Source organism: Lolium perenne, chromosome 4 (assembly GCF_019359855.2).
Source record: "Lolium perenne isolate Kyuss_39 chromosome 4, Kyuss_2.0, whole genome shotgun sequence".
NCBI classification, from domain to species: domain Eukaryota; kingdom Viridiplantae; phylum Streptophyta; class Magnoliopsida; order Poales; family Poaceae; genus Lolium; species Lolium perenne.
In genome coordinates, this window is record NC_067247.2 from 73,928,870 (window position 1) to 74,073,048 (window position 144,179).

Sequence of the window (144,179 nt, forward strand, 5' to 3'; positions counted from 1 at the left end):
TGCCATGGGTGTTAGGTACCTTACAATGTAATCTAGATTATTGACTCTAGTGCAAGTGGGAGACTGTTGGAGATATGCCCAAGAGGCAATAATAAAAGTGGTTATTATATATCTTTATGTTTATGATAAAAGTTTATATACCATGCTATAATTGTATTAACTGAAACATTGATACATGTGTGATATGTAAACAAACAAAGAGTCCCTAGTAAGCCTCTTAACTAGCTTGTTGATTAATAGATGATTAGTTTCATAATCATGAACATTGGATGTTATTAATAACAAGGTTATATCATTGTATGAATGATGTAATGGACACACCCAATTAAGCGTAGCATAAGATCACGTCATTAAGTTATTTGCTATAAGCTTTCAATACATAGTTACCTAGTCCTTATGACCATGAGATCATGTAAATCACTTATACCGGAAAGGTACTTTGATTACATCAAACGCCACTGCGTAAATGGGTGGTTATAAAGGTGGGATTAAGTATCCGGAAAGTATGAGTTGAGGCATATGGATCAATAGTGGGATTTGTCCATCCCGATGACGGATAGATATACTCTGGGCCCTCTCGGTGGAATGTCGTCTAATGTCTTGCAAGCATATGAATAAGTTCATAAGAGACCACATACCACGGTACGAGTAAAGAGTACTTGTCAAGAGACGAGGTTGAACAAGGTATAGTGTGATACCGATGATCAAACCTCGGACAAGTAAAATATCGCGTGACAAAGGGAATTGGTATCGTATGTGAATGGTTCATTCGATCACTAAAGTCATCGTTGAATATGTGGGAGCCATTATGGATCTCCAGATCCCGCTATTGGTTATTGGTCGGAGTGAGTACTCAACCATGTCCGCATAGTTCGCGAACCGTAGGGTGACACACTTAAAGTTGGATGTTGAAATGGTAGTACTTGAATATGGAATGAAGTTGGAATATTTGTTCGGAGTCCCGGATGTGATCCCGGACGTCACGAGGAGTTCCGGAATGGTCCGGAGAATAAGATTCATATATAGGATGTCATTTTATGTGAATTAAAATGATTCGGAAGGTTCTATGGAAGGTTCTAGAAGGTTCTAGAAAAGTCCGGAAGAACACACCTAGGAAGGTGGAGTCCACATGGGACTCCACCTCCATGGCCGGCCAGCCCTAGATGGGGTGGAGTCCCAAGTGGACTCCACCATAGGGGGCCGGCCACCCCCCCTATGGAAGGTGGAAACCCCACCTCTAGTGGGACTCCTAGTTTGGCTAGGTTTCACCACCATATGGAAGGTTTTTGGTTCGGGTCTTATTCGAAGACTTGGAGACCAACTCTTGGGGATCCACCTATATAATGAGGGGCCAAGGGAGGGGGCCGGCCACCCCAAGACCACAAGCTGGCCGCCCCCCATAGAGTGGCCGGCCACCCCTCCCAAACCCTAGCCAAGCTCCTCTCCTCCATATTGCCCGCATAGCTTAGCGAAGCTCCGCCGGACTTCTTCACCGCCACCGACACCACGCCGTCGTGCTGTCGGATTCAAGAGGAGCTACTACTTCCGCTGCCCGCTGGAACGGGGAGGTGGACGTCGTCTTCATCAACAACCGAACGTGTGACCGAGTACGGAGGTGCTGCCCGTTCGTGGCGCCGGAACCGATCGTGATCAAGATCTTCTACGCGCTTTTGCAAGCGGCAAGTGAACGTCTACCGCAGCAACAAGAGCCTCCTCTTGTAGGCTTTGGAATCTCTTCAAGGGTGAGTCTCGACAATCCCCTCGTTGCTACCGTCTTCTAGATTGCATCTTGGCTTGGATTGCGTGTTCGCCGTAGGAAAATTTTTGTTTTCTATGCTACGTTATCCTACAAATATTACATCAGCTGCAAGGCATTGAAAAAATATTACAGAACCCAGAGAAATTGAATGGTAATTAAACCTAGCAATACAATGAAGCGACCCGGCAATCTTTTAAGTTGTCCATGCATCACCTATATCTGAAACAAAGACATTACAAGTTAAGACATCAACAATGGAAAGGCAAAGACACTACAATATTGTTTGGCAAAGAATTTGGAACTCATAATTTCGTCGTTATAACAAGATCATTGTAATGCGCACAATAAGCAAACAAAGAGTGCATGCCGCATACCAACAGCCAATATAACAGAGCATGTTAGAATGAAACAGCAGACTTACTACTGTCGAGTCCCATGCAAACCAACATGTTCAGGGAGTACAAAATTGGCATGAACAACATAGTAGCAGGCTATAAATTTTGTAACAACGACTGAGCAAGATGAAGTTATGATGGCTACATCTACAGAGCTGGGAATGTAAACCAAAAATAGAAGTTACGATGGCAAAAGCTAAAGAGGAGGGAATGTGAACCAACATGTGCCAAGTGCAATTACTTCATTTTGGCCGTGAACTAAATAATACTCCTGAACTTATAGTGAAGGGGATGCAAATCAAGATGTTTCGGGATATAAACTTGTAATGAGCAACACATGGAGGATAGTTAATGCTGGAGCTTAGGATGGACAGGATACGAGAATATAGTGGGATCACTGTGAACTTGTATAAGAGGGAATGCAAACCAATATGTTCAGCTTTCCATATGTGAGCGTCATGCCAAGTCAGAGAAACAAGTCAATAATGCAGCTTTTGAAGAACAAGATGGCACGCAAAATTATTATCTAGTAGTATGACAAGTTTATTTGTACTACAGGCTAGATAGCAGAGTGATAGCATGCCAAACTAAGTCCTTACTTTGTTAGCTTACAATGAACTAGATACAAAACAATGGCATCACCTGTAGTACAGGGAATGCAAGCCAACATGTTCATGGAGTAAAAAATTGGCACAAACAACATAGTAGCAGGCCATAATTTTTGTAACAACGACTAAGCAAGATAAAGTTATGATGGCTAGATCTACAGAGCAGGGAATGTAAACCAAATATAGAAGTTACGATGCCAAAAGCTATAGAGCAGGGAATGCGAACCAACATGTGCAATTACTTAAAATTGGCCATGAACTAAATAATAGCAGGATGTTACTATAATACCTACAGTATAATTTTTGTAACAACGACTGAGCAAGATAGAAGTTATGATGGCTACATCTACGAGAGCGAGGAATGCAAACCAAAATGTTCAATCGCTTAAAGTTAGCAATGAAGTAGAAAATAGCAACGATGTTACGGTCATAGCTAGGAATGAACTAAAAGAGCTTCAGACAAACAAGAATCGAACCCGAACATGGCGCTAAAACAAGGGACTTACATTAGGAGAAGCACTCTGTGGGAGTCACAGTGAGATCTTCACGGGGTTGATAGATCCGGTGATGAAGTACGCTACATGTGCCACTTGGGGTTGGAGAGACGGCCATTACACTTCATGGTTACTCATCTCATCTGCAAAAACGTAACGGCGCGCGTCGTTAGCACAAACAGTTCCCCCAAGATTAAACAAGAACTTGCGAGGCAAGCAATAGAAAAGCGACAGTAGAAGAGTTTAGATCATGCAACTGCGCCAGGTGAAGCAGATCCGGTTCATGCAAAGCGGTGTCGGTGAGCAAGATCCGATGCGGTGGACGACGGATCGGCGAAGCGGCTCCGGCGAGGTGGACGATACCGCAGCTGAAGCGGCTGCGGTGAGGCTTCTGGATGAGCATATGGTTTCGAGGTTCGGCGGGGATGATCCGGTCCGGTTGATGACGAAGGCGTCGATGAAGCGGCTCCGGCAGGCAGCCGGATGACGAGGATCGCGAGGGCTCGGGTAGGCCAGGGAAGTCCGGCGGGGATGTTCCGGTGCGGTGGTCGTGGAGGTGGTAGAGAGAGGGACTTGAGAAGTTCCGGTGGGTGGTCTCAGATGAGAGACTGAGGGAAATGAATTTTTTTTGGGAGGGTATCCGGGGCTAGGGAGGTGGTGATCCAAAAAATGACGGCCAGACCCCCCCCACCAACCGACTTTGCTGTCATCTCCACAGGGGTAGAAACGGAATTTGGAAGCGTGTGAAATTTTTGTATTTTGTGGGCGGGAAGTTTTGCCGCTATGAGATTTTGAATTTCGCTAAGGTACAAGTATAATGATAAAAAATTGTGAGACCGTACTAGTACCTCTGTTCAAGGCCGACTGTAAAATCAAATCATCATCAAGTTGAACATCGGTTACTACCATGATCATCATCGGACACAGATCTGGTGACATGCACCTGAAATTGGTGCATTCGTTTCAAAGTATAATGCTAAAAAAATTAGTGACCGTACTAGTACTTCTGTTCAAGCCCGAGTGCAACATCAAATCATCATCACGTTGAAAATTTGTTACCATGATCATGATCTATCTCTAAATTTGGCGCATCCGCTAAATCTGGCAAAGTATAATGATAAAGAAATTGTGAGACAGTAGTAGTACTTCTGTTCATGGTCGAGTGCAAAATCAAATCATCATCACGTTTAAAATTTGTTACTCCGTACCATGATCATGATCTACCTCTGAAAATGGGCGCATCCTCTAAAACTTGCAAAGTATAATGATACAAAATTGTGAGACCGTACTAGGACTTATGTTCAAGGTCGAGTGCAACATCAAATCATCATTACATTGAAAAGTGTGTTACCATGATCATGATCTATCTCTGAATTTGGCGCATCCGCTAAATCTCGCAAAGTATAATGATAAAAAATTGTGAGAATGTACTAGTACTTATGTTCAAGGCCGAGTGCAGGATCAAATCATCATCACGTTGAAATTCGTTACAACGATCATGACATATCTCTAAAATTGGCGCATCCGCTAAATCTCGCAAAGTATAATGATAAAAAAATTGTGAGACTGTACTAGTACTTGTGTTCAAGGCCGAGTGCAGGATCAAATCATCATCACGGTGAAATTTGTTACAACGATCATGACATATCTCTTAAATTGGCGCATCCGCTAAATCTTGCATGTGGCGCATCTCAGTGTGGAGCAACAGGCCGGTGCTATCAAGGTTGAGGCGTCAGTAGCGTCATCAGGCTCTCCTTTTTTGATAGATCTTCTACATGGCGCGGCGCACCGCCCGTCGAGAAGCAGTCACATGTGATACTGAGGTGGAGACGTCGCCGGCATCCTCGAGGCGCGGCCGCCCTTCTATGAGCCAGCGTCGACTCAAGGTATGAATCCATGCGTTGTCGCGCCCCTTCTTCCGATGAAGTGGGGTGCCTTAGATTTATTGTTCTTCTCTTACGATTATTTCGAGCCGAACATGTGTGCTCTTTCTCTGAATATATTGCTTGAAAAGCTAACCAAGTTAATTAAATTCACTTCGTTCTTAATCTTGCGTGCTAATTCTGTTATTTTTGCGATGGTGCGCGCAAGGAGATTTATTTGTGGGTGTGCTGAGCTGTTAGGCCTAAGTCGAAATCCTCAGCTTAACGAGGCCTCAGCTTAACACATAAAAAAGGTGTTCAATCTCGCCCACAATGTCCTTTTCTTTCCTCTTCCTTTATTGGAACTTGTTTTGCAGACAAGGAAAGTGGCACGTGTAATGTGAGTAAAACCCTCTTAGCCAAAATCAGCTACAAGCAAGATTTTCTGTATTTTAGATGCCCCAATTGACTCTAATCCCCAATGTAGTCTTTTTTTTATGTCAGTATAGACTTCTTTACATGGCATGCATTTGCCTAATGAGCAGCATTGTATTGCCATTCTAGCCAACCTGATCGATATGTCAAGCTTCATGCACGAGATGCCAAAATCTGGTGATAACACATGCCCCCCTGGTTTTGGTAATGATAATTTCAAAACCACTCTGTTTCTCCTTCGAAGGGTCATGTCGTGGCAGAGCAGAACCGTCGCAGTATTCTTCATCATGACGCCTTGCCTCCTCAACTTTTCTGCACGATTTGTATTTTGGCACCACATCCTCGGAAACTGTTCAAGCATTGAATCTCCAATATATCTCCTTTTATTTAACCGCATCGAACAGTTCACCTCTTCATCCCCTTGTTCCAAACCAGCCGTCAGCCAAAAACCCTCTTCCACTGTAGCCATGTCTTCCTCCTCCTCCCAATCCTCTTCCTCGAGTGAACTAGAGCTGGAAGTCAATCAGACGGAAGCGTACAATCGGCGCGCTCCCGAGCATTGGGACGAGCAATAATTTGACTTCGACTTCGTGCCAGAGGGCCGTCCCGAGGACCTCGTCTGGTCGGATGGCGACATGCCCCTGACTGACGGGGAAGATGACCTTCGGTTCTTGATCGACGGAGAACTGGAGGCGGAGAGTGACAACAACGACCCCCCCTTCCGGGGCAAATGCACCTCCTCTACCAAAGAAGAAGAAGAAGAAGATGAAGACGAAGACGTCTCCTCCGACATGAAGCAAGAACAGGAGGACGACACCTCCTTCGACGAACCGCCGCCCAAGCGCATCCGTGGCTGGGCTTGGTCAGATGAGGACGACGATGACGAAGAGGAAGACGCCTCCGCTGAAGGTTACAGTAGCAGCGACGAGGAAATCGTCGACAGCAGCGATGACGGCAGCTACCCCAGCGACGGCGAAGACGGCAATAGTCCTTAGAGTAGGGAGTTGCTAGCATAAGATTAGCAGTAGTAATCTGTTCCCTTTTTGTTGAGCAATCGGCTTCTCTTTGTAAGAAATCACCTTTTAAATCAATGAAGATGAAGATGTTCTTTCAATTCAATCTCTAATCATCCGATTTCACCCCTTGCCATTTTCTGATTGTCCGAAGTGGTCAACGCCTTCATGAGACGATGGCAACGCATCAGTCTTCCGGATAAATTGCGAGACAGGTTAATTCAGTTATCCCTCAAATAATAACCTGCAACCCTTGTCCTAATTCCGATCCCCAAACGGTAGTCCTTAACCACTCCAAATCACCATTTAAACGCCGACGACCAACCTTCCCGCGTCGTGGCCAGTCGATGCGAACCGTTGCGTCCTCTCGCTGACAAGGCGCCTCCACCAGCGAAAACCGTCGTTCCGCGAGGCACCCGGAGCGCCTGATTCGCGCCCCTGGCGAAGGGGCCGGCTCGGATCTTGGGAGATTCTCTTGGAGCTCGAAAAATGGCCGGCGCCGTTTGGAGCGCACCGGTGCGAAACCATAAAACGACGCCGGCCCCCAAATCGCTATCGGGCCTAAGACATGGTGGAGATGCTCTGAATTTGGGGCAATCGCTAAATCTTGCATAGTATAATGATAAAAAAATTGTGAGACCATACTAGTAGTTCTGTTTAAGGCCGAGTGCAAGATAAAATAATCATTACATTGAAAATTTGTTACAATGATTGCAAACTATAGCAATAACAGGAAAAAATGCTCAAGGATTACAATAACAGCAAAAATTCTCAAATACAACAACAAGTCGAAATAACTCAAATGATACAAGCCATACAAATGGCATCATCGGCAAAACTGCATTTCTTTTAGGTAGAATTCATCGGAGTGCAAGTAACAGCTGGCTTTCCATTAGATCTGTAGAGTAGATTATTAAGGATCTGCTCAATCCAAGCTTGCCTATTTTTCAATTCATGCATCTCATTGACTGTTATGATGATATTTGAATCTCTTTCATCTCTTTGCTGCTGAATTATATCAAGTGATTCGTGTGCAAAGGCAGCGATTGTTTGCGCTGGAATGGCTGGGACAGTAGCTATCATCGACAATCGAGATGAATTGGCATTGTCACCAGTCTTTGTGGAAAGACCTGGACACTTGATGTACATGCCACTGCCATCTGCCTTCCTTGCTCTATTCGGGGCTGAAAACAAGACAGTGCAAGTTACTGAGAACCATACAATTTGAGAAAACAACCATATTATTAGTTGTCACAGATTTTTGCAAAGCATCAAAAACGGATGGCAGATTTTCACAAAGCACAAGGCATAATATAACAAAGCAAGCTATCAACCCCAATGCAACAGCAGAGCAATAGGATGGCAAATATGAACAAAATAAATCAAGTAACTAGATAGTCTGTGCCTAATAAAATAAGCCAAAGCTGCATAACAATTTGTCTATTAAAATTGACACTTGGAAGGGGTGCTTCAGATCCCTTAAGTTCCACAAAAGTGGTAGCCGAGACATTGTGCGGTTGGAGAATCTCCAACCCCCTAAATTTCATTATTTTAATCATCGACCAGCCATGGGAATGCCTCAGATAAAAGAGAAATATATCCATACGGTGCCAAATATAAACGCAGCAGGACCAATTAAGGCAGATTAGACGGCAACCATTCGGGATTCATATAAACTGACATATTATATCAATGTTTAACCCATGAGCGCAATATAAGGGAAGGAGAAACAAACAAATCAACCATATAGTGCCTAAAAATAAAATATGTGTAACCCAAAAAGTAACAACAAATCTTATTTATGATACCCTCGAAGGTGGATTTCCTACTACAGAAGGTGGCATTGGATTAATCAACAGTGAAATCCGAAAAAAGTCTTACAAAAAACAAATATGCTCATTATATCCCACAACAAGCATGCCAGATAGTCGCAAGGTTTATATGTTTTAATCATCAGTCAACTCAATGAATCAAGGACTAATAACCAATTGAATCATCATCTGACTCATATTCACCAATCAAAACATTCTTATCATTATGGAAGAAATCCAGAAGACATAACGGTATGAGGAAGTGCATGAGCAATCAAACATTATGTGGCTGGAATAAAATGCCAGATCATTTAAGTTAAGCAGAACAATTAAATTGGTTTAATCACGATCAAACAAAAAAAGATTAGACAGGCAATAGAACAAGCACTACAAGAAAAGTTCTGATAGACAACGTCTCAAAATCGTCCGCTAAGGGGTATTTTTCGTCGCCTATGGGCCTAACCCGACGATATGGGTTCTGTTGTGGAAACTGCGTCAGGCAAAGTCCAACGACGATTTTTTCGGTCCGTCGCGCTTGGGCGCCTTCCGCCACGGAAAAATGGACCGTTGCGGAAGTGTTTTCGGGAGCCCGTTGAGCACGACGTCATGCAAGCGACACGTGGCGACGCCGTGCTTGCGCCGATTAACGGCGTTAACCGGCTGAAACCCCGTGGTAGATGGTAGGCCCACACGAGGCCTGCCACGTCTTAAGCGGGCCGGGCCAGATGACATAGTTTGACCGGTCAACTATATAGCTGGGCTGGTCCATTAGTTACGTGGGCCGGGCCTAACCTCTAAGGTTGACTGGTCAAAACTTAAATGGGCCGGCCCATTTAACATGTGGGGTCCACCTTACAAGAAGCTGGGCGCCCAAGAAGCAAGTGGACCGGGCCAAAAACACAGGTGGGTCCCACTTTCCTGTTAAAGGGCCGGCCCATTTAGTGTGTGGGGTCCACCGTATAGCAAGTGGGCCGGCCCAACAAGCTAGTGGGCCGGGCCAAAAAACACAGGTGGGTCCCACTTTCCAGTTAAAGGGTCGGCCCATTTCGTTTGTGGGGTCCACCATACAGCAAGTGGGCCGGCCCAACAAAATAGTGGGCCGGGCCAAAAACACAGGTGGGTCCCACTTTCCTGTTAAAGGGCCGGCCCATTTAGTAGGTGGGGTCCACCATATAGCAAGTGGGCTGGCCCAGCAAGATAGTGGGCCGGGCCAAAAACACAGGTGGGTCCCACTTTCCTGGTAAAGGGCCGGCCCAATTAGTATGTGGAGTCCACCATATAGCAGGTGGGCCGGCCCAACAAGATAGTGGGCCGGGCCAAAAACACAGGTGGGTCCCACTTTCCTCTTAAAGGGCCGGCCCATTTAGTATGTGGGACCACCATATAGCAAGTGGGCCGGCCCAACAAGATAGTGGGCCGGGCCAAAAACACATGTGGGTCCCACTTTCCTGTTAAAGGGCCGGCCCAACTAGTATGTGGGGTCCACCATATAGCAAGTGGGCCGGCCCAACAAGATAGTGGGCCGGGCCAAAAAACACAGGTGGGTCCCACTTTCCTCTTAAAGGGCCGGCCCATTTATTATGTGGGGTCCACCAAAAAAGCAAATGGGCTGGCCCAACTAATTAGTGGGCCGGCCCAGTAGTTGGTGGGGTCCACCTTAAAGCAAGTGGGCCAGCCCAATTAGTGTGTGGGGTCCATCAGTAAATCAAATGGGGCCCAAGAAGTAAGTGGGCCACCGTTTAGTTCTTGTTTATATGCAGGCATAATATGCGCTTTAGGATTTTGCGGGCGAGGCACATATGTGATTTCGCTTAATTGGGCCGTTTAAGGGATGGGAATTCGTGATTTAGATCTTGAGAATATTTACGCACATTGATTTACGTCGGATAGCCTCACTTACCACAAGCACCAAAGAAAAATGCGCGAAAGAACTCTAAAAACTAACTAAATATTACATCAGCTGCCAGGCATTGAAAAAAATATTACCGACCCCAGCGAAATTGAATGGTAATTAAACCTAGCAATACAATGAAGCGATCCGGCAATCTTTTAAGTTGTCCATGCAGCACCTATATCTGAAACAAAGACATTACAAGTTAAGACAGCAACAATGGAAAGGCAAAGACACTACAATATTGTTTGGCAAAGAATTTGGAACTCATCATTTCGTCGTTATAACAAGATCATTGTAATGCGCACAATAAGCAAAAATAGAGTGCATGCCGCATACCAACAGCAAATATAATGAGAGCATGTTAGAATGAAGCAAATAGACTTACTATCATCGAGTCCCATGCAAACCAACATGTTCAGGAGTACAAAATTGGCATGAACAACATAGTAGCAAAGCTATAAATTTTGTAACAACGATCGAGCAAGATGAAGTTATGATGGCTACATCTACAGAGCAGGAATGTAAACCAAAAATAGAAGTTACGATGGCAAAAGCTAAAGAGGAGGGAATGTGAACCAACATGTGCCAAGTGCAATTACTTCATTTTGGCCGTGAACTAAATAATACCTCACGAACTTATAGTGAAGGGGATGCAAATCAAGATGTTTAGGGATATAAACTTGTAATGAGCAACACATGGAGGATAGTTAATGCTGGAGCTTAGGATGGACCAGATACGAGAATATAGTGGGATCACACTGTGAACTTGTATAAGAGGGAATGCAAACCAATATGTTCAGCTTTTCCATATGTGAGCGTCATGCCAAGTCGTGAGAAACAAGTCAATAATGCAGCTTTTGAAGAACAAGATGGCACGCAAAATTATTATCTAGTAGTATGACAAGTTTATTTGTACTACGAGGCTAGATAGCAGAGTGATAGCATGCCAAACTAAGTCCTTACTTTGTTAGCTTACAATGAACTAGATACAAAACAATGGCATCACTGTAGTACAGGGAATGCAAGCCAACATGTTCATGGAGTAAAAATTGGCACAAACAACATAGTAGCAGGCCATAATTTTTGTAACAACGAATGAGCAAGATAAAGTTATGATGGCTAGATCTACAGAGCAGGAATGTAAACCAAATATAGAAGTTACGATGCCAAAAGCTATAGAGCAGGGAATGCGAACCAACATGTGCAATTACTTAAAATTGGCCATGAACTAAATAATAGCAGGATGTTACTATAATACCTACAAGATAATTTTTGTAACAACGACCGAGCAAGATAGAAGTTATGATGGCTACATCTACAGAGCAGGAATGCAAACCAAAATGTTCAATCGCTTAAAGTTAGCAATGAAGTAGAAAATAGCAACGTGTTACGGTCATAGCTAGGAATGAACTAAAAGAGCTTGGACAAACAAGCATCCGAACCCGAACATGGCGCTAAAACAAGGGACTTACATTAGGAGAAGCACTTGTGGGAGTCACAGCAGATCTTCCCGGGGTTGATAGATCCGGTGATGAAGTACGCTACATGTGCTACTTGGGGTTGGAGAGACGGCCATTACACTTCATGGTTACTCATCTAATCTGCAAAGACGTAACGGCGCGTCGTTAGCACAAACAGTTCCCCCAAGATTAAACAAGAACTTGCAGGCAAGCAATAGAAAAGCGACAGAGAAGAGTTTAGATCATGGACGGCGCCGGTGAAGCAGATTCGGTTCATGCACGCGGTGTCGGTGAGCAAGATCCGATGCGGTGGACGATGCATGATGAAGCGGCTGCGGTAGGCTGCTGGATGAGCATATGGTTTCGAGGTTCGGCGGGGATGATCCGGTCCGGTTGATGACGGCGTCGATGAAGCGGCTCCGGCAGCAGCCGGATGACGAGGATCGCGAGGGCTCGGGTAGGCCAGGGAAGTCCGGCGGGGGATGTTCCGGTGCGGTGGTCGTGGGAGGTGGTAGAGAGAGGGACTTGGGAAGTTCCGGTGGGTGGTACGAGGGAAATGAATTTTTTGGGAGGGTTTCCGGGCTAGGGAGGTGGTGATCCAAAAAATGACGGCGGACCCCCACCAACCGACTTTCTGTCATCTCCACAAGGGTAGAATGGGAATTTGAAAGCGTGTGAATTTTTTGTATTTTGTGGGCGGGAAGTTTTGCCGCTATGAGATTTTGAATTTGGCTAAGGTCCAAGTATAATGATAAAAAATTGTGAGACCGTACTAGTACCTCTGTTCAAGGCCGAGTGCAAAATCAAATCATCATCACCTTGAATATCGGTTACTATCATCGTGTTCTATCTTCTTATCCCATTCAAAAACACGCTGAAATATTTCTAGATTGGCGGGAGATTTTGCCGCCCGACTGAGATTTGATTTTGAATATGGCTATGGTCAAGTAATATAATATAATACTAATATAAAGACGGTACACCGGGTTAAGTACTAATTGCTCTGCTTCGGCAGTTAAGGCCAGCATCCACATCAAGCCATCATCATTACAAACAAAATCACCAAATCTAGAAGCTAGTATAGGATAAATTCACAGCAGCATAATAAATCCGGAAAACTAATATAATACTACATAAACTGCATACAAGAGCCAAAAGCAGCCAATAACAATGTTAATGTTCACGACAAACTAATCTGAAAATAATACAAGACACAATGTATGGCCAACATGAAGATTAGGATACCCCAGGATGAACGAATATGTTCTTCATTCAGCATATATTTCTTCGTCACTCCATTGAAGGAAATTTTCATTGAACTCCTTTCGTCATGCAGGTGCAGCCAATACATCCTCCAAACGGTATGGCCTTTGTTCATTTCTCATACCGTAGTTTCCTAATCTATTCACATGTATTGGCCACTCATCCCAGGCCTTTATATCATCAAAGTACTCTCTGATATAACCAAAACTGTGTAGTAGATGCAGCCAGTCGAAGTGTCGGGTGCACTCTGGTGTCGACGGAGACACACCGGATATAATGGACGAAGAAGGCACGACTGCCAATGTTATTGACGGCATGGAGAGAGCGGCTCTCAGTGTCCACACGGTACACCAATGGTTGACCTTCCTCCAAATGCTTGTTGTCCAACAACACAAGCAGCAGAGCACCATCCGACTCCACAAGGTAGAACTTGTTATTTCCAAGTTACGGAAATGAAAATAGTGTATCCATTTTGATAAAGGTTTCGCACGCTGCTCCAACTGGACATTGTTGGTGCACACTAATTTTCCGAACTCAAAATTGTTCACAGCTATTGCATACAATTCACCATTGAACGGGGTAATGCAACGCAGAACAATGGTGCTCGATCGAAAATCTTCCTTCTCCCCAATCTTCATCTATACCCTTAGTTGGAGTGCTCTCATCGACCCAAGCAATTTCCGCCGGGTAATCTTTGGAAAGCGAAGACCATAGTCAGGGGACTTCATCAATGATCGACTTCAGAATAACGTTTGGCATATGCGCCTCAAACATAGTATTCAATGTCTTTGTGAGTGGGTTGAGAAGCCGTATCTTGTGCGGCTGGTTCTTCTCGGGCAAGCACGATGACGCCACTACGGCAAAAGCCGACAAAGTAGTATCTAAAATATATTGATGAAGATAACATTCAGCACTAAGATGTTTACGATTGAAAATAAAAATAGATTAACTCTATAGATATGGAGGAATTTGAACCTTGCATGAACTTCCGTTAGATCGATGGTGACGTAGCGGGATGTGCGGAGGTGGAGGAAGGTGAAATCAGCGGCGCGTGGAAGGCCGTGGTCTAGCATGATCCATTCGTGCAGGTGCACGTCGGGCTCGAGTAAACCCGAGCGCCAATTTCTACAGACTTGCCTCATAGCAGTAGTAGGTGTCGGCGCACCGCTCGTTCGCCGATAAGCATTCGCCGATCTTGTGAAGTGGTCCATCACCGAGAGAGAGGCCCGGTTCACGGAGGCGACGGCCGCGGCGCATTCTTCTTGTCCATCGCCGGCGGAGCGCGCGTGGGCGGTTGGTGTTTTTTCCTTCGATTTGGAGAAGTTGATGGGACGTGAGAGGCGTGGTTGCGTGCGTGAGTGAGAATGAGCGTGTGCGAGGGAGGGAGAGAGGGGGCTCGGCAACGTGACGGTTGGTCTCGGCAGCTTTCTCAAAAAGCTAGACGTTTGGTCTCAACACGCGCACCGCCTAACCGCCGTGCACCGCGACACGCGTCCGTGGTACCGCACGTCCGCACCGTTACGTGTACTCGGTTAGCCTTACACTGGAAAAATATTCGCACTCGCTTTCCCTCGAGTACTAATACTGGCTAGTGCATTACCTCATAAAAAATACGGCTAGTGCAATATACTCAGTTTTACCCTCAAGTGGCTGATCAACAGAGAGTCAACAAATGGGATTAAGCTATCTAATTGAGTAATTTCATGCGCAAAAAAATCATAGTGCCTCCTACTCATGGAGTCTTGTTAAGAAGAGGAGGTCTAATACGTGGAAACAGAATAGCACACCACAGGTCCGAAATGATGGAAAGGGCTAGGCAATCCACTTATTATAGAACTCAACAAAAACCACATGGAACTATATTAAACTTATGCAAAGAGCTAAACGCAACCAAAAGTCAAGTACAGCTGAATCCCAAAGGCACAACACAAAAAGGAAACTTGCAACCTTATATAAAAGGGGCTATGCAACCCACTTATATACACATTAATGTACCATCCTCGTGTGTGACAAGAGAAATTCAACACTGGATTCGGAGGTAGGCACATGAAGCTTTACAAGGGCCAATGGGGCACCAACAATTTAAGGATGAATTGAACCACACCGTCAACAATTCAAACTCGAGACCTTGGCTCTAATACCATTTAAGTTCGAACGGATTGAAAAGGCTAGGCAACCAATTTCTAAAACATCCACAGAACAACTACCAAGTTGATCCCAGCCGTAGATAAATGCATCCACCAACAAAATAGGAACATTGCCTCAGTCTCGATAAACATTTCACAATACCAAGGTACTCACATGTCAATGTCGTTTTCATCTCCAATTATCTATGGCATTTTATTAGTCTTTTGAGAGATTATAACAAACTTGATTGGCCTCCCGCAAAGAGGGCATCACATGCTTCGATCTCGATCTCAACATGTCAACTTGGTTTCTTAACACATCTGCTGCAGCTCGTTCTATTTGGATTTGTTCCTCCGTAACTTGTGCAGAGAAAGACTTGGACTTGGACTTGGACTTGGATCGCAAAAACCCAAAGATTTCGCAGAAAGTGTTTTTGGTGATATCTTTATTTTTAAGTACCATGGTAAATGTCTCCATACATTCTTCTAGAGTTTTTTCCATACCATCTTTCCGGGTTTTGCCATCTCCAATTTCATATTTGCCCGAAAAGTTTTGAGTCGTGTAAAATAAAAGTTATTACAGAGAAACATGCAGACGGTAGATTTAATGTGTATGAACTACTTCTAATCCTACAAGTTGGTATGCCTGATTACACATCAAATGCATTTTCACAAAAACGCCTACAAGATCATATTGACATATTGCTCCTACAAATTGGCAAGTGTGTAGTTAAAAAATTTAAATCATAAAGAAGACTTACAATAACACTTTCCTCGCAAGTTCTCCTATCACATTATGTTTGTTCTTGGCATGCTCTCGAATCGCTCGCCGTGAGTCATCTCTTTGTCTCGGTTGCATGTTGTTTGCATGATCTACTTTCTGCATTTTTGTACAATCATATGGAGATCAAATAACGTGGTTGAAATGGAGGATGGAAATATAACATGCACACGGAGTTCTACACAATTTACGAGTAACATATGTAGCAAAGATCTGCACTCAGCGGGGCATTACTTTTTGCCGTAGATGCCCAACCAAGTGACGAGATCCTCGTACGGCTTGGTAAACGTTGTTTCAAGCGGTTAGCCTGGTTCCTTTTAGACAACGTCTGCAAAAGGAGACTAGTGAGACACTGGCGCAAAATAAGTATTCGGAATTTAATCTGGTTTCACGGTCCTCATAAGCCATACCACATTCTTTGGATCAGACCAATGCTTGACAAGATCTCCCCACTGCTCGTCACCATACAGGGTGCAGGAGACTTTGTTCGAACATTGGCAGTAATCGGCCGATGAAGTATGTCGCCTTAAGCTTATAGCGGTCTTGGCGCAACAATTCTTTGAATATGGAAGCGATGACAAACTTTACATCCTCATTATCCTCATCGAATTCAAACCTTAACTGCTCACAACGGTGGAATGATTGGTGAGTTATATAGCATAGAAACAACAGTAAGCTACAAGAAATGGGACAGATCAATGTGGAATAATTTATCATTACTGTGGAGAAGCATGACTTACGTGTAAATTATGCACTAAACTCTCGAACCGTGAAGGGGTGTCAACGTACGCTTCCACAATGGGAAGGTAGGAAGTTCATTCCCGATAAAATGGCCAACCTGTGATACAAGATATGAAGATTCATGCGGATGAAGTGGCCTTCTGCCACCTACAATAGATGTGATGCGAAATCTTGAACCCATTCCGGAAATCTTAGCTGCAAGTTTTTTTCCTACCGTTGGCCCCCTCGTTTTTATTGATCGTGGCGAACCTACCAAGTTAAGCATTACATCAAGCTATCATGGTATATAGATACATAAGGGAGCATTAAACTACAAGTCTTGAAAAAAGTATTACCTTTTTTGGCGTGGGTCTCATCATCGGGAGAGGAGTTGTCTTTCGCAGGACTAAGGGTCGGAGGGAGATCATCACCAGGTTCTTTGGTGTTGTGGTGGCTGCTTGTTTGGACATTTGAGGCTGTATCATCCGGGACTAGCATCATGTGTCCTTGGCCATTATTACCTACCACCACTCTGATGGTGCCAATTCTTGGCTAGAATTTGCCGTGGAAACTGGTTCTCGTTGGCAATTGTTGTCGAGAATCGATTGGCAACTGTGGTTGTGGAATGTGTGGGCTGGTACATGTCGGGGCTACTTCGTCTCGATTCGATGGTTTGTGGTTTCTACGAGACCTTTTTATCGTTATCATTCTTGGCCTGTTCGCCACCTCGTGTCGATCTCTTGTTAGACCTTGTAATAGGAGGAGCAGCACGAGCATCGTGCTTAACTCTTTTTTATTACGCATCGTCACCCATCCTCCAGATCACTTCGAGGTTCCCGTTGAGTGTTCTTCCTCCTATTCGTTCTTGAAAAGTTCTTTCCCGAATCTGCAGATGCCTGTCACACATAAATGATATTTCAATGTACAATATTATATGATGATGATATGCGATGGAATGGAAAACAACAGTGCAACATATGCCAAAACATATATGAGGCGTTAACTAAGCAGTGAAAAATTGTAGTAATGAGATTGAACATGGCATGGGTAACATATTTGGTAGGACTGGGATACAACAAATGGAAGTTGGGACAAATAATTCGATGACAGGACAGAGAAAACTCACCTTGTTGTGTTGCAGACGATAGTCGACTGTGGCATCTTCTGAGTCAGCTCGCCATCACAATCACAGGATCAAATTCTGAATCGAGGAATGTTCCGTAGATCCTTTGTGAGGGAGGTGGGTGGCGTTTTTGCACTAGACCTTGTAGAAGGATGTAGTGTTAGGCCCAACGAGGCTGCAACTCGGCTATTATGCAGAATAGTTTGCCTCCGTTGCTCTTCGTACTCATTCTCGAGTGGAAGACCTAACATGCATTGGCGAGAAATGCAGATGAGATTTATCATGGAACCGTGCATATAAGAACAAATTAATAGTAGCAGTGAGACTGCTCAAAAGGTGTAATGACAAACAAACTATGGCTCAAAAATAATTGATGTTCATATTGTCAAGCTTCATGCACTAGCCAACGCAACCGGAAGTCCTGGATCGATGGAAAGGGCAAACAAATTATGGCTCAAAAATAATTTATGTTGGGCAACAAAGGGCAGCAGCAACAATTTTTAGGATAAGTATGATGTCAAGCTTCATGCAAAGAGCCAACGCAACCAAAAGTCCGAACTGATGGAAAGGGCTAAGCAATCCACATATAGACTCAAACACATATAAGTGTCATTTTCATGCCAATGGTTAACCATATGGAATGGCGTGTGCTTAATATAATTGCCTAGGGTCTTCCAAATTCCAACAGATCGATCTATTGGATGAACTTGCTAGAGCATGCAATTCGAAATGGTATCAGACCTACAAGGTCCCGAGTTCAAATCCTAGCAAGTAGCAACGCAGTATTCAAAATAAATATTTGCAGCCTTCCTAAAAAAATATCTAATGATACATGCCTAAGGCTCGGTCTATTGAATGAGTGGTTTTATCACTTAGCACCACAAGTTAGGGATTTTTAATCACAAAACACCAACATTTGGGGAAATTATTTCACATAACACATTATTTGTCATTAGTCGGCTTGACAAGAGCATGACCCTACAGCGTGACACCAATTCTACAAGACGTGAGCATGTTTGCTACAAACAAATGAATTTTGGTGTGAAATTTTGTAGACACTGGTGGAAATGAGAATATGAGTCACACTTGTTACATATGCTACACACAAATGAATTACCATATGACAAATATCCACAAGAAATTATAACCACACAAGAACATGAGATTTGGGTAATATATTCGTATCAAAGATAAGGTTTTGATAATGTTTACCAATACAACTACCCTGGACATAAGATTTTATTTTGAATCGTCTGGACTTAAGATTTAACAACTAGTGTTGACAAACAGCTTTGTATTTGCGTTTAACAAAGAAATACCACAAAATAAAGTCTAATTGTCTTTCTCCCGCTGTCACTCTTAAACTGACGGTGGCCGGAGGTCACTAATGGGCTATCAAACAGAGATCGTGTATTCTGCTAAACAATTACCCCAAATGTTAGTGTTTTGTGATACAAATTTCTAGGGTTGTGGTTACGTGGATAAAAAAAATCTGAACTTCTGGTGTTAAGTGATAAAACCTCATTGGATGAACTGGCTAGAGCATGCAATTCCACATGGCGCACAGAGTTGCAAATAGAAAAAATACAGTGCAGTTTAATACTATCAATAAATTGCTCTCCTAGCTTGACTGCTATCATAACCTTTGTAATACGTACTACCACCATCCCGAAGTTTTTATCAAAAATCATTAACATGCAAAATACAAATTTAATATCATTAAATAGATAACGAATATATTTTCGTACGGTATCTACAAAATATTATATTTCTTGATAGATTGTTCTGAAAGTTTGGTCAAAGTTTACTTGGTTTGACTTTTATAAATAAGCCTTCAGGTTTGGGGTGGAGGTAGTAATGTACTATCCTCCGTCCTAAATTAGCTGTCTCAAGTTTGTTAAAATATGGATGCATCAAGACACTAAAACATGTCTAGATACATTCATATTTAAAAAAATTTGGGACAACTAATTTGGGACTGCTCAAACCCCAAAAAAGTACCGACGTAAGTGATATTTGGAAAAGAAATGCGTAACGAAAGCGGACATAAGCTCGCCTCTCCATCGCAGATGTAAGGTTACGATCAGCAGAGTTAGAGATAAAAAATTACAGTGCAGTTTAATACTATCAACAAATTGCTCTCGCTAGCTTGACTGCTATCATAACCTTTGTAAAATGCATACTTCAAACCCCCAAAACATATCACACAGAAGTGATTCTCGGAAAAGAAATGCATAACGAAAGCGGACATAACCTCGATCTTCCTCTCGATCAGCAGATGTAAGGTTAAGATCTCATATAGCTACGCGGCAAACAACTATCTACACTGATCTAATATCAGCAAGAATGCATTGCAAGAAAGCAACGAAAACTAGTGTAAGAAATCAAATGCATATAACAAAAGCGGACATGTAAAGTATTCATCAACCTTCGTCCGAGGCCCGGGCGGATTTACTCTTTGGTTGGGGGTGGTCGACTTTGGGGCCGCGTTTTTGCCCATCTCGATCTCCGGTGAGGTGGACTACATAGTCGGGGAAGCAGATCCGGAGGAGATATGGCGCGGTGAACGTCGGCGTCGAGGAAGCTAATCCGGCTTGCTAGGCAGCAAGGGAGCCGGTAAAACGTGGTCGGTCACTACGGTGGCCGGTGAGAAGGCAGTGATGGTGAGGAGGGGCGGTGGGGCACGGCCGTCGTCGTGGGAGTGTGCCTGGTAGAAGCATGAGAAAGATGTGGTGTTCGAAGTGTGCTCTGCTGTGGAAATATCCTCTCGTGGACCGATGTTTATAGGCCGACGGGCAAACCGCAGGTTTTGGGGTAGCTTGAAAATGGGACGCGCCAACAATTTCGCGCGTGTTTTGCGGCAGAGATGAAAGTCACCCATAAGAAACTTTCCTCATGGATGCTTGTTGCTTGGTCGTGTGGACAACATATATAGTGGGAGATGCCCATAGCTAGCTAGGCCATTCATATCAAACTCGAGTGATTATCACTAAGTTTACAATGAATATATTTCATGACACTTGATATTGGCTTGGATAGTAGAAAATATATTTCATGACTATCGATCCCATATTAGTTAATTTATATTATTTCAATTGCTAAAATATTGTCATATTCTTTTAGAGTTCTAAAAAACACACTACTCTCGGGATAGCACTACCTTCTAGGTCCCGGTCCATCGATTTAGAGTAAAGTAGCTTAGCGATAGATTTAGACCTTTGTGCAACAAATACATGAGTTGGTGATATGTGCAAAAGAACAGGTTAAGTGAGTGTTTTGTGCAACAATGACAACAATAAGTGGAGTTTCGATCGTGCAAAGGATAAAAGGTGGAAGAGGGATCACACGGAAGGAGAAATTAAGAGAAAGGGAGAGCAGTGCCTCACGGGGCCGCTGTTATTTATGGTGAAAAGAAATGCTTCACTTTTTTCGGTGAGTGATGTTGACTGGCACACAGGGTTTCAGTTATGTAGACCTGCAGCAGTAGGCTACGCCCGTCTAATATTCATTTTTTTTCAGCGACAAAAGGGAGAGAGAGAGAGAGAGAGAGAGAGAGAGAGAGAGTCTTGACGACGAGTCTTTACTTGACAAAGAAGATTGCTGGGAGTTTGCCTACCTACCGCACGTGACTTGTGCTCACTGATGTGTGGGACCTACACGCATGGGACCACACGTAAGTGACCGACCTACTTTATTCTAGGTGCCCCTCAAGCTAATACATAATCTGCAACATGAAACTATATTCGCTTATAAAATCTGAACTTTGAAATCCAATTTAATTTAAGTCTATTATTGGTCATATCAACTATCAAGTCTAAAATTACATTAAAACTTGTTCAACGCTTTCTCATGAATTATTATGGTAGTTTTTTAAAATCAAATGCTAATTGATTTGAGATAATAAAAAACATATATTATTGCACAACAATGGGATATTAAAATATCTATTTGTAAATAAAAATAAGAAGTCAATGTTGTGGTAAGTTAGGAGGTTCAAAGGGTAAACCAAATATAACGTTTTGTTCAATCTCATAGTTCATATTACCAAGTTCGATTATCCCTGGACAACATTGTTTGTTATAGTGTTCCCTAATTGGGCATGGTGGTGCATCTTGCCATTTCTAACAATGTTGATGACTAGACTTTTCAAGTTTTCGGTATAAAAAATCGTTTTTCATTTTCTAGATGATAAAATATGTTTTTTTGTGCATGGGGTAGAAAAGATATGGGTCAAAATGGCGCATCTACATTTTTTAAATAAATTACACCATATTTTAATGACAAATCCCAAATTTACGGTTTTTAGTGCTTTCTAGCTAGTTTCGCACATTTAAATGACTTTATGCTGATTTATTGAAAGTAATTCAAATTTGAATTGTAGATATGTTATAACTTGGTCCTACAAGTCCCCATAAATAATTTTTATATACATATTACTTACTATATATAGAAACCAGCGATAGTACTGAAATATTCAACCCCTTTGCAGGATAATCATGTAAAACATTTTGACCTGGTTTTGAAATAAATAAATGAAACTGAAGAAAACCTGAAAAATGAAACCCTTCTACATGGAGTGTGCTTGTATGTGTTAGTTGACAGGGAAAATAAGAAACATGTGATAGGGTAGTGAAAAACAAAATGTCTTCACAAAGCGTACTATCGTGTATGAAGATTCATGGTTTGCAAGCCAAATGATATAGTTATGGCCATATTTGTGGCACAGTTTGTTACAATGTGCCCAAATTGGGCATGGTGGTGCATCTTGCCATTCCCAACAATGTTAATGACTAGACTTTTCAACTTTTCGGTATAAATTTTTTTTTTCATTTTCTAGATGACAAAATATGTTTATTTTGTGAATGGTGTACATATAAGATACGGGTCAAACTGGCAACTCTACATTTTTTAGATAAATTACGCCATATTTCAGTGCCAATTCCCAACTTTTACGGTTTTAGTACTTTCAAGATAGTTTCGCACATTTAAACGACTTTATGCTGATTTACTGAAAGTAATTCCAATGTGAAATGTGGGGGTGTTATAACTTCGTCAAAGAAATCCCCCAAAAACATAGTTTAGGGTTGGGGGTAGATACGGAGTACATGATTTGTATGTTTTGAATATGTCTATACCTTGTTTATCAACCTGAATGCTTAATTACTATATATATATGACGTAAGAAGGCTATGTGCTTTGGGTTTTCATTTTTTTTGATTTTTTCTGAATTTTTATGCTCATTTGAATCTTGGTCAAATCCTAGGTTTGACTAGGATTTAAACAAACTTAAAACATGAAAATGAAAAGGTAAGCCTGGATCCTTCCTAGTCACTCTAAAATTAAGCTTTTGGGAAGTTTTAGAAATTTCCATGTTTGAAACCCGAAACCACTTCTCTTCATGCTTGACTTCATAAGACAAAGTTAAGGGTTAGGGGTAGATACATGCCTTTTCTGTTTTGAATATGTCTAGACCTTGTTCATCAACTTGAATGCTTACTATATATATATATATATATATATATATATATATATACCAGCACTATTCTGCAACCGGTTGCAGAATAATATTCTGAGCACCGACTTGTACTTCCCTGGACACAAGGTTGTACTTCCCGGATTACAGGGTTCAACTTTCTGTCGAACTTACCAGAACTTCCCATTTTCTTCAGAGCTACTGATTCTACTTCGTGTTTCCCAACCGTTTGTCGGAACTATGCAAATGATATACCGTTGGATAGATAATGAAAAACCGCAACTTTTTCATGTTCACACTTTTCACAGATTTTGCACGGTTTAAATTTAATTTTGAAAATACGAAAACGTTTCTATATGGCCAGAAAACGAACTTTTAGTTCGGTTTTTGAATCGCTTATCTAAACTGTGCAAATGATATACCGTTGGAAAGATAATGAAATTGCGCAACTTTTTCATGTTTTATGTTTTTTCAAAATCCTCACAGTTTTTGAAGAATTTTGAAAATACCGAAATTCGGACGTACTAAAAAAACGAGCGGACAGTAATTTAGACGATTTGTTTCAACCGTATATCGGAATGATGCAAATGATATGGCGTTGGAAAGCTATGGACTAGGCGCAACTTTCTTATTCCAATTGTTTTCTCTAATTCCTTACAGTTTAATAGAATAACACGAATTACTGTCCGCCTTTTTTATGTGACGGGCAGCGAATGATTTTCCGCGCGATTTCCTTGCGGTATATTTAAACAATGCAAATGATATACGGTTGGAAAGGTGTCAAAAGGGCGCATCTTTTTCGTATTTACCATTTTTGCGAAATCCAAATGGTATAAAACTAATTTTAGAAGTTTTGAAATCATGTTTTTGGTATACTTTGTGAGAAAACGACTTGAATTTGATGGATTAGATCCATTTATTTGTTGTGAAATGTTGTAGGTAATGAAACTATACGCATACTCTACCATATAAAGGTTTCGGTGACAACGGTTGAGGTGTTCGGTGATCAAATCGATGAGATTTGCACAATAGATTTCCGCCCCGTAAAAACAGAGCATTGAACTTCCCACGACATCAACTTTTACTTCTTGGGAAGTGAGGTTGTACTTCTCAGCGTGGTTTCACGAAAGTGTTCAGCAAAACGACTATAATTTTCTCGTACGATGTCCGTTTGAGGTTCACAGCCACACAAAATGTGTAGCACAACAACGTGTATCTGAACTTCCCGCGACATGTCATTCTACTTTTTGGCCTTCGTGGTTGTACTTCCCGGAAATGTTTTCAATACTAGTGTGCTTTACAATAACTAAACATGTGTTTTTCGGAATGATAATTTTAGATTATGCATGCCCTCTATTTAAGAGATTCTGCACTTCCTTGATCTTAATATTTGAACTTCCCAACGTTGCTATGTCAACTTATATGTGAGTATTTTCTTTGGACAATTTGCAGTTCCTGTAATTACCACTTGTACTTCTTGTAGTCTCCGCTTGTACTTCTTGGAATAACTCCTTGTACTTCCTCGCAGATGACGGGATTATTTTGTTTTTCCTACATTTGTATTTTGTCGGTTTTCTTGTACTTCCTATATTAAGTGTGTGTACTTCTGGTGTCCAATGGATGTACTTCCTATAATACATTCTTGTACTGCTCGTGTCGAATAGTTGTACTTCTCATCGTAAAGTATTTGAAATTTCTCACATATGACGGGATTATTTTGTTTTTCTTCATTTGGATTTTTGTCAGTGTTCTTGTACTTCCTATAATAAGTGTTCTCGCATATGCCGATATTTCTTTATGGATTTTTTCATTGTAATCTTTTTTTGACCAGGTTTGCATTGCAATCTTATAAACATTGAAGCAAATAAGCCGAAAATCGAGACATTTTTTCCAAGTGCATTGATCATAGGAAATAAACAGACTGCAATTTCATCTAAAAAAGAGACTGCATCTTTGGGGATCAATGATCAGAAACATCAATTATCTAACAAAAGAAATTCAACATTCATTGTTGAAGGCACATAACAAAAACTTCTCACAAGCATAAGATTGAACAGCTGGGTACACACAGAAATACAAATACATACGAATATATACTACTTTCCTTGGGAGCTAACATTAACCAAAAGTTTAGCTCCATTTTCGTCCTGCCTACAGAATACATTATTTGATTTTTTTCTAAAATCATTTTTCTTGTATACTGCCCTGCTAGAGTACTTGACCTGCCTTTATCCAATATAATTGTACTGCCTGAGTAGACGTCGTAGAGTGAACTCTTGTCATAACAAAGCAAAAACAACATGGCAGCAGTAACTGCAGCTGCAGCGAAGAACAGGTGGACGGGATACCATAAGTTCACAATCACGAAAGAAACCGCATCGGCAGTACACACCCTGTCGAGCTTCAAATACGGAATTCCCAAAATGCAGGCACATCCCAACCGGCCACGCAGAACGGCGACGACACACAGGGGCTCAGGGCCGGCCGACGCGCGGGGCAGCCTAGTGGCGCTAGAGGCGGGATTCCAGACAGGGAAGGGGGCCCAACGCAGGCGCTGGACGAGGGTAGTCGGGGGAGGGATTCTAGGTGGTGGTCTGCTCGATGGGGAACCGCCCGGCGGCGGCGGGAGGTCCGTAAGGCGGCGGCGCGGAGGTCCGCAAGGCGACGGCGCCGGGGGCATCTGGTTGGGGCGCGCGCGGGCCCTCCGGATGCGGCGGCGCGGGTCTCCTCTCTCGGGCCGGCAGCCGGCGCGGCGCCCTCCGGCTGCGGCGACGTGGGAAATCTCGCTACGGCGGCAGCGCGGCGAGCTGCCTGGCGACGGCGGCGCGGGAACAACGCCTGGAGGTGGGAATCGTGGAGGTGGGAAACGTGGGAGGTTGCGGACGAAGGGCTTGGTTGCCTTTTTTTCCCGTCGAACCGCACCTATATAGGAGAAAAATGCTCAGAATAATATTCTGAGCACCGGTTTCAGAATAGTGCGACCCTATATATATATATATATATATATATATATATATATATATATATATGACATAAGAAGGCTATATATATATGTGCTTTGGTTTTTGGTTTTTGTTTTTTCTGAATGTTTATATATGCCCATTTGAATCTTGGTCAAATCCTAGGTTTGACCAAGATTTAAACAAGTTTAAAACATGAAAGTGAAAAGGTAAGCATGGATCCTTCCTAGCTAGTCATTCTAAAATGAAGCTTTTGGGGGGGTTCTTGAAATCTCAATGTTTGAAACCCAAAAACCACTTCTCTTCATGGTTGACTTCATAAGACATGTAGAGTTTAGGGTTAGGGGGTAGATACATGATTTGTCGGGTTTGAATATGTCTAGACATGCTTGTTTATCAACTTGAATGCTTACTATATGACATAAGAAGGCTATATATGTGCTTTGGTTTTTCATTTTTCTAGTTTTTTGAATGTTATATGCCCATTTGAAGATTTTGGGTGGTTCTTGAAATTTTCATGTTTGAAACCAATACGACTTCTCTTCATGCTAGACTTCATAAGATCGACCGAGTTTATGGTTAGGGGCTAGATACATGATTTGTCTGGTTTGAACATGTCTAAACCTTGTTTACCAACTTGCAAGGCTTACTATATGACATAAGAAGACTATGTGCTTTTGTTTTTCATTCTTCTATTTTTTATTTTATGCCCATTTGAATCTTGGTCAAATCCTATGTTTGACCTGGATTTAAACAAGTATAAAATATGAAAACGAAAAGGTAAGCCTGGATCCTTCTTAGTCACTCTAAAATGAAGCGACTTTTGGGATGTTCTTGAAATTTTCATGTTTGAAACCCAAAACCACTTCTCTTCATGATGCTTCATATATAAGACATAGTTTAGGGTTAGGGGCAGATATATACATGATTTTCTAGTTTGAATATGTCTAGACCTTATTTATTAACTTGAATGCTTACTATATGACATAAGAATGCTATGTGCTTTGGTTTATCATTCTTTTGGTTTTTTCCTGAATTTTTATGCCCATTTGAATCTTGGTCAAATCCTAGGTTTCACAAAGATTTAAACAAGTTTAAAATCTGAAAATTAAAAGGTAAGCATGGATCCTTCTTAGTCACTCTAAAATGAAGCTTTTGGGAGGTTTTTGATATTTCCATGTTTGAAACCCAAAAACCACTTCTCTTCATGCTTGACTTCATAAGACAGAGTTTAGAGTGTTAGGGGTAGATACATGATTTGTCTAGTTTGAATATGTCTAGACCTTGTTTATCAACTTGAATTCTTACTATATGACATAAGAAGGCTATGTGCTTTGGTTTTTCATTTTTCTGGTTTTTTTGAATATTATGCCCATTTGAAGATTTTGGGAGGTTCTTGAAATTTTCATGTTTGAAACCAATACGACTTCTCTTCAGGCTAGACTTCATAAGATCGATCGAGTTTATGGTTAGGGGGTAGATACATGATTTGTCTGGTTTGAACATGTCTAAACCTTGTTTATCAACTTGAAAGCTTACTATATGACATACGAAGACTATGTGCTTTTGTTTTTCATTCTTCTATTTTATTTTATTTTATGCCCATTTGAATCTTGGTCAAATCCTATGTTTGACCTGGATTTAAACAAGTATATAATATGAAAACGAAAAGGTAAGCATGGATCCTTCTTAGTCACTCTAAAATGAAGCGGCTTTTGGGATGTTCTTGAAATTTTCATGTTTGAAACCCAAACCACTTCTCTTCATGATTGACTTCATATATAAGACAGAGTTTAAGGTTAGGGACAGATATATACATGATTTTCTAGTTTGAATATGTCTAGACCTTGTTAATCAACTTGAATGCTTACTGTATGACATAAGAATGCTATGTGCTTTGGTTTATCAATCTTTTGGTTTTTTCCTGAATTTTTATGCCCATTTGAATCTTGGTCAAATCCTAGGTTTCACAAAGATTTAAACAAGTTTAAAATCTGAAAATTAAAAGGTAAGCATGGATCCTTCTTAGTCACTCTAAAATGAAGCTTTTGGGAGGTTTTTGAAATTTCCATGTTTGAAACCCAAAACCACTTCTCTTCATGCTTAATTGACTTCATAAGACAGAGTTTAGAGTGTTAGGGGTAGATACATGATTTGTCTAGTTTGAATACGTCTAGACCTTGTTTGTCAACTTGAATTCTTACTATATGACATAAGAAGGCTATGTGCTTTGGTTTTTCATTTTTCTGATTTTTTTTTAATTTTATGCATGCCCATTTGAATCTTGGTCAAATACTAGCTAGGTTTGACCAAGATTTAAACAAGTTTAAAACATGAAAATGAAAAGGTAAGCCTCGATCCTTCTTAGTCACTCTAAAATGAAGCTTTTTGGGGGGTTTTGAAATTTGCATGTTTGAAACCCAAAACCACTTCTCTTCATGCCTTACTTCATAAGACGGAGTTTAGGGTCGTTAGGGAGTAGATACATGATTTGCCTGGTTTGAATATGTCTAGACCTTGTTTATCATCTTGAATGCTTACTATATGACAGAAGAAGACTATGTGCATTGGTATTTCATTTTTTTTTTGAATTTTCATGCCCATTTCAATCTTGGTGAAATCCTAGGTTTGAGCAAGATTTAAACAAATTTAACACGTGAAAACGAATAAGCATGGATCCTTCTTAGTCACTCCAAAATGTACCAATTGATAGATGTGTTAACTTTGCTTCATGGAAAAAATAATGTCATGTAAATGAGTTAACTTGGATTTCCTGCCGTTGAATCCATAGGAAACTTTGTTCTAATGCACTATAATAATCAACCGTGTTTTTACACCAACATTGCCAACAGGTCTGTCACTTACGTGTGGCGCCCATGCGTGAGGTCCCACACTTCAGTGAGCACAAGTCAAGTGCAGTAGGTACGCAAACTCCAAGCCATCTTCTTTGTCAAGAGAAGACGCATCAGGATGCGTTTTGGAAATCTGTGGGTCCTTCTGGATCCTTCGGTTGTCCCTCTCACAAAAAAAAAACAAATCTCTCTCATTCTCGGCCTTGCTCGACTCGCTCGCTCGCTCGCTCGCTCGCTCGCTCGCTCGCACCTCCTGCTCACTGACAAACCCTGCACAAAAGTCAACATCATCACCCGAAAAAGGGGAGACACCATAATGCTCTCCCTTCTTCTCTCCTTCCGAGTGATCCCTCTTCCTCCGAGTTTCACTCGACGGGCAAACACACATGTGCTGCATAGTAAGAATAATAAAAAGGTAGAAAAATCAACCTACGAATCTATAATTAAATACGTTAAACTAGGGTTTTGCCCAGTACTACAGATCAAGTTCATAAAAAATCCAACTACGGGGTTCGAACAACCCCATTTCTAATCCAAGATTTTTTTCGACCTCATCCAAATGGCCTCAAACTATAGGGTTAATTAGCATCTAGTGCAGAATGTGTGAACATGTATGCACTATGTGTGCTATAACTTGTATGTCTTTCAAATTTGAACCAAATTTGAAATATATGAAATGGGGCTTTTGGCTTAAACGTTTGAAACCCAAAACGACTTCTCTTCATGCTAGGCATCATAAGACCGAGTTTAGGGTTAGGGGGTAGATACAGGATTTGTCTGTTTTGAATATGTCTATACCTTGTTTATCTACTTGAATATGCTTACTATAGATATATATGACGTAAGAAGACTATGTGCTTTGGTTTTTTTTTATTATTTTTCCAGAATTTTTATGCCCATTTGAATCTTGGTCAAATCCTAGGCTTGACCAATATTTAAACAAGCTTAAAACATGAAAATGAAAAGGTAAGCTTGGATCCTTCTTTGTCACTCTAAGATGAAGTTTTTGGGAGGTTTTCAAAATTTCCATGTCTGAAACCCAAAAACACTTCTCTTCATGCTTGACTTCATAAGACAAAGCTAGTTTAGGGCTTTAGGGGGTAGATACATGATTTGTCTAGTTTGAATATGTCTAGACCTTGTTTATCAACTTCAATTCTTACTATATGACATAAGAAGACTATATGTGCTAGCTTTGGTTTTTGGTTTTTGTTTTTTCTGAATGTTTATATATGCCCATTTGAATCTTGGTCAAATCCTAGGTTTGACCAAGATTTAAACAAGTCTATAACATGAAAATGAAAAGGTAAGCATGGATCCTTCCTAGCTAGTCATTCTAAAATGAAGCTTTTTTGGGGGGGTTCTTGAAATCTCAATGTTTGAAACCCAAAAACCACTTCTCTTCATGGTTGACTTCATAAGACATGCAGAGTTTAGGGTTAGGGGGTAGATACATGATTTGTCGGGTTTGAATATGTCTAGACATGCTTGTTTATCAACTTGAATGCTTACTATATGACATAAGAAGGCTATATATGTGCTTTGGTTTTTCATTTTTCTAGTTTTTTGAATGTTATATGCCCATTTGAAGATTTTGGGTGGTTCTTGAAATTTTCATGTTTGAAACCAATACGACTTCTCTTCATGCTAGACTTCATAAGATCGACCGAGTTTATGGTTAGGGGCTAGATACATGATTTGTCTGGTTTGAACATGTCTAAACCTTGTTTACCAACTTGCAAGGATTACTATATGACATAAGAAGACTATGTGCTTTTGTTTTTCATTCTTCTATTTTTTTATTTTATGCCCATTTGAATCTTGGTCAAATCCTATGTTTGACCTGGATTTAAACAAGTATAAAATATGAAAACGAAAAGGTAAGCTCTGGATCCTTCTTAGTCACTCTAAAATGAAGCGACTTTTGGGATGTTCTTGAAATTTTCATGTTTGAAACCCAAAACCACTTCTCTTCATGATTGCTTCATATATAAGACAGAGTTTAGGGTTAGGGGCAGATATATACATGATTTTCTAGTTTGAATATGTCTAGACCTTATTTATCAACTTGAATGCTTACTATATGACATAAGAATGCTATGTGCTTTGGTTTATCATTCTTTTGGTTTTTTCCTGAATTTTTATGCCCATTTGAATCTTGGTCAAATCCTAGGTTTCACAAAGATTTAAACAAGTTTAAAATCTGAAAATTAAAAGGTAAGCATGGATCCTTCTTAGTCACTCTAAAATGAAGCTTTTGGGAGGTTTTTGATATTTCCATGTTTGAAACCCAAAAACCACTTCTCTTCATGCTTGACTTCATAAGACAGAGTTTAGAGTGTTAGGGGTAGATACATGATTTGTCTAGTTTGAATATGTCTAGACCTTGTTTATCAACTTGAATTCTTACTATATGACATAAGAAGGCTATGTGCTTTGGTTTTTCATTTTTCTGGTTTTTTTGAATATTATGCCCATTTGAAGATTTTGGGAGGTTCTTGAAATTTTCATGTTTGAAACCAATACGACTTCTCTTCAGGCTAGACTTCATAAGATCGATCGAGTTTATGGTTAGGGGTAGATACATGATTTGTCTGGTTTGAACATGTCTAAACCTTGTTTATCAACTTGAAAGCTTACTATATGACATACGAAGACTATGTGCTTTTGTTTTTCATTCTTCTATTTTATTTTATTTTATGCCCATTTGAATCTTGGTCAAATCCTATGTTTGACCTGGATTTAAACAAGTATATAATATGAAAACGAAAAGGTAAGCATGGATCCTTCTTAGTCACTCTAAAATGAAGCGGCTTTTGGGATGTTCTTGAAATTTTCATGTTTGAAACCCAAACCACTTCTCTTCATGATTGACTTCATATATAAGACAGTAGTTTAAGGTTAGGGACAGATATATACATGATTTTCTAGTTTGAATATGTCTAGACCTTGTTAATCAACTTGAATGCTTACCGTATGACATAAGAATGCTATGTGCTTTGGTTTATCAATCTTTTGGTTTTTTCTGAATTTTTATGCCCATTTGAATCTTGGTCAAATCCTAGGTTTCACAAAGATTTAAACAAGTTTAAAATCTGAAAATTAAAAGGTAAGCATGGATCCTTCTTAGTCACTCTAAAATGAAGCTTTTGGGAGGTTTTTGAAATTTCCATGTTTGAAACCCAAAACCACTTCTCTTCATGCTTAATTGACTTCATAAGACAGAGTTTAGAGTGTTAGGGGTAGATACATGATTTGTCTAGTTTGAATACGTCTAGACCTTGTTTGTCAACTTGAATTCTTACTATATGACATAAGAAGGCTATGTGCTTTGGTTTTTCATTTTTCTGATTTTTTTAATTTTATGCATGCCCATTTGAATCTTGGTCAAATACTAGCTAGGTTTGACCAAGATTTAAACAAGTTTAAAACATGAAAATGAAAAGGTAAGCCTCGATCCTTCTTAGTCACTCTAAAATGAAGCTTTTGGGTGTTTTTTTAATTTGAATGTTTGAAACCCAAAACCACTTCTCTTCATGCCTTACTTCATAAGACGGAGTTTAGGGTCGTTAGGGAGTAGATACATGATTTGCCTGGTTTGAATATGTCTAGACCTTGTTTATCATCTTGAATGCTTACTATATGACAGAAGAAGACTATGTGCATTGGTATTTCATTTTTTTTGAATTTTCATGCCCATTTCAATCTTGGTGAAATCCTAGGTTTGAGCAAGATTTAAACAAATTTAACACGTGAAAACGAATAAGCATGGATCCTTCTTAGTCACTCCAAAATGTACCAATTGATAGATGTGTTAACTTTGCTTCATGGAAAAAATAATGTCATGTAAATGAGTTAACTTGGATTTCCTGCCGTTGAATCCATAGGAAACTTTGTTCTAATGCACTATAATAATCAACCGTGTTTTTACACCAACATTGCCAACAGGTCTGTCACTTACGTGTGGCGCCCATGCGTGAGGTCCCACACTTCGTTGAGCACAAGTCAAGTGCAGTAGGTACGCAAACTCCAAGCCATCTTCTTTGTCAAGAGAAGACGCATCAGGATGCGTTTTGGAAATCTGTGGGTCCTTCTGGATCCTTCGGTTGTCCCTCTCACAAAAAAAAAACAAATCTCTCTCATTCTCGGCCTCGCTCGACTCGCTCGCTCGATCGCTCGCTCGCACCTCCCGCCACCGACAAACCCTGCACAAAAGTCAACATCATCACCCGAAAAAGGGGAGACACCATAATGCTCTCCCTTCTTCTCTCCTTCCGAGTGATCCCTCTTCCTCCGAGTTTCACTCGACGGGCAAACACACATGTGCTGCATAGTAATAATAATAAAAAGGTAGAAAAATCAACCTACGAATCTATAATTAAATACGTTAAACTAGGGTTTTGCCCAAGACTACGAGATCAAGTTCATAAAATCCAACGACGGGGTTCGAACAACCCCATTTCTAATCCAAGATTTTTTTCGACCTCATCCAAATGGCCTCAAACTATAGGGTTAATTAGCATCTAGTGCAGAATGTGTGAACATGTATGCACTATGTGTGTTGTAACTTGTATGTCTTTCAAATTTGAACCAAATTTGAAATATATGAAATGGGGCTTTTGGCTTAAACGTTTGAAACCCAAAACGACTTCTCTTCATGCTAGGCATCATAAGACCGAGTTTAGGGTTAGGGGGTAGATACAGGATTTGTCTGTTTTGAATATGTCTATACCTTGTTTATCTACTTGAATATGCTTACTATAGATATATATGACGTAAGAAGACTATGTGCTTTGGTTTTTTTTTATTATTTTTCCAGAATTTTTATGCCCATTTGAATCTTGGTCAAATCCTAGGCTTGACCAATATTTAAACAAGCTTAAAACATGAAAATGAAAAGGTAAGCTTGGATCCTTCTTTGTCACTCTAAGATGAAGTTTTTGGGAGGTTTTCAAAATTTCCATGTCTGAAACCCAAAAACACTTCTCTTCATGCTTGACTTCATAAGACAAAGCTAGTTTAGGGCTTTAGGGGTAGATACATGATTTGTCTAGTTTGAATATGTCTAGACCTTGTTTATCAACTTCAATTCTTACTATATGACATAAGAAGACTATATGTGCTAGCTTTGGTTTTTGGTTTTTGTTATGTCTGACTGTTTATATATGCCCATTTGAATCTTGGTCAAATCCTAGGTTTGACCAAGATTTAAACAAGTTTAAAACATGAAAGTGAAAAGGTAAGCATGGATCCTTCCTAGCTAGTCATTCTAAAATGAAGCTTTTTTGGGGGGGTTCTTGAAATCTCAATGTTTGAAACCCCAAAACCACTTCTCTTCATGGTTGACTTCATAAGACATGCAGAGTTTAGGGTTAGGGGGTAGATACATGATTTGTCGGGTTTGAATATGTCTAGACATGCTTGTTTATCAACTTGAATGCTTACTATATGACATAAGAAGGCTATATATGTGCTTTGGTTTTTCATTTTTCTAGTTTTTTGAATGTTATATGCCCATTTGAAGATTTTGGGTGGTTCTTGAAATTTTCATGTTTGAAACCAATACGACTTCTCTTCATGCTAGACTTCATAAGATCGACCGAGTTTATGGTTAGGGCTAGATACATGATTTGTCCTGGTTTGAACATGACTAAACCTTGATTACCAACTTGCAAGGCTTACTATATGACATAAGAAGACTATGTGCTTTTGTTTTTCATTCTTCTATTTTTTTATTTTATGCCCATTTGAATCTTGGTCAAATCCTATGTTTGACCTGGATTTAAACAAGTATAAAATATGAAAACGAAAAGGTAAGCCTGGATCCTTCTTAGTCACTCTAAAATGAAGCGACTTTTGGGATGTTCTTGAAATTTTCATGTTTGAAACCCAAAACCACTTCTCTTCATGATTGCTTCATATATAAGACAGAGTTTAGGGTTAGGGGCAGATATATACATGATTTTCTAGTTTGAATATGTCTAGACCTTATTTATCAACTTGAATGCTTACTATATGACATAAGAATGCTATGTGCTTTGGTTTATCATTCTTTTGGTTTTTTCCTGAATTTTTATGCCCATTTGAATCTTGGTCAAATCCTAGGTTTCACAAAGATTTAAACAAGTTTAAAATCTGAAAATTAAAAGGTAAGCATGGATCCTTCTTAGTCACTCTAAAATGAAGCTTTTGGGAGGTTTTGGTATTTTCCATGTTTGAAACCCAAAAACCACTTCTCTTCATGCTTGACTTCATAAGACAGAGTTTAGAGTGTTAGGGGTAGATACATGATTTGTCTAGTTTGAATATGTCTAGACCTTGTTTATCAACTTGAATTCTTACTATATGACATAAGAAGGCTATGTGCTTTGGTTTTTCATTTTTCTGGTTTTTTTGAATATTATGCCCATTTGAAGATTTTGGGAGGTTCTTGAAATTTTCATGTTTGAAACCAATACGACTTCTCTTCAGGCTAGACTTCATAAGATCGATCGAGTTTATGGTTAGGGGTAGATACATGATTTGTCTGGTTTGAACATGTCTAAACCTTGTTTATCAACTTGAAAGCTTACTATATGACATACGAAGACTATGTGCTTTTGTTTTTCATTCTTCTATTTTATTTTATTTTATGCCCATTTGAATCTTGGTCAAATCCTATGTTTGACCTGGATTTAAACAAGTATATAATATGAAAACGAAAAGGTAAGCATGGATCCTTCTTAGTCACTCTAAAATGAAGCGGCTTTTGGGATGTTCTTGAAATTTTCATGTTTGAAACCCAAACCACTTCTCTTCATGATTGACTTCATATATAAGACAGAGTTTAAGGTTAGGGACAGATATATACATGATTTTCTAGTTTGAATATGTCTAGACCTTGTTAATCAACTTGAATGCTTACTGTATGACATAAGAATGCTATGTGCTTTGGTTTATCAATCTTTTGGTTTTTTCCTGAATTTTTATGCCCATTTGAATCTTGGTCAAATCCTAGGTTTCACAAAGATTTAAACAAGTTTAAAATCTGAAAATTAAAAGGTAAGCATGGATCCTTCTTAGTCACTCTAAAATGAAGCTTTTGGGAGGTTTTTGAAATTTCCATGTTTGAAACCCAAAACCACTTCTCTTCATGCTTAATTGACTTCATAAGACAGAGTTTAGAGTGTTAGGGGTAGATACATGATTTGTCTAGTTTGAATACGTCTAGACCTTGTTTATCAACTTGAATTCTTACTATATGACATAAGAAGGCTATGTGCTTTGGTTTTTCATTTTTCTGTTTTTTTTTGAATTTTATGCATGCCCATTTGAATCTTGGTCAAATACTAGCTAGGTTTGACCAAGATTTAAACAAGTTTAAAACATGAAAATGAAAAGGTAAGCCTCGATCCTTCTTAGTCACTCTAAAATGAAGCTTTTGGGGGGTTTTTGAAATTTGCATGTCTGAAACCCAAAACCACTTCTCTTCATGCCTTACTTCATAAGACGGAGTTTAGGGTCGTTAGGGAGTAGATACATGATTTGCCTGGTTTGAATATGTCTAGACCTTGTTTATCATCTTGAATGCTTACTATATGACAGAAGAAGACTATGTGCATTGGTATTTCATTTTTTTTGAATTTTCATGCCCATTTCAATCTTGGTGAAATCCTAGGTTTGAGCAAGATTTAAACAAATTTAACACGTGAAAACGAATAAGCATGGATCCTTCTTAGTCACTCCAAAATGTACCAATTGATAGATGTGTTAACTTTGCTTCATGGAAAAAATAATGTCATGTAAATGAGTTAACTTGGATTTCCTGCCGTTGAATCCATAGGAAACTTTGTTCTAATGCACTATAATAATCAACCGTGTTTTTACACCAACATTGCCAACAGGTCTGTCACTTACGTGTGGCGCCCATGCGTGAGGTCCCACACTTCGATGAGCACAAGTCAAGTGCGGTAGGTACGCAAACTCCAAGCCATCTTCTTTGTCAAGAGAAGACGCATCGGGATGCGTTTTGGAAATCTGTGGGTCCTTACGGATCCTTCGGTTGTCCCTCTCACAAAAAAACACAAATCTCTCTCATTCTCGGCCTCGCTCGACTCGCTCGCTCGCTGCCGCTCGCACCTCCTGCTCACCGACAAACCCTGCACAAAAGTCAACATCATCACCCGAAAAAGGGAGACACCATAATGCTCTCCCTTCTTCTCTCCTTCCGAGTGATCCCTCTTCCTCCGAGTTTCACTCGACGGGCAAACACACATGTCTTTGCATAGTAATAATAATAAAAAGGTAGAAAAATCAACCTACGAATCTATAATTAAATACGTTAAACTAGGGTTTTGCCCAGTACTACAGATCAAGTTCATAAAAAATCCAACTACGGGGTTCGAACAACCCCATTTCTAATCCAAGATTTTTTTCGACCTCATCCAAATGGCCTCAAACTATAGGGTTAATTAGCATCTAGTGCAGAATGTGTGAACATGTATGCACTATGTGTGCTATAACTTGTATGTCTTTCAAATTTGAACCAAATTTGAAATATATGAAATGGGGCTTTTGGCTTAAACGTTTGAAACCCAAAACGACTTCTCTTCATGCTAGGCATCATAAGACCGAGTTTAGGGTTAGGGGGTAGATACAGGATTTGTCTGTTTTGAATATGTCTATACCTTGTTTATCTACTTGAATATGCTTACTATAGATATATATGACGTAAGAAGACTATGTGCTTTGGTTTTTTTTTTATTATTTTTCCAGAATTTTTATGCCCATTTGAATCTTGGTCAAATCCTAGGCTTGACCAATATTTAAACAAGCTTAAAACATGAAAATGAAAAGGTAAGCTTGGATCCTTCTTTGTCACTCTAAGATGAAGTTTTTGGGAGGTTTTCAAAATTTCCATGTCTGAAACCCAAAAACACTTCTCTTCATGCTTGACTTCATAAGACAAAGCTAGTTTAGGGCTTTAGGGGGTAGATACATGATTTGTCTAGTTTGAATATGTCTAGACCTTGTTTATCAACTTCAATTCTTACTATATGACATAAGAAGACTATATGTGCTAGCTTTGGTTTTTGGTTTTTGTTTTTTCTGAATGTTTATATATGCCCATTTGAATCTTGGTCAAATCCTAGGTTTGACCAAGATTTAAACAAGTTTAAAACATGAAAGTGAAAAGGTAAGCATGGATCCTTCCTAGCTAGTCATTCTAAAATGAAGCTTTTGGGGGGGTTCTTGAAATCTCAATGTTTGAAACCCAAAAACCACTTCTCTTCATGGTTGACTTCATAAGACATGTAGAGTTTAGGGTTAGGGGGTAGATACATGATTTGTCGGGTTTGAATATGTCTAGACATGCTTGTTTATCAACTTGAATGCTTACTATATGACATAAGAAGGCTATATATGTGCTTTGGTTTTTCATTTTTCTAGTTTTTTGAATGTTATATGCCCATTTGAAGATTTTGGGTGGTTCTTGAAATTTTCATGTTTGAAACCAATACGACTTCTCTTCATGCTAGACTTCATAAGATCGACCGAGTTTATGGTTAGGGGCTAGATACATGATTTGTCTGGTTTGAACATGTCTAAACCTTGTTTATCAACTTGCAAGGCTTACTATATGACATAAGAAGACTATGTGCTTTTGTTTTTCATTCTTCTATTTTTTTATTTTATGCCCATTTGAATCTTGGTCAAATCCTATGTTTGACCTGGATTTAAACAAGTATAAAATATGAAAACGAAAAGGTAAGCCTGGATCCTTCTTAGTCACTCTAAAATGAAGCGACTTTTGGGATGTTCTTGAAATTTTCATGTTTGAAACCCAAAACCACTTCTCTTCATGATTGCTTCATATATAAGACAGAGTTTAGGGTTAGGGGCAGATATATATACATGATTTTCTAGTTTGAATATGTCTAGACCTTATTTATCAACTTGAATGCTTACTATATGACATAAGAATGCTATGTGCTTTGGTTTATCATTCTTTTGGTTTTTTCCTGAATTTTTGTGCCCATTTGAATCTTGGTCAAATCCTAGGTTTCACAAAGATTTAAACAAGTTTAAAATCTGAAAATTAAAAGGTAAGCATGGATCCTTCTTAGTCACTCTAAAATGAAGCTTTTGGGAGGTTTTTGATATTTCCATGTTTGAAACCCAAAAACCACTTCTCTTCATGCTTGACTTCATAAGACAGAGTTTAGAGTGTTGGGGGTAGATACATGATTTGTCTAGTTTGAATATGTCTAGACCTTGTTTATCAACTTGAATTCTTACTATATGACATAAGAAGGCTATGTGCTTTGGTTTTTCATTTTTCTGGTTTTTTTGAATATTATGCCCATTTGAAGATTTTGGGAGGTTCTTGAAATTTTCATGTTTGAAACCAATACGACTTCTCTTCAGGCTAGACTTCATAAGATCGATCGAGTTTATGGTTAGGGGGTAGATACATGATTTGTCTGGTTTGAACATGTCTAAACCTTGTTTATCAACTTGAAAGCTTACTATATGACATACGAAGACTATGTGCTTTTGTTTTTCATTCTTCTATTTTATTTTATTTTATGCCCATTTGAATCTTGGTCAAATCCTATGTTTGACCTGGATTTAAACAAGTATATAATATGAAAACGAAAAGGTAAGCATGGATCCTTCTTAGTCACTCTAAAATGAAGCGGCTTTTGGGATGTTCTTGAAATTTTCATGTTTGAAACCCAAACCACTTCTCTTCATGATTGACTTCATATATAAGACAGAGTTTAAGGTTAGGGACAGATATATACATGATTTTCTAGTTTGAATATGTCTAGACCTTGTTAATCAACTTGAATGCTTACTGTATGACATAAGAATGCTATGTGCTTTGGTTTATCAATCTTTTGGTTTTTTCCTGAATTTTTATGCCCATTTGAATCTTGGTCAAATCCTAGGTTTCACAAAGATTTAAACAAGTTTAAAATCTGAAAATTAAAAGGTAAGCATGGATCCTTCTTAGTCACTCTAAAATGAAGCTTTTGGGAGGTTTTTGAAATTTCCATGTTTGAAACCCAAAACCACTTCTCTTCATGCCTAATTGACTTCATAAGACAGAGTTTAGAGTGTTAGGGTAGATACATGATTTGTCTAGTTTGAATACGTCTAGACCTTGTTTATCAACTTGAATTCTTACTATATGACATAAGAAGGCTATGTGCTTTGGTTTTTCATTTTTCTGTTTTTTTGAATTTTATGCATGCCCATTTGAATCTTGGTCAAATACTAGCTAGGTTTGACCAAGATTTAAACAAGTTTAAAACATGAAAATGAAAAGGTAAGCCTCGATCCTTCTTAGTCACTCTAAAATGAAGCTTTTGGGGGTTTTTGAAATTTGCATGTTTGAAACCCAAAACCACTTCTCTTCATGCCTTACTTCATAAGACGGAGTTTAGGGTCGTTAGGGAGTAGATACATGATTTGCCTGGTTTGAATATGTCTAGACCTTGTTTATCATCTTGAATGCTTACTATATGACAGAAGAAGACTATGTGCATTGGTATTTCATTTTTTTTTGAATTTTCATGCCCATTTCAATCTTGGTGAAATCCTAGGTTTGAGCAAGATTTAAACAAATTTAACACGTGAAAACGAATAAGCATGGATCCTTCTTAGTCACTCCAAAATGTACCAATTGATAGATGTGTTAACTTTGCTTCATGGAAAAAATAATGTCATGTAAATGAGTTAACTTGGATTTCCTGCCGTTGAATCCATAGGAAACTTTGTTCTAATGCACTATAATAATCAACCGTGTTTTTACACCAACATTGCCAACAGGTCTGTCACTTACGTGTGGCGCCCATGCGTGAGGTCCCACACTTCAGTGAGCACAAGTCAAGTGCAGTAGGTACGCAAACTCCAAGCCATCTTCTTTGTCAAGAGAAGACGCATCAGGATGCGTTTTGGAAATCTGTGGGTCCTTCTGGATCCTTCGGTTGTCCCTCTCACAAAAAAAAAAACAAATCTCTCTCATTCTCGGCCTCGCTCGACTCGCTCGCTCGCTCGCACCTCCTGCTCACTGACAAACCCTGCACAAAAGTCAACATCATCACCCGAAAAAGGGGAGACACCATAATGCTCTCCCTTCTTCTCTCCTTCCGAGTGATCCCTCTTCCTCCGAGTTTCACTCGACGGGCAAACACACATGTGCTGCATAGTAATAATAATAAAAAGGTAGAAAAATCAACCTACGAATCTATAATTAAATACGTTAAACTAGGGTTTTGCCCAGTACTACAGATCAAGTTCATAAAAAATCCAACTACGGGGTTCGAACAACCCCATTTCTAATCCAAGATTTTTTTCGACCTCATCCAAATGGCCTCAAACTATAGGGTTAATTAGCATCTAGTGCAGAATGTGTGAACATGTATGCACTATGTGTGTTGTAACTTGTATGTCTTTCAAATTTGAACCAAATTTGAAATATATGAAATGGGGCTTTTGGCTTAAACGTTTGAAACCCAAAACGACTTCTCTTCATGCTAGGCATCATAAGACCGAGTTTAGGGTTAGGGGTAGATACAGGATTTGTCTGTTTTGGAATATGTCTATACCTTGTTTATCTACTTGAATATGCTTACTATAGATATATATGACGTAAGAAGACTATGTGCTTTGGGTTTTTTTTATTATTTTTCCAGAATTTTTATGCCCATTTGAATCTTGGTCAAATCCTAGGCTTGACCAATATTTAAACAAGCTTAAAACATGAAAATGAAAAGGTAAGCTTGGATCCTTCTTTGTCACTCTAAGATGAAGTTTTTGGGAGGTTTTCAAAATTTCCATGTCTGAAACCCAAAAACACTTCTCTTCATGCTTGACTTCATAAGACAAAGCTAGTTTAGGGCTTTAGGGGTAGATACATGATTTGTCTAGTTTGAATATGTCTAGACCTTGTTTATCAACTTCAATTCTTACTATATGACATAAGAAGACTATATGTGCTAGCTTTGGTTTTTGATTTTTTGATTTTTTTGAATGTTTATGCCCATTTGAATCTTGGTCAAATCCTAGGTTTGACCAAGATTTAAACAAGTCTATAACATGAAAATGAAAAGGTAAGCCTGGATCCTTCCTAGCTAGTCATTCTAAAATGAAGCTTTTTTGGGGGGGTTCTTGAAATCTCAATGTTTGAAACCCAAAAACCACTTCTCTTCATGGTTGACTTCATAAGACATGCAGAGTTTAGGGTTAGGGGGTAGATACATGATTTGTCGGGTTTGAATATGTCTAGACATGCTTGTTTATCAACTTGAATGCTTACTATATGACATAAGAAGGCTATATATGTGCATGCTTTGGTTTTTCATTTTTCTAGTTTTTTGAATGTTATATGCCCATTTGAAGATTTTGGGTGGTTCTTGAAATTTTCATGTTTGAAACCAATACGACTTCTCTTCATGCTAGACTTCATAAGATCGACCGAGTTTATGGTTAGGGGCTAGATACATGATTTGTCTGGTTTGAACATGTCTAAACCTTGTTTACCAACTTGCAAGGCTTACTATATGACATAAGAAGACTATGTGCTTTTGTTTTTCATTCTTCTATTTTTTTATTTTATGCCCATTTGAATCTTGGTCAAATCCTATGTTTGACCTGGATTTAAACAAGTATAAAATATGAAAACGAAAAGGTAAGCCTGGATCCTTCTTAGTCACTCTAAAATGAAGCGACTTTTGGGATGTTCTTGAAATTTTCATGTTTGAAACCCAAAACCACTTCTCTTCATGATTGCTTCATATATAAGACAGAGTTTAGGGTTAGGGGCAGATATATATACATGATTTTCTAGTTTGAATATGTCTAGACCTTATTTATCAACTTGAATGCTTACTATATGACATAAGAATGCTATGTGCTTTGGTTTATCATTCTTTTGGTTTTTTCCTGAATTTTTATGCCCATTTGAATCTTGGTCAAATCCTAGGTTTCACAAAGATTTAAACAAGTTTAAAATCTGAAAATTAAAAGGTAAGCATGGATCCTTCTTAGTCACTCTAAAATGAAGCTTTTGGGAGGTTTTTGATATTTCCATGTTTGAAACCCAAAAACCACTTCTCTTCATGCTTGACTTCATAAGACAGAGTTTAGAGTGTTAGGGGTAGATACATGATTTGTCTAGTTTGAGTATGTCTAGACCTTGTTTATCAACTTGAATTCTTACTATATGACATAAGAAGGCTATGTGCTTTGGTTTTTCATTTTTCTGGTTTTTTTGAATATTATGCCCATTTGAAGATTTTGGGAGGTTCTTGAAATTTTCATGTTTGAAACCAATACGACTTCTCTTCAGGCTAGACTTCATAAGATCGATCGAGTTTATGGTTAGGGGGTAGATACATGATTTGTCTGGTTTGAACATGTCTAAACCTTGTTTATCAACTTGAAAGCTTACTATATGACATACGAAGACTATGTGCTTTTGTTTTTCATTCTTCTATTTTATTTTATTTTATGCCCATTTGAATCTTGGTCAAATCCTATGTTTGACCTGGATTTAAACAAGTATATAATATGAAAACGAAAAGGTAAGCATGGATCCTTCTTAGTCACTCTAAAATGAAGCGGCTTTTGGGATGTTCTTGAAATTTTCATGTTTGAAACCCAAACCACTTCTCTTCATGATTGACTTCATATATAAGACAGAGTTTAAGGTTAGGGACAGATATATACATGATTTTCTAGTTTGAATATGTCTAGACCTTGTTAATCAACTTGAATGCTTACTGTATGACATAAGAATGCTATGTGCTTTGGTTTATCAATCTTTTGGTTTTTTCCTGAATTTTTATGCCCATTTGAATCTTGGTCAAATCCTAGGTTTCACAAAGATTTAAACAAGTTTAAAATCTGAAAATTAAAAGGTAAGCATGGATCCTTCTTAGTCACTCTAAAATGAAGCTTTTGGGAGGTTTTTGAAATTTCCATGTTTGAAACCCAAAACCACTTCTCTTCATGCTTAATTGACTTCATAAGACAGAGTTTAGAGTGTTAGGGGTAGATACATGATTTGTCTAGTTTGAATACGTCTAGACCTTGTTTATCAACTTGAATTCTTACTATATGACATAAGAAGGCTATGTGCTTTGGTTTTTCATTTTTCTGATTTTGTGTGGAATTTTATGCATGCCCATTTGAATCTTGGTCAAATACTAGCTAGGTTTGACCAAGATTTAAACAAGTTTAAAACATGAAAATGAAAAGGTAAGCCTCGATCCTTCTTAGTCACTCTGAAATGAAGCTTTTGGGGGGTTTTTGAAATTTGCATGTTTGAAACCCAAAACCACTTCTCTTCATGCCTTACTTCAGAAGACGGAGTTTTGGGTCGTTAGGGAGTAGATACATGATTTGCCTGGTTTGAATATGTCTAGACCTTGTTTATCATCTTGAATGCTTACTATATAATGAGAAGAAGACTATGTGCATTGGTATTTCATTTTTTTTTTGAATTTTCATGCCCATTTCAATCTTGGTGAAATCCTAGGTTTGAGCAAGATTTAAACAAATTTAACACGTGAAAACGAATAAGCATGGATCCTTCTTAGTCACTCCAAAATGTACCAATTGATAGATGTGTTAACTTTGCTTCATGGAAAAAATAATGTCATGTAAACGAGTTAACTTGGATTTCCTGCCGTTGAATCCATAGGAAACTTTGTTCTAATGCACTATAATAATCAACCGTGTTTTTACACCAACATTGCCAACAGGTCTGTCACTTACGTGTGGCGCCCATGCGTGAGGTCCCACACTTCGGTGAGCACAAGTCAAGTGCAGAGGGTACGCAAACTCCAAGCCATCTTCTTTGTCAAGAGAAGACGCATCGGGATGCGTTTTGGAAATCAGGTCCTTCCGGATCCTTCGGTTGTCCCTCTCACAAAAAAAAACAAATCTCTCTCATTCTCGGCCTCGCTCGACTCGCTCGCTCGCTCGCTCGCACCTCCTGCTCACTGACAAACCCTGCACAAAAGTCAACATCATCACCCGAAAAAGGGGAGACACCATAATGCTCTCCCTTCTTCTCTCCTTCCGAGTGATCCCTCTTCCTCCGAGTTTCACTCGACGGCAAACACACATGTGCTGCATAGTAATAATAATAAAAAGGTAGAAAAATCAACCTACGAATCTATAATTAAATACGTTAAACTAGGGTTTTGCCCAAGACTACAGATCAAGTTCATAAAAAATCCAACTACGGGGTTCGAACAACCCCATTTCTAATCCAAGATTTTTTTCGACCTCATCCAAATGGCCTCAAACTATAGGGTTAATTAGCATCTAGTGCAGAATGTGTGAACATGTATGCACTATGTGTGTTGTAACTTGTATGTCTTTCAAATTTGAACCAAATTTGAAATATATGAAATGGGGCTTTTGGCTTAAACGTTTGAAACCCAAAACGACTTCTCTTCATGCTAGGCATCATAAGACCGAGTTTAGGGTTAGGGGGTAGATACAGGATTTGTCTGTTTTGAATATGTCTATACCTTGTTTATCTACTTGAATATGCTTACTATAGATATATATGACGTAAGAAGACTATGTGCTTTGGTTTTTTTTATTATTTTTCCAGAATTTTTATGCCCATTTGAATCTTGGTCAAATCCTAGGCTTGACCAATATTTAAACAAGCTTAAAACATGAAAATGAAAAGGTAAGCTTGGATCCTTCTTTGTCACTCTAAGATGAAGTTTTTGGGAGGTTTTCAAAATTTCCATGTCTGAAACCCAAAAACACTTCTCTTCATGCTTGACTTCATAAGACAAAGCTAGTTTAGGGCTTTAGGGGGTAGATACATGATTTGTCTAGTTTGAATATGTCTAGACCTTGTTTATCAACTTCAATTCTTACTATATGACATAAGAAGACTATATGTGCTAGCTTTGGTTTTTGATTTTTTGATTTTTTTGAATGTTTATGCCCATTTGAATCTTGGTCAAATCCTAGGTTTGACCAAGATTTAAACAAGTCTATAACATGAAAATGAAAAGGTAAGCCTGGATCCTTCCTAGCTAGTCATTCTAAAATGAAGCTTTTTTGGGGGGGTTCTTGAAATCTCAATGTTTGAAACCCAAAAACCACTTCTCTTCATGGTTGACTTCATAAGACATGCAGAGTTTAGGGTTAGGGGGTAGATACATGATTTGTCGGGTTTGAATATGTCTAGACATGCTTGTTTATCAACTTGAATGCTTACTATATGACATAAGAAGGCTATATATATATGTGCTTTGGTTTTTCATTTTTCTAGTTTTTTGAATGTTATATGCCCATTTGAAGATTTTGGGTGGTTCTTGAAATTTTCATGTTTGAAACCAATACGACTTCTCTTCATGCTAGACTTCATAAGATCGACCGAGTTTATGGTTAGGGGCTAGATACATGATTTGTCTGGTTTGAACATGTCTAAACCTTGTTTACCAACTTGCAAGGCTTACTATATGACATAAGAAGACTATGTGCTTTTGTTTTTCATTCTTCTATTTTTTTATTTTATGCCCATTTGAATCTTGGTCAAATCCTATGTTTGACCTGGATTTAAACAAGTATAAAATATGAAAACGAAAAGGTAAGCCTGGATCCTTCTTAGTCACTCTAAAATGAAGCGACTTTTGGGATGTTCTTGAAATTTTCATGTTTGAAACCCAAAACCACTTCTCTTCATGATTGCTTCATATATAAGACAGAGTTTAGGGTTAGGGGCAGATATATACATGATTTTCTAGTTTGAATATGTCTAGACCTTATTTATCAACTTGAATGCTTACTATATGACATAAGAATGCTATGTGCTTTGGTTTATCATTCTTTTGGTTTTTTCCTGAATTTTTATGCCCATTTGAATCTTGGTCAAATCCTAGGTTTCACAAAGATTTAAACAAGTTTAAAATCTGAAAATTAAAAGGTAAGCATGGATCCTTCTTAGTCACTCTAAAATGAAGCTTTTGGGAGGTTTTTGATATTTCCATGTTTGAAACCCAAAAACCACTTCTCTTCATGCTTGACTTCATAAGACAGAGTTTAGAGTGTTAGGGGTAGATACATGATTTGTCTAGTTTGAATATGTCTAGACCTTGTTTATCAACTTGAATTCTTACTATATGACATAAGAAGGCTATGTGCTTTGGTTTTTCATTTTTCTGGTTTTTTTGAATATTATGCCCATTTGAAGATTTTGGGAGGTTCTTGAAATTTTCATGTTTGAAACCAATACGACTTCTCTTCAGGCTAGACTTCATAAGATCGATCGAGTTTATGGTTAGGGGGTAGATACATGATTTGTCTGGTTTGAACATGTCTAAACCTTGTTTATCAACTTGAAAGCTTACTATATGACATACGAAGACTATGTGCTTTTGTTTTTCATTCTTCTATTTTATTTTATTTTATGCCCATTTGAATCTTGGTCAAATCCTATGTTTGACATGGATTTAAACAAGTATATAATATGAAAACGAAAAGGTAAGCATGGATCCTTCTTAGTCACTCTAAAATGAAGCGGCTTTTGGGATGTTCTTGAAATTTTCATGTTTGAAACCCAAACCACTTCTCTTCATGATTGACTTCATATATAAGACAGAGTTTAAGGTTAGGGACAGATATATACATGATTTTCTAGTTTGAATATGTCTAGACCTTGTTAATCAACTTGAATGCTTACTGTATGACATAAGAATGCTATGTGCTTTGGTTTATCAATCTTTTGGTTTTTTCCTGAATTTTTATGCCCATTTGAATCTTGGTCAAATCCTAGGTTTCACAAAGATTTAAACAAGTTTAAAATCTGAAAATTAAAAGGTAAGCATGGATCCTTCTTAGTCACTCTAAAATGAAGCTTTTGGGAGGTTTTTGAAATTTCCATGTTTGAAACCCAAAACCACTTCTCTTCATGCTTAATTGACTTCATAAGACAGAGTTTAGAGTATTAGGGGTAGATACATGATTTGTCTAGTTTGAATACGTCTAGACCTTGTTTATCAACTTGAATTCTTACTATATGACATAAGAAGGCTATGTGCTTTGGTTTTTCATTTTTCTGATTTTTTTTGAATTTTATGCATGCCCATTTGAATCTTGGTCAAATACTAGCTAGGTTTGACCAAGATTTAAACAAGTTTAAAACATGAAAATGAAAAGGTAAGCCTCGATCCTTCTTAGTCACTCTAAAATGAAGCTTTTGGGGGGTTTTTGAAATTTGCATGTTTGAAACCCAAAACCACTTCTCTTCATGCCTTACTTCATAAGACGGAGTTTAGGGTCGTTAGGGAGTAGATACATGATTTGCCTGGTTTCAATATGTCTAGACCTTGTTTATCATCTTGAATGCTTACTATATGACAGAAGAAGACTATGTGCATTGGTATTTCATTTTTTTTTTGAATTTTCATGCCCATTTCAATCTTGGTGAAATCCTAGGTTTGAGCAAGATTTAAACAAATTTAACACGTGAAAACGAATAAGCATGGATCCTTCTTAGTCACTCCAAAATGTACCAATTGATAGATGTGTTAACTTTGCTTCATGGAAAAAATAATGTCATGTAAATGAGTTAACTTGGATTTCCTGCCGTTGAATCCATAGGAAACTTTGTTCTAATGCACTATAATAATCAACCGTGTTTTTACACCAACATTGCCAACAGGTCTGTCACACTTACGTGTGGCGCCCATGCGTGAGGTCCCACACTTCGGTGAGCACAAGTCAAGTGCAGTAGGTACGCAAACTCCAAGCCATCTTCTTTGTCAAGAGAAGACGCATCGGGATGCGTTTTGGAAATCTGTGGGTCCTTACCGGATCCTTCGGTTGTCCCTCTCAAAAAAAAACAAATCTCTCTCATTCTCGGCCTCGCTCGACTCGCTCGCTCGCTCGCTCGCACCTCCTGCTCACTGACAAACCCTGCACAAAAGTCAACATCATCACCTGAAAAAGGGGAGACACCATAATGCTCTCCCTTCTTCTCTCCTTCCGAGTGATCCCTCTTCCTCCGAGTTTCACTCGACGGGCAAACACACATGTGCTGCATAGTAATAATAATAAAAAGGTAGAAAAATCAACCTACGAATCTATAATTAAATACGTTAAACTAGGGTTTTGCCCAAGACTACTGAGATCAAGTTCATAAAAATCCAACTACGGGGTTCGAACAACCCCATTTCTAATCCAAGATTTTTTTCGACCTCATCCAAATGGCCTCAAACTATAGGGTTAATTAGCATCTAGTGCAGAATGTGTGAACATGTATGCACTATGTGTGCTGTAACTTGTATGTCTTTCAAATTTGAACCAAATTTGAAATATATGAAATGGGGCTTTTGGCTTAAACGTTTGAAACCCAAAACGACTTCTCTTCATGCTAGGCATCATAAGACCGAGTTTAGGGTTAGGGGTAGATACAGGATTTGTCTGTTTTGAATATGTCTATACCTTGTTTATCTACTTGAATATGCTTACTATAGATATATATGACGTAAGAAGACTATGTGCTTTGGTTTTTTTTTTATTTTTCCAGAATTTTTATGCCCATTTGAATCTTGGTCAAATCCTAGGCTTGACCAATATTTAAACAAGCTTAAAACATGAAAATGAAAAGGTAAGCTTGGATCCTTCTTTGTCACTCTAAGATGAAGTTTTTGGGAGGTTTTCAAAATTTCCATGTCTGAAACCCAAAAAACACTTCTCTTCATGCTTGACTTCATAAGACAAAGCTAGTTTAGGGCTTTAGGGGGTAGATACATGATTTGTCTAGTTTGAATATGTCTAGACCTTGTTTATCAACTTCAATTCTTACTATATGACATAAGAAGACTATATGTGCTAGCTTTGGTTTTTGATTTTTTGATTTTTTTGAATGTTTATGCCCATTTGAATCTTGGTCAAATCCTAGGTTTGACCAAGATTTAAACAAGTCTATAACATGAAAATGAAAAGGTAAGCCTGGATCCTTCCTAGCTAGTCATTCTAAAATGAAGCTTTTGGGGGGGGTTCTTGAAATCTCAATGTTTGAAACCCAAAAACCACTTCTCTTCATGGTTGACTTCATAAGACATGCAGAGTTTAGGGTTAGGGGGTAGATACATGATTTGTCGGGTTTGAATATGTCTAGACATGCTTGTTTATCAACTTGAATGCTTACTATATGACATAAGAAGGCTATATATGTGCATGCTTTGGTTTTTCATTTTTCTAGTTTTTTGAATGTTATATGCCCATTTGAAGATTTTGGGTGGTTCTTGAAATTTTCATGTTTGAAACCAATACGACTTCTCTTCATGCTAGACTTCATAAGATCGACCGAGTTTATGGTTAGGGGCTAGATACATGATTTGTCTGGTTTGAACATGTCTAAACCTTGTTTACCAACTTGCAAGGCTTACTATATGACATAAGAAGACTATGTGCTTTTGTTTTTCATTCTTCTATTTTTTTATTTTATGCCCATTTGAATCTTGGTCAAATCCTATGTTTGACCTGGATTTAAACAAGTATAAAATATGAAAACGAAAAGGTAAGCCTGGATCCTTCTTAGTCACTCTAAAATGAAGCGACTTTTGGGATGTTCTTGAAATTTTCATGTTTGAAACCCAAAACCACTTCTCTTCATGATTGCTTCATATATAAGACAGAGTTTAGGGTTAGGGGCAGATATATATACATGATTTTCTAGTTTTAATATGTCTAGACCTTATTTATCAACTTGAATGCTTACTATATGACATAAGAATGCTATGTGCTTTGGTTTATCATTCTTTTGGTTTTTTCCTGAATTTTTATGCCCATTTGAATCTTGGTCAAATCCTAGGTTTCACAAAGATTTAAACAAGTTTAAAATCTGAAAATTAAAAGGTAAGCATGGATCCTTCTTAGTCACTCTAAAATGAAGCTTTTGGGAGGTTTTTGATATTTCCATGTTTGAAACCCAAAAACCACTTCTCTTCATGCTTGACTTCATAAGACAGAGTTTAGAGTGTTAGGGGTAGATACATGATTTGTCTAGTTTGAGTATGTCTAGACCTTGTTTATCAACTTGAATTCTTACTATATGACATAAGAAGGCTATGTGCTTTGGTTTTTCATTTTTCTGGTTTTTTGAATATTATGCCCATTTGAAGATTTTGGGAGGTTCTTGAAATTTTCATGTTTGAAACCAATACGACTTCTCTTGAGGCTAGACTTCATAAGATCGATCGAGTTTATGGTTAGGGGTAGATACATGATTTGTCTGGTTTGAACATGTCTAAACCTTGTTTATCAACTTGAAAGCTTACTATATGACATACGAAGACTATGTGCTTTTGTTTTTCATTCTTCTATTTTATTTTATTTTATGCCCATTTGAATCTTGGTCAAATCCTATGTTTGACCTGGATTTAAACAAGTATATAATATGAAAACGAAAAGGTAAGCATGGATCCTTCTTAGTCACTCTAAAATGAAGCGGCTTTTGGGATGTTCTTGAAATTTTCATGTTTGAAACCCAAACCACTTCTCTTCATGATTGACTTCATATATAAGACAGAGTTTAAGGTTAGGGACAGATATATACATGATTTTCTAGTTTGAATATGTCTAGACCTTGTTAATCAACTTGAATGCTTACTGTATGACATAAGAATGCTATGTGCTTTGGTTTATCAATCTTTTGGTTTTTTCCTGAATTTTTATGCCCATTTGAATCTTGGTCAAATCCTAGGTTTCACAAAGATTTAAACAAGTTTAAAATCTGAAAATTAAAAGGTAAGCATGGATCCTTCTTAGTCACTCTAAAATGAAGCTTTTGGGAGGTTTTTGAAATTTCCATGTTTGAAACCCAAAACCACTTCTCTTCATGCTTAATTGACTTCATAAGACAGAGTTTAGAGTGTTAGGGGTAGATACATGATTTGTCTAGTTTGAATACGTCTAGACCTTGTTTATCAACTTGAATTCTTACTATATGACATAAGAAGGCTATGTGCTTTGGTTTTTCATTTTTCTGATTTTTTTTGAATTTTATGCATGCCCATTTGAATCTTGGTCAAATACTAGCTAGGTTTGACCAAGATTTAAACAAGTTTAAAACATGAAAATGAAAAGGTAAGCCTCGATCCTTCTTAGTCACTCTAAAATGAAGCTTTTGGGGGTTTTTGAAATTTGCATGTTTGAAACCCAAAACCACTTCTCTTCATGCCTTACTTCATAAGACGGAGTTTAGGGTCGTTAGGGAGTAGATACATGATTTGCCTGGTTTGAATATGTCTAGACCTTGTTTATCATCTTGAATGCTTACTATATGACAGAAGAAGACTATGTGCATTGGTATTTCATTTTTTTTTTGAATTTTCATGCCCATTTCAATCTTGGTGAAATCCTAGGTTTGAGCAAGATTTAAACAAATTTAACACGTGAAAACGAATAAGCATGGATCCTTCTTAGTCACTCCAAAATGTACCAATTGATAGATGTGTTAACTTTGCTTCATGGAAAAAATAATGTCATGTAAACGAGTTAACTTGGATTTCCTGCCGTTGAATCCATAGGAAACTTTGTTCTAATGCACTATAATAATCAACCGTGTTTTTACACCAACATTGCCAACAGGTCTGTCACTTACGTGTGGCGCCCATGCGTGAGGTCCCACACTTCAGTGAGCACAAGTCAAGTGCAGTAGGTACGCAAACTCCAAGCCATCTTCTTTGTCAAGAGAAGACGCATCGGGATGCGTTTTGGAAATCTGTGGGTCCTTCCTGGATCCTTCGGTTGTCCCTCTCACAAAAAAAAACAAATCTCTCTCATTCTCGGCCTCGCTCGACTCGCTCGCTCGCTCGCTCGCTCGCACCTCCTGCTCACTGACAAACCCTGCACAAAAGTCAACATCATCACCCGAAAAAGGGGAGACACCATAATGCTCTCCCTTCTTCTCTCCTTCCGAGTGATCCCTCTTCCTCCGAGTTTCACTCGACGGGCAAACACACATGTGCTGTATAGTAATAATAATAAAAAGGTAGAAAAATCAACCTACGAATCTATAATTAAATACGTTAAACTAGGGTTTTGCCCAGTACTACAGATCAAGTTCATAAAAAATCCAACTACGGGGTTCGAACAACCCCATTTCTAATCCAAGATTTTTTTCGACCTCATCCAAATGGCCTCAAACTATAGGGTTAATTAGCATCTAGTGCAGAATGTGTGAACATGTATGCACTATGTGTGCTGTAACTTGTATGTCTTTCAAATTTGAACCAAATTTGAAATATATGAAATGGGGCTTTTGGCTTAAACGTTTGAAACCCAAAACGACTTCTCTTCATGCTAGGCATCATAAGACCGAGTTTAGGGTTAGGGGGTAGATACAGGATTTGTCTGTTTTGAATATGTCTATACCTTGTTTATCTACTTGAATATGCTTACTATAGATATATATGACGTAAGAAGACTATGTGCTTTGGTTTTTTTTTTATTTTTCCAGAATTTTTATGCCCATTTGAATCTTGGTCAAATCCTAGGCTTGACCAATATTTAAACAAGCTTAAAACATGAAAATGAAAAGGTAAGCTTGGATCCTTCTTTGTCACTCTAAGATGAAGTTTTTGGGAGGTTTTCAAAATTTCCATGTCTGAAACCCAAAAACACTTCTCTTCATGCTTGACTTCATAAGACAAAGCTAGTTTAGGGCTTTAGGGGTTAGATACATGATTTGTCTAGTTTGAATATGTCTAGACCTTGTTTATCAACTTCAATTCTTACTATATGACATAAGAAGACTATATGTGCTAGCTTTGGTTTTTGATTTTTTGATTTTTTTGAATGTTTATGCCCATTTGAATCTTGGTCAAATCCTAGGTTTGACCAAGATTTAAACAAGTCTATAACATGAAAATGAAAAGGTAAGCCTGGATCCTTCCTAGCTAGTCATTCTAAAATGAAGCTTTTTTGGGGGGGTTCTTGAAATCTCAATGTTTGAAACCCAAAAACCACTTCTCTTCATGGTTGACTTCATAAGACATGCAGAGTTTAGGGTTAGGGGGTAGATACATGATTTGTCGGGTTTGAATATGTCTAGACATGCTTGTTTATCAACTTGAATGCTTACTATATGACATAAGAAGGCTATATATATATGTGCTTTGGTTTTTCATTTTTCTAGTTTTTTGAATGTTATATGCCCATTTGAAGATTTTGGGTGGTTCTTGAAATTTTCATGTTTGAAACCAATACGACTTCTCTTCATGCTAGACTTCATAAGATCGACCGAGTTTATGGTTAGGGGCTAGATACATGATTTGTCTGGTTTGAACATGTCTAAACCTTGTTTACCAACTTGCAAGGCTTACTATATGACATAAGAAGACTATGTGCTTTTGTTTTTCATTCTTCTATTTTTTTATTTTATGCCCATTTGAATCTTGGTCAAATCCTATGTTTGACCTGGATTTAAACAAGTATAAAATATGAAAACGAAAAGGTAAGCCTGGATCCTTCTTAGTCACTCTAAAATGAAGCGACTTTTGGGATGTTCTTGAAATTTTCATGTTTGAAACCCAAAACCACTTCTCTTCATGATTGCTTCATATATAAGACAGAGTTTAGGGTTAGGGGCAGATATATATACATGATTTTCTAGTTTGAATATGTCTAGACCTTATTTATCAACTTGAATGCTTACTATATGACATAAGAATGCTATGTGCTTTGGTTTATCATTCTTTTGGTTTTTTCCTGAATTTTTATGCCCATTTGAATCTTGGTCAAATCCTAGGTTTCACAAAGATTTAAACAAGTTTAAAATCTGAAAATTAAAAGGTAAGCATGGATCCTTCTTAGTCACTCTAAAATGAAGCTTTTGGGAGGTTTTTGATATTTCCATGTTTGAAACCCAAAAACCACTTCTCTTCATGCTTGACTTCATAAGACAGAGTTTAGAGTGTTAGGGGTAGATACATGATTTGTCTAGTTTGAGTATGTCTAGACCTTGTTTATCAATTTGAATTCTTACTATATGACATAAGAAGGCTATGTGCTTTGGTTTTTCATTTTTCTGGTTTTTTTGAATATTATGCCCATTTGAAGATTTTGGGAGGTTCTTGAAATTTTCATGTTTGAAACCAATACGACTTCTCTTCAGGCTAGACTTCATAAGATCGATCGAGTTTATGGTTAGGGGGTAGATACATGATTTGTCTGGTTTGAACATGTCTAAACCTTGTTTATCAACTTGAAAGCTTACTATATGACATACGAAGACTATGTGCTTTTGTTTTTCATTCTTCTATTTTATTTTATTTTATGCCCATTTGAATCTTGGTCAAATCCTATGTTTGACCTGGATTTAAACAAGTATATAATATGAAAACGAAAAGGTAAGCATGGATCCTTCTTAGTCACTCTAAAATGAAGCGGCTTTTGGGATGTTCTTGAAATTTTCATGTTTGAAACCCAAACCACTTCTCTTCATGATTGACTTCATATATAAGACAAAGTTTAAGGTTAGGGACAGATATATACATGATTTTCTAGTTTGAATATGTCTAGACCTTGTTAATCAACTTGAATGCTTACTGTATGACATAAGAATGCTATGTGCTTTTTGGTTTATCAATCTTTTGGTTTTTTCCTGAATTTTTATGCCCATTTGAATCTTGGTCAAATCCTAGGTTTCACAAAGATTTAAACAAGTTTAAAATCTAAAAATTAAAAGGTAAGCATGGATCCTTCTTAGTCACTCTAAAATGAAGCTTTTGGGAGGTTTTTGAAATTTCCATGTTTGAAACCCAAAAACCACTTCTCTTCATGCTTGACTTCATAAGACAGAGTTTAGAGTGTTAGGGGTAGATACATGATTTGTCTAGTTTGAATATGTCTAGACCTTGTTTATCAACTTGAATTCTTACTATATGACATAAGAAGGCTATGTGCTTTGGTTTTTCATTTTTCTGGTTTTTTTGAATTTTATGCCCATTTGAAGATTTTGGGTGGTTCTTGAAATTTTCATGTTTTAAACCAATACGACTTCTCTTCATGCTAGACTTCATAAGATCGACCGAGTTTATGGTTAGGGGCTAGATACATGATTTGTCTGGTTTGAACATGTCTAAACCTTGTTTATCAACTTGAAAGCTTACTATATGACATACGAAGACTATGTGCTTTTGTTTTTCATTCTTCTATTTTTTTATTTTATGCCCATTTGAATCTTGGTCAAATCCTATGTTTGACCTGGATTTAAACAAGTATATAATATGAAAACGAAAAGGTAAGCCTGGATCCTTCTTAGTCACTCTAAAATGAAGCGGCTTTTGGGATGTTCTTGAAATTTTCATGTTTGAAACCCAAACCACTTCTCTTCATGATTGACTTCATATATAAGACAGAGTTTAAGGTTAGGGACAGATATATACATGATTTTCTAGTTTGAATATGTCTAGACCTTGTTAATCAACTTGAATGCTTACAGTATGACATAAGAATGCTATGTGCTTTGGTTTATCAATCTTTTGGCTTTTTCCTGATTTTTTATGCCCATTTGAATCTTGGTCAAATCCTAGGTTTCACAAAGATTTAAACAAGTTTAAAATCTAAAAATTAAAAGGTAAGCATGGATCCTTCTTAGTCACTCTAAAATGAAGCTTTTGGGAGGTTTTTGAAATTTCCATGTTTGAAACCCAAAACCACTTCTCTTCATGCTTGACTTCATAAGACAGAGTTTAGAGTGTTAGGGGTAGATACATGATTTTTCTAGTTTGAATATGTCTAGACCTTGTTTATCAACTTGAATTCTTACTATATGACATAAGAAGGCTATGTGCTTTGGTTTTTCATTTTTCTGTTTTTTTTTGAATTTTATGCCCATTTGAATCTTGGTCAAATACTAGCTAGGTTTAAAACATGAAATTTAGCCCCCAAAAATTGTTCATATATGGATTCACTTTGAGATAATTCATGAAACTTTGGAAATGGCCATCTCGTGTCATGTTTCCCCACAAATGAGAATTGGATTAATTGGTGGCAGACAAGTAAACACACATTTATGTGCGACAACCCAAAATGCACATATTTTGCAAAGTTTTCATGCGTGCATGAAAAGTTGCAAATATATACATAAAATGGGCCATGATTCAAAAGTTTGACATGGTTCTTGTGTAGTAGTAGTACCAAAGCTCACACGTGGGAAGAAATTAAGATGGTCGAATTCCAACATATATGTTGCCACACTTTTTTGAAGGGCTCTTTTCTAAAACATTGGTATGGCATGTCTGCTATTTTCCCTAGCTATATAGAAAAATGATGAACAATCCATGATTTCCGATTGCCGTTTTTGAACCACCTTTGGCTTGATTTCAAATTTAGGTCAAAATCATGGGGGGGGGGGTAGGGGACAAGATCGTGTTTCTTTGGCTTGATTTGCAAGTTTTTTGGGGTCCCACAAATTTAGGGTAGCATCACAAGGTTTTTTTTCTAAATTTTTCGACACTTAGAATTCAAATATTATGAAGTGGTATCATGGTATCATGTAAGGGATGGTATCACTAGATATTTTCCCCCTATCCGGGAAGTGATGTTGACTGGCACGCAAGGTTTTTCAGTGCTGCAAACCTGCAGTGCGGCGATTTTGACAGAAATAACCCTTTTGGCAAAGAAAATTACGGACTGACCCTCTGAGCAATCTATTTCACTGGACTAACCTTTTTGTGTGGCTTTCTGTGTTTTTCTTCGCCAAAAGGATTATTTTTGTAAAAATCGCCCCCCTGCAGTGCAGGCTACGCGCCCGTCTAATATTCTTTTTTTTTTTCAATGACAAAAGGGGGGAGAGAGAGAGAGAGTCTTGACGACGTGTCTTCACTTGACAAAGAAGATTGTTGGAAGTTTGCCTACCTAAAGTGTGGGACCTGCACGCATATGGGACCCTGCAGCCCTCTGAGGGCAGTCCGTGTGAGACGCAAAATAGGGTTTTTAGTTTAGTAAGGCAAAAAAATTAAGCCTTGGAGGGCCGAGGCGGGGCGGCCGTCCGCCATTTTATACCTTTTACGCCCCCCACACCTCGTTTCATTTGTCATGTCTACCAAGGAAGAGCTCGGAGGAGAAGATGCAGTCCTAGCTTCTCGACCCCCTGGCGCCCCACGCATAAATACTACTACCAGAAGTACACTGTCTCTAACAATCCTGCCTGCGAAGGGAGATCTCGGAGGAGACGATGCGGGCTCAGCGTCCCCGCCGTTGATTAGCCAGGACACAAGGGTTACTACGCCTCTTTTAATTACCTTCGTTTTGCTGGTAATACTCGGACTTATATCTGTTATCTTCCGCAGGAGAGGGTCGATATCGCCGGAGAAGATGATGTGAGGCAGATGATCAAGCTCGCAGGAGAAGATGATGTAAAGGAGATGGTCAAGCTCGGAGCAGAAGATGATGTAAAGGAGATAGTCAATGTCGGAGAAGATGATGTAAAGGAGTTAGTCAATCTCGGAGAAGATGTGGTGGCATTGGACCAACCGCGGTCTTTGGGCGAGATCCGGAGATTCACTTACCTCGTTTGCACCGGTAATGATATGCGATCTGTAACATTTTGAACATTTTTCGTCGGCTTACACAGGAGCTATCTCGGCTTAGGGTCAACAAGGCCCCGGGAGCGGAACTTCCGCATCTCGGCGCGGAGAACTCCGAGTTACGCCAGAAGCGCCCTGGGGAATCGCACGCGCAGGCGCAGCACATCCGTTCGCAGGATCTCTCATCCTTCGACGTCGGGTTCCAGCGAGAGGTCGTAGAAGAAGATAAGTTGCCGCCTTCCCGCCGTTCAAGAGGATGAAGGAGCTGAAGACGGAGGTTAATATTACTAGCTGACTTTGGGTTGCTGGTTTTTGGGTACTTGAGTCAACGACATGTAGACAGCACTTAAGTCTGTCCTACATGTTAGTGACCATATTCGTTAATCAGCCAATTTGTGCCCTTCGTTTGCCGGTAACGCTCGATATGTTTGTTGTTACCTTTGGCAGGATCACTCCCCTTGCTTATCTTGTCGGAGGATGAAGTTGGATCTTGCCAGCATGCGGGAGGAGAACAGAGAGTTAGGGATCAAGATATTTCGGTACAGGCAGGCGGTGTCTTTCCTAGAAGTGGATGAGATCACGGCCTGTGCTCGTAGGAGTTGTGACGAGGCCATTCATCTGGGAGAACGGATCAAAGCTCAGCTTGTCTCTTTGATGGAAGTCGCAGAACGCGTGATTTTCAATGCTAGAGAGGCGCGGGAACGACTTCTGGTGGCTGAAGATCTCGCATAGCAGTTTAATCATGTGCGCTTATTAGCTGCCTACTACTTTTGTAATTATTCACAATTATATATGTATCAATGGCTTGCCTTTTGTGTGATGGAGGAAATTGCACATACCACCACTTCTTGGTGCAGTTTTTGCACATAACACAATTTGAGATTCTTTTTACACAAATAACCAGATTTTGACGTAAACTTTTGCACAAAAACAACCTTACTCCATGTTTTCTTTTGTCTTCTAAAGACAAGTAGGTGCTTCGAAAAATACCTCCGTTCCAATGCTTAAAGCTTTGTATATTTTTCTTGAAAAGTCAAACCAAGTAAAGTTCGACCAAACTCTTAGAAGAATCTATCAGCACATATAATATTTTGTAGACACCATATGAAAATATAATTTATTTTCTATCTAATAATATTGATTTTGTATCTTGCATATTAATGCTTTTGGTAAAAACTTAGTCAAACTTAACATAGTTTGACTTTCTAAAAATCAATATAATCCTTAAGCTTTGGGAAGTGGTTCTAGACGTGGTCTAGACGTGTTTCTACATATTGCCTTCGCATTTGCTAAACGCATGGAGTTTCTTACGAAGTACAAAGTTTATTTTTCGAAATATTTTCGACTTTGTATTATTTTTATTCATTTCCCCCTGGTTGTCATGTTTTCTGTCCGGCTTCCCCAGCCATGCGCGCGTGACACGAGTAGTGGGAGACATGGTGCCCAAAGGGATAGCTTTTATTAATGGTGGCGACGGTTCCCTAGGCCAATGCTGGCGATACGTCTCATCGTCGCTAGCTGTGCCTTCCCCATGCGGCCGTATTAATGCACACCACTGCTCCTTTGCGCCTCCGCGGCTGATCAAGTAAGTTTGATCATAAAAGATGATCACATAAGCTCGACGATTACCTATAACCTAAAAATTATCTTAATTTGTAAACGAAGACATAAAATAACTAGTTGTTTGATTAGGAAAGACAAAGGAAATTTCTATTGAGATTGAGTTCATTTCATAGTTGTTATAGACACATAGCAATATTACCGAGAGATAGGATTATAGAGAAAGCAATCCATAGGTATTTTGGAGGGTTCTCAATCCTTTGAATCAAGCAAGCTCTATAGGAAAAATCCCTATGTGTAAAAATCCTACTCCGTACAAGATACCTTTAGAAATCCTTTGAACCAAACAAACTCGGATTCATATTAGTTGACTATAATATAGATATATCTAGACACATTTTAGTTCTAGATTCATCCATATCATTTGACAAGTAATATGAATCGGAGTGATTATATTAAATGGAGTACTAGTATATATTGTTCGAAAAAATTAAGTTATACTGTAATAAAGAAACCATTTACGTGGTCAAACTGATTTGACGGGACAAGAATCGCACCAGGACGTAGTGGCGTGCTATCCTAGCCGAAGTTTTACTCGGCGCCTCGATGCAGCTGCTGAAGAATAAAAAAAGTCATATCCACTCCTACTCTTCATGTCCATCGTTTCCATCCTTGGCTCTCCACTTCCATCATCGTTCTCCACTCGCCAACCGCTGCTAGAAGTTTTTTCATCCTCTAGATCTCCCATTTGCATAGCTTTCTCTCCTCACCCCTCCGCAGAACCGCAGCACTCCTCCTTCCCGCTCGACTCTCCTACAAAACTCCAATCACACATACTTGCATCCGCCCTTTTAAATCCATCTCGTCTCCATGGCGGCATCGAACGACGACCAGCTGGATGGCGACTGGGGGAAGCTCCCCGCCGAGCTGTTCAATCTCATTGCCCAGAGTCTGGACGTTACAGTCGACGTCCGGCTGGCCGCATGCTCCAAAACGCTGTGCCGCCATGTCGCCGACAACATGAATCTACACCATTGGGATGGACCCCGCTTGCGATGCCCGATTCTGCCCATTGGCACTATGATGATAGTAGTGCGCACCACACGGTGTACCACGTTGTGCCCCTCGACCATCCTCGGCGCACAGCCATCCTGCCGTTCATGGACAATAGATTCTGGGTTGGCATGAATGGCGACTGGATCGCCGGCGTGGACAGTGGTGGGAATCGGTTCCTCGCGAACATCTACACGCACCAAGAAATCTCCCTACCATCGTCGGAAACTTGCAACATTTTTCGGGAGGAATGGATTGGCTTCCCGACTTGCCTCTGAAAGGTACATGACGTATGGGCGTGCCATGTTTTTGTTGAAGATTGTAATTTGCGAAGTGCCCACAAAAGCTGGACATTACTCAGATTACAAGCTCATCGCTCTATTCAATTCTCGGACTCGCTTACCTGGCTAATGGTAGCCAGGAGTGGAGGTTATTCTCTCTTGCTAGTTGGGGTGTAGATTACAGTGATGCCATCGAGCACAACGGCTTTATTGTTGCGGTGGATGGGTGGACCGGCACCACATATTGCTGGGATCAATCACAGGCTGGTAATTCTTCAATCCATATGATATACTTCGCAATAAATTTTAATATCAAGCCCATTCATGATATATTGTAAATCGAAATAACTAATTGCTCACTAAGACTTTTTTCACCTTTCAAATGACTCGTGCACCATTAAATTATCCTAACTTTGATGAACCATTGCTACAAACGAATTACAAGAGTATATCTTGTGCACTAATCTGTCAACCCAAACCAGATTATTGCAGTATATGAATGCATTCCTGAATTAGTTACCGCATGCTCTTGTCGAATATGAATAAGGAGCTTAGCCCTGGCCTCTTCATCAATTGATGCATGCAAACTTTCAATTTATTTCAATATTCGATGTACTCAAAGCATTACAATCATGGATCGATAATGTTGAGACATGTATCTACCATCAATTAATATGAGTGTAATTAACATACATCTCAAATGGGAACAATTTTATGTCTTCGAGATTTTATACAAGTATAATGATCGCATCCTCCATTTGATCCTACAAATGTGAAGTTGCAGCTATCGGTATTATTGTCTTCCCGAGCCATTCAAACACTATTTTTTGTTGTCTCCGTTTACAATGCAGATGCACACCTTGCCCCGCCATTCGTGATCCCATCACCGATGAAGGAACCATCTGGCAGATGGTTTTTAGCTCGATCAGCCGATGGCAAGCGCTTGATGATCATCCATGAAGATCGGTATATACGTAGCAATGATCACCTTGAGCCAGCAGAAGTTCTCCATCAGGGTAATGGCCTTATCCTCGCGGGAGTGTCCTGCCCTGTCATACATGTTTTTGAGAAAGATCTATCCCCGATTGGACCCAATTGGAGTCGAGTTGACAGCCTTGGCACACACTCTCTGTTCATTGGACTGAATTATCCATTGAACCTGAAGATAAATGATGGCAATGCTCCCGATGGAACATTGACTCCATTCATGAGGTCAAATTGTGTGTACATCGCGTACTATGCATTTCGGGAACCAGCATTTAGTTGTATTTGTCGTTGTAACTGCAGCAAGGGGAAAATGAGCTCATGGGAGTTATCACCCTTCCAGAAGATGGTTGGGGATTTCCCCGACGTGCGACAATGTGGTTTAAGCCTAGTCTGAAAAATATCCGCATGTTGATGCAACCCTAAACCGAGCCATGAATCTTTACGGAGCAAATAATCTTTTTTGTACGATATGTTTGAACAATTTAGTAACCTGTTACGTATCTTAAGATGCTCTTCCTTTTTTCTGAATCTTATATACCTGGACCCATTTCAAAGGTGTCTCGTTTACTCATTTTAGTGCGTATGTAAACCCACATTGAAGTAATCTAATCTTATAATTTAAAACGGATGGTGATGAACTCTGTATTTCCATCCTTCGTAAACCGTGCATGTCTGTTTATTTTTAGTTTCATTTCAGCAACTGTTATTAGTATATGCACACCTTTTTTTTTAATGTTGAGAGGAGTATAAGGGCATTACAATGCTATATACTATATGGCGCTAATAGAGAACAAATGAATGTCAAAAGATTGTAAAATCCTCCAGGTACTCTCCTTGCAGCGCTAATTGCTGATGACAGACTGACTTCCTGTTGGTTCCGGTGCTTTAGATAGGACAGTGAAAAGAGTTTCACGCCCTCGCTTTCTTTTGCGTCGACGCTAGGACTACCGCTGGGATTAGCCTCTCCAACCGCCAAACGACGAGGAAATAATTCCTAGCGCCCTTGCAGTAGCGCCTGTGTTGGACATGCCCTAATGTTTTCCAGCTAAAAGATGCAATCTTTTAAGCACTTGGGTACGGTATTTCCCCACCACTGGATGCAGCCGCCAAACGCGTCTTAACCAAGGTTTAAAATAGCGTGCTAAATGAATTAGCGGCAGCCACCTTCAAACGATATGGACGCTATATCGTGGTAATAGTGTGGTATATTTTAAATAGCATTTTCAAAATAATACTAAATATAGCCTAAAAATAAATAATTTTACTAGAACGAATAGATATATATATAGTCCAAAAGTGACTGAATCATACATACATAACCACATATAGAAATAGATCTCAAGTATATTAGAAGGCTAACATCAACATTTCACAAGGCAACAACATAGTATAAATTATTTATTAAAAAAATTAGCATTAGCGATATTATTTTCTGATTTAGAAGTGGAACCAACAGATTAGTTCATCACCACGAAAAAGTGAAAGCAACTTGCCTGAAAAAAATAGCGCGCTAACGATATGAAGTTTTAGGGCGATATAGCATGCTGTTTCGCAAATAGCGCCACAGCGAGCAAAATTACTAAGCGTGGACCCTCTAGATATGCTATAGCGTGCTATTAGCTTCATTGAGGCCCTGGTTTGACAAAGCAGCCTGAGTACGTATCTAAAAAAAATATCAGCCCGAGGACGCATGCTTGTAAAAAAGAGAGAGCAGACTACAATTACTTCAGTCCCGAACCCTCTCTCTCCCACCCATACTCCCACCCACTTCTCCTCTTTTACACTAATGACTGCCATGAACGGCTCGCCTCCTCCTTCCACCGGCAGCTGCTTCGCCGACACAGATGAACATCACCGATATTTCCTGAACTCAGCCGATTTGATCCACCGCATCCTCCAGCAGCTTGATGGACGTCCAGTCTCTTCTATCCAGATCGTGACTAGAGAAGGATCTACGAGTACATCCGTTTCTTACCCTTTGGCAGCGTCGGTTCCATCTCTCGCGGTACTTTCTTCTCCGCTGGAAGCACCATCTGGCTCGGCACTGATTTCCCTGGCGGCGGCACCAGCTTCTCCGGCTGCGCCGACCCCAACCCCCGCGGCACGGTCTTCTCCGGTGGCGGCACCACCAAAAGATGCTGTAAGTTGTCCTGAACTCACTAGGATGCAGGTGTAAGTAGTCAATGATAGTTGGGATCTTAAACAAGTTCTTTTTTCTTTAAAATTTAATGACGGGAAACCGTAGTATTCTTCTGCAAATTTTTTTTAATGACGGGAAACAGTAGATGTTAAGTACTAGTTCTGGCAAAAAAAGATGTTTAGTAATATTATCCATCACAGAGCAGGGTTTCGCAGTCTGAACATACAAATATATGCTCCATGTTACCTGTTTCAGAAAGTCTGAAAGCTTGCTCGCACTGTAAAAATCAAATTGTCTTGCTGCTGCTAGATTTTGTGCAAACTAATTAAAGAGATAGCTAGATGCATTTTCTCCATGTATGCTACGTTCGATTTATATGCTGTTGATTGATATATACCGTGCTTAACTAGATGCGAAGCAAACTCGCTCCAACGTCAATGAGCAACTACGTCTTAGGACTATCGATTGTACATGTCCTCTCGCACCGCCCGAGTTCAGAATTCAAAGAAATTCACTAGCCAAAAAGCCAAAGGTGACGGGCGGGCGTGATGCAGCAATTCAACGTTGTATATTAAAAGGGCGAGGAAAGGCCGCCCTAAACGGGTTGGTCACTCGGCGGACCCTCCTCAGCCCTCGCGCTTCTATGTGCAACTGGGACGGCAACGATGACATGTATATGTTGGTCATCCCCAGAGAATTCAAGCAATGTCTGAAAGGGATTCTTCCCAGGCCTATCAAGCTCAAGACCAGCGTAGGCTGCGCCTGGTATGTGCACATCGATGAGTACCAGGGTGAACTGGTCTTGAAGGATGGTTGGTTCGGGTTTGCAGAGGCGCATGAACTGCAGCTTGATGACCTTCTCGTCTTCGAGGTGAAAGACACTTCCTTGATGAATGTGTTGATCTACGACAGTAACACCTCCACCCAGAGGATAATCTTTTGTGCTGATCACCCTTAGTTGCATGCATGATCTGCAGTGTTTTTAGGAAGAGGGGATCGTAATAACCTCAATATTTTATTGAATTAACTAGATGTCGCTTTTGGACCTGGGTTACTCCCCGCTGATGTTCAAGCTGAACTTGGTTTTTGTATTAAGCTGAACCGGGGATCGGATACCTTTGTGATGAGACTTTGTTAATTAGCTAATATAGTATATGTTAGACTTGTTTTATTTTATTTTAATTTACTGTGATATGCTGCGGTAGTTTCAATGTGCGGTCTGATGATTTGTATTATATGTAGGTACACGGAGCTCAATATTTTGAAATATTCATAGATTTGTAAGTGTAAATGTGATATATCCCAGATGTAGTCAATGCTATCTTGTACGAACTTGTAAAATCTCAGGGAAAAATACATTTTATTTTAGAAAGTGTAAAAGTGACCAATTTTTTGATCTGATTGTAGCAAACACAAGTGCAGATGGTCAAACCGCAAAAACTTCTCATATTCATTGTTACATGGTCGAGATATAAAGGTATTTCACGCACTGGTTTAATACTCAACTGCTTACATCCATGTTTGTTTGCGCTTTTTTGGACACCTCTTAATGCTCCCTCCGATCCATATTTTTTTAGATACACAAGACAAACACGTACGCTCTCATATAGATGTATCTAGACACATATTAGTTGTAGAGACGTCCATTTTATCATCATGTAATGAGGATCGGATGGAGTATCGTTTTCATTTTACCAAAAGAAATGGATATATTACCGTATAGTCTTGAGCTCCGAGCTCGCATTCGAAGCCCCGAGCTCTGAATGCAATTTCTGTGTGCACACCGAACGGATCATAACCCACACGACATGTCTCACTGGTCAGTAGGTCCGGACCCCACCAGATGCGATAAAGCCCGGTGACCCGCCGGGTGAAGTTTTGTGTGTGGATTCCTGCGTACAGCTTCGTTCCTCCTAGACACGCGCATTTTTTGACCGGGGGACACGCGCATTTATTCCCTTGCTGATTGCTAATGTATCATTCTCGGTTTCTCACAGCCCCTCATGTTCGTAACTTCAGATCTCCCTGCATCCCTCGCCGTCCATCTCCCCTGAGTCCTCTCTACACCACCGGCGTCCACCACCGCTCGGACTACGCGGCTTGGACTCCGTCCTCTACGGATGCGGCGACGTCGCATCTAAAAACTCCACTAAGGCGGCGCGGCATCCCCGATTCTCTCGGTCCATGGCTGCAATGGCGGTATGTTTCCCCGAATCACTAGCGTTGCCGGTCACATCTTTATTATATCTAAGCTGTATTGCCGGTTGCTTAGCATTGTTTGATATACGGTACTTCTCTCACCGGTGTATATATTAATCCTCCGGTAAAGACTCGGGTTACACATGCACCCATGCTAGCTATGTTGGGACTGGATCTAATGTGTGCAGTAATAATCGTTCAAATATGCTATTGGTCAATCCACGGCCGATGATCACATATGAGGACACCGAGCATGCATGTCTGGCTTGTGGACTCTTTAGGCCGACGCTGATTTTTTTTTGTTTGCTTGGTCAATCAGCATCGGCGGATGATGAACTGCAGATGCATTATTCTCGATGCTAGACATAGCCAGCAAGCATGCATGGCTCATGCTAGCTTGATTTCTATTCTCATAGCTACTATTTATATCGATTTGGCTTCTCGCGATACAATGATACACTATGCTGAATAATTTGATGATACAAGGTTGTACATATCAGCCTAGCTAGATTCGAAGCTTATTGTTCAGACTGTGTTTGATAAGAACAATGATCCGCTGAGTTTGCTAGGTGCCTTTTATTATGCATTTGCTTGGAATTACGGTCAGAAGCTAGAGGCATTATCTAATTGAGGCCTCTTTTTTGCAGTGTTCAAACAAGAAGCTCAAGCTTGGAGAGAGCTTATCATGGAAGGAGACATCTCAGAGAGCCAGCCCCAGTGTGCAAGGTGTTTGGGCGCATCGATGAGGAGAATACCCCTGACAGCTTCTGCAAGGTACTATGTACATCGGAGTTAGAGGTGATTTCCATCCCCAGTCGTGTTCTACCCTGGTTTTACGGTGGGTGTCCAGAGTCCATCAACCTGAAGATGTCCACTGCATGCACCTGGATTGTGGACTGAAGCAACAAGATGGCAATGTTTTAATGGACAAAGGATGGCCGTAGTTTGTCAAAGCACATGACTTGAAGGTAGGATACCTCCGACCTTCAAGAAGCTTGACACCAAATCATTGCAGGTGCTCATATTTGGTTACAATTCTTTGTGAGAAGGTTATATGGTGTTCAGGTTATCACCCATCGTTGGGGCAACAATATCAATCACAGCTGTATTAAGTTGTCTTACAAATGTTCTTTAGAGAGAGCTGGTCTATAATAGTATACTGCTCTCTTTAATGATGCATTGTGGTGAACATGATGGTACCATTACTGGATTGTTGTCACATGTGAGGGGGGATGTTGAAATGTATAATTGGATTGCCTAGCCCTTTCCATTAGTTCGGACTTTTGGTTGCGTTGGCTAGTGCATGAAGCTTGACAAACCTTATTTATGTGTACAGCTCTCTAGTTGTACTATTAATTATTATGTGCTTATGTTGGCTGGATTGTGATGAACATGAGATGTTTTGTTGTTTACGTAAAGAAAAAACGTGATGTTTTTTTGAATCCTCATACTGGATATGTTTTGCACAAACTAGTGAAGTGACCGCCGACAAAACATATTATGCGCAAATAGGCAACCCTCGGCAACGATCATGGGTTCAAGTGTCCAGGATCCGGTGCCTTGACATAAGCAAGGCACGGATGAACAAGACGGTGACTTGTAGATTTGGCCGTTGGATTGAAAATAGATAGCTAAGATCAAAAATCTTGTAGCATGTAGCATATGTACTGTTCATGGTTCTAAAGCACATGCACTATGGACGACGATCGTAGCACATGTCCCGTACATTGGTTGGTACCGTAGCGATTACTAGTTAATAGTCATCTGTCTAATTATTTTTTATCCAACGGTTGAAAGGGAGGGGCAAGGCATGGTACGGAGTACTATTTATGTGTGCCTCGCCTTCATCAAGGCACTCGATCTCATTCCGGGTTCAAGTATTACCCCATGTAGCACCACTTTTTTTTTGGGTTAGCCAGACAACCTTCCCAATAAAAAAAGTACTACCTTCCCTGCATGGGCCAATTGTTTGTACTTTTGGGCTGCCGCCGGCCATGTACATGGTGATTGTCACCGCTTACTACGCCGATAACATTCCAAAAACACTTAATGGGCCTCCGACTCATGCCATTGGGGCCCTTCCTAATTTAAACACGGATATCCTATGATTGGCCCTCTAGAAACCGAGATTCTACATATAAAGTTATTTTTATTTCGTATCAATTATGATTATGATTCTTTTTAAATGCGCATAGCCAGTATGCGCATCTACATGGGCTCTATATTTTGATATATTCATATAGTCGATTTCAAAATTGTCATTAATTATATAAAGTTCCAAGATTTATTCTATTAGTGTGCAAGATCTTAGAGTGTATTTGTAGTTTAAAAAAAATGACAAACCTCTTCATCAGATTGTTGTTAACAAGTGCAGTGTTGTGAACCCAAAATATATTACATACTCCCTCGTAGATCAAATTTGATCTAATTAAGTTGAACTAAAACCCGGATCAACAATTAGTATGGATTAGATGCATGGAGTACGAAAAACAAATGAATAGGCAATATTTCAGTTTTTCCTTGATTGAGAATGCTAGAGCAGGACCCATTTGCCCGGTAGCGTCCCTCAACATTTGAAGGTAAAAACAAACAGAAGGGATCGAAAAAAAGCATCCTACATATCTCGGCTTAAAATATATCGAGAATTCACATATTTCTTGTACATAGAGGCTGACATCGGGGACCCATTGGCCAGCGGTGGAAAAAAATCAAAGAGAGGAAACAATTATCGTACAGAGAAGCCGACATGTGGACGCATTTTGCAGCAGGCGTCCTCAACTTTAACAAAGGCGGCAGGGGATCGAAAGAAAAAGCAAAGTTGCCAGAAATCAGCGGTCAAAAATAAATCCAAGAAACGAAATGTTTATTGTTCCTAGAGGCTGACATATGGGACCCACGAGCGAGCAGCGTCCTCAACGTTTCAAAGGCGGCAGGGGATCGAAAAAAAGGCAAGTGACCATATATCAGGTGCCAAAAATAATCAAAGGAAATAAATTTATTGTACATAGAGGATGACATATGGGTCCCGTTTTGCAGGGAGCCGTCTCACCGTTTCCAAGGCGGCACGGGATCGAAAAAAAGAAAGGAAAGGTTTATCGTTCGAGAGGCTGAGATGTGGGACCCATGGGCCAAAGCAGCGTCCTCTTAGTTTCAAAGGCGGCAGGGGATAAAAAAGGCAAATAGCCAAGTAATTAGGGTAAAAAAATCAAACAAAGGAAACTTTGACTGTTCATAGAGGCTGACATGTGGGACCCATGAGCCAGCAGCGTCTCAACGTTTCAGAGGCGGCATGAGATCGAAAGAAAAAGGCAAATAGCCAGAAATTATGTGTCAATAATAAATCAAACAAAGGAAAGGTTTATTGTTCATAGAGGCTGACATGTGGGACCTCTGAGCCAGCAGCGTCCTCAACGTTTTAATGGCGGCACGAGATCGAACGATAAAATAAGCCAAAAATCATTTGGTAAACAAAATCCAAGAAAAGAAACATTTACCGTTCTGAGAGGATGACATGCGGGACCCATGAGGCAGCAGCATCCTCAACGATTCCAAGGCGGCAGGGGATCAAAAGAAAAAAAAGGAAATATCCAGAAATTAATTAGGGGTTCAAAATAAATCCATCAAAAGAAACTTTTATTGTTCATAGAGGATGACATGTGGGACCGACGTGCCAACAGCATCCTCATCGTTTCAAAGGGGGCAGGAGATCAAAAGAAAAAGGCAAATAGCCAGACATTAGAGGTCAAAAATAACTCCAAAAAAGGAAACTTTTATTGTTCGTAGAGGATGACATGCGGGACCCATGATTCAGCAGCTTACTCAACGTTTCAAAGGCGACATGAGATCGAAAGAAAAACGCAAGTGACAAAATATCAGGAGCTAAAGATAATCCAAGAAAAAAAGAAACTTTATTGTACATAGAGGATGACATGCGAGTCCCATTTAGCAGCGGTCTCAACGTTTCAAATGCGGCTTGAGATCAAAAGAAAAAGAAAATAGCCAGAAATTAGGGGGTAAAAAAAACTCCAAGAAAGGAAAGCTTTATCGTTCATACAGGCTGACATGTCGGACCTATGAGCCTGCAGCTTACTCAGCGTTTCAAAGGCGGCAGGCCGGCAGGGGATCAAAAGAAAAAGGAAATAGCCAAAAATCAGATGGTGAAAAAAAATCCAAGAAAAGAAACTTTTATTGTACATAGAGGATGACATGCGGGTCCCATGAGCCAGCAGGTTCCTCAACGTTTCAAACGTGGCATGAGATCGAAAGAAAAAGGAAAGTGACCAAATATCAAGAGCCAAAAATAATCCAAGAAAAGAAACTTTATGTTACATAGAGGATGACATGTGGGTCCCATTTTGCAGCAGCGGTCTCAACGTTTCCAAGGCGGCACAGGACCAAAAGAAAAATGAAGTAGCCAGAAATCAGGGGGTGAAAAAAATCCAAGAAAAGAAAGATTTCAATTGGGCTGTATCTGGACATCTGGGCCTTCGAACTATCCTGCTGGGCCTTTTGTCTCGTACAATTTCAGCCCACTCCAAAACAGGAAAGTTCGGATTTTTCTAAAAAAAACAGGAAAGTCCTATGCATCGCAAAAACAAAAAACAAGGACACTCAACATATAAGTTTGTTTATGTAAAAATAAAGATTTAATTTATCCGTTTGCAATAGCTCAGAGCGAAATAATCAAGATATCACATGTTTCTTGTACGGGGAGGCTGACATCGGGGACCCATGAGCCAGCAGCGTCGTCAACGTTTCAAAGGCGGCAGGGGATCGAAAATAAAATAAAAAACCAAAAGTCAGTTGGTAACAAAATCCAAGAAAAGAAAACATTTATCATTCTGAGAGGATGACATGCGGGACCCATGAGGCAGCACATTCTCAAACGTTTCCAAGGCGGCAGGATCAAAAGAAAAATAAAGGAAATAGCCAGAAATTATTTAGGGGTCAAAAATAAATCCACCAAAGGAAACTTTTATTGTTCATAGAGGATGACATGTGGGACCGACCTGCCAACAGCGTCCTCATCGTTTCAACGGGGGCAGGGGATCAAAAGAAAAAGGCAAATAGCCAGAAATTAGGGGTAAAAAATAACTCCAATAAAGGAAACTTTTATTGTTCGTAGAGGATGACATGCGGGACCCATGAGCCAGCAGCTTACTCAACGTTTCAAAGGCGGCATGAGATCGAAAGAAAAAGGCAAGTGACCAAATATCAGGAGCCAAAAATAATCCAAGATTTATTGTACATAGAGGATGACATGTGGGTCCCATTTTGCAGCAGCGGTCTCAATGTTTGTAATGCGGCTTGAGATCAAAAGAAAAAGAAAGTAGCTAGTAATTAGGGGGTGAAAAAAATCCAAGAAAAGAAACTTGATGGACATAGAGGATGACATGCGGGTCCCTTGAACCAACAGCTTACTCAACGTTTCAAACGTGGCATGAGATCGAAAGAAAAAGGCAAGTGACCAAATATGAGGTGCCAAAAAAACTCCAAGAAAAGAAAGTTGATTGCTCATAGAGGATGACATGCGGGTCCCATTTAGCTGCAGCGGTCTCACCGTTTGAGAGGCGGCAGGGGATCGAAAGAAAAAGTCAAGTGACCAAATATGAGGTGCCAAAAATAATCCAAAAAAAGAAAGTTTTATAGTACATAGAGGATGACATGCGGGTCCCATGAGTCAGCAGCTTACCATACGTTTCCAAGGCGGCAGGGGATCAAAAGAAAAAGGAAATAGCCAAAAAACAGAGGGTGAAAAAAAATAAAGAAAATAAACTTTTATAGTACATAGAGGATGACATGCGGGTCCCATGAGCCAGCAGGTTCCTCAACGTTTCAAACTTGGCATGAGATCGAAAGAAAAAGGCAAGTGACCAAATATGAGGAGCCAAAAATAATTCAAGAAAAGAAAGTTTTATAGTACATAGAGGATGACATGCGGGTCCCATTTAGCAGCAGCGGTATCAGCGTTTGAGAGGCGGCAGGGGATCAAAAGAAAAAAGAAATTGCCAAAAATCAGATGGTGAAAAAAAACCAAGAAAATGAACTTTTATAGTACATAGAGGATGACATGCGGGTCCCATGAGCCTGCAGGTTCCTCAACGTTTCAAACGTGGCATGAGATCGAAAGAAAAAGGCAAGTGAAAAAATATCAGGAGCCAAAAATAATTCAAGAAAAGAAAGTTTTATAGTACATAGAGGATGACATGCGGGTCCCATTTAGCAGCAGCGGTATCACTGTTTGAGAGGCAGCAGGGGATCGAAAGAAAAAGTCAAGTGACCAAATATGAGGTGCCAAAAAAAATCCAAGAAAAGAAAGTTTTATAGTACATAGAGGATGACATGCGGGTCCCATTTAGCAGCAGCGGTATCACTGTTTGAGAGGCGGCAGGGGATCGAAAGAAAAAGGCAAGTGAAAAAATATGAGGAGCCAAAAATAATTCAAGAAAAGAAAGTTTTATAGTACATAGAGGATGACATGCGGGTCCCATTTAGCAGCAGCGGTATCACCGTTTGAGAGGCGCAGGAGGATCGAAAGAAAAAGTCAAGTGACAAAATATGAGGCGCAAAACTAATCCAAGAAAAGAAAGTTTTATAGTACATAGAGGATGACATGCGGGTCCCATTTAGCAGCAGCGGTATCACTGTTTGAGAGGCGGCAGGTGATCGAAAGAAAAAGGCAAGTGAAAAAATATGAGGAGCCAAAAATAATTCAAGAAAAGAAAGTTTTATAGTACATAGAGGATGACATGCGGGTCCCATTTAGCAGCAGCGGTATCACCGTTTGAGAGGCAGCGAGGTGATCTAAAGAAAAAGTCAAGTGACCAATTATGTGGTGCCAAAAAAATCCAAGAAAAGAAAGTTTTATAGTACATAGAGGATGACATGCGGGTCCCATTTAGCAAAGCGGTATCACCGTTTGAGAGGCGGCAGGATCGAAAGAAAAAGGTAAGTGACCAAATATGAGGTGCCAAAAATAATACAAGAAAAGAAAGTTTTATAGTACATAGAGGATGACATGCGGGTCGAGTTAGCGACAGCGGTATCACAGTTTGAGAGGCGGCAGGGGATCGAAAGAAAAAGGTAAGTGACCAAATTTGAGGTGCCAAAAATAATCCAGGAAAAGAAAGTTTTATAGTACATAGAGGATGACATGCGGGTCCCAGTTAGCAGCAGCGGTATCACCGTTTGAGAGGCGGCAGGGATCGAAAGAAAAAGGCAAGTGACCAAATTTGAGGTGCCAAAAATAATCCAGAAAAGAAAGTTTTATAGTACATAGAGGATGACATGCGGGTCCGATTAGCAGCAGCGGTATCACCGTTTGAGAGGCGGCAGGGGATCGAAAGAAAAAGGCAAGTGACCAAATTTGAGGTGCCAAAAATAATCCAGGAAAAGAAAGTTTTATAGTACATAGAGGATGACATGCGGGTCCCAGTTAGCAGCAGCGGTATCACCGTTTGAGAGGCGGCAGGGGATCGAAAGAAAAAGGCAAGTGACCAAATTTGAGGTGCCAAAAAAAACTCCAAGAAAAGAAAGTTGATTGCACATAGAGGATGACATGCGGGTCCCATTTAGCAGCAGCGGTCTCAACGTTTCCAAGGCGGCAAGGGATCAAAAGAAAAAGGAAGTAGCCGTAAATCGGGGGTCAAAAAAATCCAAGAATAGAAAGAATTTTGGTTCATAGAGGATGACATGCGGGACCCATGATCCTGCATCGTAAACGGCTCGATCGGAGAACGTTGAACGAGATGGCGCGATGTAGAAAAAAAACAATGCCAGAGAGGCTGCCATCTGGGCCCTACATCCCTCGGCGGTGCGGATTTGCGTTGACTCGGCCGGCGAACCCGAGATTTCGAGATGCACCACGTCCCGGGCCACCATACGCCACGTTTTGGCCGCTTTCGTCGGGCTAGGTGGCCTCAAAAACGAGAAAAAAAAAGTTTTGACATGCACCACGGAGGGACCAAAATCGTCGGCCATGGTACACCAGCAACCACGGCGCGACTTCAACTTCGTCGGCCATGGCAACTTTTCTTGTAGTGAAGTTTGAGAAGCTAGGAAAATGAACGAAGACGTGCAGTCATACAAATAGCATGATTTATTTCAAACCAGTTATCCTATCTATATGGAGAGTAAATGTGTTAAAAACAAACTGGTTCCAGCACGATAAGCATATCAATACAAAAATGAAAGGTACTTACTGGATTATAGGGGTGATTCACTCCACGATTTGTTGTGTTCCATGTGATAGTGCAACATGAAATTACAGCAAAGAGTTAGGGTTGCAGCTCTTGAAGAAAAAAAATAATGAAGAATTTAAATGTACCAGAGCAATGAGTTCACACATGTACTACAGGATGGCAAAAGGATAGCAGAAAGGAAATAGTAATTGGCATTTACCGTCATTGTTTACAACAAAACAGATGGAAATTATAATGTAAAACCTTGTGAACACAGAAGAGCACAGAATGGCGGAATATAAAACAACATTTTGCAACGAACAAAACAGACGGCGGCTATGGTCCCAGCACACAACCTGTCACCTGAGAATAAGAAAAGCAAACAAACATGTAGGTTTCCTAACAAAAATAGATGAATTACATAGCATGCAATTACTATTCTAACATTAGGACGAACTAGATAGATATTATAGGGGTGTTTCTTGAGAGTTTATAGAGCAGGGAACGCTTTGCTAGTCTTAGTATGAACAAGACAAAATTAATACTATTTTTTGCAACACACAGTACAATCATAGACGCTCACACGTACATACATACACTCATCACTCAGGCACACACACTACCCCTTCGAGCACCTTCAGGAAATCGCATCCAAGAAACTGTTACGACGGGTATTGAGATTGACGAAGTCACCACTAGCACCACAATGTCATCGGGAACGCCGCGTCCCACGAGAAGAATATTCCTCCATTTTTGAGACACCAAAGCGTTAAATGGGGGTGCCACGCCCTCTAACCATCCAACCACAGGTTGGTTCTCAGTGATTTGGTACTTGACATGTACTACATGATATCTAAAATGAAGTCGGTGTCAGGCTAACAAGCAAGGTGCGGCGTCGTTGCTTGACGTGAGTCGGTGTGATGCCATCACAAGATGAAGTGCATGGTCCATGTGATCTGGATTAGGGGATACTAGCATAATACCCGTGTGTTGCAACGGGTTAATAACGAAAGATGGCTCCCTCCAAATATAGAATAAATGGAATATAATCGCAATGTCTATGTCCAGGATGTGTGGCCACATGGTCCTCATTTTTCTTTAGAATCGTGGGTACGTCAGTATCATACAATGTGCATTATTTTTGTCATCACTGAGACAACTCTGATGCTCGATCGACCGATCCGAGTTGATCAATCGACCGATCTAATTAACATGTTTGAACAAACGATCGAATAATTCATAGTATTTATTGAATGATACTCCCTCCGTGCCAAAAATAGGGCGTCTAAGGATTAGTTAAAAGTCAATGTTTTTAAAGTTTGACCAAGTTTACACACAAAAATATAAATATTTACAATACTAAATCATTATCAATAGAGTCACCCTAAAGTATAATTTCTTAATATGTCAATTTGATATTGTAAATGTAAATATTTTTTAAAATATTTGGTCAAAGTTCGTAAGGTTTGACTTTTGAGTTTTGACCAATCCTTAGACGCCTTACATTTTGGGACGGAGAGAGTATATCGTAAAAGGTGCCCGTTTTACACCATCTTTTTTAACAAAACACGGTACAATATAAATGCTCACTAAATGCATACTCGCTCCTACGAACGCACAAATGCACATGCAATCTCTATGAACACCTTCAAGATACTTTGTCTGAGAAACTGATTTGTCGAGAACACACGTCGAAACGTGGCCCCAACTGAACAGATATTTCTCTTTATTAATGAAACACCCACGCATGAAACATGGTTTTTTTTAGGGAGAATGTCACTGCGCTCCAAAACATGTGGTTGATTCTTGTGACTAACCTCTTAAAAGCTGCAGGGTATGAAAGCTTTGTTTTTTTAAGGATTTTTAGTTGCATAAGTGTTGAGATTTGTATGTCCTACGAATTTTAAAGGGAAAATGCATGCACGTGCAAAAATTAGGAAAAGAAACCTAGAGTCATATAGATTGTCACTGTATGTTTGCGAATGAAAGATATGTTAGAAAATTTAAAGTAGCACGGCAAGAGGAGCCTAATCAATGGGTCTCTTTTGGCCTTTTTCTTTTTTGCCGATTGTGTCGATCTAACCGGGATTGCCGGACACGCGTTGATGAACTACGGCAGAGGAGAAAGGACGGATCACCTGCCGATCTTTTACAGAACTATGCCAGAAAGGATATAAAGATTGACCGGTACAAAAACCATCTCCATCAATCTACGCTCGTTAAGGAGAGGGTTCCTTAGAGAATAAAAAGGGGAGCGAACAAAAAAGATGTGTGGCTGGACCGATCTATGTTTGTCTTACCGATTAGAATTAGGAAAGGGATGCTGATTTTGCTACCTAGTTCTACGGATTGGATTTTGGTCGTGACCTAACTAATCCTGATAAGAACTCCTCATGGAGCCGGTCACGCTGACCTTACTTTTTATGTTCGGGGTGAGTTGTATACACGTTTGACGTACCATCACCAACCACCGCGGCCTATTTTAAATTTAATAGTAAAGATAGTTTATATGACAAGATTATGGGGGGATTGTTAGTAGTAATCTTATCAATGTGGTTGGCTAGTACAGGAGCTAGCTTAGTCATGAAGTATCCAAGGTATGTAGAGAGAACTGTAGAATGGGGAATGTTCTAGAGTAAGATATTTACGAGTAGTATGAAATATCTAGAGTTTGTAGAGTATTCTAGAAGTATGGTATAGGGTTTGGATTCTGGCACATGGCAACAATCTAAAGGGTCATGTACAAAAATTTAAATAGAGTATCACCCGTCCCATGTAAGTAAGCTTTGTACCACTGAGATATCCAATAAAGCTTCCTAGTAGTAGTAGCCCTGTGTGTAAGTGTATGTGAGGCACAAGCTTCCTAGTATTATAAGCCATGTGTGTGAAGCACATCAAGACAGAGAGCTCGAGGAGTGGCATGGGCAAATGCGCAGGATCCTGCCATCTGCCACGCGCATTGAGAGCGGGGTGGAGCTGGATCTATGGGACACATTCTAGTTGACCAAGACATACTTGAACCTTCTATGGTAACAGACCAAAACGTGTATGGGGGAGGGGGTCTGGTTACCTCGATGGCGGCTTCATGTAGTCATACTCGGCATCCTTGCGGGTCACGTCGACGACGGCGGGGGTGCTGCGGTTGCGGTGGGCGTCGGCGTCGAGGAAGCAGATGCAGGCGGTCGATGATGGGTTCGGGGAAGCAGATCTGAAACGAGGGAGTCGGTGAAGCAGATCCGGTGCAGTGCACGGCGTCGTTGGTGAAGCGGATCAGGTACGGCAGACGAGGGAGTCGGTGAACTCAGATAGTGCAGTGCACGGCGGCGTTGGTGAAGCGGATCTGGTGCTGCGGATGAAGCAGTCGGTGAAGCAGATCCGATGCAGTACACGGCGGCGTTGGTGAAGCGGATCTGGTGCTGCGGACGAGGGAGTCGGTGGCCTCAGGTAGGTGAGGTGGTATGCCGGCTAAGTACGGCTGGGATATTCCGGTGCGGTGGTCCGGCAGGTGAGAGATGATGGGCCTGGAGTATTGCGACAGATTTTTTGCGGAAATGGGGAAGACGAATGGAAGGCGGTAGACTATATATATCAGAGGGGGTGTGTAAATTACGAACGAGACCCCAACCAACGCCGGCTTCACTTGTCTGCCTTTGCGTCATTGCTAATAGGGTCGAAAGGGAATTCGAAATATGTGTATGGAGGCGGGAGTTTTGGCGCTCAACTCGTATTTTGAATCTCCCTGGTGTATAAGCAGTACAGTATACTAGATATTGAATCATAGACCAGGGAAGACAAGTACAGTAGTACAAAAATACTGTAATGTCTACATTGCATGATGCTGATCTACCTTGCGTTAGTGTTTGTACTTTGTAGTGGTAGCTAAGTGGTGCAAAGAAGACATATTTGTAATTTCTACAACTTAGATATGTCTATATACATCCGTATTAGACAAAACTAAGACACCTCCTTTTAGACGAAGGTAATATTAATTTTGAATCTCTTTGTACTAATGTTGATGATTTTTAATAGATCTTCAGCGTTTCGTAGAAAAAAACTAGGCTCCTCTCGAGAAACAAATAAGCATACAATTAATTAAGTACGTGGGCGGTTATTATTATTTTAACAGGGAAACTGCATTCGTGCCCTATGGCCCGTCATCTTCAAAACCGTCCAAATGCATGCATCTAGCGACGGGCGGTTTCCGTGCCCCGGCGTGGCGGTTAACATTCGTCATCCTCATTTCGTCTTCTCCCTGACACTCTCGCATGTGCCCCTCTCTCGCTACCCTCCATGGAAGCGTTCTACCAAGGACACACTTTCCTCGCTCATGGAACAACCACCATTACGGCGAACTATACCAATATGGCGTCTAAGGTGGAGGAACACATCAACAAAATCGAGTTGATACTGGAGAAAGAAGACTCGTACAAAATTGTTGGCCTAGACGTAGAGTACACCTATGGGCACAGAGCAGAAGGCTGCCCTCATACGGTTGTGCATGGGCACAGATCGCCTCTGTATGCAGATTTCCTCGGCCGACCAGCCCTGCCCCAAACTCGCTGACTTTCTTGGCAGGCCTGACATAACATTTGCAGGTGTTGACATCGGCAACGACATTACCAGGCTTGGGCGTTGCAACCTCTCAGTGGCGAACTTCGTGGACATCCAGAAAAGGTGGAAGCCTGCCGATTCCACTAGTAACAATAAGGATTCGTTGGCTGACTATGCTGCGGCCATTATAGACAGCCAGTACAAATCTATCATGAAAAAACTTACGAAAGAGGAACACAAGCTGTGGAAGCAGGTGCCCTTGTCCATGAAGCATATCCTGTATGCAAGCATCGACGCATACGCGACATATGAGGTATACAGGCGAATAGTGAACTTTGAGAAGGGTCAACAAAAATTGGCGGAATTCCAGGACAGCGGGAGTAAGAAGAAGAAGAAGAAGAAGAAGAAGAAGAGCAACATGGTACAGGCTGTGGAAGCTGAAGAGGAAGACCACTGAAAAGGATAGCCTAGTGTTAAAAGTAGTACAGTACTAGTATGTATACGATCGTGTGTGTATGCACCCAGTGATAAGTAGTACAGTATATTTTATCTTGCAAGTAGTTTTAAAATTAGTACACTACAACTGTAGTATGTAAGATCGTGTGTGTATGCTCCAGATGTCATGAGTACATAACTGATGATAATAATACTAATATGTATGGTAGATCTTTTTTTATCTTGCATACTCCCTACGATCCATAATAAGTGTGCCGTTTCACTCTAACAGCATCCACTGTGTTGTCCACAACAGCTATCCTCGTCCACAAGCAATAAGTGTAGTCCATGCCCATATATAGAGTGGACACGTACAAGCTTTTGGTTGCCCATAAGTAAATAGTAATTATTTTACTACGTGCTCTTCATCTTGCATGTGTGTACTTCTAACAAATATGTGCGTCCCGAGCGTGTGCCAAAGTTAACCTTATACTGAGTATATTGTACTATAGTATTACTCCCTCCGATCCACATTACTTGATGCTAAAATGGAAGTATCTATAGTTACAATATGTCTAGATACATCTACATTAGAGTCATCTAAACCATGATTAAGCCGAACCTCTGCCCCAAGACATGACATCTCTTCTACGTAGTAGAATGCTCTCCGTCCATAATAAAATATAATCAATGGATGGGACTGGATACCTTTGTTGGGAAGGTATCGTCACCTGCCGAGTAGGGTGTATGTAGGCATCCTATCACGTCAGGACAGCTATCCAGTAGTAATATCCATCTCCCAGTGACCCAGTCTATGTATGTGTCTTGTCTTGTCGATCCATGGACATGGCACCTATCGAGGTACTCCACTGCTGATGATTTTGTAGAGTACGTATATTTATATGAGCACGATGCTTTGTACAAAGTTGTCCCGGTCACCTCAAGGTTGCATTAGCAGGACGAAAAACAGTTACTCCCTTTCTATATAAGGAGTACTTATTTTGAGGATTAATTGTTCTCCTTCTCGATGCGAATGTAGAAACGCAGCAGCTTGGAAGGTCCACCAAGCACCTGGTACAGCGGCGGTACCGAGAGGAACGACGTGAGTTCATCAAACGTGACGTCGCCCGGCAAGGCGCAGCTCGACGCCTCCAATGACACATTCACGGTGTCCGCCCTGCTCCTCGAGTGCGCCAACGAGCACGACGCCGGCCCATTCGCCCACATCTTTGCCGTGTACAGAGGCCACACGCACGCGGCCGCCCTAACGCACACGGTAGACACGATGGTGGTCGAAGTCGAACCGAGCACGCCGATGATCAGGACGAACACGGCGCCGTCCTCCCCTTCAGCGATGATCCGCAGGCACGGCGAACCCGGCACCGGCACCAGCACCTCGAACACTTTGGTCGTGTTGTACGGCGGGAGCTTGTGCACTTGGATCGAGTGGGCCGCTGCAAAGTGGGCGACGAGCGTTGTTGGCGGGGCGGCGAAGTCGCAGCCGGGCTCCGTGCAAGCGCAAGGGGCGTGCGGGCATGCAATCTTGTGGTCGTGGACCTGGTGGTAGGCCACCAAGCTCCCGCAGCTGCTGTGGGGGCACTCAACCGTCGCCGCTGATACGACGGCGTCCATTGCCGGGTCGTGCTCGAATCCGCCGCGGGGTTCCACGCACCTATGGCACCGGTTCCCGGGAAGCTCGCTGAGGCAGCGCCGCAGCCAAATGATTACCCTTGCACCGCACAAATCAAAGTTCGTGGATTGCCATTTTTGCAGTAGTGAACCCACAAAAGAAACATCAATGGAGTGTGGGAGGGAAAGGGATCGACCTTGAAGACGGGGGCTTGAGGGGTGGGAGCGAGAAAATGCGGTGAAGCACGGTGGAGTCCATCTTCGGGGTAACGGTGACGATTTCCAGCATTGCGAGCGCGCGAGGAGTATGTGGCCTATCGATGGCCTCTCTTATCTCCTAGCCTCGAGGCTGGAGTACTCTATTTAAGGGGATGGGAAGGGATTTTGCTTAAGACGAGGAAAACCCAATATAGTACCTCCATCTCAAAGCTTAGCTTATATTATTTTTAGAAAGTCAAATTATGTCAAAATTGACTAAGCATTTACCGAAAATCATGGTAGTTAAAAAATGTGTATCTCCACCATCATACTATTTGAGACTATATTTGTGATGGTAATAGGCACAACTACATACACAAAAATTGACATCATCTGATTATTAGTTATTTGGACTGCGGGATGAACTTTTTGGGCTGTGCATTAAGCACCGGTAACCACTTAGGGCTTCTTTGATTCATAGGATTGACATAGGAATTATGTTGGATTTGATTCCTATGGGAAAATTTCAATCCTACACCTTTCCTATTTCTACACTCTCCACATTCCTTTGAATCAAAGCAGCGGTGCTTCTTTGTTTTTTATAGTAAGTGAAAGGACATCTAAAAAACAGGAGAAATGATACGGAAGTGCACATAGTTTTATATAAATCAGATGGAGGGGTTACAATTACATATAGTTGGAGTATTCACTTCCGATTCACAAAAAAGGAGTATTCACTTCCACGCTGCATTATTATTAAGTACAGTATAAGTACTACTACAAACAGTTCAGCACAAATATGAAACGAAGAATCCATAAAAAAATAGCAGCCGTACGAACAATCAAGTACTTTTCATCGAAATTTATCATTCCTCATGACAAAGTGACAGTTTTTTCAACTACGCAAAGTAGCAGTAGCTACATCTGCTTGCATATGCGAATGTAGAAACGCAGCTCCTTGGACGATCCAGCACCAACGAGGTATGGCCCCGGCACAAAGAGGAACGACGTGAGCTCCTCAAACACGACAGCGCCCGGCGACGCGCTGCCAGAAGCATCGGCAGACATCTTCACGACATCCCGCCTGCAGTCCGATTTCGAGGACGGCGGCGGGCCGTGCGCCCAGATCTTCACCCTGTAGAGCCGCCACACGGATGTGGCGAGCGACGCATACCAAAGACAAGACAATGGCCGGGCCGAGCGCGTCGATGTACAGGACGAACACGGAGCCGTCATCCCCTTCGACGACGAGCAGCCTGCACGGCGAGCACGGGTGCGTCATGGTCACCCGGAACTCTATGGACTTGCCATACTCTAACCTGTGCACCTGAATCGAGTGGGCCTCTGCGAGGTGAACGAGGAGCGCTGACGGTGGGGCGGCGAAGTCGCAGCCCTGCTCCGTGCAGTTGCACCGGCCGTGCGGGCACGCGATCTGGTGGCTTAGGGACTCGTGGTAGCTGACGATGACCCCACAGCCGTCGTGGGAGCACATGACCTACGCCGTTCCAGCGATGTTGTACGCGATGGCCTCCAAATTCGTAGTGTTTATTTCCATAGTGCCGTCCATCGCCGCCAGTTGGTTGAATCCGGAGCCGCGCTACTCTTCTTCTGGCGCCGTTTACTTGGAACCTCGCCGACGGTGGCAGGCGGCAGGCCTCATACCACGCTGCAACTCCGAAAAATATTAATTGATGGTAAAATGGATGTATCTACAACTATAATGTGTATAGATGCATCTATATTACCATCAAATAATATGAATCGGAGGGAGTACAAGGAATGACAGTTTAGCACAAGTGACACCAGCAAATAAAAATCAATGGACTCTCAGAGGAAAAGGGGGCGACCTTGTTGAACTTGGGGCAAATCAATGGAGTCTGACAGACAAATGATGTGATATCTAAAGCCGGTTAGAGAGAGAGAGAGAGAGAGAGAGAGAAAGTGTGTGTGTGTGTGTCCGTGGCGCGGGGGGGGGGGCGTTTGTTCACTTCTTCTTTGTTTAAAACGAGGATTCATACAAGGTAATAGAGCCCGCATGCTCGGCTGGGTAGACAGCCAGGAGTGACCCCAACATGATCGTGTGATGACCCACAAGTATAGGGGGTGTATCGTAGTACTTTCGATAAATAAGAGTGTCGAACCCAACGAGGAGCAGAAGGTGTTGACAAACAGTTTCGATGAAGGTTTCACTGTAAATGCTCACAGACAAGTATTCAGGGGGTTTTGATATTGCAGATAAATAAAGTACAAGTAAATAAAATGCGAGAGAAATAATTGCAGCGAGTGGCCCAATCCTTTTTAGCACAAAGGACAAGCCGGTTTGTTTACTTATAATGACCAAACGTTCCTGAGGACACACGGGGATTTTAGTCTAGTACTTTCGCTTCATGTGGTTTAATAATCTTCATTGTTTTGATAAGTGTTGTGTGGGTGAACCTATGCTAATGCACCGCCCTTCCTAGGACTAATACATACTTGTGATTATACCCCTTGCAAGCATCCGCAACTACAAGAAAGTAATTAAGATAAATCTAACCACGGCCTTAAACTACGAGATCCTGCGATCCCTCTGCATCGATATACTAACGGGGCTTAGGTTTCTGTCACTCCGGCAACCCCGCAATTAGCAACCGAATACAAGATGCACTCCCCTAGGCCCATAAATGGTGAAGTGTCGTGTAGTCGACGTTCACACGACACCACTAGAAGAATGACACCACAACTTAAATATCATAACATTGAATATTACTCAACCATAATTCACTACTAGCATTTAGACTTCACCCATGTCCTCAAGAACTAAACGAACTACTCACGAGACATCATATGGAATACAATCAGAGGTGATATGATGATGAATAACAATCTGAACATAAACCTTGGTTCAATGGTTTCACTCAATAGCATCTACAACAAGTATAGAATAACACCGGGAGAGTTTCCCCTATCAAACAATCAAGATTTAACCCGAATTGCTACAGCGATGACGAGGTGCAGCGGTGGTGATGGCGGTGTAGATGGTGGAGATGATGATGATGATGATGGAGATGATGTCCCGCTCGATGACGATGGCGATGGCGTCGATTTCCCCCTCCGGGAGGGAATTTCCCCGGCGGATTCCTGCCCGCCGGAGAGCTCTTTTCTCTCTGGTGTTCTCCGCCCCGCAGAGGCGGCTGTAACCCTTCGTGAGGATCCCTCTGTGGCTTAGGTCTTCGGGACGAAGGAGTACGCGAAGAAAAGGAGGCGAAAAGGGTCGTGGGCCCCCCAGAGCATAGGGTGGCGCGGCCAGGCCTTGGGCCGCGCCGCCCTATGGTCTGGGCCCACAGTGGCCCCTCTCTTCTTCCCCTTCTGGCTCCCTCCGTCATCTGGAAAAATAGGAATTTACGTGAAATTCCCTTCCACAGTTGATCTTCCGAAATATTGCGTTCTGACGGTGCTTTTTCCAGCAGAATCCTGGCTCCGGTACTTGATCCTCCAATAATGATGAAACATGCAAAATAGATGAAATAACATAAGTATTGTGTCCCAATATGAAACATATCAATGAATAACAGCAAATTATGATACAAAATAGTGATGCAATTTGGACGTATCAACTCCCCCCAAGCTTAGACCTCGCTTGTCCCCAAGCGAAACTGAGCTCGATAAACAAGACCACATGTTTATGGAGTGAAGAGTCGATAAATAAAATACGGACAAGAAGCATCATATTCATTCACACAAGACATTCTAGTAAACAACTTCCTCATATAACTCATCTCGAAATAAGTAAAGAGAAATCACAAGTAAAGGTGCATAAGAAATCATAATTGGTGATGGCAAACTTTGTTCTTGGTCAGAGAACTACTAACGGATCGTACTTCTAAGCAAAGCCTTCATATTAGATTTTATAGCTGAGCTTTCATATTCAAGCATAACAATCTCTTCGTAATCATTGATAACTTCAAAGTCATATTCATTCAGATAAAGTTGGTACTAAACAAGAAAGTATAAAAGACATGATCAACTGAATCATAGCATAAATGATTGGTTCACAACAACTCAATTGCTTGCTTGAGATAGAGAGAAATAGGTTTACTGACTCAACATAAAAGTAAAAGATAGGCCCTTCGCAGAGGGAAGCAGGGATTAAATCATGTGCTAGAGCTTTTCAAGTTTTGAAATCATATAAAGAGAATAAAAATAATATTTTGAGAGGTGCTTGTTGTTGTCAACGAATGGTAGCGGGTATTCTAACCCCCTTGCCAAACGAACCTTCAAAGAGCGGCTCCCATGAGGGACGGCATCTCTACCAGCAAGGTAGATCATCCCCCTTCTCTTTTGTTTACACATGTATTTTAGTTTATTATGGGTGACACTCCCCCCAACCTTGGCTTTCTCAATCCATGGCTAACCGAATCCTCGGGTGCCTTCCAACATTCACATACCATGGAGGAGTGTCTATTGCAAAATTAAGTTGCTTACTGATAAATCAGAGCAAAACATGTGAAGAGAATTATTAATGAAAGTTATTAATTGGGGCTGGGAACCCCGTTGCCAGCTCTTATTGCAAAGTTATTGGATAAGCGGATGTGCCACTAGTCCATTAGTGAAAGTTCGCCCAACAAGATTGAAAGATGAAACACCACATACTTCCTCATGAGCTATAAAACATTGACACAAATAAAGAGTAGTATAGTTTGAATAATTTAAAGGTAGCACATGAAGTATTTACTTGGAATGGCAGAAAATACCATGTAGTAGGTAGGTATGGTGGACACAAATGGCATAGGTTTGGTCTAAGGTTATGGATGTATGAGAAGCATTCCCTCTCGATACAGGTCTTTGGCTAGCAAGGTTTGATAGCAAGCCTAATGGTTGAGGGAAACAAACAAATATACATATGATAGAACAATCATGCATCTTTCTCATAAGCACAAGCAATTTTAACTTCAGAATACTAAGCTCATAAGCATAGAGATAATAGAGTAATGTATCTAAGTGTATTTCTCTCTTTATTAAACATCAGGATGTTGTTGCTATTGACCAATGCTAAGTTTGCCAAAACCAAATAGATTTACTTAATGCTCCCAAAGTGAGATCATTACTCATGTCAAGAGTAATCATATAATGGAGATTGCAAACTAAAATAAGGTGTGCAAAAAGTAAATGATAAGACTTCTCATTAATATTCCATAACGATAACTCACACCAACGGATACATAGATAACTAACTAAGAGAGATACTTCCACATTGCATACTATTCTATATGGTAACTTCCCTACTCATGATATGACACTACTTGATAGTAAAAGATAAAGGTGGTGGTGATGTGATACCGCGGCACTCCCCCAAGCTTGGAACAAACCAAGGGGATGCCAATACCGATGATGAATTACTCCTTCGGTGATGATGGTGAATCTTTGTCGTCATCAGACTTCCATGGAAGAGGCCCTCCATCAACAAAAGACATCTTGGTCTCCGGAAACCTGAAACTAGCAGCATGACTTATGCGCTTAAACCTGTTTTCATACTCACAGTTCTGATTATGGACATCATAGAGTTGAGCTTGGAGTTTGTTGGTGGTGTCGTGAAGTGAGAAGATATCGTCCCACAGCTTTGCAGTCTCCTTCTTGTGTCCATCAATGAGTTCAGACACAATCTTGTGAAAGATATCCACTTCACGCTCAGCCATCTTCTTGTAGTTGAAAACCTCTTGTTCCAGCTTCTCCATCCTGTCTTCCAAGCTCCCTTCTCCCATAGGACCCTGGACATCTTTGATCTGCAACTCTCCATCCACGAGCTGCAACTCTTTGGGGTGCATCTTCAGCTCGTTCATGTACGGGTTGACGACGTCCTCAAAGAAGCTGTCCTTCTGAGTTCCCGACGAAGACATGATGGATCTAGATCCGAAGCAGATCCTGGCAGAAAACAGCTCGAAACAAAACACGACGAGAAAACGATATTACGGACCTCCAGGGGTCCGGGGGATTATATAGCAAATATTTTTACGACAAAAGGGAGGTTCCAGATCGAAAACGAGTCGGAAAGGGGCAACGAGGCGGCCAGACCATAGGTCGGCGCGGCCAGGGTGGGGCCCGCGCCGGCCTATGGTGGCACGCCCTCGTGCGTCTTTTCCACTCCGTTTCGATTCCGTAATTTTTCATATTTCCTAAAATCAGCAAAAATAATGTTCGGAAAGGTAAACGCGGACTTTTTATTACCTATACTGTTACCTATTCAAAGTCCAGTTCTGGCGGACTGTCAATTTGTCCTTTGATGAAAGCCTCCGGTGTTTCTACTTGAATAATATCAACATCAACATTATAAGAATCGCCCGAGATATAATGCTTTAATCTTTGTCCATTCACCACTTGTGTGGCATTGCCTTGGAGAGAGCTAATTTTAATTGCTCCTGAATGATACACCTCCTCAACAACATATGGTCCTTCCCACTTCGAGAGTAATTTCCCTGCAAAGAATCTGAGACGAGACCGATACAATAGAACTTGATCTCCAACATTAAATTCTCTTTTGATGATCCTTCTATCATGCCATTTCTTAACTTTTTCTTTAAAGAGTTTAGCATTTTCATAAGCTTCACTTCTCCATTCATCTAGAGAACTTAATTGCAACAACCTCTTATTACCGGCTAATTTAGGATCTTTATTTAATTCTCTAACAGTCCAATAAGCTTTGTGCTCTAGTTCTAGAGGTAAATGACAAGCTTTTCCATAAACCATTTTATAAGGTGACATTCCCATAGGATTTTTATAAGCAGTTCTATAAGCCCATAGTGCTTCTTTCAATTTGCTAGGCCAATTCTTTCTAGATTTATTAACAGTCTTACCTAAGATAGCTTTAATCTCTCTATTTGATAATTCTACTTGACCACTAGTTTGAGGGTGATAAGCAGAAGCAATTCTATGATTAATACCATACTTAGCAAGAGTTTTTCTAAAACCTCCATGAATAAAATGAGAACCTCCATCAGTCATAATATATCTAGGTACTCCAAATCTAGGAAATATAATATCTACAAGCATTTTTATAGAGGTCTCACCATCAGCACTTTTTGTAGGTATAGCTTCTACCCATTTAGTAACATAATCAACAGCGACAAGTATATGAGTGTTACCGTCTGAAGAAGGGAAAGGACCCATGAAGTCGAATCCCCAACAATCGAATGGTTCAAAAACAAGAGTATAATTCATAGGCATCTCATTGCGTCTGGAGATATTACCAACTCTTTGACATTCATCACAAGATAAAATAAATTTCCTTGCATCTTTGAAGAGTGTTGGCCAATAAAAACCTGATTGTAGAACCTTTTGCGCGGTTCTATCTCCAGCGTGATGTCCTCCATAAACACTTCCATGACATTTATTCAATATCTCCTGTTGTTCATATTCAGGAACACATCTTCGCATAATACCATCTACTCCTTCTTTATATAAGTGTGGGTCATCCCAAAAATAATGCCTCAAGTCATAAAAGAATTTCCTCCTTTGCTGAGCTGAAAAGGTTGGAGGCAAATACTTCGAAACAATAAAGTTAGCATAATCTGCATACCAAGGGCTCTCTCGCGAGCTCACCTTTATTACAGCCAATTGTTCATTTGGAAAACTGTCATTAACAGGAACAGGGTCATAAGCAATATTTTCCAATCTAGACAAATTATCAGCAACAGGATTATCAGCACCTTTCCTATCTATAATATGTAAATCAAATTCTTGCAACAGAAGTACCCATCTAATAAGCCTTGGCTTAGCATCTTTCTTTGTCATAAGGTATCTAATTGCAGCATGATCAGTATGAATTGTAACTTTCGAATCAACAATATAGGGTCTAAACTTATCGCAAGCAAAGACTACAGCTAACAATTCCTTTTCAGTTGTAGCATAATTTCTTTGAGCAGCATCAAGAGTCTTACTAGCATAATGAATAACATTTAATTTTTTATCTACCCGCTGTCCAAGAACAGCGCCTACAGCAAAATCACTAGCATCACACATAATTTCAAAAGGCAAATTCCAATCAGGAGGTTCAACTACAGGAGCAGTTGTTAAGGCTTTCTTTAGAGTTTCAAAAGCTTCCTTACAATCATCATCAAAAACAAAAGGTACATCTTTTTGAAGAAGATTAGTAAGAGGCTTTGAAATTTTAGAGAAATCTTTAATAAATCTCCTATAAAACCCAGCATGACCAAGAACACTACGAATACCTTTAACATCCCTAGGGTAGGGCATCTTTTCAATTGCTTCAACTTTAGCTCTATCAACTTCAATACCTCTCTCGGAAATTTTATGTCCCAATACAATTCCTTCATTAACCATAAAGTGGCACTTCTCCCAATTAAGAACAAGGTTAGTTTCTTCACATCTCTGCAAAACTTTATCGAGGTTTCGCAGGCAATTATCAAAAGAATTCCCATAGACAGAAAAATCATCCATGAACACCTCTACAATACTTTCGCAAAAACCATGAAAAATAGCAGACATGCATCTTTGAAAAGTAGCAGGAGCATTACATAAACCAAAAGGCATACGCCTATAAGCATAAGTTCCATAAGGACAAGTAAAAGTGGTTTTCTCTTGATCTTTAGCTTTAACAGCAATTTGTGAAAACCCAGAATAACCATCAAGAAAGCAAAAATGAGTATTTTTAGACAACCTCTCTAACATTTGATCAATAAAGGGTAAAGGGTAATGATCTTTCTTAGTAACTTTATTAACTTTTCGAAAATCAATGCACATTCTATAACCTACAACTATTCTTTGAGGAATAAGCTCATCATTATCATTAGGCACAACAGTCATTCCTCCTTTCTTAGGAACACAATGAACAGGACTAACCCATCTACTATCAGCAATAGGATATATAATACCAGCTTCAAGGAGTTTTAATACCTCGTTTCTTACCACTTCCTTCATATTCGGAATTAGACGACGTTGATGTTCAACAACAGGCTTTGCGTCTTCTTCCATATTAATAGCATGTTGGAAAATAGAAGGAGAAATCCCTTTCAAATCATCAAGAGTATAGCCAATAGCTCCTCGGTGTTTCTTCAATATTTCCAATAACCTTTCTTCCTCAATCTCTGAAAGCTTAGAACTAATAATAACAGGATATATTTTCTTATCATCAATATGAGCATATTTAAGATTATCAGGTAAAGGCTTTAAATCAAAAACAGGATCTTCCTTTGGTGGCGGTGTTGTACCCAAATCTTCCACCGGTAAATCATGCTTGAGAATAGGTTGGCGACGAAAAATTTCCTCAAGCTCATCTCTTTCTTTCCTAAAAGCTTCACTTTCACTATTCTCCAAATGTTGCTGCAAAGGGTTATTAGGAACAAGAACAATAGATGCACACTGCTCCATTTTAAAATCATTACTAGGCAAGTCAGTTTTATAAGGAGTTTTGGTAAATTTAGAAAAGTTAAATTCATAAGGTTCACCAGCAAATCTAGTCAAAATTTTCTCTTTCTTACAATCTATAATAGCTCCACAAGTATTTAGAAAAGGTCTACCAAAAATGATAGGACAATGATCACTAGCAGCAGAACCTAGTACCAAAAAGTCAGCAGGATATTTAATCTTACCACATAGAACTTCCACATCTCGAACAATACCAATTGGAGAAATAGTTTCTCTATTAGCCAAATGAATAACCACATCAATATCTTCAAGTTCACAAGAACCAATTTCGTGCATAATCTCCGTGTAAAGTTCATAAGGAATAGCACTAACACTTGCACCAATATCACATAAACCATAATAGCAATGATCACCAATTCTAACGGATAGCATAGGAACACTAACTTGTTTGGATTTATTAGGATGTGAAACAATATTAGAAGCATGTTCACAGAAAATAATATGACCATCCTCCACATTTTCAGTCACAAGATCTTTAACTATAGCAACAGCAGGTTCAATTTTAATTTGTTCTTCAGGTTCTTTAGGTTTCTTTTCGCTTTTATTAACTGCACTAGATATGACAGAGTACTCCTTCATTTTAGCAGGGAAAGGAGTTTTTTCGATATAAGCTTCAGGAATAACATTATCAACAGTTTCAACCACTACACATTTGTTTACAGATGAATCAACTTTATCTTTATACGGTTCATGATACTTATCAAAATTCTTCTTAGGCAGTTCATAATGAGAGGCAAAAGCTTTATAAAGATTTGCAACAACTTGGGAATCAAGACCATATGTAGCACTCATATTACGAAATTTATCAGTATCCATAAAAGCTTCAATGCATTTATAATCATAAGTTATACCTGATTCTCTATCTTTGTCGTTCTCCCATCCTTCAGTATTTTCTTGGATCCGATCAAGAAGGTCTCTTTTAAACTCTTCGTTCTTGCGTGTAAATGATCCAGAACAAGAAGTATCCAGCAAGGTCTTGTCTTGAAAAGAAAGTCTTGCATAGAAATTATCAATAATAGCATTACCAGGAAGCTCATGAATGGGGCATTTGAGCATTAAAGACTTCAATCTCCCCCAAGCTTGGGCAATACTCTCTCCATCATGAGGCCAGAAATTATATATGCGGTTCCGATCTTTGTGAATTTCACTTGGAGGATAAAATTTGGAATAGAATAAAGGCACAATGTCCTCCCAATCAATAGAATCACCATTCTTCAGTAATTTATACCAGTGCGCCGCTTTACCAGACAGTGATATAGTGAATAGTTTCTTCCTAACTTCATTCATAGAAATACCTGCACATTTGAATAACCCGCATAATTCATGCAAAAACAGTAAATGATCACCAGGATGAACAGTTCCATCCCCTTCATAGCGGTTATCCATAACACGTTCAATAATTTTCATAGGTATTTTATATGGTACTACTTCCTCACCTGGCGCTTCATCCACTACCGTTGCAGTAGTAGTAGATTTCCCAAATAGAAATTGAAGAGAAGATCTCTCCATAATGATTTATAGCAGCAGGCAGAAATAAAATCAGCACAAACAGTAAATTTCCTTACCAATTCCGCTTACCAATAGCGCTTCACTCCCCGGCAACGGTGCCAGAAAATAGTCTTGATGACCCACAAGTATAGGGGGTGTATCGTAGTACTTTCGATAAATAAGAGTGTCGAACCCAACGAGGAGCAGAAGGTGTTGACAAACAGTTTCGATGAAGGTTTCACTGTAAATGCTCACAGACAAGTATTCAGGGGGTTTTGATATTGCAGATAAATAAAGTACAAGTAAATAAAATGCGAGAGAAATAATTGCAGCGAGTGGCCCAATCCTTTTTAGCACAAAGGACAAGCCGGTTTGTTTACTTATAATGACCAAACGTTCCTGAGGACACACGGGGATTTTAGTCTAGTACTTTCGCTTCATGTGGTTTAATAATCTTCATTGTTTTGATAAGTGTTGTGTGGGTGAACCTATGCTAATGCACCACCCTTCCTAGGACTAATACATACTTGTGATTATACCCCTTGCAAGCATCCGCAACTACAAGAAAGTAATTAAGATAAATCTAACCACAGCCTTAAACTCTGAGATCCTGCGATCCCTCCTGCATCGATATACTAACGGGGGTTTAGGTTTCTGTCACTCCGGCAACCCCGCAATTAGCAACCGAATACAAGATGCACTCCCCTAGGCCCATAAATGGTGAAGTGTCGTGTAGTCGACGTTCACACGACACCACTAGAAGAATGACACCACAACTTAAATATCATAACATTGAATATTACTCAACCATAATTCACTACTAGCATTTAGACTTCACCCATGTCCTCAAGAACTAAACGAACTACTCACGAGACATCATATGGAATACAATCAGAGGTGATATGATGATGAATAACAATTTGAACATAAACCTTGGTTCAATGGTTTCACTCAATAGCATCTACAACAAGTATAGAATAACACCGGGAGAGTTTCCCCTATCAAACAATCAAGATTTAACCCGAATTGCTACAGCGATGACGAGGTGCAGCGGTGGTGATGGCGGTGTAGATGGTGGAGATGATGATGATGATGATGGAGATGATGTCCCGCTCGATGACGATGGCGATGGCGTCGATTTCCCCCTCCGGGAGGGAATTTCCCCGGCGGATTCCTGCCCGCCGGAGAGCTCTTTTCTCTCTGGTGTTCTCCGCCCCGCAGAGGCGGCTGTAACCCTTCGTGAGGATCCCTCTGTGGCTTAGGTCTTCGGGACGAAGGAGTACGCGAAGAAAAGGAGGCGAAAAGGGTCGTGGGCCCCCCAGAGCATAGGGTGGCGCGGCCAGGCCTTGGGCCGCGCCGCCCTATGGTCTGGGCCCACAGTGGCCCCTCTCTTCTTCCCCTTCTGGCTCCCTCCGTCATCTGGAAAAATAGGAATTTACGTGAAATTCCCTTCCACAGTTGATCTTCCGAAATATTGCGTTCTGACGGTGCTTTTTCCAGCAGAATCCTGGCTCCGGTACTTGATCCTCCAATAATGATGAAACATGCAAAATAGATGAAATAACATAAGTATTGTGTCCCAATATGAAACATATCAATGAATAACAGCAAATTATGATACAAAATAGTGATGCAATTTGGACGTATCATCGTGCCACAAGGATTCATGTCAAATGAAAAGGGAAGCATGTATCTTTGAATCTTGTCAAATCCTAGGTTTGACCAAGATGATTTAAACAAGTTTAAAATATGAAAATGCAAATGTAAGCATGGATCCTTCTTAGTCACTCTAAAATGAAGCTTTTGGGAGGTTTTTGAAATTTCCATGTTTGAAACCCAAAACCACTTCTCTTCACATGCTTGACTTCATAAGACATAGTTAATTAATTTAGGGGTTAGGGGGTATAGATACATGATTTGTGTGGTTTGAATATGTATGGACCTTGTTTATCAACTTTAATGCTTACTATATGACATAAGAAGACTATGTGATTTGGTTTTTCATTTTTCTGTTTTTTTATTTTTCTGCCCATTTGAATCTTGGTCAAATCCTAGGTTTGACCAAGATTTAGACAAGTTTAACACGTAAATGAGTTAACTTGGATTTCCTACCCTTGAATCCATAGGAAACTTTGTTCTAATGCACTATTATAATCAACCGAGTTTTTACACCAACAGGTCTGTCACTTACGTGTGGTGCCCACCCTTGAGGTCCCACACTTCAGTGAGCACAAGTCACGTGCAGTAGGTACGCAAAATCCCAGCCATCTTCTTTGTCAAGAGAAGACGCATCAGATGCGTATTGGAAGTCTGTGGGTCCTTCTGGATCCTTCGGTTGTCCCTCTCACAAAAAAAAACAAATCTCTCTCATTCTCGGCCTCGCTCGACTCGCTCGCTCGCTCGCACCTCCTGCTCACTGACAAACCCTGCACAAAAGTCAACATCATCACCCGAAAAAGGGGAGACACCATAATGCTCTCCCTTCTTCTCTCCTTCCGAGTGATCCCTCTTCCTCCGTGTTTCACTCGATGGGCAAACACCCATGTGCTGCATAGTAATAATAAAAAGGTAGTAGAAAAATCGATATACGAATCTATAATTAAATAGGTTAAACTCGGGTTTTGCCCAGTTCTACAGATCAAGGGTTCAAAAAAAATCCAACTACGGGGTTCGAACAACACGATTCTAATCCAAGAATTTTTTCGACCTCATCCAAATGGCCTCAAATTATAGGGTTAGCATCTAGTGCAGTTTGTGTGAAAATGTATGCACTATGTGTGCTATAACTTGTATGTCTTTCAAATTTGAACCAAATTTGAATAAGTTTGAAATATTTGAAAACAGGCTTAATTTTGGGAGGTTTTTGAAATTTCCATGTTTGAAACCCAAAACCACTTCTCTTCATGCTTGACTTCATAAGACGGAGTTTAGGGGTTAGGGGGTATAGATACATGATTTGTCTGGTTTGAATATGTCTAGACCTTGTTTATCAACTTTAATGCTTACTATATAACATAAGAAAACTATTTGCTTTGGTTTTTCTTTTTGCTGATTTTTTTTTCAATTTATGATTAAATAGGTTAATCTAGGGTTTTGCCCACTACTACAGATCAAGTTCAAAAATATCCAACTACTGGTTCGATTTTGGGCTACTAATGTGCGTTGGTTTTTTATTTTTTATTTTTTTTGAATGTTTATGCCTATTTGAATCTTGGTCAAATCCTATGTTTGACCAAGATTTAAACACGCATAAACATGAAAATGAAAAGGTAAGCTTCGATCCTTTTTAGTCACTCTAAAATTAAGCTTTTGGGATGTTTTTGAAATTTCCATGTTTGAAACCCAAAACCACTTATCTTCATGCCTGACTTCATAAGACATAGTTAAGGGTTAGGGGGTAGATACATGCTTTTTCTATTTTGAATATGTCTACACCTTGTTCATCAACTTGAAGGCTTACTATATATATATGACATAAGAAGGCTATGTGCTTTAGTTTTTCATTTTTTTATGTTTTTTGAATTTTTATGCCATTTGAATCTTGGTCAAATCCTAGGTTGTTTGACCAAGATTTAAACAAGATTAAAACATGAAAATGAAAAGGTAAGCCTGTATCCTTCTTAATTAGTCACTCTAAAATGAAGCTTTGGGGGGGGGGTCTAGAAATTTCCATGTTTGAAACCCAAAACCACTTCTCTTCATGTTTGACTTCATAAGACAGGTCGAGTTTAGGGTTAGGGACATGGTAGATACATGATTTTTCTTGTTTTAATATGTCTAGACCATGTTTATCAACTTGAATGCTCATTATATGACATAAGAAGACTATATGTGTGTTGGTCAAATCCTATGTTTGACCAAGATTTAAACAAGCATAAATCCTTAAAATGAAAAGGTAATTAAGCTTGGATCCTTCTTATTCACTCTAAAATTAAGCTTTTGGCGGGAAGTTTTTGAAATTTCCATGTTTGAAACCCAAAACCACTTCTCTTCATGCTTGACTTCATAAGACATAGTTAAGGGCTAGGGGTAGATACATGCCTTTTCTGTTTTGAATATGTCTAGACCTTGTTCATATCGATCAACTTGAATGCTTACTATATATATATGACATAAGAAGGCTATGTGCTTTGGTTTTCATTTTTTGATTTTTTCTGAATGTTTATGCCCATTTGAATCTTGGTCAAGTCCTAGGTTTGACCAAGATTTTAGCAAGTTTAAAACACATGAAAATGAAAAGGCAAGCCTGGATCCTTCTTAGTCATTCTAAAATGAAGCTTTTGGGGGGTTCGATCTTGAAATCTCAATATAATATTTGTAACCCAAAACCACTTCTCTTCATGCTTGACTTCATAAGACAGAGTTAAGGGTTAGGGGTATATCGATACATGCTTTTTTCTGTTTTGAATATGTCTAGACCTTGTTGATCTATATATGACATAAGAAGGCTATGTGCTTTGGTTTTCATTTTCTGGTTTTTTTGAATTTTATGCCCATTTGAATCTTGGTTGAATACTAGCTAGGTTTGACCAAGATTTAAACAATTTTAAAACATGAAAATGAAAAGGCAAGCATGGACCTTTTTTAGTCACTCTAAAATGAAGCTTTTGGGAGGTTCTTGAAATTTCCATGTTTGAAACCAATAAGACTTCTCTTCATGCTAATAGACTTCATAAGATCGACCGACTTTATGGTTAGGGGGTAGATACATGCTTTTTCTGTTTTGAATATGCCTAGAACTTGTTCATCAATTTGAAATTTCCATGTTTGAAACCCAAAACCACTTCTCTTCATGCTTGACTCCATAATACAGAGTTTAAGGTTAGGGCAAGGGTAGATACATGATTTTTCTAGTTTGAATATGTCTAGACCATGTTTATCAACTTGAGTGCTCATGCATTATATATATGACATAAAAAGGCTATGTGCGTTTTTTTATTTTTTATACCCATTTGAATCTCGTTCAAATCCTAGTTTGACCAGGATTTAAACAAGTTTATAACATGAAAATGAAAAGGTAAGCCTATATCCTTCTTAGTCACTCTAAAATGAAGCTTCAAGTATCATGCCCACCCCCTCCCTTCACGCGCGGAAAAAAGTGTTAGGCGAGTAGTAAAATGGCATATATGACCAACAAGTTTCAAGTAAAATTTCGAATATAACCAGAATTTACCAATTGATAGATGAGTTAACTTGGCTTCATGGAAAAAATAATGTCATGTAAATGAGTTAACTTGGCTTTCCTACCCTTGAATCCATAGGAAACTTTGTACTAATACAGTATAATGATCACCTGAGTTATTACACCAACAGGTCTGTCACTTACGTGTGGTTCCCATGTGTGAGGTCCCACACTTCAGTGAGCACAAGTCATGTGCGGTAGGTAGGCAAACTCCCATCTTCTTTGTCAAGAGAAGACGCATCAAGACTCTCTCTCTCTATCTCTCTCTCTCTCTCTCTCTCTCTCTCTCCAGTTATCCACCTCTAAAATCGATGCATATGAAGCTACATATATATGAAGCTACATATATATTTTTGGTCATAGTCCCCTTATCTAAAGAGGATGGATGCATGGCTTCACGTCGTCGTCGCTTTCATCGTCAGTATCATCGTCGTCCGAGTAGTAGTACTTCCTGCACATTGTTCCGTCGAACACCTTCACTGTGAGCACATCATCGCCTTCATATTTGAAGTGTACGAAGCAGCCGAAATCCACACCGTGCGCGATGGCGATATTCTCCCAGCCCTTGTCGAGGTACATCCGGCCTTGTCCGTCAAATAGGACCTCCACGGTCCAGAGACGAGGACCGCAGTCAGCTGCTCGCAGATACACCTTAGCTGGCTCCTGGCCGTCAAGATAGTCCGCAAACTTTTTTGGGAGAGCCTGCAAAGAGATCGAGCGCCGATCGTTTGAAATTAAATGTTTTTTAGAACATGCCCATAATTAATCACATGCATCATATATGTGGGAACGCGTACGTACCTTCTTGACCAAAGGGTCTTCATAGACGACGATGAAGAACTCCTCTATGATCAAAGACAGTGTTGACGGTGGTGGTGGCAATGATGATGATCCATCACCCCGGCCGCCCCTTCCCTTTCCCCTTCTGGTCGGTGTCCGAGACGTGGACGCCATGGCAATGGATCAAGTGTATGTGAACGAAGAAGAGAGAGGCAGAACCTATTGACACAAGGGATGGTCGTTGTGGTTGTTTATAAGGAAGAGATGACCGTTGTAGGGGTTTACACAATAAATTAAGGAGGAGGTGACCGTTGTGGGGGTTTTACACAATAAATTAAGGAGGAGATGGCTGTTGTGGGATAGAGATCAGGTGACATGCACCTTTTGCATGTCCCGTGGGACATGCGGCCTAAATCCAAATTTAAACATTGCCAAAAAATCTGAAAAAAATCATGCATGTTCAAAACACATATTAAGATAACCCCTAAAAATTTCAGATCAAAATTCGAAACATACATCGAGAAACGAAAAAGAGAAATCTAAGTTTCTACGTACACTATTCACATCTGAGTTTCTCTTTTTTGTTTCTCGATGTATGTTTCGAATTTTGATATGAAATTTTTAGGGGTTATCTTAATATGTGCTGTGAACATGCATGATTTTTCCAGATTTTTTCGCAATGTTTAAATTTGAATTTAGACTGACATGCAAAAGGTGCATGTCACCTAATCTGTGTCCGCCGTTGTGGGGGTTTATATCTCAACAAAAAAGTAATGCAGACTATCTTGACGGAAATGGAACTTCGTGATATAGTTTATCATTTTTACCGTGAAAAGTAATGCCTAAAATAAATGGTAATTCGTGATAGTTTATCATTTTCGAGTGGGGTACATAAGATACGGGCCGGTCAAAATGGCGCCTCTACATTTTAAAGATAAACTAGGCCATATTTTAGTGCCAATTCCCAACTCTTTACGATTTTTAGTGTTTTTAGCCAGTTTCACACATTTAAATGACTATATGCTGATTTATTGGAAGTAATTCAAATCTGAAATGTAGGTGTGTTATAACTTGGTCATAGAAATCCCCAAAAATAATTTTCAGATTCATATTACTTACACTATATACATAAACCAGTACGTGATAGTACTGAAATATTCAACCCCTTTGAATGGATAATCATGTCGACCATTTTGATCTGGTTTTGAAATAAAAAATGAAACCCTTCCGCATTGAGTGCTCATATAAGATCGACGGGGGGTAGATACATGATTTGTCTGGTTTGGATATACCTAGACCTCGTTTATCAACTCGAATGCTTACGATATGACATATATAAGAAGACTATGTGCTTTTGTTTTTGATTTTTTTGATTTTTTTGAATTTTATGCCCACCCATTTGTATCTTGGTCAAATCCTAGGTTTGATAATGATTTAAACAAGTTTAACATATGAAAATGCAAATGTAAGCATGGATCCTTCTTAGTCACTCTAAAATGAAGCTTAATTTTGGGAGGTTTTTGAAATTTCCATGTTTGAAACCCAAAACCACTCCTCTTCACATGCTTGACTTCATAAGACATAGTTAATCAATTTAGGGGTTAGGGGGTATAGATACATGATTTGTGTGGTTTGAATATGTATGGACCTTGTTTATCAACTTCAATGCTTACTATATGACATAAGAAAACTATTTGCTTTGGTTTTTCTTTTTTCTGTTTTTTTATTTTTCTGCTCATTTGAATTTTGGTCAAATCCTAGGTTTGACCAAGATTTAGACAAGTTTAACACGTAAATGAGTTAACTTGGATTTCCTACCCTTGAATCCATAGTAAACTTTGTTCTAATGCACTATAATAATCAACCGAGTTTTTACACCAACAGGTCTGTCACTTACGTGTGGTGCCCACGCTTGAGGTCCCACACTTCAGTGAGCACAAGTCACGTGCAATAGGTACGCAAACTATTTGCTTTGGTTTTCCTTTTTGCTGATTTTTTTTCAATTTTGATGCCCATTTGAATCTTGTCTAATCCTAGGTTTGACCAAGATAATTTAAACAAGTTTAAAACATGAAAATGAAAAGGGAAGCATGTATCCTTCTTAGTCACTCTAAACTCGGGTTTTGCCCAGTTCTACAAATCAAGGGTTCAAAAAAATCCAACTACGGGGTTCGAACAACACGATTCTAATCCAAGAATTTTTTCGACCTCATCCGAATGGCCTCAAGCTATAGGGTTAGCATCTAGTGCAGTTTTTGTGAAATGTATGCACTATGTGTGCTATAACTTGTATGTCTTTCAAATTTGAACCAAATTTGAATAAGTTTGAAATATTTGAAAAGGGGCTTTTGGGAGGATTTTGAAATTTCCATGTTTGAAACCCAAAACCACTTCTCTTCATGCTTGACTTCATAAGACGGAGTTTAGGGGTTAGGGGTAGATACATGATTTGTATGGTTTGATATGTCTAGACCTTGTTTATCAACTTTAATGCTTACTATATGACATAAGAAGACTATGTGATTTTGTTTTTCATTTTTCTGTTTTTTTTTATTTTTCTGCCATTTGAATCTTGGTCAAATCCTAGGTTTGACCAAGATTTAGACAATTTTAACACGTAAATGAGTTAACTTGGATTTCCTACCCTTGAATCCATAGGAAACTTTGTTCTAATGCACTATTATAATCAACCGAGTTTTTACACCAACAGGTCTGTCACTTACGTGTGGTGCCCACCCTTCAGGTCCCACACTTCAGTGAGCACAAGTCACGTGCAGTAGGTACGCAAACTCCCAGCCATCTTCTTTGTCAAGAGAAGACGCATCAGATGCGTATTGGAAGTCTGTGGGTCCTTCTGGATCCTTCGGTTGTCCCTCTCACAAAAAAAACAAATCTCTCTCATTCTCGGCCTCGCTCGACTCGCTCGCTCGCTCGCTCGCACCTCCTGCTCACTGACAAACCCTGCACAAAAGTCAACATCATCACCCGAAAAAGGGGAGACACCATAATGCTCTCCCTTCTTCTCTCCTTCCGAGTGATCCCTCTTCCTCCGTGTTTCACTCGACGGGCAAACACCCATGTGCTGCATAGTAATAATAAAAAGGTAGTAGAAAAATCGATATACGAATCTATAATTAAATAGGTTAAACTCGGGGTTTGCCCAGTTCTACAGATCAAGGGTTCAAAAAAAAATCCAACTACGGGGTTCGAACAACACGATTCTAATCCAAGAATTTTTTCGACCTCATCCAAATGGCCTCAAATTATAGGGTTAGCATCTAGTGCAGTTTGTGTGAAAATGTATGCACTATGTGTGCTATAACTTGTATGTCTTTCAAATTTGAACCAAATTTGAATAAGTTTGAAATATTTGAAAAGGGGCTTTTGGGAGGTTTTTGAAATTTCCATGTTTGAAACCCAAAACCACTTCTCTTCATGCTTGACTTCATAAGACAGAGTTTAGGGGTTAGGGGGTATAGATACATGATTTGTCTGGTTTGAATATGTCTAGACCTTGTTTATCAACTTTAATGCTTACTAAATAACATAAGAAAACTATTTGCTTTGGTTTTTCTTTTTGCTAATTTTTTTTCAATTTTGATGCCATTTGAATCTTGGTCAAATCCTAGGTTTGACCATGGTTTAAACAAGTTTAAATCATGAATATGAAAAAATAAGCATCTATCCTTCTTAGTCACCCCAAAATGTAGCTCTTGGGAGGGTTTTCGAAATTTCCATGTTTGAAACAAAAAAAACACTTCTCTTCATGCATGCTTGACTTCATAAGACAGAGTTTAGGGTTAGGGGTGTAGATATATACATGATTTTCTAGTTTGAATATGTCTAGACATGTTTATCAACTTTAATGCTAACTATAGACATAAGAAGACTATGTGCTTTGGTTTTTCATTTTTCTGTTTTTTTCTGAATTTTATGCCCATATATTTGAATCTTGGTCAAATCCTAGGTTCAACCAAGATTTAAACAAGTTTAAAACATGAAAATTAAAAGGTAAGCATGTATCCTTCTTAGTCACTCTAAAATGAAGCTTTTGGGATGTTCTTGAAATTTCCATGTTTGAAACCCAAAACGACTTCTCTTCATGCTAGACTTCATAAGATCGACGGGGGGTAGATACATGATTTGTCTGGTTTGGATATACCTAGACCTCGTTTATCAACTCGAATGCTTACGATATGACATATATAAGAAGACTATGTGCTTTTGATTTTCATTTTTCTGATTTTTTTGAATTTTGTGCCCACCCATTTGTATCTTGGTCAAATCCTAGGTTTGATAATGATTTAAACAAGTTTAAAATATGAAAATGCAAATGTAAGCATGGATCCTTCTTAGTCACTCTAAAATGAAGCTTTTGGGAGGTTTTTGAAATTTCCATGTTTGAAACCCAAAACCACTTCTCTTCACATGCTTGACTTCATAAGACATAGTTAATTAATTTAGGGCTTAGGGGGTATAGATACATGATTTGTGTGGTTTGAATATGTATGGACCTTGTTTATCAAATTCAATGCTTACTATATGACATAAGAAAACTATTTGCTTTGGTTTTTCTTTTTCTGATTTTTTCAAATTTGATGCCCATTTGAATCTTGTCAAATCCTAGGTTTGACGACCAAGATAATTTAAACAAGTTTAAAACATGAAAATGAAAAGGGAAGCATGGATCCTTCTTAGTCACTCTAAAATGAAGCTTTTGGGAGGTTTTTGAAATTTCCATGTTTGAAACCCAAAACCACTTCTCTTCACATGCTTGACTTCATAAGATAGAGTTTAGGGGTTAGGGGTATAGCTACATGATTTGTCTGGTTTGAATATGTCTAGACCTTGTTTATCAACTTTAATGCTTACTATATGACATAAGAAAACTATTTGCTTTGGTTTTCCTTTTTGCTGCTTTTTTTTCAATTTTGATGCCCATTTGAATCTTGTCTAATCCTAGGTTTGACCAAGATAATTTAAACAAGTTTAAAACATGAAAATGAAAAGGGAAGCATGTATCCTTCTTAGTCACTCTAAACTCGGGTTTTGCCCAGTTCTACGAGATCAAGGGTTCAAAAATCCAACTACGGGGTTCGAACAACACGATTCTAATCCAAGAATTTTTTCGACCTCATCCAAATGGCCTCAAGCTATAGGGTTAGCATCTAGTGCAGTTTTTGTGAAAATGTATGCACTATGTGTGCTATAACTTGTATGTCTTTCAAATTTGAACCAAATTTGAATAAGTTTGAAATATTTGAAAAGGGGCTTTTGGGAGGATTTTGAAATTTCCATGTTTGAAACCCAAAACCACTTCTCTTCATGCTTGACTTCATAAGACGGAGTTTAGGGGTTAGGGGTAGATACATGATTTGTATGGTTTGATATGTCTAGACCTTGTTTATCAACTTTAATGCTTACTATATGACATAAGAAGACTATGTGATTTTGTTTTTCATTTTTCTGTTTTTTTTTCTGCCCATTTGAATCTTGGTCAAATCCTAGGTTTGACCAAGATTTAGACAAGTTTAACACGTAAATGAGTTAACTTGGATTTCCTACCCTTGAATCCATAGGAAACTTTGTTCTAATGCACTATTATAATCAACCGAGTTTTTACACCAACAGGTCTGTCACTTACGTGTGGTGCCCACCCTTGAGGTCCCACACTTCAGTGAGCACAAGTCACGTGCAGTAGGTACGCAAACTCCCAGCCATCTTCTTTGTCAAGAGAAGACGCATCAGATGCGTATTGGAAGTCTGTGGGTCCTTCTGGATCCTTCGGTTGTCCCTCTCACACAAAAAAACAAATCTCTCTCATTCTCGGCCTCGCTCGACTCGCTCGCTCGCTCGCACCTCCTGCTCACTGACAAACCCTGCACAAAAGTCAACATCATCACCCGAAAAAGGGGAGACACCATAATGCTCTCCCTTCTTCTCTCCTTCCGAGTGATCCCTCTTCCTCCGTGTTTCACTCGACGGGCAAACACCCATGTGCTGCATAGTAATAATAAAAAGGTAGTAGAAAAATCGATATACGAATCTATAATTAAATAGGTTAAACTCGGGTTTTGCCCAGTTCTACAGATCAAGGGTTCAAAAAAAAATCCAACTACGGGGTTCGAACAACACGATTCTAATCCAAGAATTTTTTCGACCTCATCCAAATGGCCTCAAATTATAGGGTTAGCATCTAGTGCAGTTTGTGTGAAAATGTATGCACTATGTGTGCTATAACTTGTATGTCTTTCAAATTTGAACCAAATTTGAATAAGTTTGAAATATTTGAAAAGGGGCTTTTGGGAGGTTTTTGAAATTTCCATGTTTGAAACCCAAAACCACTTCTCTTCATGCTTGACTTCATAAGACAGAGTTTAGGGGTTAGGGGGTATAGATACATGATTTGTCTGGTTTGAATATGTCTAGACCTTGTTTATCAACTTTAATGCTTACTATATAACATAAGAAAACTATTTGGTTTGGTTTTTCTTTTTGCTGATTTTTTTTCAATTTTGATGCCATTTGAATCTTGGTCAAATCCTAGGTTTGACCATGGTTTAAACAAGTTTAAATCATGAATATGAAAAAATAAGCATCTATCCATCTTAGTCACCCCAAAATGTAGCTCTTGGGAGGGTTTTTGAAATTTCCATGTTTGAAACAAAAAAACCACTTCTCTTCATGCATGCTTGACTTCATAAGACAGAGTTTAGGGTTAGGGGTGTAGATATATACATGATTTTATAGTTTGAATATGTCTAGACATGTTTATCAACTTTAATGCTAACTATAGACATAAGAAGACTATGTGCTTTGGTTTTTCATTTTTCTGTTTTTTTCTGAATTTTATGCCCATATATTTGAATCTTGGTCAAATCCTAGGTTCAACCAAGATTTAAACAAGTTTAAAACATGAAAATTAAAAGGTAAGCATGTATCCTTCTTAGTCACTCTAAAATGAAGCTTTTGGGATGTTCTTGAAATTTCCATGTTTGAAACCCAAAACGACTTCTCTTCATGCTAGACTTCATAAGATCGATGGGGGGTAGATACATGATTTGTCTGGTTTGGATATACCTAGACCTCGTTTATCAACTCGAATACTTACGATATGACATATATAAGAAGACTATGTGCTTTTGTTTTTCATTTTTCTGATTTTTTTGAATTTTGTGCCCACCCATTTGTATCTTGGTCAAATCCTAGGTTTGATAATGATTTAAACAAGTTTAAAATATGAAAATGCAAATGTAAGCATGGATCCTTCTTAGTCACTCTAAAATGAAGCTTTTGGGAGGTTTTTGAAATTTCCATGTTTGAAACCCAAAACCACTTCTCTTCACATGCTTGACTTCATAAGACATAGTTAATTAATTTAGGGCTTAGGGGGTATAGATACATGATTTGTGTGGTTTGAATATGTATGGACCTTGTTTATCAAATTCAATGCTTACTATATATATGATATAAGAAAACTATTTGCTTTGGTTTTTCTTTTTTCTGATTTTTTTTCAAATTTGATTCCCATTTGAATCTTGTCAAATCCTAGGTTTGACGACCAAGATAATTTAAACAAGTTTAAAACATGAAAATGAAAAGGGAAGCATGGATCCTTCTTAGTCACTCTAAAATGAAGCTTTTGGGAGGTTTTTGAAATTTCCATGTTTGAAACCCAAAACCACTTCTCTTCACATGCTTGACTTCATAAGATAGAGTTTAGGGGTTAGGGGGTATAGCTACATGATTTGTCTGGTTTGAATATGTCTAGACCTTGTTTATCAACTTTAATGCTTACTATATGACATAAGAAAACTATTTGCTTTGGTTTTCCTTTTTGCTGATTTTTTTTCAATTTTGATGCCCATTTGAATCTTGTCTAATCCTAGGTTTGACCAAGATAATTTAAACAAGTTTAAAACATGAAAATGAAAAGGGAAGCATGTATCCTTCTTAGTCACTCTAAACTCGGTTTTTGCCCAGTTCTACAGATCAAGGGTTCAAAAAAATCCAACTACGGGGTTCGAACAACACGATTCTAATCCAAGAATTTTTTCGACCTCATCCAAATGGCCTCAAGCTATAGGGTTAGCATCTAGTGCAGTTTGTGTGAAAATGTATGCACTATGTGTGCTATAACTTGTATGTCTTTCAAATTTGAACCAAATTTGAATAAGTTTGAAATATTTGAAAAGGGGCTTTTGGGAGGTTTTTGAAATTTCCATGTTTGAAACCCAAAACCACTTCTCTTCATGCTTGACTTCATAAGACAGAGTTTAGGGGTTAGGGGGTATAGATACATGATTTGTCTGGTTTGAATATGTCTAGACCTTGTTTATCAACTTTAATGCTTACTATATAACATAAGAAAACTATTTGCTTTGGTTTTTCTTTTTGCTGATTTTTTTTCAATTTTGATGCCCATTTGAATCTTGGTCAAATCCTAGGTTTGGCCATGGTTTAAACAAGTTTAAATCATGAATATGAAAAAATAAGCATCTATCCTTCTTAGTCACCCCAAAATGTAGCTCTTGGGAGGGTTTTTGAAATTTCCATGTTTGAAACAAAAAAAAACCACTTCTCTTCATGCATGCTTGACTTCATAAGACAGAGTTTAGGATTAGGGGTGTAGATATATACATGATTTTCTAGTTTGAATATGTCTAGACATGTTTATCAACTTTAATGCTAACTATAGACATAAGAAGACTATGTGCTTTGGTTTTTCATTTTTCTAATTTTTTTTGAATTTTATGCCCATATATTTGAATCTTGGTCAAATCCTAGGTTCAACCAAGATTTAAACAAGTTTAAAACATGAAAATTAAAAGGTAAGCATGTATCCTTCTTAGTCACTCTAAAATGAAGCTTTTGGGATGTTCTTGAAATTTCCATGTTTGAAACCCAAAACGACTTCTCTTCATGCTAGACTTCATAAGATCGATGGGGGGTAGATACATGATTTGTCTGGTTTGGATATATATACCTAGACCTCGTTTATCAACTCGAATGCTTACGATATGACATATATAAGAAGACTATGTGCTTTTGTTTTTCATTTTTCTGATTTTTTTGAATTTTGTGCCCACCCATTTGTATCTTGGTCAAATCCTAGGTTTGATAATGATTTAAACAAGTTTAAAATATGAAAATGCAAATGTAAGCATGGATCCTTCTTAGTCACTCTAAAATGAAGCTTTTGATAGGTTTTTGAAATTTCCATGTTTGAAACCCAAAACCACTTCTCTTCACATGCTTGACTTCATAAGACATAGTTAATTAATTTAGGGGTTAGGGGGTATAGATACATGATTTGTGTGGTTTGAATATGTATGGACCTTGTTTATCAACTTTAATGCTTACTATATGACATAAGAAGACTATGTGATTTGGTTTTTCATTTTTCTGTTTTTTTATTTTTCTGCCCATTTGAATCTTGGTCAAATCCTAGGTTTGACCAAGATTTAGACAAGTTTAACACGTAAATGAGTTAACTTGGATTTCCTACCCTTGAATCCATAGGAAACTTTGTTCTAATGCACTATTATAATCAACCGAGTTTTTACACCAACAGGTCTGTCACTTACGTGTGGTGCCCACCCTTGAGGTCCCACACTTCAGTGAGCACAAGTCACGTGCAGTAGGTACGCAAACTCCCAGCCATCTTCTTTGTCAAGAGAAGACGCATCAGATGCGTATTGGAAGTCTGTGGGTCCTTCTGGATCCTTCGGTTGTCCCTCTCACAAAAAAAACAAATCTCTCTCATTCTCGGCCTCGCTCGACTCGCTCGCTCGCTCGCTCGCTCGCTCGCACCTCCTGCTCACTGACAAACCCTGCACAAAAGTCAACATCATCACTCGGAAAAGGGGAGACACCATAATGCTCTCCCTTCTTCTCTCCTTCCGAGTGATCCCTCTTCCTCCGTGTTTCACTCGACGGGCAAACACCCATGTGCTGCATAGTAATAATAAAAAGGTAGTAGAAAAATCGATATACGAATCTATAATTAAATAGGTTAAACTCGGGTTTTGCCCAGTTCTACAGATCAAGGGTTCAAAAAAATCCAACTACGGGGTTCGAACAACACGATTCTAATCCAAGAATTTTTTCGACCTCATCCAAATGGCCTCAAATTATAGGGTTAGCATCAAGTGCAGTTTGTGTGAAAATGTATGCACTATGTGTGCTATAACTTGTATGTCTTTCAAATTTGAACCAAATTTGAATAAGTTTGAAATATTTGAAAAGGGGCTTTTGGGAGGTTTTTGATATTTCCATGTTTGAAACCCAAAACCACTTCTCTTCATGCTTGACTTCATAAGACAGAGTTTATGGGTTAGGGGGTATAGATACATGATTTGTCTGGTTTGAATATGTCTAGACCTTGTTTATCAACTTTAATGCTTACTATATAACATAAGAAAACTATTTGCTTTGGTTTTTCTTTTTGCTGATTTTTTTTCAATTTTGATGCCCATTTGAATCTTGGTCAAATCCTAGGTTTGACCATGGTTTAAACAAGTTTAAATCATGAATATGAAAAAATAAGCATCTATCCTTCTTAGTCACCCCAAAATGTAGCTCTTGGGAGGGTTTTTGAAATTTCCATGTTTGAAACAAAAAAAACCACTTCTCTTCATGCATGCTTGACTTCATAAGACATAGTTTAGGGTTAGGGGTGTAGATATATACATGATTTTCTAGTTTGAATATGTCTAGACATGTTTATCAACTTTAATGCTAACTATAGACATAAGAAGACTATGTGCTTTGGTTTTTCATTTTTCTAATTTTTTTTGAATTTTATGCCCATATATTTGAATCTTGGTCAAATCCTAGGTTCAACCAAGATTTAAACAAGTTTAAAACATGAAAATTAAAAGGTAAGCATGTATCCTTCTTAGTCACTCTAAAATGAAGCTTTTGGGATGTTCTTGAAATTTCCATGTTTGAAACCCAAAACGACTTCTCTTCATGCTAGACTTCATAAGATCGATGGGGGGTAGATACATGATTTGTCTGGTTTGGATATATATACCTAGACCTCGTTTATCAACTCGAATGCTTACGATATGACATATATAAGAAGACTATGTGCTTTTGTTTTTCATTTTTCTGATTTTTTTGAATTTTGTGCCCACCCATTTGTATCTTGGTCAAATCCTAGGTTTGATAATGATTTAAACAATTTTAAAATATGAAAATGCAAATGTAAGCATGGATCCTTCTTAGTCACTCTAAAATGAAACTTTTGGGAGGTTTTTGAAATTTCCATGTTTGAAACCCAAAACCACTTCTCTTCACATGCTTGACTTCATAAGACATAGTTAATCAATTTAGGGGTTAGGGGGTATAGATACATGATTTGTGTGGTTTGAATATGTATGGACCTTGTTTATCAACTTCAATGCTTACTATATATATGACATAAGAAAACTATTTGCTTTGGTTTTTCTTTTTTTTGATTTTTTTTTTCAATTTTGATGCCCATTTGGATCTTGTCAAATCCTAGGTTTGACGAAATTTATACAAGTTAAAAACATGAAAATGAAAAGGGAAGCATGGATCCTTCTTAGTCACTCTAAAATGAAGCTTTTGGGAGGTTTTTGAAATTTCCATGTTTGAAACCCAAAACCACTTCTCTTCATGCTTGACTTCATAAGACGAAGTTTAGGGGTTAGGGGGTATATATACATGATTTGTCTGGTTTGAATATGTCTAGACCTTGTTTATCAACTTTAATGCTTACTATATAACATAAGAAAACTATTTGCTTTGGTATTTCTTTTTGCTGATTTTTTTCAATTTTGATGCCCATTTGAATCTTGGTCAAATCCTAGGTTTGACCATGGTTTAAACAAGTTTAAATCATGAATATGAAAAAATAAGCATCTATCCTTCTTAGTCACCCCAAAATGTAGCTCTTGGGAGGGTTTTTGAAATTTCCATGTTTGAAACAAAAAAAACACTTCTCTTCATGCATGCTTGACTTCATAAGACAGAGTTTGGGGTTAGGGTGTAGATATATACATGATAATCTAGTTTGAATATGTCTAGACCTGTTTATCATCTTTAATGCTAACTATAGACATAAGAAGACTATGTGCTTTGGTTTTTCATTTTTCTGTTTTTTTTTTAATTTTATGCCCATATATTTGAATCTTGGTCAAATCCTAGGTTCAACCAAGATTTAAACAAGTTTAAAACATGAAAATTAAAAGGTAAGCATGTATCCTTCTTAGTCACTCTAAAATGAAGCTTTTGGGATGTTCTTGAAATTTCCATGTTTGAAACCCAAAACGACTTCTCTTCATGCTAGACTTCATAAGATCGATGGGGGGTAGATACATGATTATTCTGGTTTGGATATATATACCTAGACCTCGTTTATCAACTCGAATGCTTACGATATGACATATATAAGAAGACTATGTGCTTTTGTTTTTCATTTTTCTGATTTTTTTGAATTTTGTGCCCACCCATTTGTATCTTGGTCAAATCCTAGGTTTGATAATGATTTAAACAAGTTTAAAATATGAAAATGCAAATGTAAGCATGGATCCTTCTTAGTCACTCTAAAATGAAGCTTTTGGGAGGTTTTTGAAATTTCCATGTTTGAAACCCAAAACCACTTCTCTTCACATGCTTGACTTCATAAGACATAGTTAATTAATTTAGGGGTTAGGGGGTATAGATACATGATTTGTGTGGTTTGAATATGTATGGACCTTGTTTATCAACTTTAATGCTTACTATATGACATAAGAAGACTATGTGATTTGGTTTTTCATTTTTCTGTTTTTTTATTTTTCTGCCCATTTGAATCTTGGTCAAATCCTAGGTTTGACCAAGATTTAGACAAGTTTAACACGTAAATGAGTTAACTTGGATTTCCTACCCTTGAATCCATAGGAAACTTTGTTCTAATGCACTATTATAATCAACCGAGTTTTTACACCAACAGGTATGTCACTTACGTGTGGTGCCCACCCTTGAGGTCCCACACTTCAGTGAGCACAAGTCACGTGCAGTAGGTACGCAAACTCCCAGCCATCTTCTTTGTCAAGAGAAGACGCATCAGATGCGTATTGGAAGTCTGTGGGTCCTTCTGGATCCTTCGGTTGTCCCTCTCACAAAAAAACAAATCTCTCTCATTCTCGGCCTCGCTCGACTCGCTCGCTCGCCCGCACCTCCTGCTCACTGACAAACCCTGCACAAAAGTCAACATCATCACCCGAAAAAGGGGAGACACCATAATGCTCTCCCTTCTTCTCTCCTTCCGAGTGATCCCTCTTCCTCCGTGTTTCACTCGACGGGCAAACACCCATGTGCTGCATAGTAATAATAAAAAGGTAGTAGAAAAATCGATATACGAATCTATAATTAAATAGGTTAAACTCGGGTTTTGCCCAGTTCTACAGATCAAGGGTTCAAAAAAATCCAACTACGGGGTTCGAACAACACGATTCTAATCCAAGAATTTTTTCGACCTCATCCAAATGGCCTCAAATTATAGGGTTAGCATCTAGTGCAGTTTGTGTGAAAATGTATGCACTATGTGTGCTATAACTTGTATGTCTTTCAAATTTGAACCAAATTTGAATAAGTTTGAAATATTTGAAAAGGGGCTTTTGGGAGGTTTTTGAAATTTCCATGTTTGAAACCCAAAACCACTTCTCTTCATGCTTGACTTCATAAGACAGAGTTTATGGGTTAGGGGGTATAGATACATGATTTGTCTGGTTTGAATATGTCTAGACCTTGTTTATCAACTTTAATGCTTACTATATAACATAAGAAAACTATTTGCTTTGGTTTTTCTTTTTGCTGATTTTTTTTCAATTTTGATGCCCATTTGAATCTTGGTCAAATCCTAGGTTTGACCATGGTTTAAACAAGTTTAAATCATGAATATGAAAAAATAAGCATCTATCCTTCTTAGTCACCCCAAAATGTAGCTCTTGGGAGGGTTTTTGAAATTTCCATGTTTGAAACAAAAAAAAAACCACTTCTCTTCATGCATGCTTGACTTCATAAGACAGAGTTTAGGGTTAGGGGTGTAGATATATACATGATTTTCTAGTTTGAATATGTCTAGACATGTTTATCAACTTTAATGCTAACTATAGACATAAGAAGACTATGTGCTTTGGTTTTTCATTTTTCTAATTTTTTTTGAATTTTATGCCCATATATTTGAATCTTGGTCAAATCCTAGGTTCAACCAAGATTTAAACAAGTTTAAAACATGAAAATTAAAAGGTAAGCATGTATCCTTCTTAGTCACTCTAAAATGAAGCTTTTGGGATGTTCTTGAAATTTCCATGTTTGAAACCCAAAACGACTTCTCTTCATGCTAGACTTCATAAGATCGATGGGGGGTAGATACATGATTTGTCTGGTTTGGATATATATACCTAGACCTCGTTTATCAACTCGAATGCTTACGATATGACATATATAAGAAGACTATGTGCTTTTGTTTTTCATTTTTCTGATTTTTTTGAATTTTGTGCCCACCCATTTGTATCTTGGTCAAATCCTAGGTTTGATAATGATTTAAACAATTTTAAAATATGAAAATGCAAATGTAAGCATGGATCCTTCTTAGTCACTCTAAAATGAAGCTTTTGGGAGGTTTTTGAAATTTCCATGTTTGAAACCCAAAACCACTTCTCTTCACATGCTTGACTTCATAAGACATAGTTAATCAATTTAGGGGTTAGGGGGTATAGATACATGATTTGTGTGGTTTGAATATGTATGGACCTTGTTTATCAACTTCAATGCTTACTATATATATGACATTAGAAAACTATTTGCTTTGGTTTTTCTTTTTTTCTGATTTTTTTTTCAATTTTGATGCCCATTTGGATCTTGTCAAATCCTAGGTTTGACGAAATTTATACAAGTTAAAAACATGAAAATGAAAAGGGAAGCATGGATCCTTCTTAGTCACTCTAAAATGAAGCTTTTGGGAGGTTTTTGAAATTTCCATGTTTGAAACCCAAAACCACTTCTCTTCATGCTTGACTTCATAAGACGAAGTTTAGGGGTTAGGGGGTATATATACATGATTTGTCTGGTTTGAATATGTCTAGACCTTGTTTATCAACTTTAATGCTTACTATATAACATAAGAAAACTATTTGCTTTGGTTTTTCTTTTTGCTGATTTTTTTTTCAATTTTGATGCCCATTTGAATCTTGGTCAAATCCTAGGTTTGACCATGGTTTAAACAAGTTTAAATCATGAATATGAAAAAATAAGCATCTATCCTTCTTAGTCACCCCAAAATGTAGCTCTTGGGAGGGTTTTTGAAATTTCCATGTTTGAAACAAAAAAAAACACTTCTCTTCATGCATGCTTGACTTCATAAGACAGAGTTTGGGGTTAGGGGTGTAGATATATACATGATAATCTAGTTTGAATATGTGTAGACCTGTTTATCATCTTTAATGCTAACTATAGACATAAGAAGACTATGTGCTTTGGTTTTTCATTTTTCTGTTTTTTTTTAATTTTATGCCCATATATTTGAATCTTGGTCAAATCCTAGGTTCAACCAAGATTTAAACAAGTTTAAAACATGAAAATTAAAAGGTAAGCATGTATCCTTCTTAGTCACTCTAAAATGAAGCTTTTGGGATGTTCTTGAAATTTCCATGTTTGAAACCCAAAACGACTTCTCTTCATGCTAGACTTCATAAGATCGATGGGGGGTAGATACATGATTATTCTGGTTTGGATATATATACCTAGACCTCGTTTATCAACTCGAATGCTTACGATATGACATATATAAGAAGACTATGTGCTTTTGTTTTTCATTTTTCTGATTTTTTTGAATTTTGTGCCCACCCATTTGTATCTTGGTCAAATCCTAGGTTTGATAATGATTTAAACAAGTTTAAAATATGAAAATGCAAATGTAAGCATGGATCCTTCTTAGTCACTCTAAAATGAAGCTTTTGGGAGGTTTTTGAAATTTCCATGTTTGAAACCCAAAACCACTTCTCTTCACATGCTTGACTTCATAAGACATAGTTAATTAATTTAGGGGTTAGGGGGTATAGATACATGATTTGTGTGGTTTGAATATGTATGGACCTTGTTTATCAACTTTAATGCTTACTATATGACATAAGAAGACTATGTGATTTGGTTTTTCATTTTTCTGTTTAATTATTTTTCTGCCCATTTGAATCTTGGTCAAATCCTAGGTTTGACCAAGATTTAGACAAGTTTAACACGTAAATGAGTTAACTTGGATTTCTTACCCTTGAATCCATAGGAAACTTTGTTCTAATGCACTATAATAATCAACCGAGTTTTTACACCAACAGGTATGTCACTTACGTGTGGTGCCCACGCTTGAGGTCCCACACTTCAGTGAGCACAAGTCACGTGCAATAGGTACGCAAACTATTTGCTTTGGTTTTCCCTTTTGCTGATTTTTTTTCAATTTTGATGCCCATTTGAATCTTGTCTAATCCTAGGTTTGACCAAGATAATTTAAACAAGTTTAAAACATGAAAATGAAAAGGGAAGCATGTATCCTTCTTAGTCACTCTAAACTCGGGTTTTGCCCAGTTCTACAGATCAAGGGTTCAAAAAAATCCAACTACGGGGTTCGAACAACACGATTCTAATCCAAGAATTTTTTCGACCTCATCCAAATGGTCTCAAGCTATAGGGTTAGCATCTAGTGCAGTTTTTGTGAAAATGTATGCACTATGTGTGCTATAACTTGTATGTCTTTCAAATTTGAACCAAATTTGAATAAGTTTGAAATATTTGAAAAGGGGCTTTTGGGAGGATTTTGAAATTTCCATGTTTGAAACCCAAAACCACTTCTCTTCATGCTTGACTTCATAAGACGGAGTTTAGGGGTTAGGGGTAGATACATGATTTGTATGGTTTGATATGTCTAGACCTTGTTTATCAACTTTAATGCTTACTATATGACATAAGAAGACTACGTGACCTTGTAGGGTTAGCATCTAGTGCAGTTTGTTTGAAAATGTATGCACTATGTGTGCTATAACTTGTATGTCTTTCAAATTTGAACCAAATTTGAATAAGTTTGAAATATTTGAAAAGGGGCTTTTGGGAGGTTTTTGAAATTTCCATGTTTGAAACCCAAAACCACTTCTCTTCATGCTTGACTTCATAAGACAGAGTTTAGGGGTTAGGGGGTATAGATACATGATTTGTCTGGTTTGAATATGTCTAGACCTTGTTTATCAACTTTAATGCTTACTATATAACATAAGAAAACTATTTGCTTTGGTTTTTCTTTTTGCTGATTTTTTTTCAATTTTGATGCCCATTTGAATCTTGGTCAAATCCTAGGTTTGACCATGGTTTAAACAAGTTTAAATCATGAATATGAAAAAATAAGCATCTATCCTTCTTAGTCACCCCAAAATGTAGCTCTTGGGAGGGTTTTTGAAATTTCCATGTTTGAAACACAAAAACCACTTCTCTTCATGCATGCTTGACTTCATAAGACAGAGTTTAGGGTTAGGGGTGTAGATATATACATGATTTTCTAGTTTGAATATGTCTAGACATGTTTATCAACTTTAATGCTAACTATAGACATAAGAAGACTATGTGCTTTGGTTTTTCATTTTTCTATTTTTTTTTTGAATTTTATGCCCATATATTTGAATCTTGGTCAAATCCTAGGTTCAACCAAGATTTAAACAAGTTTAAAACATGAAAATTAAAAGGTAAGCATGTATCCTTCTTAGTCACTCTAAAATGAAGCTTTTGGGATGTTCTTGAAATTTCCATGTTTGAAACCCAAAACGACTTCTCTTCATGCTAGACTTCATAAGATCGATGGGGGGTAGATACATGATTTGTCTGGTTTGGATATATATACCTAGACCTCGTTTATCAACTCGAATGCTTACGATATGACATATATAAGAAGACTATGTGCTTTTGTTTTTCATTTTTCTGATTTTTTTGAATTTTGTGCCCACCCATTTGTATCTTGGTCAAATCCTAGGTTTGATAATGATTTAAACAAGTTTAACATATGAAAATGCAAATGTAAGCATGGATCCTTCTTAGTCACTCTAAAATGAAGCTTAATTTTGGGAGGTTTTTGAAATTTCCATGTTTGAAACCCAAAACCACTCCTCTTCACATGCTTGACTTTATAAGACATAGTTAATCAATTTAGGGGTTAGGGGGTATAGATACATGATTTGTGTGGTTTGAATATGTATGGACCTTGTTTATCAACTTCAATGCTTACTATATGACATAAGAAAACTATTTGCTTTGGTTTTTCTTTTTTCTGTTTTTTTATTTTTCTGCCCATTTGAATCTTGGTCAAATCCTAGGTTTGACCAAGATTTAGGCAAGTTTAACACGTAAATGAGTTAACTTGGATTTCCTACCCTTGAATCCATAGGAAACTTTGTTCTAATCACTACAAGAAAAGTTGCCATGGCCGACGAAGTTGAAGTCGCGCCGTGGTTGCTGGTGTACCATGGCCGACGATTTTGGTCCCTCCGTGGTGCATGTCAAAACTTTTTTTTTTCTCGTTTTTGAGGCCAGCTAGCCCGACGAAAGCGGCCAAAACGTGGCGTATGGTGGCCCGGGACGTGGTGCATCTCGAAATCTCGGGTTCGCCGGCCGAGTCAACGCAAATCCGCACCGCCGAGGGATGTAGGGCCCAGATGGCAGCCTCTCTGGCATTGTTTTTTTTTCTACATCGCGCCATCTCGTTCAACGTTCTCCGATCGAGCCGTTTACGATGCAGGATCATGGGTCCCGCATGTCATCCTCTATGAACCAAAATTCTGTCTATTCTTGGATTTTTTTTGACCCCCTGATTTCTGGCTACTTCCTTTTTCTTTTGATCCCTTGCCGCCTTGGAAACATTGAGACCGCTGCTGCTAAATGGGACCCGCATGTCATCCTCTATGTGCAATCAACTTTCTTTTCTTGGAGTTTTTTTTGGCACCTCAAATTTGGTCACTTGCCTTTTTCTTTCGATCCCCTGCCGCCTCTCAAACGGTGATACCGCTGCTGCTAACTGGGACCCGCATGTCATCCTCTATGTACTATAAAACTTTCTTTTCCTGGATTATTTTTGGCACCTCAAATTTGGTCACTTGCCTTTTTCTTTCGATCCTCACGCCTCTCAAACGGTGATACCGCTGCTACTAATGGGACCCGCATGTCATCCTCTATGTACTATAAAACTTTCTTTTCTGGATTATTTTTGGCACCTCAAATTTGGTCACTTGCCTTTTTCTTTCGATCCTGCCGCCTCTCAAACGGTGATACATATCGCTAACTGGGACCCGCATGTCATCCTCTATGTACTATAAAACTTTCTTTTCTTGGATTTTTTTTGGCACCTCATATTTGGTCACTTGACTTTTTCTTTCGATCACCTGCAGCCTCTCAAACAGTGATACCGCTGCTGCTAAATGGGACCCGCATGTCATCCTCTATGTACTATAAAACTTTCTTTTCTTGGATTTTTTTGGCACCTCATATTTGGTCACTTGACTTTTTCTTTCGATCACCTTGCCTCTCAAACAGTTGATACCGCTGTCGCTAAATGGGACCCGCATGTCATCCTCTATGTACTATAAAACTTTCTTTTCTTGGATTTTTTTTTGGCACCTCATATTTGGTCACTTGACTTTTTCTTTCGATCCCTGTCGCCTCTCAAACGGTGATACCGCTGCCTAAATGGGACCCGCATGTCATCCTCTATGTAAATCACGTTTCTTTTCTTGAATTATTTTTGGCTCCGATATTTGGTCACTTGCCTTTTTCTTTCGATCTCATGCCACGTTTGAAACGTTGAGGAACCTTGGCTCATGGGACCCGCATGTCATCCTCTATGTACTATAAAAGTTCATTTTCTTGGTTTTTTTCACCCTACGATTTTTGGCAATTTCTTTTTCTTTCGATCCCCGCCGCCTCTCAAACGCTGATACCGCTGCGGCTAACTGGGACCCTCATGTCATCCTCTATGTACTATAAAACTTTCTTTTCTTGAATTATTTTTGGCTCCTCATATTTGGTCACTTGCCTTTTTCTTTCGATCTCATGCCAAGTTTGAAACGTTGAGGAACCTGCTGGCTCATGGGACCCGCATGTCATCCTCTATGTACTATAAAAGTTTATTTTCTTTATTTTTTTCCACCCTCTGATTTTTGGCTATTTCCTTTTTCTTTTGATCCCCGCCGCCTTGGAAACGTTGGGTAAGTCACGACTCATGGGACCCGCATGTCATCCTCTATGTACAATCAACTTTCTTTTTCTTTTGATCTCAAGCCGCATTTGAAACGTTGAGACCGGCTGCTAAATGGGACCCGCATGTCATCCTCTATGTACAATAAAGTTTTTTCTTGGATTATCTTTGGCTCCTGATATTTTGGCACTTGCCTTTTTCTTTCGATCTCATGCCGCCTTTGAAACGTTGACCAAGCTGCTGGCTCATGGGTCTCGCATGTCATCCTCTACGACAATAAAAGTTTTCTTTCTTGGAGTTATTTTTGACCCCTAATTTCTGGCTATTTGCCTTTTTCTTTTGATCTCCTGCCCCCTCTGAAACGATGAGGACGCTGTTGGGAGGTCGGTCCCACATGTCATCCTCTATGAACAATAAAAGTTTCCTTTGATTGATTTATTTTGAACCCCTAATCAATTTCTGGATATTTCCTTTTTTTCTTTTGATCCCCTGCCGCCTTGAAATCGCTGAGGATGCTGCCTCATGGGTCCCGCATGTCATCCTCTCGTAACGGTAAATGTTTCTTTTCTTGGATTTTGTTTACCAAATGATTTTTGGCTTATTTTTTCTTTCGATCTCCTCGCAGCCTTTAAAACGTTGAGGACGCTGCTGGCTCACGGGTCCCACATGTCAGCCTCTATGAACAATAAACGCTGAGGATGCTGCTGCCTCATGGGTCCCGCATGTCATCCTCTTAGAACGAAAATGTTTCTTTTCTTGGATTTTTTACCAACAGATTTTTTGGTTTATTTTTTTTCTTTCCATCCCCTGCCGCCTTTAAAACGTTGACGACGCTGCTGGCTCATGGGTCCCCGATGTCAGCCTCCCCGTAGAACAAACATGTGATATCTTGATTATTTTGCAGACAATAAACAGTGTATTGCGCTCTGAGCTATTTCAAACGGATAAATTAAATCTTTATTTTTACGTAAACAAACTTATATGTTGAATCTCCTTGTTTTTTTGTTTTTGCGAAGCATAGGACTTTCCTGTTTTGTTTAGAAAATTCCGAACTTTCCTGTTTTGGAGTGGGCTGAAATTGTACGAGTCAAAAGGCCAAGCACGATAGTTCGAAGGCCCAGATGTCCAGATGCAGCCCAATTGAAATCTTTCTTCTTGGAATTTTTTTCACCCCCTGATTTCTGGCTACTACATTTTTCTTTTGGTCATGTGCCGCCTTGGAAACATTGAGACCGCTGCTGCAAAATGGGACCCGCATATCATCCTCTATGTACTATAAAACTTTCTTTTCTTGAATTATTTTTGGCTCCTGATATTTGGTCAATTGCCTTTCTCTTTCGATCCCATGCAGCCTCTCAAACGGTGATACCGCTGCTGCTAAATGGGACCCGCATGTCATCCTCTATGTACAATCAAGTTTCTTTTCTTGAATTATTTTTGGCTCCTGATATTTGGTCACTTACCTTTTTCTTTCGATCTCATGCCACGTTTGAAACGTTGAGGAACCTGCTGGCTCATGGGACCCGCATGTCATCCTCTATGTGCTATAAAAGTTTATTTTCTTGGATTTTTTTTCACCCTCTGATTTTTGGCTATTTCCTTTTTCTTTTGATCCCCTGCCGCCTTGGAAACATTGAGTAAGCTGCTGACTCATGGGACCCGCATGTCATCCTCTATGTACAATCAAGTTTCTTTTCTTGAATTATTTTTGGCTCCTGATATTTGGTCACTTTCCTTTTTGTTTCGATCTCATGCCACGTTTGAAACGTTGAGGAACCTCGCCGGCTCATGGGATCCGCATGTCATCCTCTATGTGCTATAAAAGTTTATTTTCTTGGATTTTTTCACCTTCTGATTTTTGGCTATTTCCTTTTTCTTTTGATCCCCCGCCGCCTTGGAAACGTTGAGTAAGTCTTGACTCAATGGACCCGCATGTCATCCTCTATGTACAATCAAGTTTCTTTTCTTGAATTACTTTTGGATCCCGATATTTGGTCACTTGCCTTTTTGTTTCGATCTCATGCCACGTTTGAAACGTTGAGGAACCTTGGCTCATGGGACCCGCATGTCATCCTCTATGTGCTATAAAAGTTTATTTTCTTTGTTTTTTTTCACCCTACGATTTTTGGCTATTTCCTTTTTCTTTTGATCCCCGCCGCCTTGGAAACGTTGAGTAAGCTGCTGACTCATGGGATCCGCATGTCATCCTCTATGTACAATCAACTTTCTTTTTCTTTTGATCTCAAGACGCATTTGAAACGTTAAGACCGCTGCACGCTAAATGGGACCCGCATGTCATCCTCTATGTACAATAAAGTTTCTTTTCTTGGATTATCTTTGGATCCTGATATTTGGTCACTTGCCTATTTCTTTCGATCTCATGCCACGTTTGAAACGTTGAGGAACCTGCTGGCTCATGGGATCCGCATGTCATCCTCTATGTACTACAAAAGTTCATTTTCTTGGGTTTTTTTCACCCTCTGATTTTTGGCTATTTCCTATTTCTTTTGATCCTCGCGGCCTTTGAAAGTTGAGGACTCTGCTCGCCTCATAGGTCCCACATGTCACCCGTATGAACGATAAAGCTTTCCTTTCTTGGAGTTTTTACCCCTAATTTCTGGCTACTTTCTTTTTCTTTTGATCTCAAGCCGCATTTGAAACGTTGGGACCGTCGCCGCAAAATGGGACCCGCATGCAATTCTCCATGTACAATAAAAGTTTCTTTTCTTGGATTATTTTTGACCCTCATTTTTGGTCACTTGCCTTTTTCTTTTGATCCCCTACCGCCTTGGAAACGTTGAGTAAGCTGCTGACTCGTGGGACCCGCATGTCATCCTCTATGTACAATCAACTTTTTTTTTCTTTTGATCTCAAGCCGCATTTGAAACGTTGAGACCGCTGCTGCTAAATGGGACCCGCATGTCATCCTCTATGCACAATAAAGTTTCTTTTCTTGGATTATCTTTGGCTCCTGATATTTGGTCACTTGCCTTTTGCTTTCGATCTCATGCCGCCTTTGAAACGTTGAGTAAGCTGCTGGCTCATGGGTCCCGCATGTCATCATCTACGAACAATAAAAGTATCCTAAATTCGAATTATTTTTACACCTAATTTATGGCGACTAACTTTATTATTTTGATCACCTGCAGAATGAGAGGATTCTGCTGGCTAATGGGTCCCACATGTCAGCCTCTATGAACAATAAACCTTTCCTTTCTTGGAGTTATTTTGACCTCTAATTTACGGCTATTTCGCCTTTTTTAAAATCCCGTGTCGCCTTGGAAACGTTGAGAATGCTTTCGCCTCATGGGACCCGTATGTCATCCTCTCAGAACGATAAATGTTTCTTTTTTTGGATTTTTTACAAAATGATATTTTTCCGATCCTCTGCCGTCTTTAAAAACGTTGACGACGCTGCTAATACAAGCTCTTTCGCTCCAAGATCTTGCAAGTTAATAGAATAAATCATGGAATTATTAGGATATGTTTTAAATTTCAAATCCACTTTATGAATTTTTTAAAAATACCGTGATCCGTGTGGGTATGGAGCGATCAAGGATTTTCATATTGGCCATGAGCAGTTTCAAAAATTGCAACCGGATAATTCTAAATAAATAAAAACAACTTTTATGCAGAATCTCCGTGTTTTTGTTTTTTGCCATCATAGGATCTATGGTTCATTAGAAAAGGGCCGAAATTGCATGAGCAGAAAAGCCCATTTCTAGTTATTGGGCTTCAACAGCCTGAGCAAGTAGGCCTATAGCAAATACCATGTAGATGGCCGTTGAAACCCAAAAGTATTTGTTACCTAGACTTGACATGAACCTTGCTATGCACACGACAATTTCAGTCCGATCCGTGTACGCAACACAAGATCAAACCCAACGTGTGAGGAAGCAGGTGGCAGCACACCTCCAGATGCTCAATCGTACACATATCATATAGGAGTTGTCGTATGTACATTAGTTCCGTATTGACATGTTTGTTTCTTTGGTTAACATGTGGGGTCCGCACAGTCACCTAGGTCGCATATCAACTTCTTTGCTCATAGTTGATGCATGTTTAGTGGCTGCAGCAAGAATCGCTGCCCCTGGGATGTACTTTACCCTTTAGCGGCGAAAAAAATAGGAATGGTCCTCTCATGACTATGATCAACAAGAGGTGGCTATATTATAGTGCTGAAATAAAGTCAATCCTAAAACAGCCATGCATGGGTTATAATATGAAGGCAACACGAAATACAAAAGCAGGGCAGTGTTCAAATAAACTGATTCAAATTAGTACATACTAAAAGCAGTGTACTACTTCTCAACACTTCAAGCATAATAAAAAAGTGTGTCAGTGTTTTTTTAAAGGTAACACCGAACGGGCAATGTTTAAAGCAGGCTTAAACCACATAGCCGCTTGTCGGACACTACCCCAACTAACTCGGGAAGGCTGATAACTCCCACAGTCTCACCTTCATCTCGTTGGAGGTTGCAGCGCAAAATTTTAGGGTATTGATTATGAAGATACTTAGGTATGCTTGTGTAGACGCAGTTTTTCCTCATGAATGGAACCAATGTGCCATCGGGAGCTTTGGATTCACGCTTCTTCAGGTTGGCAATGATCGGGTAATTGAGTCCGAGGAACAGAGAGTGGTCGCCGAGGGCCGTTAACTCGCCTCCAATGAAAGTCCCCCGCACGTGCCGCAACGAAGCAGAGATATGGGATCCTGCTCAAAGACGTAGGTGGCAACAGGAGGATATCGCCGTAGCCGAAGCCCATTAGCAGCATAGGGAATGTCATGAGGTACTTCAGCATTGGCAATCCCAATGTTGTTTCTGTAAGGATGATCATCAATCGCTTGCCATCAGCAGTTGGAGCGAGGAACCACGCGCATCGCTGATCATCCACCACCGGTGGCGGGATTACGAACATGGACATCGGGTTTTCTCGCAATATTAGAAATGGAGACGAATAGGGTGTTACCGGCAACCATATTCAAACAAAGAAAGACTGCTTCATCGTTCATGCTCACGGTATAAATACGACTATGTAAGCTAAGGTCATTGGTCATTCATGTGTTCAAATCGAGTGTCCAATATATCGCTTATACCGCATGCATCCCACGAAACAAGTCTTAACTTCGCCAAAACTAGACACTAGTTAGTGTATACACAGTTATATACTACCTCTGTCCCACCGAAAGTGTCTGAGATTTGTCCAAATTCAGATGTATCTAGACAGTGAAAGCATATAGATACATTCAAATTTTGACAAATATATCATCTTAAGTTTAAGTCTGTGTTGTAGTTAATTCCCTTTGTCTTAAGTGATCCAACGGTGTATATGATTAGATATTTGTATACAATATAGGAGTACGGATAATCTACCGATTGGTCCAGCTTTTAAACCGAGTATAGAGCTTCAATCATGACCCTTGGAGTGCTAAATCTAACGGTGCACAACTGCAGGATTCTCTGTGAAGAGTGCACATAGCTAACTCTACAATATTTTAGAACCATCACGTGAGCCTTGGGTCTACCCCAAAAAATGACCAAATATCTGAAACCCCTGAAGCATATGAATAACCCCATCAAAGAAATCGCTATTCAGCACTGCTACATGGATCAATGGAAGGTTCTTACGGTCTCAACTCTCAAGGAAACATCAAAGGAAAAGGTAGATAAGAAATGAGTGAGTGTTAGATGTACACATATTTTTAATTTTTTATTTGTTCCCTTCATTTGCCGATCGATGGGAAGAAACATCATTTTTTGTAGGACCACTCTTGTTTTCGTATTTTATATATGCATTGTAGGCAATATTTTCTTTCGAAAACCATGAATATAGCTCGAGCTACATGTAGCATGGTTTTTGAAAATTTTGAGAGCTGCATTTTGAAGTTCCAAAGAAAACGGAGATTAAATACGGGTGTCAACAATGTTGTGTTCTACCAACATTCAAATGTCCAAATCAAAATATCTTATATTTAAGGTTTTGCAACAACAAAAAAATCGACATATATTTTCCAACATTTTGTAACTTCAAAATCTATCAGATTCTCGTCATTTTTGTGCGGCCCGAATATAGGGTATCTCAATTTCAGATTTTACACTCTGGTAGAATAATACATTCTCTACATCTATTTTTTTTAGATTTTTTATATATTCTTTCAAAACTTGCGAAAGGCATGCTATAAATATTCTTTTGATTATCAAACAGAATCTTTAATGGTTTGACGTGCATACATACTAGTAATATAAAAATATAAAAGTTCTCGCCTTGTACACATTTTGTTGATTTTTTGGAATGAATACAACATTCAATTTGGTAGATAGAGTACTAAACATTTCATGGGAAACTTAAAGCAGCTTGCCAAACAAAGGCTAATAGAAGAAAAAAATAGAGGTATGACAGGCATAACATCCACGATGGGGTTGAAATATGCATAAGCTTCGGGCAATTTGGCAAAGAAAAATCTAGCCGGATAAAGAACATAATTAAAAAAGGTACAGGTTAAACTAAGTAAATTAGGCATAACAAGTATTTCATTCTTGTTTAGTAAATAATTGGATTTTGATTGAGTTACTTTTCTAAGGGAAAAAGGAGAAGGCAGATATTCAAGACACTTTTGGTGGGACGGAGGGAGTAAATCAAAAGTAAGAAATAGTTATAACATGTTTCATGAGATGGAGTACTAAATAACGGCCATATGCATCTCTTCGATGCGAGAGGCCGGGTACCTCGCCCTCTATTTCGAGCAAAAATCAACTAGTTATATGAAACAATGGGTGTAAAAGTTAATCAAGAAGGGTGCCTTCATTGTGCTACGTTAACATTTGAGATACTTGTTAATTACATCCATATTCTGCAGTGGATAGAGTTAGTAATTCAGGATTGCATTCACATACGGAGTATACTATGTATGCTGATGACTGATTAGTACTAATTCGTTGCAAGCAACGGTTCATTCATATTCAGATAAAGGATGTGATCGTTAAGTCATATACTTATGAAAGTCCTTATGCATCTCTCTAATGCAGATGGCGGGGGTCTCTCGTCCTCCTTTTGGAGCAAAAATCAATTAGTTATATATGAAACAATGGGTGTAAAAGGTTATCAAAAAGGGTGCCTTCATAGTGCTACCTTATCTTTTGAGATCTTTTGAGTAATTACATCCATATTCTCAGTGGGCGTAGAATTACTAATTCAGGAATGCAATCACATACTGAGCATACTATGTTTGTTGGTGACTAATTAGTACTAATTCATTGCAAGCAACGGTTCATTCATATTCAGCAAAAGGCGGTGTGATCATTAAGTCATTTATGAAAGGTAAAATATAAACAAGGTAGTTCATGAATAACTTCATTGATTATGGCAGTGTATCATGCAATGCAACATAAGGACTGAAAAAATACCATTTGGGGTGTCCCAGCAGTACGTCCAGCCCCTAATTTCGTCCACCGCAAAAACTTGGCCACCGAGTTCAATGGCATCACAGAACGCCGGCACAATTTGTTCAGGTGTAGGGTTCTTCAGCATTCTCCAGTCGCCACCCCTTCAAGGTAGAAAATCCTTTTGTTGAACAAGGCGATGAGCTTGTAATCTGCGTACCTCCCACCTTTTGTGGGCACTTGGCAGATTACAATCTTCAACAAATTAATTGCTCGACTCAAAGAAAGATAGTATAACCAATCTTTAGTAGCAGGTTGATATGTAACACCATGACCAATCTTCGGATCAGGTGGGGATGGAAGGGGGATATGTCGCTCGGTGTAGACGTTCGCAAGGCACCACTGGCACCCACGATGATCGGCGGCGGCGATCCAGTCGCCGTTCGCGCCAAGCCATTTTCTGTCGTGCATGAACGGCAGGGTGACAGAACGGCGAGGATGGTCAAGGGGCACCAGGTCGTACACGGTAACATGCAGACGAGATGCTGTCGCCACGAACCAGGGATCATCGAACCAATAAGCAGGCGGAGGCATCAGCAGGCAGGGTTCATCCCAATGGTGCATCTTACCTTCATCATTGCTGATCTGGTCGTAGAGCTCCCTGGAACATGCGGCAAGTCGGACGGTGTAGGTAACGTCCAGATGCGCAGCGATGAGGTCGATGTTGTCGCCGGTGAGAGCCTCCAAGTGGCCGTCCCCGCCGCACCGGCAAAGCCTTGAATATTCCATCAGGTGAAGATGGATTTAGATGGATGGCGGATGCAACTTCGCTATGGAAGAAACGATGCGCGCCGCGGCCGGGTGGGGTGAGGAGAGAAAGGCCGGTATAGTACTAGTGATGCGGCGTGGTGGGGATCCAGATCCTGCGCGTGCGCGTGATTCTGCGAGGGTGAAGAAAAAGACGATAGACATGCAAGGGGCAAAACCTAGGCAGTACTCTAGGCTGCTGCTGCTGCGACTGGGCGCCGATTTGACTGTTGGTAGATGGTAGACTAGCACGCCACCCATCTATAAATTTGCGACGACGTTTGGTGCAGTGATGTCTCGTCACATCAGCTTGAGCAGAGAGGGCTTTTTTTACAGTTTCCATTACGATATATTTTTCGCCGATAATCGTAGTACTCTATGCCAGAGACACGTACCTTAACACGTGGGCAGCATGCAACCGCGCGAGCACCAAAATGAAATGAGAGATGTTTTAGAGCAGAACTTCATTTTCAATGCCTTTCCTAGCTTGGTTTGGAGGAGCTTCAGTGACTTGATGCTTCCAAGTCTCATTGTGACTAGGTGCCACCATCTACCATCTTTCGAGATCCAACGTTCCAAACTATCTGTTATTTCGAAGCTAAAAAAGAAAAAACTATTCAGAAAATTTTGAAAAAAATCCAGTAATATGTAGATGCCTTGTTTTAAAATCTATGAATATTTCATCCCATTCGGATGACTAGCTTGTGATTAAATAGCTTCTTACGTATTCGAGCACTAGTTTAAACTAAATATTATTTGCTCACAAACCAATTATTCAAATCGAATGAAACTCCACCAAAATATAAATCGAAATATGCATGATTTACTGCAATGTGAGCGGATAATTCAATCCCACGAAAAGACAATATGCTCCAAGACCAGTAATCTCTTCCCTAGCTTATCTGAACATAACTGACAGTGTCCTTAGAGAACATCTTGCAGCCTCAGTAAAGCCTCAGGTATGAACAAGAAGCATACGCCATCTACAGATCACGCTAAGAACCACAACCCAGGATCATCCTCATAGCCTATATCATCAAGGTTTCCCTCCAAAATGCTTATGTTTTTGGAAAGTTTTCTTGACGATAGGGAAGATTCTGAAGGGCTTAGATTCGCTACAATAGCAAAAAATGGAAAATTTTCGCCGCTAAAAAGAGTATCCCGCCATTTTAATATACACTTACTAGTAGTTGATCAATTGTGCATTGCAAAACACAAAGTTCAGATCAAATGTGCAACATACCAACAGATAGTTAACTAGCAATTTTACGAGCACATGGCGATACTAAGGTGATGAAGCAGTTAACTAGCAGAACAAGATCTCCTACTCAGGGACGCTCTTGGTGGACGCCGAGATATAGGTCGCTAGCTGTGCACGGAGATCCTCCTTCTCCTTGATAATCGCATTAAGGACGGCGGTTTGTCCGCGCATTAGCACCCTCGAGATCTGCCTCTTGAGCTTTAATTTCAACTTCTGTTCCATGAGATACTTGATGAGGTTGCTTCCAGTATCCATCCATGTGACGCTCTTGTTGTTCAGTTCCACCCAGTAGGCGTTCACGTTTGCTTAAGCATGTCGACGCATTGCGCAAGATGAAAGGAGATCTCCTTCTCAGACGCCAAAACTCTGTGAAGACGATCACACTCCAGGGTGAGGGAGTGTTCATTCTCCAGCTGGCTGCCTATGTGGGCCTTGTTCTCTTCCTTTTGCTACAACAATAATTGTATGAAAAAAAAAGAAATCAACCCATTCATATATGAGTATTAGTTACCCGCAAACAATAGGACTACTAATTTCTAGCATGGATATTGATAAAGGAATGGACAACGCTCGGACGCTCCACAAATACCACAGGGTTCATCAACACATAATTAATCGGAAAGCAGTGATTACATAAACTATAAAAAACAAGTGGACAGAGGCATACAGCCTACCTGGCTTGGCCGGGAAACGGGGCCAAACTTAGCTTCGGACGGCCGGACTTGGGGCGCCACCGTCGTTGTGGTTACCGGGGAGACATTTGAACCGCCGGCCCTTTGAGATGTAAATAAATGTAAAAACGGTTAGAAAATAAGAATCAACTGAAGGACACCCCGCTAGAAACTTACCCGACGAACCCTCGCCCTTGATGGTGGTGTTTGCATCATCATCATTCATCAATGTGACGCTCCGGTTATGCAGTTCCACACAAACGCGTTCTGCTCATTAAGCCTGTCGAGCTCGGCAGTAAAGGTATTGATGCCTTGCTGAAGATTATGGCAGATCTTGTTCTCGGACGCCAAATCTACGTGAACAGGCTCAAACTCTGGGGTAAGGGAGAGTTCATTCCCCAGCTGGCTGCCTATGTGGGCCATGTTCACCTCCATTTGCTGGCACGATCATTGTATGGAACAAAAAAGAATCCAACCAATTCATATATGAGTAATTACACGCAAAAAAATAGGAGTACTACTAATTTCTAGCACAGATCTTGATACAGGAATGGACATCACATGGACGCTCCACAAATATCACAGTGTTCATCAACACATAATTAAAAGGAAAGCCGTGATTACATAAACTACTCCATCCTATCCCTTTTAGTAGTAGTAGTAGTAAACACGGATTTAGTAAAGTTGTATTCTCCCTATGATCCCTTTTAGTTGACTCGGATTTAGTACAAAGTTGTACAAATTTTATTTGACTCAAATTTCAAATAAAATGGATCGGAGGGAGTACTAAATCAGAGTCTATTAAAATGGATTGGAGGGAGTATTAAAAAAAAAGTGGATAGAGGCATACAGCCTACCTGGCTTGGCCGTGAAACGGGGCCGAACTCAGCTTCCGACGACCGGACTTGGGGCGCCACCGTCGTGGGGGTTACCGGGTAGACGTTTGAACCGCCGGCCCTGTGAGATGTAAATAAATGGAAAAAACAGTTAGAAAATAAGAATGAACTGGAGGACACGCCACTAGAAACCTACCGGACGAACCCTCGCCCACCGGCTCGCTCTCTCCATCGAATAGAGGATAGGCGCTCTGCGAGAATGCTCAGGCGATCATAAGTGGCCATACAACGACGCGCTAGCTGGCTAGATGAGTTTTTCTCGGCGGTCCTAGTCCTCATCGTCTTCCCTAGGATATCCTGCCGCCGGGCCGCCCGGCTCAATGGAGCCATGGCTTGCGAGGTACGTAGTACTTTACTACTCAGTAGTTAGGGTGGAGGGCTGGTGAAGGCTAGTTACTAGCTACCAGCAGAACAGAAAGAGAAGAAGGGCGGAGGGCTGGTCAAGGATAAATCTTACATACACCCGAAAAGACCATCGTGCCCTCGCGGGGCTTCTCGAGCAATTATAGGGACGTCTCGTTCTCAAATGGGCAAGATAGGGTACCTTCCCGAGGAAGCATCTAGCACCCAAGCCAATGGACTGCGCGTTGATCAATGGTTACGTATGTGTGGCATACCGTAAAAGAAAAGATAACAAGGGAAATGCAGCGTGGTCCAGAGGTGCATTTAATCGGACATGGGATTCCATAGTACAGGATACACCATAGAGTATGTGAACATAAACACAGAATACAATCAAGTGTTGGACCCTCTCCGCCAAATAAGATCATATATCGTCGTTAGGGCCGCCCTGGTGAATCCTCACGAATGAAAAAGCCCATAGTTGGCAACCTAAACCCGCCGCTCCGAATAGGAACTTCCGTCCGACGATAACTTTCTCGACAACAAAAAATAATTAATTCGATCTTGCATAAACCGCAATTTCAATTAGATAACCACGAAGATTAAGATAGGCGCATGTATCACCCGTCGATGCGAACCCAGATAGTCAGCTCCGTGCACGGTTGATACCATTGCAACGACCGCTCTAGTTCCGACCATTTGGCGGCGCCCGGCGTGGTCGTGCTGTTACATGAGAATAGTGGCGTATAGTTGGGGAGCATTAAACCAATCTCAGAGCGATTAAGTAATGGCTTGCCGTGCGACGACATACTCACATTGTACTCCGGCCACACGCACGCCGCCGACCTAACGCACTCAACGGATAGGCTGGCCAGCCCGCATCCATTTTTCGGCTGGACTTGCGGATATGTGTGCGGACGAACACGGTACCATCGTTCCCGTAGAAGATGACCGGACGTCTTGGCTCTGGCGGTGCCGGCACCGGGATGATGAACGCCATCGCGGTGCCGTACGGGATCATGTCCACACAAATCGAATGGATTTCTCTCGAGGTGGGCGATGAGCGCTGCTGGCGAGGCGGAGAAGTCGCAGCCGGCCTCTGTGCAGTCGCACGGGCTGTGCGGGCACGCGAGCTCGTGGTCGTGGAGCTCGTTGTAGGCGACCACGCTCCCGCACCCGTCGTGGGGGCACTCCATCCTCTTTAATCTGCTTTGAAGAAGATATTGATGGGGAGGGGAGGGGAGGGGCGAGTGGAGAAGAAGGAAGGTGGTGGCTATTAATTCGGGCCTCACCGTCCCACCAGTTTGGCTAATTAAGGTGACGCCGAAAGTTTCACCGTCTATGTTTTCACACGCAAGACACCTTATATGATGGCCAAAAATGGGATATGAAGATTTTCTCGAAATATCAAAAAAAAAAAGATTGATGTTTGACATATGTGTGATGTTACTCAAAATTGAACTACATGTTACGAATGGACGGTCGGCAATTTTTAGGGAAGAAAATGAATTTTAAAATATTGAAATACTTTGAGTGTCTCTGTGTGAAGCCTTGCACTAAGATCATAGAAATTTCCATTACCCTTGGACTAGCTTGTGTCGTCATATGAGATATAGATGGTATAAAAATAACAAACTACAATACTAAGAGTGATTTATATAAATCAAGTTTGATTTCTTGCTTTCATGTATGAGTTAATTTATTAACATGGCTTTCTACCCCCCCCCCCCACACACACACACACAAACACACAAACACACTCTCTCTCTCTCTCTCAAATGGGGGTGAGAGGAGAAGAAGGATGTTCGTAACTCATGCCTCACCATCCTACCAGACTTTGGTCGATGCCCAACACATTCATGACCTAAAAAGGTGACGTTGACTATTTCATAGTCTACATTTTCACAAGCATTATACAATGTATATTGGCCAAAATGTGATGTGTAGATTTTCTCGAATTGTACCTTATTTGGATTCATGTTTGACGTATGAGCGGTTTTACTCAAAATTCAACTACATGTTCAAATGCCAGGTCGGAAAATTTGAATGAAGAAAATATAGTTTAAATATTGAAATAAGTGAGCATATGTGTGCGTGTGTGCGTGTGTGTGTGTGTGTCTTTTGTGCACTACGATACGTAAAATTGGCACTACCATTTTACGAATGTGGTGGGTCCTAGAATATTGAAGCAAATTCAAAAAAAATGTGCTAGCTTGAGTCATCGTATGAGATAAAATCGCTATACAAATAACAAACTTACAACCTTAAGGTAATTTAAGAAAGATTTATTATCTTGCTTGCACATGTGTGGTCATGTTGATTGCATTGTATATTAGTATGAACTTAATAATAATTATCCCAAATATTAGCAGCAATGTGCATCTTACCGTTCACATATATTTTATTCAACTTCATTTCACACATAAATACATTCTACTTTATTAGTGTAAAATAAGAGCTTTATGTGAGCTTTATTGTGAAGTGGCTGCCTGAGAGAAGGGCCAAATTTTCAAGGTAACAATTTTGAAACATGGCATACTTCATAAGATGACCATTTAGGTGATATATATGTTGATTATTTCTCGAGTTTGTAATATATGTGGACTTATGTTGAGTTTTAACCAATTTTAGTCAATTTAAAATTGCATGTTCTTTAAAGTTCGGCACGAGTTTTGGTAGAAAATATGCAGATTTTACCATGGTAAGGTGTTATGCTTCATGCATGAAAAATCTACAAAGAAAAGATGAACAATTTGTACGAATGGTGAAGCCGGTGAATTTGAAGCAAATTGAATGCAACCAAAGGAAATTCATTAAAACTAAAAAAAAAAAAGATGAAGAGTTCACGAGGAAATGGTATGGCGATTTGAAAAGAAAATGAATCACTACATATGTGAATCTGGTCATAGTAAACGAAAATGCCAAGTAGAGTTTCCAATTTTGTTCATAAAAATAGATCAAATTTGAACTAGATTTGTGATGTAGATTGGTCATAGAAACCGCTATAAGCCATCGCAATGTACGGAAGTGAATAATTCTAGGCATCCATATTTTAATTACTTCATGTAATGTAATTGAACAAGCTAGATTGGGTATTGCCCCATGAAATTGTACCACACATGCCAACAATAGTAAACCTGGTTGCTTACAAGTACGCCAACATTATGTGGCTTGATTAAATGTGCATTAAACTTAAAATGCCTATTTATTTATATTGTTTTAGTAGTCGTATGACAGTGAAGGATCCAGAGTTGCATTAATCGGCGAATTGGGTTACATATTACATAGAATAATTCATGGTAAACATAAAATACATCCAATCCGTCAATATTTTTAGATAAAGGTCTAAGTAGTCCTTCCCCACCGAAGTAGATGACCACCTCCAACACTACGGCCGTCCTGACAAGAACCATCAGCAAAACGTCTCTTTTAGTCCTTGTACTGAGTACTTTGAAGCAGGAAGCCCCAGACACACCCTTCCTTTTACGGTGATGAAGCAATATTAAACATCAAAAGAAGAGGCAGAACAAGATCTCCTACTCAGGGACACTTGGTGGACGCGAGATATAGGTCGCTAGCCGTGCACCGAGATCCTCTTCTCCTTGCTAATCGCCCGTCACAAGAAAAACAAATTAATTCAGCATTACTTAAATCCGCATTAGCATCGTCCCAATAAGATTGAGGGTAGTGTTATGTTCACTCACTCCTTATCGATGCGCAAATAGATAGTCAGCTGCTTCGATGATTCATTGCCGCACAGGTACCGCGGCGGCACCGAGAGGAAGGAAGTGACATCTCCCAAAGAAACCGTGCCGGAGTCGGGCTGCTCGTCGGCTCTAATACCGCCTTCACCACGTCAAACAAGTGTTCCCGGTAAGCTTACGCGGCCCCGGCATCGGCGGGCCGTTCGCCCACATTGTCACCCTATACCGGGGCAAGTTGCACGCCGCCGGCCTGACGCACACGAAGGATACCGCGGTGTCCATGCCGCAAGGGTGGATGTGCAAGGCGAACACTGCGCCATCCGTCCCGTAGCCGATGAGCTGTAGTTTTGGCGAGCCCGGTGCCGGCACCTTCAGATGAACAAATCCGAAGTCCTCGTCGTACGGGAACCTATCCACAGCGGTCAAGTGGGCTTCTCTGAGGTGTAGGATGAACGGTACCTTCGAATCGGCGACGCAGCCGGGTGCGTGCGAAGCAAGAGCCGTGCGGGCACGCCATCATGTGCTTGTCTTCCTCGTTGTAAGGGATCTCCCTCCCGCACCGATCGTTGATACACCTGGATCGTCGGCTTCGAGAGGCTGCTTCTTCGGCACAGGCAACTCCATAGTCTAAGGTCGATGAGGGATCGGAAAGGGGCGCGGGGGTTGTGGCGCGGCGGCGCGAGCGAGGGGGAGCAGTGAGAAGCTGAGAACGAGAAGGGAGATTGATGTTTATGGAGATTGATGTTTCTTTATAATAATATAGAGGGCTCTTCTTTTAACGGGAGCCTCTAGACTGGTGGACACATGACCTGTGCTCACTGAAGTGTGGGACCTCACGCATGGGAACCACACGTAAGTGACAGACCAGTTGGTGTACTCGGGTGATTATTATAATGTATAAGTACTCCATAGTTTCCTATAGATCCAAGGGTAGGAAAGCCAAGTTATCTCATTTACAAGACATTATTTTTTCCATGAAGCCAAGTGTATCCCCCTCCCCGGTGATTTGACCTAGATTTGAAATCAAGGCACACATGATTCAAAAAGGCAATCTAAAAACATGGAGTATTCATCATTTTGTAGTACATATATCTAGGGAAAATACCAAACATGCCATACCAGTGTTTTAGAGAAGAACCCTCAAGTAGATTGGCACCATGTTGGAGTTCGTCTAGCTAAATTTCCTCCCACATGCATGTGAGCTTGGTACCACTACACAAGAACCATGCCAAACTTTTGAATCATGGCCCAATTTTATGTATATATTTGCAACTTTTCATCATGCAAGCATGAATACTTTGCAAAATATGTGCATTTTGGGTTGTCGCCCATAAATGTGTTTTTGCTTGTCTGCCACCAATCAAGTTTTCATTCGCGGGGAAACATGCATGACAGGATGACCATTTCCAAGGTTTCATGAATTATCTCAATGTGCATCTATATATATACAATTTCTTGGGCTAAATCCGATAAAATGCAAATTTGACACAGTGTGTAGATGAAGTACAGATCAAACAAATAATTTAAAAATACATGGGTGTGTGGCCTGAATGTGTGGATCGAGCCAAGTACATTTTATATAATAATGGCCAAACACATGCACCGCACCCTCGTACTAGAGCAAATTAAAACAAGCAGGGTGAGAGCATCGTGAGATTGCTCGACCTAGCTAAATTTTAAAACAAGCCGAATTAATAAGTTATTGTGTGGGGATTGATAGAAAAGATCGAAACAAAGCATGCATAGTCATATCATTTGTGGTTTACATAATACCTCTATGAACAGTACCAAATAAACATGGCATATATACACTTCTATGTTTAGACAAGAACCCTGCATATTTTTTTTTGCACCATGTGTTTGAGGCCTCGCTTCCCCAGAAGTGTGTGTGAGAGCATTTTGCATGCTACGAGAAAACAATGCCAAACATTTGAATCGCATGACTCATTTTTTGGTAGTGATATATAGGTTTATGGTTTATATATATAAGGTTTAGTGTTAGGGTCTAGGGGTTTAATATAATTAGGGTTTAGGGTTTATAGAGATTCACATCATCTGTTTCATTTCACATTTGTGATGTACAATACTACATACCTAAGTAAAATCGATCCATTCTTAGTCACTCCAAAATGGAGCTCGTGGCCGGGAGGTTTTTGGAATTTCCATGTTTGAAACCCAATACCACTTCTCTTTGGTTCAAAAACCTCCCAAAATTAAGCCCGTTTTCAAATATTTCAAACTTATTCAAATTTGGTTCAAATTTGAAAGACATACAAGTTATATCACACATATTGCATACATTTTCACACAAACTGCACTAGATGCTAACCCTATAATTTGAGACCATTTGGATGAGGTCGAAAAAATTCTTGGATTAGAATCGTGTTGTTCAAACCCCGTAGTTGGATTTTTTTTTTGAACCCTTGATCTGTAGAACTGGGCAAAACCCGAGTTTAACCTATTTAATTATAGATTCGTATATCGATTTTTCTACTACCTTTTTATTATTACTATGCAGCACATGGGTGTTTGCCCGTCGAGTGAAACACGGAGGAAGAGGGATCACTCGGAAGGAGAGAAGAAGGGGTGTCTCCCCTTTTTCGGGTGATGATGTTGACTTTTGTGCAGGGTTTGTCAGTGAGCAGGAGGTGCGAGCGAGCGAGCGAGCGAGTCGAGCGAGGCCGAGAATGAGAGAGATTTGTTTTTTTTTTGTGAGAGGGACAACCGAAGGATCCAGAAGGACCCACAGACTTCCAATACGCATCTGATGCGTCTTCTCTTGACAAAGAAGATGGCTGGGAGTTTGCGTACCTACTGCACGTGACTTGTTCTCACTGAAGTGTGGGACCTCAAGGGTGGGCACCACACGTAAGTGACAGACCTGTTGGTGTAAAAACTCGGTTGATTATAATAGTGCATTAGAACAAAGTTTCCTATGGATTCAAGGGTAGGAAATCCAAGTTAACTCATTTACGTGTTAAACTTATCTAAATCTTGGTCAAACATAGGATTTGACCAAGATTCAAATGGGCAGAAAAATAAAAAAACAGAAAAATGAAAAACCAAATCACATAGTCTTCTTATGTCATGTAGTAAGCAGTAAAGTTGATAAAAAAAAGGTCCATACATATTCAAACCACACAAATCATGTATCTATATATACCCCCTAACCCCTAAACTCCGTCTTATGAAGTCAAACATGGAAATTTCAAAAACCATCCTAAGAGCTACATTTTGGGGTGACTAAGAAGGATACATGCTTCCCTTTTCATTTTCATGTCTTAAACTTGTTTAAATTATCTTGGTCAAACCTAGGATTAGACAAGATTCAAATGGGCATCAAAATTGAAAAAAATTCAGCAAAAAAAAACCAAAGCAAATAGTTTTCTTATGTCATATAGTAAGCATTAAAGTTGATAAACAAGGTCTAGACATAATCAAACCAGACAAATCATGTAGCTATACCCCCTAACCCCTAAACTCTGTCTTATGAATTGAAGTCAAGCATGTGAAGAGAAGTGGTTTTGGGTTTCAAACATGGAAATTTCAAAAACCTCCCAAAAGCTTCATTTTAGAGTGCATGACTAAGAAGGATCCATGCTTACCTTTTCATTTTCATGTTTTAAACTTGTTTAAATTATCTTGGTCGTCAAACCTAGGATTTGACAAGATCCAAATGGGCATCAAAATTGAAAAAAAAAATCAGAAAAAAGAAAAACCAAAGCAAATAGTTTTCTTATGTCATATATATAGTAAGCATTGAAGTTGATAAACAAGGTCCATACATATTCAAACAACACAAATCATGTATCTATACCCCTAACCCCTAAATTGATTAACTATGTCTTATGAAGTCAAGCATGTGAAGAGAAGTGGTTTTGGGTTTCAAACATGGAAATTTCAAAAACCTCCCAAAAGCTTCATTTTAGAGTGACTAAGAAGGATCCATGCTTACATTTGCATTTTCATATTTTAAAATTGTTTAAATCATTATCAAACCTAGGATTTGACCAAGATACAAATGGGTGGGCACAAAATTCAAAAAAATCAGAAAAATGAAAAACAAAAGCACATAGTCTTCTTATATATGTCATATCGTAAGCATTCGAGTTGATAAACGAGGTCTAGGTATATATATCCAAACCAGACAAATCATGTATCTACCCCCCATCGATCTTATGAAGTCTAGCATGAAGAGAAGTCGTTTTGGGTTTCAAACATGGAAATTTCAAGAACATCCCAAAAGCTTCATTTTAGAGTGACTAAGAAGGATACATGCTTACCTTTTAATTTTCATGTTTTAAACTTGTTTAAATCTTGGTTGAACCTAGGATTTGACCAAGATTCAAATATATGGGCATAAAATTCAAAAAAAAAATAGAAAAATGAAAAACCAAAGCACATAGTCTTCTTATGTCTATAGTTAGCATTAAAGTTGATAAACATGTCTAGACATATTCAAACTAGAAAATCATGTCTATATCTACACCCCTAACCCTAAACTCTGTCTTATGAAGTCAAGCATGCATGAAGAGAAGTGGTTTTTTTGTTTCAAACATGGAAATTTCAAAAACCCTCCCAAGAGCTACATTTTGGGGTGACTAAGAAGGATAGATGCTTATTTTTTCATATTCATGATTTAAACTTGTTTAAACCATGGTCAAACCTAGGATTTGACCAAGATTCAAATGGGCATCAAAATTGAAAAAAAAATAAGCAAAAAGAAAAACCAAAGCAAATAGTTTTCTTATGTTATATAGTAAGCATTAAAGTTGATAAACAAGGTCTAGACATATTCAAACCAGACAAATCATGTAGCTATACCCCCTAACCCCTAAACTCTGTCTTATGAAGTCAAGCATGAAGAGAAGTGGTTTTGGGTTTCAAACATGGAAATTTCAAAAACCTCCCAAAAGCCCCTTTTCAAATATTTCAAACTTATTCAAATTTGGTTCAAATTTGAAAGACATACAAGTTATAGCACACATAGTGCATACATTTTCACACAAACTGCACTAGATGCTAACCCTATAATTTGAGGCCATTTGGATGAGGTCGATTTTTCTACTACCTTTTTATTATTACTATGCAGCACATGGGTGTTTGCCCGTCGAGTGAAACACGGAGGAAGAGGGATCACTCGGAAGGAGAGAAGAAGGGGGTGTCTCCCCTTTTTCGGGTGATGATGTTGACTTTTGTGCAGGGTTTGTCAGTGAGCAGGAGGTGCGAGCGAGCGAGCGAGCGAGTCGAGCGAGGCCGAGAATGAGAGAGATTTGTTTTTTTTGTGAGAGGGACAACCGAAGGATCCAGAAGGACCCACAGACTTCCAATGCGCATCTGATGCGTCTTCTCTTGACAAAGAAGATGGATGGGAGTTTGCGTACCTACTGCACGTGACTTGTGCTCACTGAAGTGTGGGACCTCAAGGGTGGGCACCACACGTAAGTGACAGACCTGTTGGTGTAAAAACTCGGTTGATTATAATAGTGCATTAGAACAAAGTTTCCTATGGATTCAAGGGTAGGAAATCCAAGTTAACTCATTTACGTGTTAAACTTGTCTAAATCTTGGTCAAACCTAGGATTTGACCAAGATTCAAATGGGCAGAAAAATAAAAAAAACAGAAAAATGAAAAACAAAATCACATAGTCTTCTTATGTCATATAGTAAGCATTAAAGTTGATAAACAAGGTCTAGACATATCAAACCATACAAATCATGTATCTACCCCTAACCCCTAAACTCCGTCTTATGAAGTCAAGCATGAAGAGAAGTGGTTTTGGGTTTCAAACATGGAAATTTCAAAATCCTCCCAAAAGCCCCTTTTCAAATATTTCAAACTTATTCAAATTTGGTTCAAATTTGAAAGACATACAAGTTATAGCACACATAGTGCATACATTTTCACAAAAAACTGCACTAGATGCTAACCCTATAGCTTGAGGCCATTTGGATGAGGTCGAAAAAATTCTTGGATTAGAATCGTGTTGTTCGAACCCCGTAGTTGGATTTTTTTGAACCCTTGATCTGTAGAACTGGGCAAAACCCGAGTTTAGAGTGACTAAGAAGGATACATGCTTCCCTTTTCATTTTCATGTTTTAAACTTGTTTAAATTATCTTGGTCAAACCTAGGATTAGACAAGATTCAAATGGGCATCAAAATTGAAAAAAAAATCAGCAAAAAGGAAAACCAAAGCAAATAGTTTTCTTATGTCATATAGTAAGCATTAAAGTTGATAAACAAGGTCTAGACATATTCAAACCAGACAAATCATGTAGCTATACCCCCTAACCCCTAAACTCGATCTATCTTATGAAGTCAAGCATGTGAAGAGAAGTGGTTTTGGGTTTCAAACATGGAAATTTCAAAAACCTCCCAAAAGCTTCATTTTAGAGTGACTAAGAAGGATCCATGCTTCCCTTTTCATTTTCATGTTTTAAACTTGTTTAAATTATCTTGGTCGTCAAACCTAGGATTTGACAAGCAGATTCAAATGGGCATCAAATTTGAAAAAAAAATCAGAAAAAAGAAAAACCAAAGCAAATAGTTTTCTTATGTCATATAGTAAGCATTGAATTTGATAAACAAGGTCCATACATATTCAAACCACACAAATCATGTATCTATACCCCCTAAGCCCTAAATTAATTAACTATGTCTTATGAAGTCAAGCATGTGAAGAGAAGTGGTTTTGGGTTTCAAACATGGAAATTTCAAAAACCTCCCAAAAGCTTCATTTTAGACAGACTAAGAAGGATCCATGCTTACATTTGCATTTTCATATTTTAAACTTGTTTAAATCATTATCAAACCTAGGATTTGACCAAGATACAAATGGGTGGGCACAAAATTCAAAAAAATCAGAAAAATGAAAAACAAAAGCACATAGTCTTCTTATATATGTCATATCGTAAGCATTCGAGTTGATAAACGAGGTCTAGGTATATCCAAACCAGACAAATCATGTATCTACCCCCCGTCGATCTTATGAAGTCTAGCATGAAGAGAAGTCGTTTTGGGTTTCAAACATGGAAATTTCAAGAACATCCCAAAAGCTTCATTTTAGAGTGACTAAGAAGGATACATGCTTACCTTTTAATTTTCATGTTTTAAACTTGTTTAAATCTTGGTTGAACCTAGGATTTGACCAAGATTCAAATATATGGGAATAAAATTCAGAAAAAAACAGAAAAATGAAAAACCAAAGCACATAGTCTTCTTATGTCTATAGTTAGCATTAAAGTTGATAAACAGGTCTAGACATATTCAAACTAGAAAATCATGTATATATCTACACCCCTAACCCTAAACTCTGTCTTATGAAGTCAAGCATGCATGAAGAGAAGTGGTTTTTTTTGTTCCAAACATGGAAATTTCAAAAACCCTCCCAAGAGCTACATTTTGGGGTGACTAAGAAGGAAAGATGCTTATTTTTTCATATTCATGATTTAAACTTGTTTAAACCATGGTTAAACCTAGGATTTGACCAAGATTCAAATGGGCATCAAAATTGAAAAAAAAAATCAGCAAAATAAAAACCAAAGCAAATAGTTTTCTTATGTTATATAGTAAGCATTAAAGTTGATAAACAAGGTCTAGACATATTCAAACCAGACAAATCATGTATCTATACCCCCTAACCCCTAAACTCTGTCTTATGAAGTCAAGCATGAAGAGAAGTGGTTTTGGGTTTCAAACATGGAAATTTGAAAAACCTCCCAAAAGCCCCTTTGCAAATATTTCAAACTTATTCAAATTTGGTTCAAATTTGAAAGACATACAAGTTATAGCACACATAGTGCATACATTTTCACACAAACTGCACTAGATGCTAACCCTATAATTTGAGGCCATTTGGATGAGGTCGAAAAAATTCTTGGATTAGAATCGTGTTGTTCGAACCCCGTAGTTGGATTTTTTTTTTGAACCCTTGATCTGCAGAACTGGGCAAAACCCGAGTTTAACCTATTTAATTATAGATTCGTATATCGATTTTTCTACTACCTTTTTATTATTACTATGCAGCACATGGGTGTTTGCCCGTCGAGTGAAACACGGAGGAAGAGGGATCACTCGGAAGGAGAGAAGAAGGGGGTGTCTCCCCTTTTTCGGGTGATGATGTTGACTTTTGTGCAGGGTTTGTCAGTGAGCAGGAGGTGCGAGCGAGCGAGCGAGCGAGCGAGTCGAGCGAGGCCGAGAATGAGAGAGATTTTTTTTTTGTGAGAGGGACAACCGAAGGATCCAGAAGGACCCACAGACTTCCAATACGCATCTGATGCGTCTTCTCTTGACAAAGAAGATGGCTGGGAGTTTGCGTACCTACTGCACGTGACTTGTGCTCACTGAAGTGTGGGACCTCAAGGGTGGGCACCACACGTAAGTGACAGACCTGTTGGTGTAAAAACTCGGTTGATTATAATAGTGCATTAGAACAAAGTTTCCTATGGATTCAAGGGTAGGAAATCCAAGTTAACTCATTTACGTGTTAAACTTGTCTAAATCTTGGTCAAACCTAGGATTTGACCAAGATTCAAATGGGCAGAAAAATAAAAAAAACAGAAAAATGAAAAACAAAATCACATAGTCTTCTTATGTCATATAGTAAGCATTAAAGTTGATAAACAAGGTCTAGACATATCAAACCATACAAATCATGTATCTACCCCTAACCCCTAAACTCCGTCTTATGAAGTCAAGCATGAAGAGAAGTGGTTTTGGGTTTCAAACATGGAAATTTCAAAATCCTCCCAAAAGCCCCTTTTCAAATATTTCAAACTTATTCAAATTTGGTTCAAATTTGAAAGACATACAAGTTATAGCACACATAGTGCATACATTTTCACAAAAAACTGCACTAGATGCTAACCCTATAGCTTGAGGCCATTTGGATGAGGTCGAAAAAATTCTTGGATTAGAATCGTGTTGTTCGAACCCCGTAGTTGGATTTTTTTGAACCCTTGATCTCAGAACTGGGCAAAACCCGAGTTTAGAGTGACTAAGAAGGATACATGCTTCCCTTTTCATTTTCATGTTTTAAACTTGTTTATATTATCTTGGTCAAACCTAGGATTAGACAAGATTCAAATGGGCATCAAAATTGAAAAAAAATCAGCAAAAAGGAAAACCAAAGCAAATAGTTTTCTTATGTCATATAGTAAGCATTAAAGTTGATAAACAAGGTCTAGACATATTCAAACCAGACAAATCATGTAGCTATTAACCATAACCCCTAAACTCGATCTATCTTATGAAGTCAAGCATGTGAAGAGAAGTGGTTTTGGGTTTCAAACATGGAAATTTCAAAAACCTCCCAAAAGCTTCATTTTAGAGTGACTAAGAAGGATCCATGCTTCCCTTTTCATTTTCATGTTTTAAACTTGTTTAAATTATCTTGGTCGTCAAACCTAGGATTTGACAAGCAGATTCAAATGGGCATCAAATTTGAAAAAAAAATCAAAAAAAAGAAAAACCAAAGCAAATAGTTTTCTTATGTCATATAGTAAGCATTGAATTTGATAAACAAGGTCCATACATATTCAAACCACACAAATCATGTATCTATACCCCCTAAGCCCTAAATTAATTAACTATGTCTTATGAAGTCAAGCATGTGAAGAGAAGTGGTTTTGGGTTTCAAACATGGAAATTTCAAAAACCTCCCAAAAGCTTCATTTTAGACAGGACTAAGAAGGATCCATGCTTACATTTGCATTTTCATATTTTAAACTTGTTTAAATCATTATCAAACCTAGGATTTGACCAAGATACAAATGGGTGGGCACAAAATTCAAAAAATCAGAAAAATGAAAAACAAAAGCACATAGTCTTCTTATATATGTCATATCGTAAGCATTCGAGTTGATAAACGAGGTCTAGGTATATCCAAACCAGACAAATAATGTATCTACCCCCCGTCTATCTTATGAAGTCTAGCATGAAGAGAAGTCGTTTTGGGTTTCAAACATGGAAATTTCAAGAACATCCCAAAAGCTTCATTTTAGAGTGACTAAGAAGGATACATGCTTACCTTTTAATTTTCATGTTTTAAACTTGTTTAAATCTTGGTTGAACCTAGGATTTGACCAAGATTCAAATATATGGGAATAAAATTCAGAAAAAAACAGAAAAATGAAAAACCAAAGCACATAGTCTTCTTATGTCTATAGTTAGCATTAAAGTTGATAAACAGGTCTAGACAT